Below are 144,179 nucleotides of genomic sequence, written 5' to 3' on the forward strand. Positions count from 1 at the left end.
AATAAACTAAGGACCCAACCCAAACTAACTCAAGAGGCAAAATACATTAAAAAAAAAAAAAAAAAAAACCTAATACAAAGCCTGGAACCATAAAAATTCCTCACCAACATTTGTTTTTAGGAGTCTGTGTGTCCATCCCAAACTCTTTATGAGTCCTCCTATATCTAATAACTGGATTCCAGCCTGTTTAGACTCATTTTTCCAGATTGGTCAAGAGGCATTAGAAGCAGAACAAGATTGTCCCTATGGGAGTGTTCTTTTGTCTTTGATCTTGGGAATAAACAATAATGGTAGCCAACAAGTTAAATACCTCTGTCTAACAAATCCTTGGATGCCATGCTCATAACTGTTGGGAGATATTGAGGGTGTCCAGAAGATGTGATACTCTACTCCTGGATCAAAAAACCATCTCCTCCAGTTTTCATTCTCCAATGTACATTCTCTTGTAAGACATGTCAGTGTCCAGCTTTGTGTAACTGCTGTAAGAGCATGAGTTGATCTGGCAGGGTCAGAACAAATGAAGGAATCTGGTCATAGGCAGGATTTGCATCAAGATCTATGACCAAGTGAAGGTGATTCTCCATCTTCTTTGAAAGAAAGAAGCACAGGCTTTCTCCAGTGCCAGCACAGTCCCTGGAATATAGGAAGTAGTCAAAAAATGTTTGTTTAACGAGTAAGGGAATGTATAAATAAATACAATAATCAGGAAAGAAGTTAAGGGGTAATTACAGTTTAAATCAGAGGAGAGGAGACCATTACTTACAGAAAGATCATATTGAAATAGCACTGTGAACCTACTACAAGGATCAAATTACAAATCTGAATGAGGTAAGAGGTGAGAAGAAAAGCGTTGTTATTTCATAATTCTAAAGCTTGGATTTAAATAATCACAAGAAGATAAATAATATTATTAACTATCTTTTATTGAGGGCTTACTTTGTGTCAAAAATTTTATAAGCATTTTACATCTATTATCTCATTTAATCTTCACAATGATCCATGTGGTGTAGATACTGTAATTATCCTCATTTTTACAGATGAGGAACTGGGCATCACAAGATTAAACAAAGAAAACCTCAAACTTGCTCATAGTCACGTAGATAGTAAGTAGCCATAGAAACGACAAAAACCTTGTGACCTAGCAGTCTATTCCATCCATAGCAGAGAAATGAATGGATGATGATGTTAAGAGCCAGTTTTTCTCCCAAAAGGAGAGAAGAGTTCAGCAAGCAGGTGGAAGAAGAGAAGCAGAGGGGCCTTGGTGAGATCAGAGACCCCCGTCCCGTGGGTGGTTGAAATGAGCCTAATCTTTGCGCCTCCCCTTGTGGCTGAGCACTCACGAGGGAGAGGATGATGGGGGCACCCCAGTGCAGTGAGTGTTCCTTGATTCCCAGGTTGTAACCAGAGAAGACCTCACCTAGAAAGTCACAGCAGGGAGGAGCCGTTGCAGATAAAACAGGGCAGCAGCTCAGATTCTCTTGTATCCTGGAGAAGAGTAGGAACTTTCCTTTGTCCCTGAATAGAGCTCTGAGGTAAGACTGCGGAGAGCTACAGATGAGAAGAGGCCTTGGGATGGGACAAGGGGACTTAGACCTCTCCAGTCTGACTCTTATACAAGGAAAGAATCTTAAGACAAGTTTTCAATATGGCTTTTTATGCCTACTCGTGGTCCCCATGGCAATTTGAATACTGTATATGAAGTTTTGCTATCTATGAAACTTTGACCATAATGCAATAAAAAAGTATTTTAAAAAATACTTTAAAATTTTTCCTCAAATTTAATTTTGCCCCTTATATATCTGATTACTTGCAGAAATAAAGCAACTGGATAAGCAAAGAAGAACCAGCATATTTCATTACCGAGAGGTAAGCTCATTAACTATATGGATTTGCCTGAGACCTCCCCAGTTTTAACACAGATAGTATTTTGTGCCAGGAGATCCTCAGTCCTTGGTAAACCAGGACCGTTGGTCAGCAGCAGCTGCATACAAACCACATCTCCCTAACATTAAAGGAATTCAGATGAGTCAGTCCCAGTATGACTGGTTGTAGCTCTGCACAATATTCCTTCTTAAGCTCTAAGTAGACTTTCCTCATTCGGACTCATTGAGGATTTCTTGAGTCGTCAGCAGCTCTCTGAATTGTGGATTTAAAATTTTTAAAAATATTTTCTAGGAAGATGTGAGATACCTAACTCTATGAAACACCAAGGACTAGGCTAGAAGAAGCATCTGTGATAGCTTTGCTGACCAGGCAGGTGTAATGTGGGAGCAGGTGCTTTTGACTTCTGTGTCACTGGAAGATAGGAGTCAGGACAGGACAAGAAATTCTCTGACAGTCTTCTTTGCCCTAGCAATAGCCAGGAGCCAGGATTCTGGACTTTGTTGTCAGCTCTTTTATTAATTCCCTCAGCAGTCCTTGGCATCATAGCCAAACATCATTTTAAGCTCTCAGTCCGTCAACTCTGGATAATTCTGAGCTATCTCACAGTGTTGTTGTGGGAACTGATTAATATTTATGAACACATTTAAATGGAAAAGTGCAGTAGAAATATTATTGAATGAATTGAAAAATTGTTTCCTATATAATATTATGCACAGAGGAAAATAAGCCATGGACTGTAGTGTCTTCTTGGAACAGTTTTAAAATAATGATCAGTTATCTGCCACTTCCCCTTTCATCTTTAATAAGCTTAGTGTTTTTTTGTTTGTTTGTTTGTTTTTTAGTGTTTTGTTATTTAATGTTCTTAACAGTGTTTCTGCTAAATTTATTTTTATTATTATTGTATTGATACATTTTGTTTCCTGTTAAATTCAGTACATCTCTTTATTTCCAGTTAAGATTTTCTAAATCACTGACTATGATTTTCCTCCACTGAAATTTGTCCAGTATACAAAGGACATTTGTCATTACTTAAGAATAACTATTGAAACCCACTGCTTAAAAGAATAGATATTTCTCTAGCCAAGATCATTGCATCACATTTCTGTTACATGAATTCTTGCCCCATCCTTACGTTCTTCTGAATAAAATTAAAAGTATATTTAACTGGAAGAAAATGGGATTTTCAGCATAAGAAAATTATACTTAAGGATTTGGTTAAGCTCATGAATTATGTAAAATAGAGAAATAATACCTTTCTCATAAAACACGTATTAGTAACAATTCTCAAAATATTTGTTTTGATAGTATTTTACAAATGGTAAAAAATAAATACATTAACTGTGAAAAGATAGTCCAGTTCAGAAAGATTATTTTAAAAAATTCTGCCTCATGTGTTGTGACAGCAGGGAAGTAGCAGTCATTTTAACAATTTAGCATTTAACAATTTAACTTCTGTATCGTGTTTAAGACCAAAGTTATTATTGTAAATGTTTCTCTCATTTCTCATAATTTCAACCTACGTAACTCTTTCCAGCCACAGCTGCTATTTAGTTAAGACACTGACAATGTTGTCTCCAATCACCAAATGTTGGAAATTGTTACCAAGCAGATGAGAACTTCACTCTAATATGTCTTAGAATGGGAGCCTTTCTCATTCTTACCAAAATTCTATAATTATAACCGGTAACTAAAAGCAGAGTACATACAGTAGAGACATATTGAAATGTTCTTTTTGTCTACTCTTTTCTTTCAATATTTCTTATTGGTAACATACACAGAAAATCCTTCATAATTACATAACGAATTTCCTCATGACAAACATATTACGTTTACTAGGATCTATTTCAAAGGGATACTTCCTTTTTCAGGGAGTACCCTAAGCCTTTTGCTGAGGTTTGAGAATCGCCCTAATCTTATCAGCAGTTTATTTAATATACTTCTAGATGTCTTCCCACTGCCCAACCCCCAATCCCTGGTACACTTTCTGCAGAAGTCTAACTTTTATCAGTCAGTTAGCGTTAGGTTAAGCTCTATGAGACACAATACTTAAAAACTCTAAAGCGTAAAACAACCAAGGTTATTTCTTCGTGAGTTTATATGTACCTGGCTGGTAGTGAGGCTCTGTGCCATGTTTTGCTCAGCCAGGGATGCAGGCTAATAGATCACCTTTCATCTGGAACATTGTTGTCATGGTAGGGAAAGGAAATGTGGTTAATTGCACACTTCCTCTTAAGTGTGCAATTAACCACATTCTTCCTACTTGGAAGTGATACATACTAGTTCTAATAACCGTTTTGTTGGTCAAAGCAAGTCATATGGTCATGCTTACCTTCAAGAGGTTAGGAAAGTACAATTTTACCATGTGCTTGGCGGAGGAGGACTAGAAATGTCCTTGAACAGTGATAATAAATACCACATCTAGTTATTTTGATTAATATTTCCATTTTTAAGGAGTGCTGTTTTCTGACCTGGTTCTCAAATTAAGGGCTCAGTCACTCAACAAATACTTAAGTGTCAACTTTTTCAGTTTACTTTGCCAAGCTCTGTGGAAGATACAAAGATGAAACAAGTATAGATCTAAAGACTGGTATATAATAGAGTACAACAGTCTTCTTAATAGCACTTGGTACTTCTGCTTCATAGTCCTTAGCAAGTGGTGATTAATTATTTCTATAACTATTTGTGTAATGCTGTCTCATCCACTAGATTATAAATTCTATATAGGATATGGGCTGTATCTCTTTTCCTGTCTATATTCTCAAGAGCAAGCACCACCATGCCTGATACCCAGTAGGTGATGTTTCAATGATTATGTACTGAATATATTATAAAAGAGGAAAATTCTTGTGGAAGTCAAAGAGGGAGACATTACTTCCTAACAAACTTATTCCTTGTTTAGATCTTTATCTCCCTTTGTACTGGCAGTATTGATCTGGTCACATTTTTGATTTGCAATAATGTCCTTACACAGGACAGACTATGCTTTTTTTTTAACTTAATGTTATAACCCCAAGCACTAGCCCAGTGCCTGACACATGATGGGAGCTCAGTAAATATTTGTTTACTCAGTGAAGCAAAGGAGATAAGCCCTGAGGATGACTGAAATAAATAATTGCCAATAGGCAAGCCACAGTTTTATAGCAGTCACTACTAGAGTATACTTCCTTCAACCAGTCCATTAGTAACATATGGTTTAATCTTCTAAAGTGTGAGTGTTACACACAATTGCTTCTGATAATTTAGCAGATGAGTGTTTTTGTAATTGAACAAAATTCTGATTGCATCGAACACTAACTGGGCAATGGAGCTTTAGCAGATGACCTCCAGTGGCTGGAGACAGACCCTCTGCTGGAGGCCAGAGTGAAGGCTGATAAGAGGGAGGTTTGTCACATTCTATACATTTGGGGCTAGGTTTGTAACATGGATTTGTAACTCAATTCATATGTACTCTTTTAAGTTTTGATATTCTGTAATTTCTCTTAACTGAGGAGATGTAAAAATGTGTACAGTCAACCATACTGTAATGAATACTCCTTTCTGAAGATGAGCATAGCACACAGATTATAGGCTTTTCATGCTAACATGAAACAAATGCATATATCACTCTGTACATGGGGCTCAAGATGTTACTTATGGTTTAAATTCAATTGAGGAAATGCAAACTACCTTCTAATAGGCTTTTATAATATGTTGAACATATTTACCTTGATGATTCTCCAAGGAACATTAATCCTCTAAGACCTGGTTACATTTCCAAGATGATCAACCATTTTTCAAGGTCCAGGACAGCAATTACACAAAGTACAAGTCTGTAAATTGTTGTGCCATAAAAACCTCTACATATTACCTGGTTTAACAAGAGATTTTCAATATAAATTGCTAAATCATCATTATTATGAGCTTAGTTACTAAAATTCCAAGAGCTGAAAAAAATCGAACCATCTAAAGTCTTTTATTATTTTTGAAAATTTATTAGAGGTATTTATCTGAAGTCAACCAAAATATTTTTTTAACCTTGACTTTAAATAGTAGGAATTTATGAAGATAATAGGATTGATTTTTCTTTTAAATCAAGGAACAAACGAAAAGAAATGCTTAAAAACATGAGACAATTAGACAATAACCATTTATATGAGCAGTGGAAACCTGAATGTGGTTACTTAGGAATAGTTCAATATCAAAATAAAGAACGCCAAATATACTACTTATTTATTGAGACACAAAAAAAGGCCTAGCTGAACAGGAAATTCTTGAAGCTCTGCCCAATTGCTTGGCATGGACATTGGAAAATTCTAAATCTGGGAAGTTTTGTATAATAATTTTTTAATATAAATAATAATTTGTTTTTATATAAAATAATTTGTTTTTATATAAAATCATGTATATATAAGTAAGAACCAGTACATTTGTTATTGTTGCTAATGACTAACAGAAATAAATCTATTACAATCTCTTTCAATTGGAGAATGCCTATTAGACGTATGGCAATATTCTTTTCACCCCTTGGGTTAGGATTTTGAAAATACTCTTGGAATCTTGCAAATACTAAAAAATACTAAGAATGCTAAAAAATGCTACTGGGATTTATTGTATCATAAATGCAGCATTATAAGAAAGAGAAGCCTGGGTTCAGGCTACATGATTCATGGACATCATAATTAGAAGGATACAAAATAAGCTGTCCAGACTGAAAATCAGGAGATTGGAGTCCTACCCCAAAGCTCACATAATCCTCTTCTGGGATCCTGGATAGGGTCGTATCAAAATGATCCTTGGTCCTTTCATCTTCTACTCCTTAAGTCCTTTTTCCCCCAACTATGACAACCACAGATTGTATGGAATCATCTTTTGACTGGACATCTTGAAGGGGACTGCCGCGTGGTGGAGAGGAAGGATCCTCCCGGGCAGGAGTGCTGGGTATTCCTTTATCATCAATATAGTAGCTCAGTGACCTGAAGCAAGTCACTTCCTCATTTCTGAGCTATTTCCTTCATTCTAAAATGAGGTAATTGGACTAAATGGTCTTTAAAATCTCTTTCAGGATAGAAAGAGACTAGACAATAGCATTACTTTCAAAGGTAAATGATTGTCAGCTGAGCATTTGCTGATGTCCCACTCAGAGAAGCAAGCTGTCACTAAATTCTGCTACACAAACTGTGGTCTAGAAATGAGGAGCATGGGCATCCTCTGGGACTTCGCTGGAAATGCAGACTCCCAGGCCTCACCCCAGATCTACGGAATCAGAATTTATGTTTTTGCATGATCCTCAGATGGTTCACAAGCACATTCAAGTTTGAGGAGCAGCTCGATCAGGTTTGTGAATGTTGATGCCTGCTCAGCTCTGCTTTGTGTCAAAGGTGAGAGAGAGAGAAGGTAGCCCAAAGCCCCAGCCAGTTTCCCTTAACCATCTGCAGGTCTCCCAGCCTGAATCCTTGCTTGTTTGATGTGACAAATGAAGCAGAGTTGAGTCTGCTCTGTACCTGGATAAGACCTTCTGGAAATGTCAGGTGAGGGTGGCCTTTAGTTCTCAAAAGACACCAGCTCTTGTCTTTCCTCTGGATCTTTACACTTGCTTTCCCTCTACCTGGGGCACTTTCGTTCACTCCCCTTTTCACTTGAGTAGCTCATATTGTTTCTTCAAGTCTCAGTTTAGATGTCATTTCTTATTTCTAACTGCCCTCTTTTCCCACATGCCCATCTGGGATAGATTTCTCTTCTGTATGTTCCAACCTATCTCATTAACAGAGAAATTGGGGTGCGTGCATGCATGCGTGCACACACACACACACACAATCTATTTACTAATGACGCTGTTAACTTACATGGCTCATACAGACCTACTCTCAGACTTTTCAGAGGTCCTTCCATGCTGAAAGCAAGAGCAAGAAAGAGACTCCTCCACCCCATCCATGGGGCTAGGACATAATAGATGGAACCAAAGCATCCTAGTGTTCTATAACATTATTTTATCATTTAAAATTTTATAATAAATGTTGGTATTTTGGAATCTTTTAATGCCAAATCTTAACATAAAATATAAGATTGAAACATACTTTAGTTGATCTACTGGGGGTGATGCAGGTGTAATTTTATTTTATTTTATTTCACTTATTACTATTATTATTTTTGGCTGTGTTGGGTCTTCACTGCTGCACGTGGGCTTTCTCTAGTTGTGGTCAGCAGGGGTCACTCTTCATTGCAGTGCGCAGGCCTCTCGTTGCAGTGGCTTCTCTTGTTGCAGAGCACAGGCTCTAGGCGTGCAGGCTTCAGTAGTTGCAGCACGCGGGCTCAGTAGTTGTGCCACGTGGGCCCTAGAGTGTGCAGGCTTCAGTAGTTGTGGTGTGTGGGCTCAGCCGTTTTGGCTCGCGGGCTCTAGAACTCAGGTTCAGTAGTTGCGGTGAACGGGCTTAGCTGCTCCGTGGCCTGTGGGATCTTCCCAGACCAGGGATCAAACCCATGTCCCCTGCATTGGCAGGTGGATTCTCAACCACTGTGCCACCAGGGGAGTCCTGTAATTTTAATTTTAGTTCATACAAACTTATAAGTTGATATTTTCCTGAAAGAAATATGCGAATGAACGGATGATGAGAGATGGGGAGAGGGATACAGCTGCGGAGGGTGAGAACTAAGAAATGATGGGTGGGATAGCAGTCATGTGGAGAGAATTTCTGTGGAAAACCAGAGATTTTAAAAGAGGTTTTAAAAGGATGTTTTCCCGTGCAGTGTAACTGTCTCCTTCACATCCTCACAGATCCACAGTTTTAGCTGTGTATGTAGCAGTGCTTTTGGAATTGGATATGTTGCCTGCATTTTGCTTTTTTTTTTTTTTTTGCATTACACGGGCCTCTCACTGTTGTGGCCTCTCCCATGGCAGAGCACAGGCTCCGGACGCGCAGGCTCAGCGGCCATGGCTCACGGGCCCAGCCGCTCCGCGGCATGTGGGATCTTCCCGGACCGGGGCACGAACCCGCGTCCCCTGCATCGGCAGGCGGACTCTCAACCACTGCGCCACCAGGGAAACCCTGCATTTTGCTTTTGTTTGAAGTGGGAGTGAGCTGGGAATGTGATAATTTCCTACAGCTGTTTTTAGTAGTACAAGGAGAGGGCACAGGTACCCCAGGGGTGGCCCAGTTACATATTTTCATAATAATGGCTAATATTTATTGGGCAGCTACCACGTCCTGGACCGTGGGCTAAATATTTTAACGCATTTTCTCATTTAATTCTTATAACTCTACGAGGTAAATGTTAGTGTCTAGGAATTGTCAGCATTTTACAGATGAAGAAACTGAGGCTAGGCGGTCAATAATTTATCCAAGACCACAGAGCCAAAGAGTGCCAAGGGAACAGGAATTCTCACCCCAAGCCATGCTGCCTCCTTGAGATAGTGCCCCAGAGACCTCCACTCAAATGGCATCGATTAAACAAGCTATGCTATTTGGGTTCATTTCTTCAGCCAGTTGTGATTCTATCTAACTTTCCTGTTATCTCATGTGCATTAGAAAAGTCTTTTCCATAGCAATATTGAGTAAGGGTTAACCTTTTGAGAGGAGTTAAACCCCAGCAGAGTCATGGCTCTACTAATCTTATTTTGCACATGGAGTTTGGAATTAGCCAAGAAACTTAAAAGATTAACCCTAGGAATCATACTTTAACACTATATATGCTCATGCTCTGTCTACCCAGCCACAAATTTTCTATCGCAGGTTTGTCAAAATATGAGAAGGGCTTAAGGAAAACAAACAAACAAACAAACAGACTTTAGGTGTTTCCATTTTCTATCATTTGGGGGAATTGTGATGGTCTTTAACAGACTAGAGAGAGTCCTCAAGATTACTAAAATAATTTTGCTGCTAGATAGATGAGAACCTTGATTAATGAAGTATTTGTTTAACAGGCAAGGACAAACCACCTGGGTGAAACATGTTTACTTATTTCCATTTTAGAAAAGGCTTATCAGCTGCTTCTAGGAGATTGTATACATGAGAATATTCAGTCCTTTTTGAAAGCAAGTGGGACTTCCCTGGTGGTCCAGTGGTTAAGACTGCGCTTCCACTGCAGTGGGCACAGGTTTGATCCCTGGTCGGGGAACTAAGACTCTGCATGACGTGCGGTGTGGCCCAAAATAAAAAATAAAAAACAATAAAAAGACAGCAAGTTCTTTATCCCTTTACAGATATCTCTAGAATATTTTTCTCAGTATCATGCTGAAATCTAGACATACTATGCCTATTTCATGTCTTTGATAGTGCCAAAGAAAGAAGCAAAGAGCTTTAACCATTTTTGAATTAAAATTTTTTTAAATTTTTTCTTCCAAGCTGAACTGATTTACTTGCAAGCAAGAGAACTCATATCAGTAAAGAAATTCACTGCATAGTTCACTGAGGGGAAATGTCATGGTTTCTGAAGTGTTAGAAATGGAGTTTCCTGGTTATACTCTTTAAGTGTTGAAAACATACCCTTTGGATAGGACAGAATGAGTCCCGTGTTGGCTGATATTTAAAGTAGTCCATTGTCATTGGTCGGGAGAAATACTTCAGTTACGAACAGTAAGGATCTAACGTGCAACGGCTCCTCAAAGTTCATATTCTTCAACAGTTTTAGCTTGTTTCAACTAATGCATTTGGCTTTGATATTCCCTAAGTGCTGCTGTAAGTGAAAATTTTCCCCTTTATAATAGCAATTCCTATGACAAAAGAAAATTGAGGTAATTTGGCATCTTTTTTTCTTTCTTCAGTTTTGAGTCCATGTTGGCTTCTAATAATTAAGATGTCTGCTGGATGTCCAGCCATCTCAACTGAGTTTCAGGCAAGAGGAAAAAGAAGAGAGGGAAGGGAAAGAGAGTAGATCCTCCAGCTGAGTCTCCCTTTTTTAAGGGACTTTCCTGAAACCCCACCCAATGACTTCTGCTTACTTTCTTCTTGGCCACTTCTGGTTGTAAGAAGTCTGCAGCCTTTCACTTCTATAAAAGTAGGGTTCTGTTAGTAGGAAGAACAAACTGGACATTGGATAGGCAAGTAGATGTTTTTGTCTCAGGGAGAAAGAAAGTGCAAGGATTTGCAGATATGGATATATTTTTTGATGTAAGAAAAGGACATTGAATCGGTTAATATTGAACAGATTTGGAATTTCTGTGACAAGTTCATCATTAGAGAAATAGGATATCTGCAGAGTCTAGGAAGAATGGTGGACGATTTGGAAGAGTGCTACTAGAAAATGAGGAGAACCGCATCTAAGTGGGCCGGCATGTAAAAGAACGTTGAGCAGAGCTAAGGGCTTAGCAGGAGTTGGAGATCATTAATTTGTCCTGGTATAAAACTGAGTAGCTGTGGGATTTTTTCTGTTGCAGTGCTCAGCAAATCAGTTACAGAAGCATGGCTAAATTCATTTAACGCTGTGTGTATGTTGGATGTGGGGTTGCAGGAGCTAGTAAAACTCAAGGAAAAGAAAAATTATTTTGGCAGAAATGGACAAGGAGGTTCTAAAGGAGGTATGGGATTTTTATTCAGGCCTCAAAATGCAGACAGAAGTCTGTTGGGAGGAGAAGGAATACCAATAAAAAGCATGGCAAAGGAGACGGGATCAGAGGTGGGAATGAACAAGACCTATTGGAGACACAGTAAACCTGTTTGGCTGAGTGGGAGGGTTAACATAAGGCAGTAATGGAAGGAGGATGTTGAAAGGGTACATCTGATAAAGATCGGATAAAGTGCAAATTTTTCGTCTTGAATTCCAAGCTGTATCTTCCAGGCAATGAGGATCTGTTGAAGGTTATTGTGCAGGAGAGTGATTTAAGATTAATGTGGTGCCAGTGTGCAGTAAGGATGGGAAGGAGAGTGGCTGTAGGCAGGAAAACCGGTTTAGGAGGCTGGCAAAGGAATCTAACATTTGGGAAACAATGCGTGGAAAAAAGGGGACTAAGAGACAACAGACAGAAGGTCACTATCCTTTGTGGTCCCAGCTCTTTTCACGCTCTTTGCTCTCATTCGTGAACACTTGTACACGTGTTTATCTTACCCCAGTGGCTCCTTCCCTTCCCTTCCCTTCCTTCCCCTTCCTTCCTTCTTTCCTTCCTTCCTTCCATCCTTCCCTCCTTCAACAAATACTCATTGAGTATTTACTGCTTACATACTGGACACTGTACAAGGCACTGAAGATTCCAAGAAGGAAATTTTATTCTCCTGGGGAAAACAAACAAGTAAGGGTATCAAGTGGAATTTAATAGGAGACCAAGTAGAAGTGTGTGTGCCAGGTTTTAGGGGCACACAGAGTAGAGGCCCCTAATCTATTATGGCAGAGAAGGTGCTATTTGAACCTGCCTGGAAAAATCACAAGGAAGTCACCAGGGGAGCAGGTAGAGAAAGGAACAAAGGTGCAACAGGAAAGAGGACCTTGGGCTTCAGGGGCGGCTGGTGGCTTGGTGAGCCTGCATCACAGTGTGTATATGTAGGAGTAAAGGGCCGAGAGGTTCGAGAAGTTACCAGAGCCTTGTGTGTCCTGATAAAGACAGCAGGTTCTATTCCAAACATGTTGGAGATCCCTGAAGGATTTTACACAGAAGAATATTAGCCTTTTTTTAGAGTCATTGAAACACAGGAGTTAAAACCTCAGACTCTGGAGTCAGATTGAGACCAGGGTGTTACTCATGGTTCAGCCACATGGGGGCTGTGTGACCTTGGGCAAGTTACTTAACCCCTCTGCTTCAGTTTCTTCTTCACTGAAATTAAAAAAAATACTACCTGCCTCACAGGTATTGTTGTTTTTTATTTTCTGAGAGTTAAATGATGTATCATTTGTAACATTCTTAGCACAGTGCCTGGCACATAGAAAGCCCTCAAAACTGATAGCTACTTTTACTAGTACTCATATCACCTCTGGCATTGTTACTATTATAAAAACTGCTCTGGGAGTGGTGTGCAAGATGAGTCAGAAATACGAGATAAACTGGAGGAAAGGGGATTAGTTACGAGCCCTCTGGAATAATCTAGGGAAGAATATTTGTTTTGTTCAACACCCAGCTGTCATTCAGAAGGAATAAAAAAAAAATGTAGAATAAATGGAAAGACAGACAAGTGGAATTTAGTGATTGATTAGCTCAAAGAAACCGGGGAAAGAGTAAAAGATGACTGCAAGGCTTCAAGCTTGGGTGACTGTAGAATTCTGGTGCTATCGACACAAGGAAACCCTTTCTCTCCCCACCCCTTGCCTCAGGTTTCTCAGGCCATTGCTTACCTGATGTCTTTGGATGGCTGGTTTCTTTTTTCAATTTCATTCACTAGCTCAGTGACGGTGCTGTACAGGTCTGCCACTCTGTCTTGTTCTGGAATGCCTTGTCATAACAATAATGGAGGCATATTTGAATTTAGAAACTTCAAATTTCTTAAGTCTTAAACTCCACTTACAAATTGGTTTTGAATACATCTCTCTAGTTGCTTCCAAATCTTATTTCATATTCTAGATCATGTAGATATCTCTGGAAGGACTTTAGCACCTATGCCTCTGTTTAGGGGCATTAATAGGATCCTACACTTTTTACAATTAATATTGTGTTTGGAACAAAATATTCTTATGGCTTCTCAATATTATATAATCATTACTTTCTCTTCTGTTTTATATTGGAATTATATTTTCGGTCCCATATCACAAACAAACCTGGCTTGGCTTTTGGCTTTTCTCTTCCTGCCAAATTAGTACTTTCTACTCTGACTCTGAAGACAGTTGGAGAAACCTAGAACATGAGATCTTGTTTTAACCAAATGATCTGTCTGCCATGAATGCCTGATTTTAGTACAAGGAAATAGCAGGAGGGGCTAAGGCCATGGTCCTCTGGTTGTCTTTCTTTTCTTCTTTTTTTCTTTTTCTTGAGTTCAGTTATTCTGATTACAAAAAATGCCTTGCTATTTGACAAAGAACAGGAATTTTGAGTTTGTACTGGGGTTAGGTTAGCCAGGTCCAAGGCTCCAGCAACATTTAGAGAAACTGTTTTTAAGAGAACAACTTGGGGGCTTCCCTGGTGGTGCAGTGGTTGAGAGTCTGCTTGCCGATGCAGGGGACACGGGTTCGTGCCCCGGTCCGGGAAGATCCCACATGCCGCGGAGCGGCTGGGCCCGTGAGCCATGACCGCAGAGCCTGCGCGTCAGGAGCCTGTGCTCCGCAACGGGAGAGGCCACAACAGTGAGAGGCCCGTGTACCACAAAAAAAAAAAAAAAAAGAGAACAACTTGGTAATAAAGGCCTTATACAAAAAGAAGTGACACATCATAAACAAGTCTGCAGTGTTCTCTACTAGTGAAAATGGCCTTGTGTTGACCCATCTAAACTTACTGCCTATGTGTTCTTTGGGATCCAGGGCACCCATTTGTGAGACAGCTGCCCTGAACTAGGGAAAGTAGAGCAAAACTCACTGCCTATCGTGATGGCTGCGCTGATGTCAGCTTCATTAGTTCCTGAGCTCCTGCCAGCGAAGTTAGCAAGAACTAGTGCAGCCCTGGAGTCAAAGTTGAATAGAAGGAGCTTCCACAGCAGCTCACATGCAGCCCTCCTACTCTTTCTCTCCGCTGGTCACCTAGTCTGCGCGTGTGTGCGTGTGTGTGTGTGTGTGTGTGTTTCTGAAAAAGTACATGAAGGATGGGAAATTACATGTCTTTGTGGGAAAATGCAGTGTTTTGGTTTCTCACCGTTTTAGTCAGCTGCTCTTGTATTTTTCCAGACTGTAAATGTATTTTGAGGCTATTAAAATCTATTCACAGTGATTTTAAAAAAAGGTAGGAACTCAATGGCTCTTTCCCAATTGCCCTTTTGTCCAGTAACAAATACCCAAACACTTTAATTTTCCATTTTATTCTCCTTAGTGGTGGCAAAACTATCCTACTTGTCCTTATGGAAGAAAAATATCTCTGCCTTTAATTTCTGTGCTGGTAGCATAGCAGGACAAAATGGTCCCTGTGCTGGCCTATTTGTCCAGGAGCATGATTTTTTTTTTTTTTTTTTTTTTTTTTTCAATACACGGGCCTCTCACTGTTGTGGCCATGCAATACGCAGACCTCTCACTGTTGTGGCCTCTCCCGTTGTGGAGCATAGGCTCCGGGCGCGCAGGCCCAGCGGCCATGGCCTAGGGGCCCAGCCGCTCCGCGGCATGCGGCATCTCCCCGGACCGGGGCACGAACCCGCATCCCCTGCATCGGCAGGCGGACTCTCAACCACTGCGCCACCAGGGAAACTCGGGAGCATGGAATTTGACAGCTGCTTTTAAGAGTTTGGCTCCCTGGTGAGGGCGCTAGTCTCTCGGGTGTGGGAGAAGGGAGAGGCAGAGAGGACGGGAATCCCATTTAGCTCACAGACACAAAAGAACCAGGAAGTAAGAAGAAATTATTACAGTCTGTTCCTAGCTCAGGATGTTAAAGGCAGAAGGCTGGGCCGGTTGGTTATTCATTGGCAAAAAAGAAAGAGCAGTGGGGGTCAGGACTGGTCAAACCACAGACAGACCTGACGCGGGAGAGAGCTGCTGGCAAAGGTAAGACGTGGAGATCTTACCTGGAGTTCACCTCTTTCGCTTGGTAACTTTTTCTTGGGACAAGAGGCAAGAGGACTCTTTTCTGTTCTCAGACGTTTGTCTAAATAAAGCCCTCTCAAATTTATTTTTGTGGTGGGATTCCTAAGCAGACAAGAAGAAAAGTCACTCTCCCACCGAGCAGCTGCCCAGCTCCCACCAGGTTTTGCTCTGGGGCAGCAGCTACGGGCACAGAAAGCAAGCCGGTGAGTCTCTCCAAGGAGGTCCGCCGGACTGCTGGGAACCAGGGCTTGGGTACACGCTCCCCAAACCTGGAGGACTGGTGCTGATTTCAAAGTTTCCAGGTGGAGGAAGAGAAAGTGGATCTGCAGAGAGTAAGGGGAGAGGGAGAAGCCCCTCTCCCCCACTGCCCACGGGGGCGCCATGGGTAACATCTGCCTGAGGCTCCGGACGTACCTGGAGCCCTGTCTCCCCTGCTTGTCTCAGGAGGCAGACAAGTCGGTGGTGATTCAGAACCCGTGGACTGTCTGCCCCCCCGATCCTCCCCGGCCACCGCCTCCGGAGCCCGAGAGAAGCCAGGGCCAGTACTTTGTGGCTCTGTTTGATTACCAGGCTCGGACCGCAGAGGACCTGAGCTTCCGCGCGGGCGACAAGCTCCAAGTCTTGGACACATCCCACGAGGGTTGGTGGCTCGCCAGGCACTTGGAGAAAAGGGCAGACGGCTCCGACCAGCAGCTGCAGGGCTATATTCCTTCTAACTATGTGGCTGAGGACAGGAGCCTCCAGGCAGAGCCGTGAGTAGTACACACATTTTATTTCTCAGCTCTCTGAGGGCGGGTAATGAGGTTTCCTTCTTACCTATCTGCAAACCCACTAATTTTCAAAGAGCTGCCTGGAAAGTATAAGGAAGTACTGGCAAGAATCTTCTAATTGAAACACACCTCCCCTGCTAGGTGAGAGTGAAACTGGAAGGTAACTGTTGAAATGACTTCTATTAACAGTTTGTATACCCACAAGCCCTGGGTGCATTTTCATCAACATAAACGAATGGTGCATTTAATGATCTATCTTTTCTTTGGCTGTAAAATAAGTCATGCCTCACTTTAACATAGAACTGCATCTCATTTGCAGGTATATCATAGATCTTCCTTAAACTACACTTGCAAATCTAAAGTCCAGCTCTCTCTGTTTTTAAACTTTTGGAAGCATCAACTCCAGTTCTGATAGGCACACACAGGGGTAACTAATGTAGAAGGTCACATTTAGAAGATGCTACATTTTCCCAGTGAAATCATGACTGGATATTTTTGAGTCCCAGATATGGAGTTATGCTACCCAAATTATGATATCTTTTGGGTTTTATTATGATTAGAAACTAGCCAGCTACAGATGTTTTGGAAGTTTTAACAAGAAAAATAATGACATTATTTCTCCAGAGAAGGAGGTTAAGACTTTACCCTGATATTTGAATAAATCCTATGAGTTATAGTGGAACCAAGGAAGAAAACTTTATGTACTTATGCACGTATCCATCTGTCCATCCATCCATCCATGCAAGTGTCAGGTGGAGTAGTGGCATGGGGGGAGAAGTGGCAATGTTATGCTAGTGGTAGTTGAATATAAAGTAGATAAAGCAAGGTCTTGACACCATTGTCATACTTGGGGTCTGGTGTGTTGAGAAGCAGGCTGACTGCTACTTACCCTAAACTTCTTGCTGCCTGGTTGCAGTGAAACCTAAGACTGGGAATGTCTCTCAGGACTCATTTTATAGAGTGGGTCCTTAGTAGAGGAACCTCTGGGGATTCACTCATTTTCTCATGTGTTTTTTCTTTTGATGTGAGCTGCAGCATCCCTTACTGGCCCAGGTAATAAAATTGTAGGAAGAGCCATGGTGCGTTGTTGCTGATTTCCAAACTCAAATTCAAATACAAAAGGGGGTTGGGGGGCTTTTGAGATTCTTTCCAACGCCAAGGGCCTGTAAATGTTAGGAAGTGTCTTATTTTACACCTAGATAGAAATGTCTTCCATTTCTATACACTAACAATGAAAAATCTGAAAGAGAAATTAAGGAAACACTCCCATTTACCATTGCAACAAAAAGAATAAAATACCTAGGAATAAACCTACCCAAGGAGACAAAAGACCTGTATGCAGAAAACTGTAAGACACTGATGAAAGAAATTAAAGATGATACCAACAGGTGGAGAGATATACCATGTTCTTGGATTGGAAGAATCAATATTGTGAAAATGACTCTACTACCCAAAGCAATCTACAGATTCAATGCAATCCCTATCAAACTACCAATGACATTTTTCACAGAACTAGAACAAAATATTTCACAATTTGTATGGAAACACAAAAGACCCCGAATAGCCAAAGCAATCTTGAGAAAGAAAAATGGAGCTGGAGGAATCAGGCTCCCTGACTTCAGACTATACTATAAAGCTACAGTAATCAAGACAGTATGGTACTGGCACAAAAACAGAAATATAGATTAATGGAACAGGATAGACAGCCCAGAGATAAACCCACGCACATATGGTCATCTTATCTTTGATAAAGGAGGCAAGGATATACAATAGAGAAAAGACAGACCTTCAATAAGTGGTGCTGGGAAAACTAGACAGCTACATGTAAAAGAATGAAATTAGAACACTCCCTACACCATACACAGAAATAAACTCAAAATAGATTAAAGACTTGAATGTAAGGCAAGACACTATAAAACTATTAGAGGAAAACATAGGCAGAAAACTCTATGACATAAATCACAGCAAGATCCTTTTTGACCCACCTCCTAGAGAAATGGAAATAAACACAAAATAAACCAAATGGGACCTAATGAAACTTAAAAGCTTTTGCACAGCAAAGGAAACCATAAACAAGACGAAAAGACAACCCTCAGAATGGGAGAAAATATTTGCAAATGAAGCAACTGACAAAGGATTAATCTCCAAAATTTACAAGCAGCTCATGCAACTCAATATCAAAATAACAAACAACCCAATCCAAAAATGGGCAGAAGACCTAAATAGACATTTCTCCAAAGAAGATATACAGATTTCCAACAAACACATGAAAGGATGCTCAGCATCACTAATCATTAGAGAAATGCAAATGAAAACTACAGTGAGGTATCACCTCACACCGGTCAGAATGGGCATCATCAAAAAATCTACAAACGATAAATGCTCGAGAGAGTGTGGAGAAAAGGGAACCCTCTTGCACTGTTGGTGGGAATGTAAATTGATACAGCCACTATGGAGAACAGTATGGAGTTTCCTTAAGAAACTAAAAATAGAACTAGCATAGTACCCAGCAATCCCACTACTGGGCATATACCCTGAGAAAACCATAATTCAAAAAGAGTCATGTACCACAATGTTCATTGCAGCTCTATTTACAATAGCCAGGACTTGGAAGCAACCTAAGTGTCCATCGACAGATGAATGGATAAAGAAGGTGTGGCACATATATGCAATGGAATATTACTCAGCCAATAAATGAAACAAAATTGAGTTATTTGTAGTGAGGTGGATGGACCTAGAGTCTGTCATACAGAGTGAAATAAGTCAGAAAGAGTAAAACAAATAACATATTCTAACACATATATATGGAATCTAAAAAAAAAAAAAAAGGTTCTGAAGAACCTAGGGGCAGGACAGGAATAAAGAGGCAGATGTAGAGAGTAGACTTGAGGACACGGGGAGGGGTAAGGGTAAGGTGGGACGAAGTGAGAGAGTGGCATGGACATATATACACTACCAACTGTAAAATAGATAGCTAGTGGGAAGCTGCCACATGGCACAGGGAGATCAGCTCTGTGCTTTGTGACCACCTAGAGGGGTGGGATTGGGAGGGAGACACAAGAGGGAGGGGATATGGGGATACATGTATACATATAGCTGATTCACTTTGTTATGCAGCAGAAACTAACATAACATTGTAAAGCAATTATACTCCAGTAAAGATGTTAAAAAAAAAAAAAAAAGAGAATCCGATCTTGTTTTTGTCCTGATCCGTCGTGGTCACAGAGTGGCCTTTTCTGATGTTGGTATTCTGTGACGTTGTTTGTGTTCAAGAGGAGAACACCCAGGCCTGGTCGTAAGTGCCAGGCAAACTCCTGGACTCTAGGGTCTGCTTTTCTCTTTTTCAGCCAGCATAATACAGATGCTGCTAAATGCTGTAGAGTCACACAACTGTCTGTGATGTAGCATGCACTTAAAAATAATATCTTGGGCTTCCCTGGTGGCGCCGTGGTTGAGAGTCCGCCTGCCGATGCAGGGGACACGGGTTCGTGCCCCGGTCCGGGAGGATCCCACATGCTGTGGAGCGGCTGGGCCCATGAGCCATGGCCGCTGAGCCTGCGCGTCCTGAGCCTGTGCTTCGCAACGGGAGAGGCCACGACAGTGAGAGGCCCGTGTACAGCAAAAAAAAAAAAAAAAAAAAATCTTAATGGATGAATGAGGAAACAAATACGTGGCTGAATGTATGCAGACGTAGAAGAGACAAGTCCTGCTTTGGGGAGAATCACACCTTTCTTTCTTTCAGGGTTCAGCTCTCATGACCCCCTTCCAGCCTGCCTCTGGAGCTTGTACTTTTATCGTATAATGGCTAGTTGTACAACTTCTCTCTTTCATATAAGACTGTGAAGTCTTTGAGGGCAGGATACTTGTGTTTCCTGTATCATGCCTGGAAATCTATTTAAGGCAGTGCTTGTGCTCCAGCGAATTTATAATCTCAGGAGGTGAGACTCTCTATTTCCTCTTGAAGTTGTAGATTCTGTGTAGTAGAAGCACTGTCCCATTCAGTTTTACTCAATGCTTATTGACGGGACAATTCAGTACAAATTGTTGAACATGGCAGAAGGGAAGTAAAAGTATATTCAGGGAATGGGAAGTTGTACAGTTTAGTTGAAGCATTTACGGAGAGAGCAATGAGAAATCTGGAAAAAGAGGTTGGGACTAGGTTTTGGAAAAGACCATGTGTGTCACGTTAAAGAGTTTGGGTTTTGTCTGATAGGAAATAGATGGAAATAAGAACTTTGAAAAGGCAGTGATGATGTGAGAATGGAATGGAGAAGAGAGAGGCTAGGCAGGAGTAGGGAAGTTGTACCAAATGTCTCCAGCATGAGGTTGTCAGGGTTTAATTTCTAATTGTGGTACTGTTAAAAAAAAAGAAGAGTAGGAATATGAATAATCTCATGAATGAAAAATCGAGAGGACTTAGGGGAAGGGAAATAATTAGCACTTTTAAGTACCTTTGATGTGCTGAGCACACAAAACCATATATATGAGCTAATTTAATCTTTATAATAGCCCTGCAAGGCAGGTTTTCTTATCACTGTTTTTAGGATGAGAAAATTGAAACTCAAATTTAAATAAATCCAAGAGCATTCTTATGTGGTAAATAGTTGAGGCAAAACTACAAATTAGATGTAGAAGAGAAAGAGAGAGAATTAAAAATGTTATTTGGGACCACGTGAAATAGTAAGAGAAATATACATTTCATAAAGTACTTCTTATTAGGGGGTGTGGTTGAAACAGAAAAGCTGACAACACATTCGCTTTTAGGCATGTTGAATGTGAAGTACTAATAAGTCATCTCAATGACAATGTCCAGGAGAAGTGTAGAAATACAAAAGTGTGGGCAAAAAGAAAAGTCTATTCTGTGAAGATAGATTTTTGAAGGCATTCACACCGAGGTGTTATAGATATTACAGGAATATAAGAACTGCAGGGCATTGTAGGCTTTGCAAGGATTATGAGAACCATAGTGTGAGACTTTAAGAAACAGAAGGGGCCAAAGGTTAACTCTTTAGAAATTCCCGTCATTTATGTGAGTAGATGCGGTGAGTAGACTGTAGTAACGGCCCGGTTTTTTATACCTCCTTACTACACACCCTCGGGTAGTCTCCCCCCACACAAAATCTTCGTTGACCACGGAACTTGCTTTGGCCAATGGGACGATAGTAAACGTGACAAAAATAGAGATTGAAAAGGGCTTGCATGTTGGGGCTTGCTTTCTTATTGCTCTTGGAGTTCTGTAACTACTATGAAAAAACTCAAGCAAACCTCCTGGAGGAGGGAAAACCATGTGAAGAGAAGCCCTATTTTGTCCTAGCTGACTTACCAGCTGAGTGGAGACTCATGAGCCCAGCTAAGGTCAGTGGAGCCCATCCCAAATTGCACACCTTTAGATTCCTGAGTTAACCAAACACAGTTAGTTCTTCATATCTATAGGTTTTGTATCTGTGTATTCAGCTAAATGTGATAAAAACTAGTTGGAAAAAAAAATCCAAAAAGTTCCAAAAAGTGAAACTTGAATTCACCACATGTTGGCAACGGTTTACATAGCATTTATGTTGTATTAGGTATTATAAGTAATCCAGAGATGATTTAAAGTATCTTTAAGGGATGTGCATAGGTTATATGCAAATAGTACACCATTTTATATAGGGGCCTTGAGCCTCCACAGATATCGGTATCCTGGAACCAATCCCCCTCAGATAAGGAGGGAAGACTGTAGTTGTTATGAAGCAAAACCTAACTCATACAGGGAAGAAGAGCCCCTGAAGGAAACAATGAGCATCTTACTCAAAATAAGAAGATAAAATGTCAAGAAGGATGTTTAAGTCAAATGCTAAACAAAGGTCAGAGTAATGAGGAAGAGGTAAAGACCATTAGATTTGCTGGAAGATTACTGGTGACACTAAAAAGCAGTTTTATAATGTAAATACAGATGATGTCATTCAGTAAAGAGAGTGAGCGAGTTATAACAAGGAACTTCATGCTGTGTCTGGGACTCTGAACTGGGAGGTTTAGGCTAGGTTGAGTCATAGAAAAAGTATTGTATGATAGGGCTCTACACGTGGGACTTGGGTCCATCCTGAGAACCTGAGCTGAGGAAAAGCAAAATTAAAAGAGGCAGTGGAACTTAGCTGCCTCCGTCTCTGAGCAGAGTATGCAGGGTCCTAAGGACTATATCTGTTTGGTTGGGATTTACCAAAAATTTCACCTTCTCTAGGGCATCAAAGTTGGTAGCTTTTAAACATCCTCTGATAAGTTTAGATATTTAGATTTAGAAGTTGGGGCAGAGTGAGGATAAGTCAAGGGTTTATCTTTAGTGAAGTTGGGGCTTCCCAAAATTGTTGGCAAAATTAAAGAATTTTTCTCTTGAGTGCTATCCTCCCCAGTTTTGGGGTCATGTGGAAAGACTGAGCTTAGTTCAAGGTCTTAAAGTACAGGCAGCAAATATATGTAACTTTTAAAGAAGATTGTCTGTGAAGGTAAGCCCTGTTGTCTTCTATGATATACTATAGTTATAAGATATTCCTCGCTTTAACTTCAGGCTATTATCATGCAGAGAATACAATGATGTTTCAGATAAAAACAATAGAAGAGTGACTCAGTATCTTGTATCTGTGTTAGGCAGTAGTTTATAGGAATCAGGCACATATTGGTGTTGATGCTGAATCACTCTGAACTCTGTACTACCTCTTATTAAAAGCCTCACTTTAAAAAGCAGTAGTTTAGGAAAATGGAAAGTCATGTTATTGATTTAGCAGGTCCTGGTAAAATGGTAGAAAACAAAATAGTTACATGATAATTAATGGAGATCAAAGGATCCCAATAGACAATTTTTCTCTTATGATAATTTTGGTGCTTACTGAAACCCCTGATATCTTTTAAGGCATAATTGTCCATTTTCTGAAAATTTTAATGTTAGAAAAGATTCTCGTTTACCGATGGTTTTTTAAAAACAACAACTTTATTTTTTAAAAAAACACGTTTGATTAAATACAAAACAATATGTGCAACTTTAAGGTAAGATTTAAAGCATGATGATTAATGAACATCCATTTAACCAGCTAGCCTATGACCTAGACTATAACTAACAATGAGCCTATGAGTTCTTCCCCTCCCCCATCTCTATAGTAAAACCTTTTCCTAGGCAATGTTGATAGCAATTCAATTTCTAATAGCGAAAGGCTGGAATCAACCCAAATGTCCATTAATAGGAGAGGGATAAATTGTGGTTTATTTATTCAATGAAATATTATACAATAGTGAAAACGATGAAGTGAGTGGCATGCAACAGCATGGGTATGTTTTTGAAATATGTTGAGTGGAAAGTAAATTTCAAGAGATGGCATATAATATGATTCTAGTTTATGAAGTCTGCAAATAAAACCAATTAATATATTGTTTAGGCATGTATATTAGTAAACTATAAAATAAAGTAGGGGAATGATAAACAGCTATTTGATTTATTTATCTGAGTATTGTAGATTCTATGCTTCTGTTGAACATTTAAAGAAATGATTAAAAGAATGATTTTCATGATTCAATCATGAAAAGTAAAGGTAACAAATATTCTGGCCAAAAGTTCAAATGTAGATATTGTGATTGATCAGATATTGTTTATGACTCTGCCCTCCTCACAATACTATTTTCACTGAATTATCCTTTAATATTATCCTCCTAATATAAGAAAGACATAAAAAATTATAGCTTTGGGGACTTCCCTGGTGGCACAGTGGTTAAGAATCTACCCGCCAATGCAGGAGACATGGGTTCGAGCCCTGGTCCGGGAAGATCCCATATGCCGCGGAGCAACTAAGCCCGTGAGCAACTACTGAGCCTGCGCTCTAGAGCCCGTGCTTTGCAACAAGAGAAGCCACTGCAATGAGAAGCCCGCACACCTCAAAGAAGAGCAGCCCCCGCTCGCAACAACTAGAAAAAGCCCGTGCACAGCAACGAAGACCCAACGCAGCCAAAAATAAATAAATAAATTTATTAAAAAAAAAAAACAGAAACATAGCTTTTGCAATTACTGTTGTCATTATCCACTCTGACTTTTAAGATACTCCTTCCCCAAATTCCAGTGACAAGAATTCTTAACCTTAGACCATGGACTCCTAAAGGTTACAGAGAGGGGCTTGAGACAGTCTATGAACCCTCTGAAATTGCATATAAAATTTGTGTGATGTATATTTGTGCATTTTTTAGGATAAGGGGTTATAGGTTTTATGATATTCTAAAAGGAATGGAGTTTAAAAAGTGTAAGAACCTGTTGTAAAATTAGCACAGGCAAAGTTTGTTTGTTTCTCTTGAAAAATTGATTTACTTCCTTATAGCAGATAATAAATCCTTAATTTATTATACATCACATTTTTATTCTTAGCTACGAGGAAGCTCAGAGTCCAGTTAAATGCTTGTTCACAATAACTGTATTTGACCTTAATTCTGGTTTATTTTCTTCCTTTTCTCTCTCTTTATTTTTTTGAATTCTTTTTTATTTCTATTTTCTAGAACATAATATTGAGTTTTGTAGGGGTCTGTTGTTATAACCTACTTTAATACGTAAATACTGATGATTAGGCTAGACATGTTTTATGTTTTAGGATCTTAAATTATAAATAAAAATAATTTTATATCTTTATATACTAATTAAAGCGTACTTAAAAAAATTGTCTTTCTGAGCTTTGTTGAGCGACTAGTTCTAAGCCAAAGTGACAGGTTGTTTGATTGAATACAATTAAAGACTGTTGGCCAAAAACCTACCTCGCTACTCCCTTACTTCGCTCCCACTTTGCTTTTCTGGCTCTAACACTGGTTGGTGCTGTTTCCCCTGCCTCTTACTTGTTTGTTTCATTTCTTTTCAATTTCAACCAAGGGCACACATCTTTGTGTGCTGGAGAATTTGATACAACCTCCCCGCCATTTCTCCTTGTTTCTGGGGTTGCAGTCAGCTTGTGTTTGTGCACATGCGTAGGATTCATTCTGGTTACCTCTTGATCTGCAGAGTGAGGCAGAAAAGTGCCCTCACTAGGGGCTTCAGCCCTGTGTAAGACCCACATGCATTAGAGGAGAAACACACAAGGAGCCAAGAAAAAAAAAAATAGAGACAAAGGGAAGGAAGGGACATAGTAGTTTAAAATGTCAGTAAAAAAGGCAGATGAATTTTTAATAAACATCAGAAAAGGAGATGTAAGGAACAAACCGAAGATCCCATAAGCTAAAATAAAATAAAGTAAAATAAAATAAAGTAAAGCTAATGTTTAAGTAATACAAAGTGAGAGTATGTGAGAAATTAGAGAGAATAGGAAAGAGGATTGAGGAGCAGACAGACAATATGGCTTGGTTTGTAGTTGAGGAAAGACTAGGTAAGGATACTTAGCATTTCCATGCTAAGAATGGAAGTATGTCAGACAAATGTGTTCGGTAGGGAAGTTCATGATTCTAGGCTTATAATATTTAACTGTATTAAAATAAATATCCCTGGAGCTTTTGCTTTTGTGTTACATAAGCATCTATACTAAGGAGACTATAGCCAACGTAACTTTTCAAAGGCAGACTTTCTTTTGGGTCCATCCATAGTGAAGAAAATAAAATGCTAATCATTGTCACTGAAAGTGAGTTAAACCCTTTTCTTCCCTCATTCTGTACCCTCTTTCTACCACCCAAAAGATATGTTATATTTTAGGGTTCATCATCTTTCACAATGTAAAAAGAAAAGAACCCACAAAAATTTGCGTATTCATCATACAGAGAATGAAACCAAGTGACTTCATGGACCTAACAATGAATTGGCCTCCTGCCTGGACTGTGGGCAATTTGGATGAAAGCAAATTGATAGTGATATAAGAAGTCTTTTACATTCACTAATGGAAAATTGGCTGTATAGGCAAAGTGGTAAAACAGAAGACTTCTGTAGGGAATTAGAGGAAGTTAACAGCCTTGCTTGCTCCCACTGGTTGAGAAGGTCTCACAAAGAAAGTACTCCATTAGGGCAAACAAGAAGGATTTATTATTTGCTGATTTAATTGTCAAAGAAATACTATGTTCATAATAGTAAAACCAACTGTTGTTCTGCTGACATGTTCACATGTAGACTATGAAATCTCTTTTTGAGAAAATAAAAGAATAGATAGCTGAACATTTATCAGGGAAGGTTTACATAAGCTTCTGCACAGTTCCAATGATGACTTTTCCTAGGACAGAGGTCACTTACTTTGCTTACCTTATCTATACATTTACATTTGCAGTTAAGAAGACTAATATTTTTCTTGTAAAGCTATTTCATTTATTTAATGCACAAAATACTATTTTTTTCCTTTTCAAAGGAACATTTTCAGTTTGACTTTGAAATTAACTTAATAGAAGCTAATCTTCTTCAAATGCAAAGAAAGAACATCTCCCAGGAATCTTTGCTTAACAGTTCTAGGAAGATAAAATATTTCAAAGAGCATTTCGTTTTAACATTCTAAGTGCATTGTTGCAGCTGACAGAGATCACCGAACATGCTTAGTGGTTTAGTTTTGTGTAGGGGTTGTTATGAGAAAAATGATGGAAAGTAACAAGTGTCAAACAATCACTGAGCATGTTCTTCTCTACTGTAAATAGAAACCACAGAAACAGACATTCACCCTGCTCACTATTTATTTGTGAGAATTTGTTGCAACACAAAAATTCATTACCTGTTAGCTTAGCCACTAATATTGAAAAAAGAAAATCAGTACAGTGGAGTATTAAGGAAAACCTTTAATAATAGCTTGATTAAGAGGTCAATGAGTTGGAAAGCTTGATTTCAACGAGTGGCTACACAATTTACATGACAATTTCTCTTGCTTCTACCTTTTTCGATTCAGTCATTTTGTTACATTTAGTTCAAATGTATTGACTATCATGCACAATACTTTGTTAATCAAATATGTTAGCAGATTATAACTTTGAAACAGAATTTTTCAATCAATGTTATTAGGTGAAAAGTTTCTGGTAGTATGTATTTGGTGGGTGCATAGGAGTGAATAACGGCTGAGGGGGCATATTGAAAAAGAATTAGCAAGTTTAGAATGTGCCTGAATCTTAAGCATTCTGTAGGTTCAACTGAAATTGAATCTATGGATATTCATTTCTTATAAAAATTCTTGACCTCTCTTAAGGTCACCACTATAATTTAAATTCCAGTTAGTAAAGAATTAAATTATTTTTCAGACTAATTTCCTCTTCGAAAGCTATGCAGCAGCAAGCAAATAAAATCAACATTCTTAACTCTTAAAAACAACCCTTAACTCCTCTCCCCCTCGGGCTATTGCACAAAATCTCTTCTCTACAGCAAACCTTTGAAAAAGTTGCCTTTACTTGGGGTCTTTTTCATTTTTTTTTTTCCCTCTATCTCTCTCTCAACCACACTGCTTCTTTAAATGTTTTTACTATATAAATTTTCCAACATTTACAGAACTGTAGAAAACAGTACTCCGTGTCTCATCACTCAACTTCCACAAATATCCTTATACTCCTTTTTCCCACCTCTACTCCCACCCCACCATGGGTTATTTTGAAGCAAATCCTAGACATCATATAATTCTATCTGTAAATTCATTTGTAAGTATCTCTAAAATACATGAAATACTCTTAAACAAACAAACAAACATAGAGTATAATGATCACTTCTAAAAATATAAAGTAACCCTAATATCATCAAATATCTGGTCAGTGTGAAACTTCCCATAGTTTTATAAACCTTTTCTTAATATTTGATTTGAATCTAAATTTTTGTGGATTTATTTTGTGATTTGTTTGTGGATCCAAGTAAAGCCCATACATTACAATTGGTTTATTTGTACCTTTTAATCTCTCTTAACTTGGATTCCTCTTCTATGTTCATCCTTGGTACATTCCTTGAAATGTATTTCCTTTGCTTCCCAAGCTGGATTTTGCGGACTGATTCTCTCTTGAATTGAATTGCAATTAGACTTTATCACTCCAGGAAGCTGCTCTTATTAAAGGTCACCAAGAAACTCCACATTGCAAAATCCGTTAGTCAGTTCTTAGTCTTCATCTTAGTTATCTTACCGATACTATAATATTTAACACACTTGATAACTCCACCATCCTTAATACAGTTCTTTTAATTGATCTCCAGGATACCCAGTCACCTGGTTTACTCCTGCATAACTGAGACATTTGAGCTGGTACCCTCTCTTCTCCTAGACCATTAAATATCAGAGTGCCCAGTCCTCTGACCTTGATCCTCTTCTCTATCTGGCCTCATTTTCTTGGTCATCTTGTTCGTATACTTGACATCACTATATCCTAATGGAAGTTTCCAAATTCCAGACATTTCCAACACTTCCAAAACTGAGCTCCTACATTCTTCCTATGAACCTGTCCCACTGTCTTCCCCAGCTCTGTCGATAGCAACTATGCCTCCATTTGCTCAGGCCAAATATCTTGGAATCACCAACTGCCATTTTCCTTTCAGACCTCACTTCTCATCATTCAGAACATCATTTTGCCTCTATCCTCAATAAATATCCACAAATCAGTACCTTACCAGCCCCTGCCATTGTCTGGTCCAACTCATCTTGATCTTTCAATCTGGCTTAGTGTGATAGCATCCTAACTGGCCTCTCTGATTTGACTGTTGCCTTAAAATATAATCTATACCCAACCCAGCAGGCAGAGTGACTCTGTTAAAATGCCAAAAAATTAAAATTACTTCTCTGCTTGAAACTCTCCAGCAGCTTCCTGTCTCACTCAGAGCTAACTCGCAAGTCTCCTTGCAGCGACCCCCCCCCCATTTCTACCATTACCTCTCTGACTTCACTCCTCATTTCTTTCCCTTCTACCTCTGCCACATGACTTTTTTTGGGGGGGAGGGGGAGTGTGGATCTAGCTGAAAATGATTTTGTAAAATTTTGTTTAGAGTCTGGAATTTGAATTATTATTGCTCGTTAAACTTGTAAGACATAGGGAGAAATAAAGAACTTTGTAGGTGTTCTCATAGATGGAATAACTTGCTCTACCCTGAACCGTTGATATACAAGGTGTGGCCAAATTACTCCTAAATCATTAATTTTGATATTAAGGGAGAAGAAGTCTTTCTTGGTCCATGAATATGTATATTCATCCTAAGAATATTGGAGAACATAACCAGTTTCAGGTCTATTGATCGGGTACGAAAGACTATTATTTTCACTTAGATTTTGGAATTGAAGAGTGGCCTTTTAATTAGCTTGTGCTGATGTTTCATCTGTGTTTGGCATTTCAAACTGATTCTCTTTAATAAGGGACAGCCTATATGCCACTGTATAGTTTTGAGAACACAGTCCTTCTTGCTCATTGATGCTGAGGGCAAAAGGGGAAAATCTGGGAGTTGAACAAATTGGTCTCTTGTACTAACATCAGCAAAAGGCTGTGTTATTACTAAACAGGTATTTAGATTTCAGTCCCAGGCATTTTAAGATCCTTGACATTGCATTTGCTTTTCTCTTATTTATGTCTTTATAGGAGAATTGTTCTTAATGAATTCAATGCAATGTATGCACGTCTAAAAATAGCTCTAAACACACAAAAATAATGAGTAATTCTGTTGTCATCATGTAAAATTACCTTCTGCATCTCAAATGTTTCTCCTTCCCGTAAGAAATTAAACACAAACATGAAAATATAAATAAATATGTTCTTGCTGTAGTGCTACTTGACATTTTAACTGTAATTAAAAGGACTTCGAATATTAACCAACATTAATTAACAATGTAAAGTGCCTTAAGCATGAAGTGTAATAACAATGCTGAGTAGATTAGGCACATTCATCAATACACTTCGTGCTTATTAAAGATTTGTTTTTGAATGCTGCATTATTAAACAGGTTTATTATGCCTACTATATGAATCTTGAGTTTCTGCTATATTTGTTCTGTAGATATTACTCCTTCCTGAGGCTGTTGTGGTGTTGAGGACAGGCTCCATGGTCTGAGTATGCAGGGTGAGAGGCTGATTGGAGGTGTGGTTCTGGGAGAAGCAAAGCTGCCTTCTGTTTTTGATTTTGGTTATGCTAGTATTTTATTTTTCTTAAGTCCCAAAGTGCACAGGGGAGTTGAGGGGGGAAGCAGAAAGGAGGGAGAAGAATACCTCAGGAATCCCACAAAATGCTATTTCTTTTGGTGTGGTATGCCTGGCACTCTATGATATTGCTAACTTACTTCCAGTGAATCCAAGAACTTAGCAAAAAAGCATTCCCCCAGGTGGTGCTATTTGTGGATTCTGTTCACTTATAATGTCTATGCTGGTAGTTTTCATTCAAGCAGCTTGTGGCTAGAATGGCTTTGTGCCTTAGCCACCCATCCTCTCATGACATTATGTTGCACAGTCCCTGCCTTGGACACTTTTTATGAATATTATAATGATTTTCAGTTTTCCTTTCTTGTAGATACTGGCAGGCTTCTCCCTCGACCCCTGATCCTACCTCTGAATAGTTCTTTTTGACCAGTGTCTCTAACTACCCTGACTCACTCCTGTACATTAGCATTAAATGAAAAAAAAAAAAACCCTCAAAAGTTCTTGTTTCACTTTGAAGCTTTCTTCTAATTTTTAAAAATCTTAATCTTTTTAATCATATTTTTTCTTCTTTAAGCCATTAACATTTTTTTGTTTACTGAATCTGTTGTAGACCTATAATACTGGATTAAAAATCTTCTGTTTTCTCTTTTAATTTCAAGTACTTCTTGCTTTATGTTATTTTGATTTATAATATTTTATACATATTAACATATTTTAATTTTTAATTATGATTATCAATTACAATGACCTTTTTATTCTGATGCTTTCAAAAACCTCCAAAGTCTACTTCTTCTAAATTAATATTGTTTTTTCAAGATTAAAAAAATTAAGTGGGGCTTCCCTGGTGGTGCAGTGGTTGAGAGTCCGCCTGCCGATGCAGGGCACATGGGTTAGTGCCCCGGTCCGGGAAGATCCCACATGCCATGGAGCGGCTGGGCCCATGAGCCTGCGCATCCGGAGCCTGTGCTCCCCAAGGGGAGAGGCCCGCGTACCGCAAAAAAAAAAAAAAAATTAAGTGGATAAGCGTCTATCTAACAATCTACTGTTATTATTTCTGTATCTTTTTACCTTTGGTGCCCCAAATAGTAAAACATGCAGTTATATTTGGTCTTTTAAACCAGTCTTAAATTCTATGACTTGATGGACCATTTAGGCTGCTTATAGCCATTATTCATTATATAATATTCATTTGCTTACATAATATTTATTGTTATAAGTATTGTCATTTATCATCCTATTTGACACTTTAAAAATTATAGCTCCTTGTCTCTTTTCTATCGAGGGTCTTTCTTTGGGACTGTTTTTATTTTGCTCTACTAATATGACGGATGGAAGTTATTTCATCTTAAAGAGTAGAAGTGTTTAAACAGTGCTAGATGATTTAAATATGTTTTCTCATTAGTTCTTTCATCATGTAATTAGTAATTATCTTTGACACATCAGTCAGTTTAGGATGGTCCATGGCCAACTCTTTAAGGCCTGATCCTAACCCTGTGGGAGCACATCACTCTACATAAAGCAAACACGATGGCCGTGTCCAATACTTTTTGAGATTTATTATGAACTCCTTATCATCTCTTCCCTACTCGATACCCTTATTTCTTGCCCCATATTGATACCTTTCTCTGTTTCTCCAGGTCCCAAGTCATGGCATCCTTTACTTACAGGCTGCATTTCCCTTCTTCTGGTAAATCATTTTTGAGGATTGTCTCTTTAATAGCTCACCTTTTGTCTTCTCAAGATCTTTCCTTTTCTGATTGTTCTTGTGGGAAGAGTAGCCAGTTTTCTCTAACTTGAATCCCTAAGAACTTGGCTCCTTGAAGGACCCATTATTCACATACCTGACCCTTTTTCATCAGTGAAAACAAATCTTTATCTATCTATCTATCATCTATTGTTTTCTTATGGTAACTGATGTTTGATCTACTCTGGCCCCTTTATTGTCCCTATTATGCTATGACCATGAATGTGGGAACTACTTAAATGACAACAGCGACGACATCAAATTTCTGGGCACTATTACTCTAGGTGCATCTCTTCTTCAGTCACTTAGAATTTCCTTACTAATCAGTATGTCTTGTTTGTCATCTCACTGACTTCAAACATTTTACTGGAAAACTGGGGCACAGGAACTGGTGCCCTGTGGGTTTTTCTCTGTCATCTTTCTAGAAGTGGATGTTTATCTCCTCCTTCTTCTTTTTCTTTATCTTTTTTTTTACTTTATCAATATATGTTATTTTTGCTTGCTGTTCAAATTTGGTTCCTTGAAAAGAGTAGCAGCTCAATTTCAACTAATAATTTGGATACCTTTAAATATATCACACAGTTGATATTTTGACATCTTGTGCCACAGTAATTTATGATTGTTACAACCATTAATGCCTGCAGCATAGATAAAATAAACCTCAGTTTCTTCTTTCTAGGTCTTTTATTTATTAAACAAGAAAGCATATTAAATTATAGGCAAGTGGGATAACTGATTCTACTCTGAGCTTTAAGAGACTGAGCAATTTATAAACATCAGTTTTATTTATTTATTTTATTTTATTTTATTTTTTAACATCTTTATTGGAGTATAATTGCTTTACAATGGTGTGTTAGTTACTGCTTTATAACAAAGTGAATCAGTTATACATATGCATATGTTCCCATATCTCTTCCCTCTTGCGTCTCCCTCCCTCCCACCCTCCCTATCCCACCCCTCTAGGTGGTCACAAACCACCGAGCTGATCTCCCTGTGCTATGCGGCTGCTTCCCACTAGCTATCTATTTTACGTTCGGTAGTGTATAATCAGTTTTATTTTAATTGAAGTAGAGTTGATTTACAATGCTGTGCCAATCTCTGCTGTACAGCAAAGTGACTCAGTTATACACCTAGAGACATTTTTTTAAAATATTCTTTTCCATTATGGTTTATCCCAGAAGATTGTATGTAGTTCCCTGTGCTGTATAGTAGGACCTTGTTGTTTATCCTTTCTAAAGGTAATAGTTGTAAACATCAGTTTTTTAAGTAAAACATTTTATTTTGAGATAATGGTAGGTTCACATGGAGTTGATAGAAATAATACAGAGAGATTCAGTATATCTTTCCCCCTCTTTTCCCTAATGGTAACATCCTTCAAAACTATACTGCAATATCAGAACCAAAATATTGATATCGATGTAGTCAAGATTCAGGCAGTTCCATCACCACAAGAATCCCTCTTCTTACTCTTTTGTAGTCAGCCACTGCCCTGCTTCTCACCACCCCACTCCTGTTCCCTCCAGCTCCTGGCCCCGTCCCCTGAAAACTACTAATCTCCATTTCTTTAGTTTTATTTCAAGAATGTTACATAAATGGAATTATACATTTTGAGATTTGATTTTTTTCCCACCCAGTGTAGTGCCCTGGCAATTCATGTAGGTTGTTGTGGGTATCAGTAGTTTGTTCCTTTTCATTGCTGAATAGTATTCCATGATGTGGATGCACACAGTTTGTTTAACCATTCACCCACTGAAGAGCATTTGAGTTATTTACATGTTTTGGGTATTATAAGTAAAGCTTCTATAAACATTCTTACTCAGGTTTTTGTGTGAACATAAGTCTTCATTCCTCTAGGATGAATGCACAAGAGTACAATTGCTAAGCATATGATAGTTGCATTTCAGTTTTATAAAAATTAGCCAAACCGTTATCCAGAGTGGCTGCAGCATTTTATATTCCCGCCAGCAATGTATGAGTGATCCAGCTGCTCTGCATCCTTACCAACATTTAGTATTGTCATTTTTTATTTTAGCCATTCTGATAAGGGGTAATGATATCTTTTTATTTTAATTTGCATTTCCCTAGTGGCTAATGATGTTGAAGATCTTTTTATGTGTTTATTTGCCCTTTGTATGTCCTCTTCCATGAAGTGTCTCTTTATGTCTTTTGCTCATTTTCTTAAAGGATTTTTTTTTCTACTGTTGAATTTTAAGAATTCTTTATATATTCTAGACACTAACCCTTTGTCATATATGTGGTTTGCATATAATATACATATTTTCTTTCAGTCTGTAGGTTGTCTTTTTATCTCCTTAATGGGATCTTTCACAGAGCAAAAGTTTTTAATTTTGCTGAGGTTCATTTTATCATGTTTCCCTATTATGTATAATACTTTTGGTGAAAAGTTTAAGATCTCTTTGCATAGCCCTAGATTCTGAAGATTTTTTTTTATGTTACATTAGTGCATTTTAATTGGAGACTTACTTGCTGCACTCTTCTGAAGTGAAATCAGTAGTCTTGATTCCAAAGTCAAAAACTATGTAAATGAATAAATGTATGAATTAGCCACAGTCTATATCGCTGGAGTCTTTAAAAAATATTTTTGATGGTTTTAGCATTGTGAAGAAGAAACACAAAGTGCCTCTACTGTAGGTACTGTCATGAAGGAAGAAGAGCATGGAATGATAGGACTCCTGCTCTCTGTGCCTTATAGAGTTATTGGTAGATTACCAGAATAAGAGGCATCCAATAGAAATGTTGAGAAGGAAGCTAAGGTCAGAGGTCATGCAGCATGTAAAGCATATTCATTTCCAGAGAGTAAATGGCAGACTTTGGACTCAAGCATAAACCGAGAACTTTTAGCTTGTTCTCCTAAGTGTGTTTACTGTCCTGTATTACAGAATCAATGTAACGTGACTCATAACAACAAAGGATTATAACCCATGAAAGGTTAGTAATAGGTGAGAACATTGCTGAAAAATAGACTATCAGAGAAAGATATAATCACATACCTTGGGTGTTTGGGCCTTCTAATAAGCCTGGTCTTTTAAAAAGGTCAAAATTATAAGGGTGTGGCTTCAAGCTTTATTATTTCTGAAAAGGGCTTGATTACTTTGAAAATATGTTCAAGGTTCAGGCAGAAGTTCACAATGCCTTCATCAGTAGTGGTAGTTTCCTTTTAGAACTGAAAATTAAAATAATTTTTTACAGTTAAATAAGCATAGAGTTCATATATAGATTTTAAGATGAAGTTTATAGTCATTTTCCAAATAGAAGTGAAAGCAAACAATGTATTTTTGTTTGCTTCTTGGTCTTAATATTTCCTTCCTAAAAAAACTAGCTAACCAGAAGCATAGCTTTGTATGACATATTGAAGATTAGATATTTACTTTCTTGACTTCAGGCTTTGAGCACCAGTTAGTCCCCTGAAAATGTGAGTATGTCTATACTGTCATAATCAAAGAAGCAGTGGCAGCCTATGTGGTATCATCTGACAGATGTTATGAGGCTGCACTAATCCCAGCTTCTCCTTTTCATGGAGCCTGGAATTTTTGCTGCCCTTTGAGTTAAAGCCTTCTATGCAGAAGATCTTTTTTAAAAAGGTAAATATCTTACCAGGGAAGTAGATATTAATATCCTCAAGAGACTCACATTTCCATACCCCATCCCTTACCTGAGAATAGAATCCTAAAGAAGCAGAAGCCAGGACAGTTATATTCATATGGGGCATCTAAAAAGGGAGGGTGGACATTTGTAGGTGCCCAAGGCAGCACAGATACATTTTATTAAAGGGAGATTTCTGAGGAGGTCAAACTTTCCAAGTGAATCTTTTTTGCAAATGCCAACCTACTTATTTTCAAGTATAACTAAGGAAATATTGGCATTATAAAAACTACATCGAATGGTTTTTTTAAAAAGTAAGTTTTATGAAGTACAGATTACACACAGCAAAATGCATGGATCCTAAACTTACATTTCGAAGAAGTTTGATAACTGTATACATACGCCCATATAAACGACACAACAATTAAGTTGTAGAACATTCCCATTACCTCAGAAAGTTCCCTCACTGTCCTTTTCCAGACACTCCCTCTTCCCTTGCCCCTGGACAAACACTGTTGTGATTTCTTAGTTTTGCCCATTCTGGCACTTCACATAAGTGCAGTCCTACATTTATTTTTTTGTGTCTTGCTTCTTTTGCTCAATATAATGGTTTTGGGACTCAACCATGTTGTTGTATTACCATTAGTTTGATTTTTAGTGTTAAGTCCTAGTTCATTGTATGCTGTACCACGATTTGCCTTTTCATTTTCGCTTTGATGGATATTTGGGCTGTTTCCCATTTTTGCCCATCATGAGTAAAACTGCTATCAGTATTTTTTTCTTTTTGCGGTACGCGGGCCTCTCACTGTTGTGGCCTCTCCCGTTGCGGAGCACAGGCTCCAGATGCGCAGGCTCAGCGGCCATGGCTCACGGACCTAGCCGCGCGGCATGTGGGATCTTCCCGGACCGGGGCACGAACCCGTGTTCCCTGCATTGGCAGGCGGACTCTCAACCACTGCGCCACCAGGGAAGCCCTGCTATCAGTATTTTTGTGCAAGTCTATCTGTGGACATGATTTCATTTTTCTTAAGTAAATACCCAAGAGTGGAATGGCTGTGTCATAGGGTCAATGTATGGGTAACTTTATAAGATATTGCCAAATAGTTCTTCAAAGTGTTGTACTATTTTACATTCTTACAACAACATATGAGGGATGCTTTGTATCTTGCCAGTGTTTGGTATTCTTGGTCTTTTTAATGTTAGCCCTTCTACTGGGTATAAATATCTCACTGTGGTTTAAATTTGCACTTCCTTAATGACTAATGAAGTTGAGCACCGTTTCCTGTGGGTGTTGGCCAGTCTTATACCTCCTTTTGTGAAGTGTCTGTCCAAGTCTTTTGCCCATTTTTAAACCCAATATCTGGGCCTACTTGGAGTTAATTTCTATTGACTGCATTTTTTTCTTGAGTGTGGATCACACTTTCCTGTTTCTTTGCAATCTAATGTTTGGTTGAATACAGGACATTCTTGCAGCTACTCTAGATTCTGTCACATTCTTCTGAGAATTAGTGGCATTCTATCTTAGTAGATAGTTAAACTTACTGGGCTTTAGCTGCACACTTTGCCTCTTACAAGGTATATAACTACTTGTATCTCTATCCTGTTCTTATTTCACCATTGACTGTGATGTTAGGTTAGGTTATGTAGTTTTTATTTTTAGTCCATTAATATGGTCAGTTGCATTGAATTTTAAATATAAATCAACTTTCTTTATCCCCAAGTGGGAATAAGCCCCACTTGATTTGTGAGAGATAGATATATATATATTTGGATCTAATTTACTAATATATTTTAAAGGTTTTGCATCTGGGCTAATGAGAGATATTTATCTGTAGTTTTCTTTTCTTGAAATATCTGATTTTGATATCACAGTAATTCTGGCTTTATAAAATAAATTGGAAAATATCCTTTCTTCTTGTATTTTCTGAAATGGTTTGTATGTAAGATTGATATTATTTCTTCCTTAAATTTTGGTAGAATTCACCTGTAAAGCCTTGGGGACATGAAGTTTCCTTTGTGGGAAGGTTTTAAATTATGAATACAATTTCTTTAATGAATGTAAGGTTATTAAAAGTTTATATTTCTCCTTGTGTTAGTTGGGTAAGATGTATTTATCAAGGGACATGTCTATTTCATCCAAGTTGTCAGATTTATTGACATATAATTGTTAACAATAGTCCTTTATTGTTGTTTTAATGTCTGTGGGAATCTGTGATGGTCCCTTTAACTGCAGATATTGATAATTTGTTTTTTCCTTGAACAATATTGCTAGAGGTTTATACCTTTTATTAATCTTTGAAAAAAATCAATTTTTGTCTTGTGGATTTTTTTCTATTTTTTGTTTTTTCCACTGTTGTTTTTATTATTTCTTTCCACTGTCTCTTAGGTTCAATTTGTTCTTCTTTTTTCTATTATTTTTAAAGGGGCTCTCTGGTACGGTTTTGAAAAAGCACTAGGAAGATATGTGTACGTTTGCTTACAGTTTTGCAATCTTATTTTTGTTATCAGGGATTTCTTTTCAAGTGACATGATTACTGCTGTAATTTAATTTCAGTTAATTACATACAATGGACATGAAGATTATAGGCGGCATAGAGAAATTATAAGGCAGAAAAATCCTTGTTTCTCATTTGTCAAATCAAACTCCTAAAAATAGCACTTTAATTTGAAAGTAGAAGTATAGTTATATATTTCAGGCAATATACAGCACTAGTCTTTTTTTTTTTTCATGGTCTCTGCCTTATCAGCCACTATATGTGAAATTTTTTCTGCACCATTGACATATTGATCATACATGTCAATTATGAAACACTTTACAATACATTGCTCTTAAAATGTATTTCTCCAATTATCTGACATCAAAATGATGTATGATATGGTTAGGTAGTGTAAATGTTTTGACTTTTTTTTCTTTTTATACTGATCTACATGTATGTTTTTCCAATTATAGTGTAAATTTGTAAAAGCAAGCATAGTCTCAGAGTAGGCCTCAGTAAATGTTTATTTATTTTAATGTTTTTCCTTTAGATATTTCTCAGCATTTAAAACATTTTAAAATTTATTTTTTTAGTTTCTAAAGAATATAAAGAATCTGATTTTAAAAGTTAGTAGATTATAAAATATCATTTTTAAAAACAACATAAAACCATTGAAATTTTTGTAGTTCTTTTTTTTTTACTCAAATTTTCCCACCAAATATTGGAAACCCTGTGTTGAGTAAGTCTATTGGTGCCGTTTTTCCAGTAGCATTTGCTCACTTCGTGTCTCTGTGTCACATTTTTGTAATTCATGCTGCATTTCAAACTTTATTGTTATTAATACATTTATTACAGTGATCTGTGATTGGTGATCTTTGATGTTACTATTGTAATTGTTGGGGGCTCCACGTACCACATATAAAACAGAGAACTTGATAAACGTTGTGTGTGTTCTGACTACTCCACCAACCGGCTGTTCCCTCATTTCTCTCCCTCTCCTCCAACAAGCATCCCTATTCCTTGAGACACAACTATATTGAAGTTAGGCCAGTTAATAACCCCATAATAACCTCTACGTGTTCAAGTGAAAGGAAGAGTTGCATGTCTCTTGCTTTAAATAAAAAGCTAGAAATGATTAAGCTCAGTGAGGAAGGCATGTTGAAAGCCAAGATAGTCTGAAAGCTGGGCCTCTTGTGCCAAACAGTTAGCCAAATTGTGAACAGAGAGGAAAAGTTCTTGAAGGGAATTAAATGTACTGCTTCAGTGAACATACAAATGATAAGAAAGCAAAGCCACCTTACTGTTCATATGGAGAAAGTTTTAGTGGTCTAGACAGAGATCAAACCAGCCACAACATTTCCTTAAACCAAAGCCTAATCCAGAGCAAAGTTCTAACTCTCTTCAGTTCTACGAAGACTGAGAGAGGTGAGGAAGCTGCAGAAGAAAACTTTGAAGCTAGTACAGGTTGATTCATGAGGCTTAAAGAAAGAAGCCATCTCCATAACCTAAAAATGCAAGGGGAAGCAGCAAGTGCTGATGTAGAAGCTGTAGCAAGTTGTCCAGAAGATGTAGCTAAGATAATTAATGAAGGTGGCTGCACTAAACAAGAAATTTTCAATGAAGATTAAGTAGTCTTAGGTGGGAAGAAGATGCCATCTAGGACTTTCATAGCTAGATAGGAGAAATGGTTTGAAAGGATGGGCTGACTCTCTTGTTAGGTAGGGGCTAATGTAGCTGGTGACTTTAAATTGAAGCCAGCGCTCATTTTCCATTCCAAATATCCTAGGGCCCTTAAGAAGTATGCTAAATCTACTCTGCCTGTGCTTTATAAGTGAAACAACAAAGCCTGGATAACAGCACATCTGTTTCCAACATGGTTTACAGAATATTTAAAGCTCACTTTAGAGACCTGCTGCTCAGAAAAAAAAGATTGTTTTCAAAATATTACTGCTCATTGACAATGCACCTGGTCACCCAAGAGCTCTGATGGAGATGTACAATGAGATTCATTTTGTTTTCATGTCTGCTAAGACAACATCAATTCTGCAGCCCATGGATCAAGGAGTAATTTCTACTTTCAAGTCTTATTATTTAAGAACTACATTTCATAGGGCAATAGCTGCCATAGACAGTGGTTCCTCTGATGGATCTGGGCACAGTAAACTGAAAACCTGGAAAGGATTCACCATTTTAGATGCCGTCAAGAACATTTGTGATTCATGGGAAGAGATCAAGATATCAACATTAAAGGAGTTGGAAAGAAGTTGATTCCAACCCTCACAGATGACTTTGAGGGGTTCAAGGCTTCAGTGGAGGAAGGAACTGAAGATGTGGTAGAAATAACAAGAGAACCAGAATTAGAAGTGGGGCCTGAAGATGTGATTTAATTGCTACAATCTCATGATAAAACATTAATGGATGAGGAGTTGCTTCCTAAGGATGAGCAAAGAAAGTGGAATCTACTTCTGGTGAAGATGCTATAAAGATTGTTGAAATGACAACAAAAGATTTGGAGTATTACATAAACCTAGTTGATAAAGCAGCAGCAGAGTTTGAGAGGGTTGACTCCAAATTTGAAAGCAATTCTGTGGGTAAAATGTATCAAACAGCATTGCATGCTACAGAGAAATCGTTCATGAAAGGAAGAGTCCATCAATGCGGCAAACTTCACTGTTGTCTTATTTTAAGAAATTGCTACGGGCTTCCCTGGTGGCGCAGTGGTGGAGCGTCCGCCTGCCGATGCAGGGGACACGGGTTCGTGCCACAACTGCCCCAGCCTTCAGTAACCACCACCCTGATCAGTCAGCAGCAATTAACATGGGAGCAAGACTCTCCCCCAGCAAAAAGATTACAACTCACTGAAGGCTCAGATGATGGTTAGAATTTTAAATCAATAAAGTATTTTTTAATTAAGGTATTACATTGTTTTTGTACACATAATGCTATTGCATACTTAATATGCTACAATGTGTAAACATAACTTTTATATGTACTGGGAAACCAAAAAATTCATGTGACTCGCTTTATTATTGTGATATTCACTTTATTTCAGTGGTCTGGAACCAAACCCTCAATATCTCCAAGGTATGCCTGTGCTACAAGAAATAAGATTTAAAAAATGTTGGTAATAATTAAAGTTGGCTATTGGGTAAAAGTGGGTCATTAAACTATTCTCTGCACTTTGGACTGTGTTTGAAAATTACTATAATGCAAAGTTTAAAAATGTTATGAGTATGTACATGGAAACTAAAGGAGGTGGGAAACTTGTGTCTTGTCATTGAGATTTTCTGTCTAAGAAAATATTTCTGAACATGGGTGGATCTAGGTTTCATGGGCCTATAGCTTATATAGTCTGGACGGGGAGGTTCTCTTTAAAAAAAGAATTCAAAATTATGTAGACAAAATTTGGTAAGAAGGGGAATATTTATCAAGAACAGAAGGTGAAATCACTACAAATTATTTAAAGTAGCTGACAAATAATAAACATTATAACTATAGTAAGATATTAATGAACTACATTCTCTATAAAGTTTTCCCCTGCTTTTTTTTAACTTCATTTTCTTTGATTGGCTCTTCATGTGAAAATGATTTTGTAATATCATTTTCTATAGAAAGAATAAGTGATAATTTGGTTTTATTTTTGAGATGTTTAATCAATTTTTTGGTTGATAGTGTAGTAGAAAAGCTGCTTTAAGCTTCATACTTCATTATTTGCAATCTCATCTATAATTTTAGGATTGTTTTACTTATTTAAATATGTATTTGAATCTTATTTTGCTTTCCATTTTCAAGTTTTGATCTTTATGCAACCGAGTCTACCTCTGAACAACAAACAGGAATTAGTGTTTAACTTTAAAAAAGTATACTCTGATATTCTGTGGGAACATTTTTTTAAAAGATTTTTTTGATGTGGACCATTTTTAAAGTCTTTCATTGAATTTGTTACAATATTTTTTCTGTTTTCTGTTTTGGTTTTTTGGCCGCACGCCATGTGGGATCTTAGTTCCCTGACCAGGGATCGAACCTGCACACCCTGCATTGGAAGGCAAAGTCTCAACCACTAGACCACCAGGGGAGTCCCTGTGGGAACATTTTTAATAAGTTGGCTCTTAGTAAGTCAAAACTATTGAAAGTGAACAATACTTTGTGTTGTATATAATATTTTTTTACGCAGAATTTCAAAGAAAATGAAGGGTAAATATCCTCATATGATTTTCTTTTTTTTTGGTGGGAAATCAGTGAAGTTGAAGGGAAATTTAAAAAATGAAAAAAGTACATGATTTGTTACAATAGTCCAAAGCAATGGTTCACTCTGTTTAGCATTCTCTCTGGGAGATAGCTAAAAGAGAACTTATCTATTCACAGTGAAAGGGATGTGTCCCCAAACATCCTGTTTTCTACTAAGACCTCCTTGTGGGGCAGTTTTCTAAGAATTTAGGTAAAATTTTTTAAATGTCTTTTTATAATAGTTTCAACCTGATGCTCCTCTTTATGCAATCGTTTCTTTATATTTCTGACCCACTCTGTCGAGTAAAATTTTGATTTGAGGACAAGTCCACATTTCCTACTCCACATTCTGCACAGTTTTAGAGAGGTCATACCTAACTGCTTTGGACATCTACCAACACACTGGCACTGGTTGCTCTCTGCATGACCTGATCAGGTTATGCAATTTCTCCCGGCTCTAGTTTCCTCCTCCACAAAATGGGGATATTGAAGCACCTGCTCTGACGACCCCAAGATTTGCCGTGAGAATGAGTGCCATGACGTAGGTGATGACACTGTGAATTGTGAAGTGAAATCCACATGTTATCCTTATGGAGATTGTTGTTATTGTCACCTTTTTTATAGGACTGTGATCATCTGATTGGCTATGAGGATATTCATGACTGATAAAATCTGACTTATTCTTTTGCTCTCTGTTCCAAACCTTCAGACAATTCTCACTATAATAATGATCTATTTTTTGAAGTTATTTGGTCAGCTTTAACTTTGTAAGACTCACTTTAACTTGGTAAGACTCATATCCCCAAATAATAATTTGTTCATTCATTCATGGTATTTATTGAGAGTATATGTATTTATTTATTTATTTATTTTGAGGTACGTGGGCCTCTCACTGCTGTGGCCTCTCCCGTTGCAGAGCACAGGCTCTGGATGCACAGGCTCAGTGGCCATGGCTCACGGGCCTAGCCGCTCCGCGGCATGTGGGATCTTCCCGGACCGGGGCATGAACCCGTGTCCCCTGCATCGGCAGGCGGACTTACTGAGAGTATATTTAATACCAGGTGTTGTGCTAGGCTCTGAGCATTGCAGTGATGACCAGAAAGATAGGGTTTTGCTCTCTTGGCACTTACAAGTATTGTAAGGAGACAAGGATTTCCTAGCCCAAGAGGCTTGAGCTGCAATCCAAAGGAGGAGTAGGAATTAAATAAGGAGGTGTCTCATATAATAAATCTACTATCACTCAGTGTCGCCAAAACCTGCCCCTCATTCTTATTGAGGGCCCCAATCCTGACGCTCTAGGGTATTCCTGTCCTGTGCTCTCATTCCAACAGCAAGTCTTTTCAAATGTGTAAGATTTAAAAATGTCTTTTCTGGGACACACCTGACAGGTCAGAGTGTAGTGTACTCTGTATTTCACTGAGTTCTTCAATTAATCCCAGGCCAAGAAGTTAGCATAGTGTTTTAGTAGCTGGAAAAGTCTTTGTATCATCCAAATTATGAAATGATACCTTATTGAATTGCAATTGGCTAATTAGTAAGGTGGCCATCCACGCAGGGCATATTTCAGCTTCTTAGAACACATACTTGTGTACAAATAGCTTATGTGCTATTTATAAGTAATATTTACATTGTGTATCATTGGAGTTTATCCCCTTATGAAGGTACTTTGAGACAGCAAATATTTTAACCTAATTCAAGAAATTCATTATTTTAATAAAGTTGCATTATTTAAAGCATAAATTGTAACTGCACGAAACTTTGCCCCTTCACCCTTATACTTGGGTGTGTCTTTGTCAGCAAGAGAACGCATAACTACATCGCCACCCTCTGATATGGGCTATGGTGTGAGAGATGCTCTGCCTAAGGATTTGATGTGCTGAAAAAAGTTCTATTTTCAAAACTCTGACTGTTGGTGCTGATGAGAATCAAGACCTGGAGTGGATGGGCCTTTATAGGACAGAATAATTTAATGTCTATTGGAGTATCCAGAAGGAGGCCCAGAACCAAATTGCTTTGCATACAAAAGCAGAGGGTATTTTGTTGTAAAAGCAGGTGGCCCTGGATCTGAGGGAAAAGAGGTGATAGGAAATTTTCTCCTCAGGGGAGAAGATATAAATTTCTAAGAACAGAGATTTCTGACACATGTTTGAACTTGTTTTCTATTCTAGATTGTACTTAAATCTTTGCTCTTCACAAATTTTGCATAAAGTTTGGACTGAATTTATAACTTGTTGGATGGGTTGAAAATGAGAGAGTGAAGTCCAGCGTGGGGCAGAGTAGACCCGAGAGAACAAAGGTTTGGGGTGGATGATACAGACATAAGAGAAAGGCTTTCCACTCAGAAAACAGGGTTGGGGCTTCCCTGGTGGCGCAGTGGTTGAGAGTCCGCCTGCCGATGTAGGGGACACGGGTTCGTGCCCCGGTCGGGGAAGATCCCACATGCCGCGGAGCGGCTGGGCCCGTGAGCCATGAGGTTCCAAGCCTCTGAATTGTGGGCTGGGCTTTGGAACCTGAAGCATCCTGAACTCCACCTCAGGCCTGGGAGCATTTGCCTTGTACACATTCTTCCTGGCATTCTTAGGCAAACTGGGGTTGGAAACAGGCCCTGCAGGAAGTTAAGTGGCCCTGGTGTGTGTGTGGCAGGTGAGGGACAGTTTTGCTTTTCTCAGCAACCTTTCCTCATAACAGTTCCCAGGAGTGAAGCTTTAATATACTTGTGCAACTGTCTTTTCCTCTAACTCTGAGCAAAAACAAGCAGAAAACCAATTTTCAGGTTCAGAAAAACCCTCCAGGGCTGGCAGAGCCTTCCTTTTGTTTCCTGACAAATAGCTTGTTGACACTGAAAACAAAAGGTGTATTTTCTGCCACTGCTTCTGGCTTTCCTTTTGACAAGAACCAGCTGATTTGTGGACGTGTTCAGCTTCTACCATTTCAAAGTCCAGTGGGTGGCATTTACATAGGTTATAAACTTCGGTTATTTATGCTAGCATTATTATTGGTAATTATTAATGATATCATCTTTAGTGGGTAGCTGGGTGCACAGGGTCAAATTATTAAAAAAGAAAAAAACTGTTTTTTCTGACCTTTAGTGAACTCTTTGTCTCACTCTGTCTGCTTGGGAACACCTGCTTCATTTAAACCCCTAAAAAGGCAGTGAAATTAGTGCACATCTGTGATGGTAGCTGCAGGCATACACACACACACACACACACACACACTTACACATCCACATCCACATATATGTGTGTGTCTCTGTGCCACATATGGATAAAGATTAGTAGAGATTTTGTTTTTCATTGTATGTTTGCCAAATGTGAAAGACAATTTCATTTAAACATTTTGATTTTTATATGGATTTAAGAGATATCTATGAACAAATCCTACATTATTTATTCTATTAGAATCAAACATATTATTTCTGTTCTGTGTATAGTTATTTTTCATAAAATGGTGCTCTTGCCTTTAAACAGATTGCTCACTTTTCTTTGGCTAACGAGCCATTGCTTCCAAGAAGACCCTTGGAGGATACTCATAGCTCCTGGTGTTTTGCATTTCCATAAACATCAGTGATAGAAATAAGTGGAATTGATGGACACTGTTTATTCCTTAATTAGAAAAAAAAAACTGCTGATAGATCTTGGCCAAACTGCAGTTGAAAAACCTGGATATTGGCTTCAATCCTAGAGTGGATTATAATCCTCACTCATTTACTTCTCTCAAAGATTCAGTTCAGTTTTTCTCCACAGCTCTATTTATTCTGATTACTTTGACTTTAGGAACACACAGGAAAACCCTCTGGAATTACTGCCACCTACTAAGAGTGATTTTAAAAATGCACTCTCCCTCTTCCTTCTTTTGCTTCTTTTTTCTTTCTCCTTTGCACTTTTCACCTTCGAACACACTATATAGTTGCTCATTTATTTTGTTTATTGCTGTCTTTCCCCATTAGTACGTGAGCTCCACAGAAGCAGCACTTTTTGTTTCTTTCATTGACTGCTGTAATTCTACCAATTAGAACTGTGCCTGGCGCAGTGTAGGTGCTTGAATGAATGGTTGCAATTGTTGAATGAAAAATGAATGAGTGAATGAATTTTATGGTGGTAGACTCTGGTTATAGCTTTGTCACCAGCTCTTGTGTGAACCTGGAAAAAACACTTAGCCTTACTGAGGAAGATGAGTATTTTCTGTCACAGGCATCACTGAGAATTTAATGAAATGATGGATTCTTTTCCCAGAAAAGTGCATGTACTCTTTCAAACACATTTACAGTGAGTTTCAAAGATTTACCCATGGGCCCAGATAAAAATTTCTTTCCAGCTCTAAACTTCTGATCAACTCTCCTGTGTTCCTCCCACAGAAGAATTCTTCCTTGTTCCCACCCTCCATACTGTCATCTCTTAAATTTATTGTTTAAATAATTTTTAAAGAACAAGTCAAAATTTTCTATCATTTTTGCTGGTGTGCCCCAAACTTAATATTCTCTACCATGCTAAATCTTAAATGCAATATCTTATCCTCATAATGAACTTTTTGAATTTTGCTGAAGATCTACTTCTTCCATGGAGTTAGTAGTTTCCACATGGAATTACCTATAAACATCAAAGAAATGGTTTTCTAGTTTCTTCCTTTAATGGACCCTTCTCCCCCGCTGTTGCCCACCAAACCAATCTGCTCACAGACACCTTGTTGGTTCTTTACTTGTGCACATGCCCTTGCCCTTCATTTCTTTGGATTTCTCATCTTTTCCAAATCCGTATTCACTTAAGAAAATACACTTAAAGTGTATTTTCTTTAAGAAGGCTTCCGTCGTTGACTCACTGTTAGTTGTTCATATCTCTGGCGGTATACCCTTGGTGATTAAATGTTCTTTTTGTTTTATCACTTTCTTTTTGAGTTATTACTCAGTTAAAAAGGTCTTTTATCCCTCCCTCGATACTCTAAGATTCTCAAAGGAAAGGAAATACACCCTTCTTTTCCTCTTTTGCTTTTTCACCTGTTCTCCATATAGGTATTATGAAGTAAATATTACTGATATATTTCAGCTTATAAAGCACATAGAAAATTATATCAATATTACCCTGTAGGGTAATAAGAAGCTTAAGATATTTTAAAGATGTTTACTATCTTTTATTTGGATAAAGGATTTAATGAAAGTAAGGGATGACACAGTGCATCCTTTAGTGTTAAAATGATAAGTACCACGGCTGAAATGTGGACGTGAACCTCTGGTTTTGCTGGTGTCTGTTCTAATAGTGGGCACCTGTGCTGTATCAGTCATAAAATACTTTGAATATCACCTCCGATATTGGCAAAAAAGAAGACAGATACTCCTCATTTTTTCTTTTTGTATGAGAAACCTGTATCCAGTAAATGCAGACTGGGCTGCAAGTCCAAAGCATAGCATTATTAACCCATCCAGACCAGGTGCACACAGGGACTACCAGCTGATTAGAGTCAAATGTTTGGTCTTGTTTATTCCATGAAAGTAGTTCCCAAAGAACAAGTTATTTTGTAGCTTTTTAAAGGATACTCAGTGGCTTAAATAAAGTGGGATGAGATAATATCATTCATGACACCAGAAATTAAAATTCTTTAAAGTTAAGTGAATTTAAAAGTTCCTTTTATTTTTGTCTTGGAATGAGAAAGGAAATGATTCATGGAAGTAGATAACTATTTTTTGGGTAGGAAACTAAGTGGGGCTGTCACTCTGAAATTAGTGACCCATATAACTATTAAAAAGAAACGCTACTACCCCAAAGCTTATTGATATAAGGAATCTGAATGAACATTTGTGGTGTTTTGTGAAGTAAAGCACTTCCCTAGGAATTATAAAATCAACTGCATATACTTTCTTTGGATGGGACAAAGGTAGAAACTATTTAATGGTTAATGCTTTCAACTCTAACCCATATTCCTCTAGTTTCTAGGACAAACATTATCACAAATGTTGTACAAAAGCAAAGCAGACAGATTAAAATTTACACTTTTATCTCAGGCTTGATGATTGGAAATACCATAATATATGTGCACATCTTGTTTTTTATTTTAAAAGAGACATCAATATTAGCTTTTACTTCCTTTTACACAGTTGGGAATTGTTGTGAAGCAAAAACACTGCCTTGAGATTAAATGCCCATCTGAACTTTGCTGTATTCTTTGTAAACCTTTTGTGAGGAATTGCATACTTTTGATGACTAGACTCAGGGAAGTGGATTCAGGTTACAATCAGATTCTTTCATAAACACACGGTACACACCTTCCTCAGTGGGGAAAGTACCAATTAGTTCACCTTACTTCCTCCCTAAGAAAATTCCTTCAAAAGTCCCCTTTTGTGATGACTGTAAAGGTGAATAATAGCAACAAAAAAGCTTTATCAAATGACCCACGCAAGGAATTTCCTGTTTCCTCTGTGACTGCAAGTCGTACTTCAGATACTGGATGTGACATTGTCAGTTTATCACACACGGTTTTCATGTGTGCAGACCTGACATGCTTGTGTTTTGGAGAACAGAAGAGTCAGCCTCATTTTTGGTCTCTACATTCATGTGGAAGTGTTTTTCCTCTTTGGGAGAAGAGAGCGGTCAGATTGGAATCTGTGGTCTGAGGCCAATTAACATTCGAATCTGTGCTGCAACTGGCCCAGAGCAGATAAGGCTTCTCTTTTAAGTGCTTTACCCTCCACGCACTGTGGCAAGCACAGATAAAAGGTTACGTGAAAACACACGTGTTAAGTCCAACGTTCAGTATAAACCAAAAGACTATATAAGATGCCCACATTGAGGTACAATGTGTTAACTGTTCATCAACAAGTATTTATTTAACTGCTCCAAAAGGCATATGTGGTGTTATCAGACTCAGTCTCTGTGCCAGGAAAGTCTGCAGCCTCAGGTGAACACAGGGAATAATCTAAAAATAAAAAGTAAAACTGTGCAGCACTAGCTTTTGTGTGCTCCATTCCAAACCAGAGGGGTAGAGGCTGAGAACTGTGGGAATCGTGGGTAGGCAGGTTTAAGTAATGCTACCACCGACAGCGGTGAGAGGATGTGTTTAGCTGGAGCACAGTTGATGTAGGGAAGATAAGATTGAAGAAATGGATGGCATCTAGATGGAGGTGGGCTTGGAATTCCAGGTTAATAAGGATTTTCGTCCATAAGCAAAGGGAACCCTTAAAACTTTTTTTTTTTTTTGCCGTACGCAGGCCTCTCACTGTTGTGGCCTCTCCCGTTGCGGAGCACAGGCTCCGGTCGCGCAGGCTCAGCGGCCATGGCTAACGGGCCCAGCCACTCTGCGGCATGGCATGTGAGATCTTCCCAGATCGGGGCACGAACCCGTGTCCCTTGCATCGGCAGGCAGACTCTCAACCACTGCGCCACCTTAAAGGGAAGCCCACCTTAAAACTTTTTTAATGTGTATGTACCAGTGAGATGTAGCAGGTCATATTTTCAGAAGATTAATCTAGTGGTGGTGGTGTAAGCAAGGGGGAGAGAGACTGAGGTGATGTACATACAACTTGTAGCAACAGTACCTGGCTCCTTGTGTGTGATCTGGAAGTGAAAGCTATTAAGATTAAAGATAAGAGGTAGCAAAATATTACCAGAGTCCAAATAGTGATGATGCATTGGACAAAGTTTGTGGTGGGGGAAATGGAAAGGAAGGAAAGAATAAGAAAATACACGGAGCAGTATTATTATTATTATTTTGTCCTTATCATGGTAGGGTAGTGGGGAAAAGTGACAGTGTTCATTTACTGCAAGCCAAGGGGGATGCTGAGCCTAAGGAGATTTTTATAGAGGGGAAGGGACATGATTACCTGGACCGTAAGGAACTTCGATAGAGGCTTTCCTGGCAATGTTGCTGAAACACAGATCAATGCAGGTGAGCCATATAGAACTTCCATAGCTCGAGGGGTCATGATTCCAAGCCTTACATTTAGGTACCATAAATGGCTAAATATGATTATGAGCATACCCTGCAAACTGTAGTTATTTTGCAAAAATGTTAATGTCACTGATCCTCCCAAACCACACTGGTGAGGACAATAGGTGGGTTTATCCCTGATAACGTGTGTAACTGTGATGACAACAATAAAAACACCCCTAGCCTGCATTCCACCAGGGGAGGCGCCCAGGGCACTTTCCCCATCGTGGCTATGGGTCAAGTTGATCTACCCACTTTCCCACATGGAAGATCCATGTGTTTTTCTGGGACTGGTTTTAGGAGTTTATTTTGTTAGGGTCTGTCTACTGTGGTTTAAGGCCAGCTGTCCTGGATTTTAGGGAGACATTGGGGAAAGAAATTGTTTGTTAAATTTTGTAAACCTTAGCCAGCAGTTACTAAGGATGGGTTTTCCCTTTTAAAAAATGTAGGAGGAAATTACCTCTATCTGATTGGAATTATGAGTGTCCTGCTGCATGCCAGTCAGTGAGGCAGCAGAGTGGATAGAATAAGACTCCAGTAAATGAAATGAGGAAACATTCATGGAGATACCACATCTATTAACAGGTTGATTTCCCTCAATTTTGATTGATATCTATATTATTTAAATGTTTTTTTCTTTAGGAAAAATGTAATACATACACACAATCAAAAAATAAACTGTACAGAACAGTGTTGGGTAACCTTCCACAAATGTTTTATAAATATTCAAGAGTGTGTATAAGCACATCCTGCTTTTCTTTTCTTTACTTAATTTATTTATTGTTTTATACAGCAGGTTCTTATTAGTCGTCCATTTTATACATGTCAGTGTATACATGTCAATCCCAATCTCCCAATTCATCACACCACCCCCCCCCACCCGCTGCTTTCCCTGCTTGGTGTCCATACGTCTGTTCTCTACATCTGTGTCTCAATTTCTGCCCTGCAAACCGGTTCATCTGTACCATTTTTCTAGGTTCCACATATATGTGTTAATATGCGATATTTGTTTTTCTCTTTCTTACTTCACTCTGTATGACACTCTGTAGATCCATCCACGTCTCTACAAATGACCCAATTTCGTTCCTTTTTATGGCTGAGTAAAAGTCCATTGTATATATGTACGACATCTTCTCTACCCATTCGTCTGTCGATGGGCATTTAGGTTGCTTCCATGACCTGGCTATTGTAAATAGTGCTGCAATGAACGTTGGGGTGCATGTGTCTTTTTGAATTATGGTGCTCTCTGGGTATATGCCAAGTAGTGGGATTGCTGGGTTACAGGGTAATTCTATTTTTAGTTTTTTAAGGAACCTCCATAATGTTCTCCATAGTGGCTGTATCAATTTACATTCCCACCAACAGTGCAAGAGGGTACCCTTTTCTCCACACCCTCTCCAGCATTTGTTGTTTGTAGATTTTCTGATGATGCCCATTCTAACTGCTGTGAGGTGATACCTCATTGCAGTTTTGATTTGCATTTCTCTAATAATTAGTGATGTTGAGCAGCTTTTCATGTACTTCTTGGCCATCTGTATGTCTTCTTTGGAGAAATGTCTATTTAGGTCTTCTGCCCATTTTTGGATTGGGTTGTTTGTTTCTTTAATATTGAGCTGCATGAGCTATTTATATATTTTGGAGATTAATCCATTGTCCGTTGATTCGTTTGCAAATATTTTGTCCCATTCTGAGGGTTATCTTTTTGTCTTGCTTATGGTTTCCTTTGCTGTGCAAAAGCTTTTAAGTTTCATTAGGTCCCATTTGTTTATTTTTGTTTTTATTTCCATTACTCTAGGAGGTGGATCAAAAAAGATCTTGCTGTGATTTATGTCAAAGAGTGTTCTTCCTAGGTTTTCCTCTAAGAGTTTTATAGTGTCCGGTCTTACATTTAGGTCTCTAATCCACTTTAGGATAAATCCCATTTGATCATGGTGTATGATCCTTTTAATGTGTTGTTGGATTCTGTTTGCTAGTACTCTTTTTTTTGTTTTTTGGCTGCCTTGGGTCTTCATTGCTGCGCACGGGCTTCTCTCTAGTTGCGGCAAGCGGGGGCTACTCTTCGTTGCGGTGCACGGGCTTCTCATTGCGGTGGCTTCTCTTGTTGCGGAGCACGGGCTCTAGGCACACAGGCTTCAGTAGTTGCAGCACGCAGGCTCAGTAGTTGTGGCCCATGGGCTTAGTTGCTCCGCGGCATGTGGGATCTTCCCGGACCAGGGCTCAAACCCGTGTCCCCTGCACTGGCAGGCGGATTCTTAACCACTGCGCCACCAGGGAAGCCCTGTGTGCTAGTATTTTGTTAAGGATTATTGGTCTATAATTTTCTTTTTTAGTAGTACCTTTTCTGGTTTTGGTATCAGGGTGATGGTGGCATCATAGAATGAGTTTGGGAGTGTTCCCTCCTCTGCATATTTTTGGAAGAGTCTGAGAAGGATGGGTGTTAGCGCTTCTCTAAATGTTTGATAGAATACACCTGTGAAGCCATCTGGTCCTGGACTTTGGTTTGTTGGAAGATTTTTAATCACAGTTTCAATTTCATTACTTGTGATTGGTCTGTTCATATTTTCTATTTCTTCCTGGTTCAGCCTTGGAAGGTTATACCTCTCTAAGAATTTGTCCATTTCTTCCAGGTTGTCCATTTTATTGGCATAGAGTGCTTAGGATGTTTTGTATTTCTGCAGTGTCTGTTGTAACTTCTCCTTTCTCATTTCTAATTTTATTGATTTGAGTCCTCTCCCTCTTTTTCTTGATGAGTCTGGCTAATGGTTTGGCAACTTTGTTTATCTTCTTAAAGAACCAGTATTTAGTTTTATTGATCTTTGCTATTGTTTTCTTTGTTTCAATTTCATTTGTTTCTGCTCTGATCTTTATGATTTCTTTCCTTCTGCTAACTTTGGGTTTTGTTTGTTCTTCTTTCTCTAGTTCCTTTAGGTGTAAGGTTAGATTGTTTAGTTCACATTTTTCTTGTTTCTTGAGATAGGCTTGTATAGCTATAAACTTCCTTCTTAGAACTGCTTTTGCTGCGTCCCATAGATTTTGGACCGTTGTGTTTTCATTGTTATTTGTCTCTAGATATTTCTTGATTTCCCCTCTGGTTTCTTCAGTGATCTCTTGGTTATTTAGTAACGTATTTTTTGGGCTCCATGTGTTTGTGTTTTTCACATTTTTTCCCCGTAGTTCATTTCTAATCTCATAGCGTTGTGGTCAGAAAAGATGCTTGGTAAGATTTCAGTTTTCTTAAATTTACTAAGGCTTGATTTAGAGAAGTTTTTTTAGCATTTGTTGTAGAGCTGGTTTGCTGGTGCTCAATTCTCTTATTAGCTTTTGCTTTTCTGTAAAGCTTTTGATTTCTCCTTCGAATCTGAATGAGATCCTTGCCAGGTAGAGTCATCTTGGTTGTAGGTTCTTCCCTTTCATCACTTTAAGTATCATGCTGCTCCCTTCTGGCTTGTAGAGTTTCTGCTGAGAAATCAGCTGTTAACCTTATGGGAGTTCCCTTGTATGTGATTTATCCTTTTTCCCTTGCTGCTTTCAATAATTTTTCTTTGTCTTTAACTTTTACCAATTTGATTACTATGTGTCTCGGCATGTTTCTCCTTGGGTTTATCCTGTATGGGACTTGCTGCGCTTCCTGGACTTGGGTGGCCATTTCCTTTCCCATGTTAGGGAAGTTTTTGACTATAATCTCTTCAAATATTTTCTCGGGTCCTTTCTCTCTCTCTTCTCCTTCTGGAACCCCTATAATACGAATGTTATTGTGTTTAATGTTGTCCCAGAGGTCTCTTAGGCTGTCTTTATTTCTTTGCATACTTTTTTCTTTATTCTGTTCTGCAGCAGTGAATTCCACCATTCTGTCTTCTAGGTCACTTACCCGTTCTTCTGCCTCAGTTATTCTGCTATTGATTCCTTCTAGTGTATTTTTCATTTCAGTTATTATATTGTTCATCTCTGTTTGTTCTTTAATTCTTCTAGATCTTTGTTAAACATTTCTTGCATCTTCTCGATCTTTGCCTCCTTTCTTTTTCCGAGGTCCTGGATCATCTTCACTATCATTATTCTGAATTATTTTTCTGGAAGGTTGCCTATGTCTACCGCATTTACTTGTTTTGGGGGGTTTTATCTTGTTCCTTCATCTGGTACAAAGCCCTCTGCCTTTTCATCTTGTGTCTTTCTGTGAATGTGGTTTTTGTTCCACAGGCTGCAGGATTGTAGTTCTTCTTGCTTCTGCTGTTTGCCCTCTGGTGGATCTATATTATTTAAATGTTTATATTCAGTAACACTGCATAAATTCTCATTTTTGTTTTTAAAAGACACATTGTGACTTTTTTGTAAAATAACATCCAGTTAATCACCTTATAGCTTTCGTTAGCCTTTTTGCTTTAGTAAAATGGTCTACTGCCACCTGGTGGCAGCATGACCTAGTCAAGACTGGGCAGGCAGAACAGCAAAGTTAGTACAAATACAGTTAGAGAAGTGAGATCATGTTCACATATTCACTCATGTTCTGTCTTTACCTCAAATCCGTCGTGTCTAAAACCAAATATATAATTTTTCCCTTAAATCAGTTCTCTTAAAATAGGTGCTATTTATTAAGTGTGAATGTGGCCAGGCATCAAGCACTTTACACACATTATTTTTCTTCATCTCAAAAGAAGCCTACAGGGTAATGATTATTAGTCCCACTTACAAGTGAGGAAATCCAGGGATAACTTTCCCAGTGAGATGCTGTAACTCTTACTTGTTGTTACACTCTGCCTTCTAATGTGCTGCTGGGTACATTGTCCTCCAGTCATGCAGATTTGAAACCCTGGTGTCATGTTTGATCTTCCATCTGTTTCACTGCTCATCTATAATCACCCATCCCATATTCCTTTGAGATTTTTCTTGTAACTATCAATTCTAACTGCCAAAATCTCTAGTCCAGATCTTTATGACATGTAGGTTTTTGTAGCATATACCTGATTGACTTCTTTCATTTTTTTGTGTATAAATAAATTGTGAAGTGATATAACTACGTCTTATCATAAACATCCAATTATAGAGAAGAATGCAGAGTAAAAAGTGAAAGTCTTTTGTCATCTATTTTGTCATCTCTCCCTAATCTCTGGAGAAGTAAGCACATATAATTTTTGGTTTGTTGGTTTTTAAAATATAAATAAAACTATAATATTCCTAGTACTCTGCAATTTACCCTTTTTCATTCAGCAGTATGTCTTGCAGATCTTTCTGTGTCCATGCTACAGAATTTACACACAATGGACACTCAAATGTTTGCAGAATGAATCTCAGATTTCAGTTACATACTCCTTTCATCTAAAACAGGCAGTGTACTTTTTGCTCCATTTTCACCTAACTAAAGCATTTTTCTCCAAGGTTATAGGTTATTATGGATCTCCTCTCCTTTTTGGTTATTCTTAGTCAAGATCTCTTTCATGGCAGGTATGGCATAGTAATAAAGATTATTTTCATTAAATATCAATAAAATGTGTATGTAAGAGTGTATGTAGTATCATTTTATTGGATAATTTTTACATGTAAGTGCCAAATCTAACTTATTTTCAGATGTCTTGTGTAAATTTCCAACTTCTTTACTATTTCTGTACCTCAGTGGTTCTCAATCTTTGGTGTGCATAAGATTTACTGGGGAACTAATTATTAAAACCCAGATTTCCGGGCCCCACCTTCAGAGTTTCTGATTCACTTGGTATGACGTGAAGCCTGCACATTTCCAACAAGTTTCCGTGTGATGCTGTTGCTGATCCACATTTCGAGGATCACGATCTATAAGACTCTCCCCGGATGCTTTCTGCCTCCTAGGATATCCTGATCTCTTCTCAGCACTCACTGTTTACTGCACATAAGAACTACAGCTTAAAGAGAGCGTTGAAAATGGCTGTGGCCTGTGGACAACGAGGCTTGGGGTGTACGTGCCCTTCCAGAGTGGGACCAGCAGGGGCTCTAAAGGCAGAACTGAGGAGAATGACAGTTCTGCCCATGGCTCAAACCACAAATTAAGGAACGGTTTTCACCTGTGCAGAGGGTGGACCGAACTATCGGTTGCCCACTAGTCTGCACAGCAGCACATGCTCTAGCGATCACAGTCTATAGCAGACGCGTCATCTTTGAGTATGAAAGATGGCGTTATAATGCCACTACATCCAGAAAACAACGATTTATTTTCTTCACTTCTTGATGGCAGCTCAGCCAAGTAAAATTCCAGGTATTAAGTGAGCTGATGCATCCATTCAAATAGTTACATGTATTTCATTCTTATTATCAATTCATTACTGGTGTGATTTGCCTTGTAAAGTGATTGTACAAGAATCCAGAATTCGGGGGGGTGGGGGTGGGGGTGTGATGCATTGGGCAATTGGGATTGACATGTATACACTGATGTGTATAAAATGGATGACTAATAAGAACCTGCTGTAAAAATAAATAAATTAAATTAAATTAAAAAAAAAAGAATCCAAAATTGGTGAGACAGAAGAGAATTTAAGGAAAAAAATTCATCACACAGTTCCTCTCTGCAAATGTAGTAAAATTATTATATCTTTAATCATTTGATTTACAAAACCTGCTTGCTTATACATATATTAGGCAGAGAAAAGACATCATTTTATAAATGTGATTATCCAAAATACAAATGTAATGTATATATGTAAAGCTTATCTAATGGAGTATTTATTCTTTAGAATTATGAGATATATGAGATATAATTGTACTTCTAAGAATTTAATCTGTTAGATAAATTGTAATTCTTGTAAAGGTTTACATATTTATATTTGGACCAAACATTTTAATGATGCTGCATAATTAATGCACTAGAAATCAGGAAAATGCGTGGGGTTGATAAGTATATTTGATCCATGTTGCTCCTTTGCTTGAAATATTTGTGTGAAGAAATTTTGCCATTGCTGGAAATGGAGTCTAAAAAAAAATTGCCTGAGTATTTTAACTATTAGCTTTCACTAAGCATGCTATCCATAAAAATATCTAATGTTTTTCATGTGTTTGTTTAAACTTTATATAAATAGTATTATAAAGGTATGTATCATTCTTCAACTTCCTTTTGTCCCTCAACAATTTATTTGGTTTAACTGCCAGATAGTATTCCATTTTATATCCATAATTAAGTTTACTTATTACCCTACAATGGGCCTTTAGGTTGTTTCCAACTTTCCATGCTAGAATTCTTCAGTGAATGTGCTTGTGGTATATTTCCTTGAGCACACAGAGTATACAATCTAGAAGTGAAATTAAGTAGCATACAAATATTCAGCTTTACTAGATATTGCCAAATGTTCTCTGAATTAGTTGTATCAAATTGCATTGCCACTAGTATTATATAAAGGTTCTTGTTTCATGTTTTTTCCAGTGCCTGAATGTGAGAGTTTTAAATTTTGTCCAGCCTGAAAAGTGTGAAAGTGCATTTCATTTTTTTATATTTAATATTCTTAATATTTCTAATTACTGGCAATAGACAGAGGCTGTACTTCTTTCCTTATTTTTATTAGTTATTGGGTTTTTCTTTTCTGTGATCTATCCAGTTATATACTGTGTCAGTTTTTCTACTGTGTTGTCTTTTTTTTTAGTGATTATAGGTCTCTATATAACCTGAATACTAATCTTATCCTTGTTTATATGCTCTGCAAATACCTCCTCCAGGTCTGTGGCTTATAGTTTAATTTTATTTCATGGTAATCTTGGTGTTGCAAGTTTTTAATTATGGTGTAATAAATATTATTAATCTTTTCCCTTAAGGCTCGTATGTCTTCTTTTTCTTTTTGTCTTGTGGAAGAAAACTTCCTTAGTCTCATAGTCTCAGAAAGTTTTAGAATGTGCCTTTTACATTAGGTTTTTTTGTTTTTTTGTTTTTTTTTCTGGTACGCGGGCCTCTCACTGTTGTGGTCTCTCCCGTTGCGGAGCACAGGCTCCAGACGCGCAGGCTCAGCGGCCATGGCTCACGGGCCAGCCGCTCCGCGGCATGTGGGATCTTCCCGGACCAGGGCACGAACCCGTGTCCCCTGCATTGGCAGGTGGACTCTCAACCACTGCGCCACCAGGGAAGCCCTTACATTAGGTTTTTAATCTATGTAAAATTGTTGTGTATGCTATAGGTAGCAGCAATTAATTTTTTTATATGGATTATGATTGGTACCAGCATCATTTATTGACTAATCCATCCTTTCATCACTAATTTGTATGTTTGGGTCTGTTTGAGTTTTTTATTATGTTCCATTATTCTATTGATATTTACTTATTTCTGCAATAGTGGAAAACATACGTTTCTATTTTTCTGTGAATTCATTCCATGGCCACCTTGGAATGTTTCCAAGTCTTTTAAAATTTCATTTGGACAAACAATAGCCTATGGACATTAATTTGGTTCCTGATATTGAATCAATATGGTAGTCATTAGTGTAGTCTACCAAATGTTTCCAGTTTTCTGCCTTCAGGGAAATAGTAGGATTGCATTTTCTACTCTCTTTGGATTTAGTATGAACATACAACGTATTTCTCAGTAGGCTCATTCTTGAGCAGAAGCTTTAAATAGAAACTCCAGGAACCAGCCTGTGATTTGCCACATTTTCCAATCCAGCCTGCCTACTCAATCGTGGAGGCATGGCGATGGAAATTCTTTGGTGGACATAGAGATGGACATGGCACAGATGACCTTCAGTGGACGTGCAGTTGAGTGAAAAACAAATCTTTGTTGTCTTAAACCACTGAGGTTTTTGGAGTTGTTCATTGTTCCAACATAATCTGGCATTTCCTGGATAATATAGTTAATATTGTGTAATTTGCAATTTGACGATTGGGAAAATGGTAAACAAACATCTTACTTTTGTTAGAAGGTAATTATATTTTAATGTCTCTTTTTTTAAAATTTCTTCCCCTCTTCCTTCCAATTGTGTCACCCTTAGTGCACTCATATTCCCCAATACCCATGACCTGTCAAACCAATTGGAACCAATTTTTGAGGGCCTCTCCCAGCCTGCAATTTCTCACCTGGCCTGTATTTCTTCCCTCAAGCCTACATTTCTTCTCTTTGAGTGTTTACATTTTTAAAAATGATGCCTAGAAAGATAAATGTTTTACCTGAAGTCTTTAATGATAAAGATCGACGTTATGACCCTAGAGTGAAAGGTCATTAACGCAAAGCTGGCTGTCTCAGTTTCCTCTTATTATCACATTAGTGTCTGCTGACTTGATATATGTTTTAAACTGGTTCTGATATTAAAATCCATAATTCTTTGTTGGGGTTGATCACATTCACATTTACTGACTCTTGTAGTTCTGGAATGTTAAGGATAAGAGTGTAAAGATGAGAAGTGGAGGGGACACTAAGAAGATACATCCCAGGCAGAAGTATCTTTTTCACATAATCTCTCCACCGATGAAAATTTCCTTTTAAACATGCAAAACCATCTTATATTATGGGGGTCAGGGGAGTTGGACAGTGATGGAGGGGAGAAAGATGGGAATTAAAACCCAGAGAACTACATTTTTACTGTTCACACTTTGATGTGAAATATATGAATCCCTGGATTGGAATGTTTGCCTCCTAACACCTAGAAGGTGTTAGGAGAGGCAGTGGACAGTCTGATGGTGATGTGAATAGTTTTAGAGCGCGCAACATGGCAAACTTACCGTGTGGTGGGCCTGCCCTAGAAGCTTTGGATTTGACAGGAGAACACAGGGTTTCTCAGACAGAATGCAGGTGTGAGAAGACATGTGGTAGCAGAGACATCAGCTAAATTCCTATTTTGTAATATATTAAAGACTCCTGGTGAGTGTTGCAGACATCCAGAAAAATCATGTCAAGTATCAAAAACTACCGTTTATACCTGTTATAGTTTCACTAAAGAGTATAAGCCCTTCTGATATTGGAACTTTCTTGCCAAACTTCTTGCTCCTTAAAAAAAATGAATGTTGACTGGTTAATTAAAGTTTATATCTCTCTCTTTTTAGGTGGTTCTTTGGAGCAATCAAGAGGGCAGATGCTGAAAAACAACTATTATATTCAGAAAATCAGACAGGTGCTTTTCTAATCAGAGAAAGTGAAAGTCAGAAAGGCAACTTCTCCCTTTCAGGTATGGGCATTGTTCTGTGTGATTTAAATGTGGATTTGAGAGTCTGTAGTCATGAACCTTCTGTGTGAACATGGACATGTTAATTTTAAATTTGCCTTATCTGTTATCTTCACAATAGTACCAAAATTAAATCTATTGAACTACTCAAGAGTAATGTAAAAATTAGCAAAACAATTTCTGTCTGTGGCTAGATGTGACTATAAATGTTTCAAATACACACACTCTAGGTATGAGATGAAAAATATATGGATCTGCCTGTGTTTTCTCACGTTTGCATTACCTAGGAGCCTATCCATTTAGGGAAATGATAAGCAAGAAGCAAAGTCTAAACTGTTGTCAAAATTGATCTTGCCATAATACCCATTTTTTTTTTCTTTTTGCATTTCATTTGTCTTTGCCTGGTAAATAGAAAATGAATTGAAATGCTGAATGCAAATGTGCTTAATTAACCAATGACATGTAACATTTGGTCAAATGTAGTTTTCCAGCTGAGAGTCAAGTGCATGTTTACAATACCCTAGGAAAGAAAAAGCACAGGAGACCTGAGAATTATCTTTAAGTGTTACAGGTGCTTCTATATTAGGTAGTCATTAGTTAGCCAAAAACTAGATTAAATGTTTTTGATTCTAGCATTAAAAATATAGAAGTAGAATATTTCCATGAGGAAAACAAAGAAAAAGTAGAATTAACTGAGTCATATCTTTGAATAATTCCCAGGCTACAGTGACTATGCTGAACACTTTCTTAGTAGAATATTACGGAGCAAAACAGCTTTACAGGCTTAGAACAAAATTACAAGGATATTGGCTGTTATGTGCCGAGAATACTGTAATGCTTGCTTATGGGTTTAGCAAGCTTTGTAGGCCCTACTTGGAGACTAGCATAACATTATAGATTCCTTTTCAGTGAAGTCAGACCATTTAGAGTCTTTCAAACAAATTATCTGATTGCTGTGTATTCACTAGGGGACAAAGTAAATGCAGACCATTATGTCCTACTGAAAGGATAATTTTCTTATTAGCCAGAAGGAGGACTATACAGGAGAAAAATGGAAAGAAAAGGGTCTTCGATATAATCTACATTAAAATGAACAAACAAGTGTACAACCCAATTGCTGACTGTTGATTACCACTAAGGATCTTCAGGTATACCAGTCATGGATTTATTTCTCAGGGCAGTTGTCTCCTAATCAGTCCGAATGAATGGTCTTCAATTTTGCTGACAGCTATGCTGCTAAAGGAAGGCAAATAATATCCCTTTTCTATCTCTGTCTTTCCCACGTGAGTTTTCCTTAGAAGTATTGTCTTTATTCCTCAGGCGACAGTGGCTTGCAGCTGTCAGAGAAGCGCTTCATGAGGGGGGCATGATTTATTGATGCTGCCAGAAACAGCAGCCCAAGGTTGGGGTGGGTGCTAATTGGCTTGTTGTGATCCTTGCCTGGCTGTCAGCTCTTGTGAGGTCTGAGTAGAGAGTTGGGGAGAGAGTTAGGGCTATGACACCTCTCATAACGGCAAGACACTAATTAGCTGTGAATTACAGCAGTGCTTTTGGATATTAGGTATTATACGTGGTAGCCAGAGAATCCATCTTCATTAGATGCGTGACAGGTAGTTTTAGGGGCTTTACTGTTATTTGTCATTGGTAGAGAATTGTTTTTCTGATGAAAAATATAAAATTCTGACTGCATGTCAACTAGTTTGGCTATTTCTTGACTTCAGTCAATTACTTTAAAGGAAATTATTATTGTTATTGCCATTAATATAAATTTGATGTTTGGCGTTCCATAAGCATTTATATTGTTGCTTAAAGTACACTTTCGGAAAAAGATACCTTGAGGGATAAAACTGAATTTCAGGGGAGTTTTTTCAGAAAGGATTTTGCATTGCACATTGTAATTTTACTTTAGGCAGCTCTGCATAGGAAAATCTCCAGAGTAGTAGAGGGAATTCCAGATTCATCCTCAGCGAAAGCTTTTTAAGAGCGAATGATAATAGATTGAAGATAGTTGAAAAATGACAGAGGACATGAGGCAAAAAAGTTCATCAGCAGTGTTCAGGGTGATGCATCTAGTAGCTGATATCATTTCTTTATATACTGTCTATTTCTTGAACAAATATTTGAGTGCCTAGTCTGTGCCAGGCTTCTGCTAGGTCTAGGGCAGCAAGGAGAGTGAGGCACAGTCCCTGGCCCCAGTCTCCAGGAGGGTGATAACACAGCTGTCTGGTGAGACAAGAGGGGGCAGGGGCCAAGTCTCAGAGAGGAGTTAGGAAGGTTTCACAGAGGAGGCAGCACTTGTGCTCAGTGTGTGTCACAAGGTAGCCGCGTGGGAAGGATTATTCCCGGCAAAGCAAATGCACAGAGTGGAGGGTAGGGAGTGGGGAGGACAGTGCAGGTGTGTGTGTGTGTGCACGTGTGTGTAGATGGGGAGCAGAGGTGGAAGAGAGGAGGAATGGCCAAAAATGAGTCTGGAAAGGAAAGTTGGAACTAGACTGTTCAGGGCCTTGTATACCATGCTGAGGAATTTGGAGCTTTTTCTACAGGTCCAAATATAGAGGGAAGTTTTAGGCAGAAAGTGACTCGGTCTGACCTTTGATGACAGAGTGGAGAACAGAACGGATGAAAGATTTATAGGTAATAGTCTGGGGAGAAGTGACGGGGCAAACACAGAGGCGTCACTTGCTGCTGTCTGAAATCACAGGTGTGAGACAGAAGTCAGTCAGCGTTCCGCGGAGTAGGGCCAGGGAACCTACACTCAGCTGGCTGCACTAATGCTCCTCAGTCCCCAGAAGCCTCACGGCCCCTCTGTGGCTCTCCTTTTTTTATGGGGCAAGTGTGGGAATGGCCTTAGGACTCTCGATAGCAGTCTTTGCTTTGGTGCTAAGAAGTGAGTTTGGACACCAACTATTTGCAGGGTGGTTTGAAAAGCCCAGCACCTCTGGACTTTGGCACCATGCGAAATTGCAGCTTCTCTTTTGTAGAAAAGGAAACCATAGGGCCTGTTGAAAGTTGAATTCAGATGCAGTCCTTCTTGCTGGCCATAGGGGGCGATGGTGGGACAGGCCCAGTGGACCCATTACCATGCCATCTAGAAAGAGCTCCTGGGGCTCTTTGCTAGAGAGTCTTGTTTATCTCCACAGGTGATGGCTTGATCCAGGGCAGTTTTGGCAAATAGAGGGTAGGGCATGGGGGTGAGAAATATTTAGAAGATAGAGCCAACAGGAATTGGTAGTTGATCAGAAATGGGGTAAAATAAGAGAGAATGCAGAATCTAGGATGACTTGCAGATCTCTGACTTGAGTGATTGGGGGATAGTGGTCAACTGAGCCAAGATGAGGTCCATGGGAGGAGATACTTACAGGAAGAGAGAAGAGGGGACCAAAGGAATTAAGTTCAGAGGTGTTTGAAGTAATTGCAGGAGGACATACAAGGGGCCATTGTCTCTTTTTTGACTTTTGTCTGCTGATTTTGAGCTGAGAACTCACTGTGATACATCTCCATTACAGTGAACATGTAGGTCCCATGGAACGTGCAGAACTTTTATAATAGTACTTTGTGATTGCTATGAAGTCTGTTCTTGAGAATATAGGTAGGTCTCTGTAGCAACATAATTTAATTTTAAAATAAATATACTAGAATTTTTAGAACCAAATAAATGTTTTATCCTTCAAAAGAATAGACTGCTGTTGTTCAAAGTATTGCACAAATGGTAGAACTTCCTTTACAGAAAGATATCACTTTATGTTAAAGGCCTTAGCTGGGCAATTATATGTTCATTAAGTGCAGCTTTGATACTTGGAATTGACCAGAATTATCTGAAGCCACTTTCTGAATAATATGGATGATTAACCCGAGCGAAACCATGGACTTGTAGCTTTGTAAATATTTCTGCATGCCTTATAAGTTAATTCTGAAGGCAATTCAAAAAGTAATGAGAATAACAGCAGCTTCATTAGGGAAGATGTGTATCTGTTCATGTTGACCTTGTGTGTATCCTTCATGTTGAACTTACATATTCAAAGAGTCTTTTATATTTATGAGTAACTCTTTCACTGTAGGTAAAAGTGTGCTTCTCAAACTAGGTTATACAGTCCTTGAGCCGAAGCAACATACTTTTATTGCTTCTGTTTCATGCTTCTTCTCTATCTCCATAGTTTCTAGTACAGTTTGTAAAGACAGTAGATGCTCAAACACTCACCTCTTTACCCTGTCATCTACCAAGAGCGAAGATAAGCAAGGCCACTGTCATATTCTTAAACCTCTGAAGTCTGGACCATGTAAGATCACAAATAATCCTCTTCATTGCTGTGTTTCAGACTTATTTTAGAAAGACAACTTCTCACCTTAACAGGTTAGTTGTTTCCAGGTGACAAGACTTTTGTAGAGGAGACAAGATTGGAAAAGGATGTCACTTGCATTGTGGCCCTGTCTCTCTCCGCCTGGCACAGGGTTCAGACCCAAACTCACTTTCCACCAGCCACTGAGATACCATTATTGCTCCCAAACTTTTTTAAGACCTGCTGATTCATTCTAATCTGATGCTGACCAATGGCAAAAGGCTGTGTGTTTCATTGTCAGTCCTCTGAGCCTCCATGTATTCTTCATTTAAAATTAATGTGGACATAGTGGCCATAAGAGTGTGTCAGGAATTCTGTTACTATTAACCATGGATGTAAATACAATTGTATATCCCAAGGAGGGGCAAGTATTAAGTGGTTGGAAAAAATTGCCCCTTGAATTTACTATGCAATGAAATGTCTATGGATTCTGGGAGCGTTTTGATATTGGTTAGAGATGATGTTTTGCTTTTTAAAAAATACACAAGCTGCAGAAAGAAATTTTTGTTAATAACTCCAGTACCTCATATAAAATGTATTGAATTTTAAACATGTCGGTGCCATCTTAGAAAATGCCTTTTAATTAAAGTCATAATTTAGTTGTGTTCAACTTAATTACAAATATAATTGCCTATAATAGCAAGTGGCTTTTTGGGTCAGTTATCGTATATTCTGCCTTTTCTTAATGTTACTACTGATAAATTATATTCAGATGTTTTAAATACTCTATAAAGTTAAATTAACATTTTATTATGTAGTACATATATCTGTGTTTGTGTGTGTACACAAACATACACACACAGATGCACAGGCAAAGAACTTTTTTCTCCAGGGCTCTGCTCATGGAGAAATCTTCTATTTTATTGAAAATCCATGGCTAGCATTTCTAGAAGTTGCAGTATTCTTTAGGGTGCTTGCATTGTTTTTTCTTTTGTTTCTCTGTGAACACCACATGTTGGCTCATCTAAGTTTTCTCTTCTCTTCTGCTTACCTTATTTTGTTTATTAAAAATATCTTTTCTGTATGAGTAGTTTGAGCTATTTGGAGGCAAGCACAACAAAGAACTGATGCATATTATTGCCCTTTGAATGTAACTTTATAGTAATCAATTCCAGATATTAAATAAATGAGAAGTTGATAAGTCATGTGGAGGTTGGTGAAATTGCTACCTTTTCATACTTCATGACATATTCCATTCTCTTAGTTTTTTTCATTTTATTGGCTGCCAAATTAAATTGATCCTTTATTTACATTTTGTCCAATGTTGTACTTCAAATGAAGATAGCAGCTAGCTAACAATCATTTAAGTTAGCATCCCCTTGAATAGAAATTCAAGAATATACATAAGAGATACAGAATCAGAGTGGCCCTGTAAACTGAGTCTATCAATCAGTGATTTGTTAGACTCTAGGTAAATATTCTCCCAACTTCAGTGTGAATACAGGTGAACTGACATATAGGAGTAGACTTTGACTTTTGCATCGGTCAGGGCTAGTCATAAAGAAGGTGCGAGGATGCTTTGACCCCTGCTCAGTGTGTGCCCCTATCTTAGAAAGGCAGGACATGCAGATACCAGGAAACCAGGCAACCACTGTTTTGGAACCGACTTAGTGATTTTGGTCTTCCCTGGGCATCTGTGCATAGCCTCCCCCCACCCTGCCTTTTCCTCATCCAAGTGGAACAGAAGCTTCCAGCACAGTAAATGTTATAAGGGCAGAAGATGACAGATGATGACTGTGTGTTGCAAATTAGGTGACGTTAACCTTAAAGAAAGAAGGAAATAAGAACTCTGTTCTCCTGTGATTGTGTTTTTCATACATTCTTCTGGTTAAACAAACAACTCAGCATTGCTGCCTTACTTTGGGCTGCTATAACAAAATACCACAGACTGGGTGGCTTAAACAACAAATATTTATTTCTCACAGTTCTGGAGTCTGCAAGTCCTAGATCAAGGTGCCAGCAGATTTGATATCGGTGAGGGCTCTCTTCCTGATCTGCCTTCTTGTTGTATCCTCACATGGCAGAGAGAGAGAGAGAGAAAGAGCGCTCTGGTCTCTTTCTCTTCTTATAAGGGCACTAATCCCATGATGAGGATTTCACCCCCATGACCTCATCTTAATTACCTCCCAAAGACCCACCTCTTAATGCCATCACATGGGAGATTAGGGCTTCGACATATGAATTTGAAGGGAAAACATTCAGTCCATAGCAATTACAAAGGACTGGATTCTATTTCTTATGGCAGGCATGCCAAGTGAGTAGGAGAATATCCACCATTCCTCCAGCAAAGCCACAGGAGCTGAACATTTGCTAGACATCGGAAGTATGTTTAGAGGCTTGGTGTGTTAGCAGCCCTGCTGTGCGTGTGCTAAGAGAAGGAAATGTACACTCATCTAAGTGGATGGAAAGGAGGACCAGTTGCATATGTTTTTCTCCTGAGCATCAAATTTCTTTGCATTCAAGGATGAGTATAATAAAAACAAAAGCCATGAGATTCTGGATGCTCAATAACAAAATTTTCCAACTTATGTTCTAGAACAGGAATTCTTTGGTAAGTCAAAAGCGTTCCATAGGACAGAGGGTTCAGGAGTTAAATACATTTGAAGAACACCTCATATTATATCTTCTCTGCCCTGACTCAACAAAAGCACATTAAAGTCTCAGAAGTCCTACAGCCAAGAAAGTTAGCTTTTCAACCCAGAGTTTTCCAAATTACTTGATCATAGAACCATTTCTTCTTCTCTCAAACATGATTTGGGAAAAAATAATTGTATAATAGTTGATAAACAATAACCTGAAGATGTAGAGAAAACTCATTTTTTGAGACATATTCACTAAAAGGAACAGAAGAAAAAAATTGAAAGCATTTGATTTGAAACTATAAAATACAAGAAAACACAAACTCTATAAAATTAGGCATCAAAAGGGGCATGAAAAGGCAATAGATGGGAGATAGGAAGCAGAAAAATTGTCACTTTAGGGATGTAAAGAGCAGACTTGAGATGCTGTCTAGAGAGAGAAGAGAAATCAATGAAAATATATAAGGGTAGATCATGCACAAACAGGAGACATTTCTTTGACATTTACTAGAATAATTAAATGGAAGCAACAGCTAAATATGTAGCAGAAGAAAACTTTCCTGAGTTAAAAAAAAATCTGTGCTTGTAGATTAAAAGTACTCCTAGTTGTTCTAAGTAGCATAAATGAGAAGATACATACCTAGGGTATCTTTTCAAAATACTTTAATATCAGGCATAAAGGAAAAATTCTCTGAGCATCCAGGAAAAAAAAAAATTACAAAACAATTCCACACCATTAAATACCAAAACTCAATATAAACATATAGAGTCTTTGTTTCTCCCTAACTTTATTGATAAAGTTGAAAAGATAACTATGTCCTTTCACCTAAATTCATCAATTGTTAACACATGGTGACGTTTACTTTCCATCATTCACATATCTATATATGTCTCATATATGTAACATATATGTAAGTTGCAGGTATTATGTCACTTCACCTTTAAAAGCTTTAGTATTAGTATGTATGTCCCAGGAATAAGGACCCTCTCTTGCATTATTACAACCCCATTATTAACCCCCCAAATTTTCACACTAATGCAATAATATTATCTACCATAGAGTACATACTCAAATGTCTCCAAATGTCCTTGCTAGCCTTTTGTTTATTTATTTGCTTTTTGATACAATAAAGGATTATGCATTGCATTTGGTTCTGTACACAAAAAGTCAATTTTCAAAAATATTGGCAAGAATATTTTGAATTATTTTTTAACCATTCATGTATTCATTGATTCATTCATTCACCCGTTCATCATAGAACTTTCATTTGTGTTTGCTATATGGCATGATTGTGTAAACAACTAAGCAGTTCACACTATAACGTGCACTTGATTATTATGCATATAAGGCACTAATATGCAAAGTACTTTAAGAATCCAGAAAAGAGAACAGTTGATTTCTGAAAGGGATTAAAAAAGGAGGGCATTACAGGGAAATGAGACAACAGTCAACACTATACCAAATAGTGAGTAAGAGTAAATGGAAAATAGCATGCATAAAACTTATTTTTCTCTTTAGATAATGTTCATTCTTAAGAATCTTTCTTCCTTTGAAAAATCAGGTGATGCTCCTTAGATTAAAAATAAATCATTTTCTGTGATGCACTTTTGAACCCTTTAAGAAATAAAATGGAGATCTGTAAATTGTTCATCCATTGCCACCAGTATGCTTTAATAACTAACAAGGTGCTAGATTGTATGTATTATAAGTGCAATCATGATAAATTCAACGTGGGTTATATTTTTGGATAGCAAGACATTGCCAGACCTGAGGTACCCGACCAGTTCTCTCTGGGTCTTGGGCTTTGATAATATATAAATTTAATGATCTCAAACTGGGAAAAGGGGGAAGGATTAAAAGCAGAGTTGAGCAGTGGAATACAAAAGGAGGCATAGATAAGGAAGAACATTTGAGGCATGGTGCTGAATTTTGGGTTGAACAGAAAACTAAGACATCTCCGCTCTGGAAATGAAAGTCAGAGACCAGCAGGCCTTCCAGTTCCTCCTCCTTACCACCAGGCTTGAGCAATTTAGTCCATTTTATACTTCAGGGAAATAATAACTAAATAAAGGTTTATATTTCAAGGTTACCTGATTCTTAAAGTATCTAAGCAATTTCTTTTTGTTACTCTAAGTGGCAAATACGTGTTATTGAAAAAAATTGTAAAATTAAGCTTAACCAGAATATTTCACATGGTGTTTATACAAACAGGGACATTGTCTGCAATGCTGAATGCTATATGTGTACCTTTATTTTAAAACCAAAACACCATACTGGCTTCTGCTTTCTGCTCCCCACTCTACAACTGCAGCTACTGAGGGCTTTCAGTCAAACATGTGCCCCCTCTTGTGGCGTGTCAAGAAATAGCATGCCATCATGGAAACAATGCAGTAGTTTAGATTGTCTGTTTTCATGACCCATTAATTTATAGGAAGGGGAAGAATATCTGATTTTAGTTGAAAAGAAGTTTATAATTTTAAAATACCTCTAGCAACTTGCACTATAAATATTAAAAACATCTGACTGGCAGTAATCTTACTTTATTAATGTCAAAAAATTGACCAGGGTTTACATTTTTCTTAATGATTCAGGTATCTAGTTTCTTTGTAGTGAAAGTTACATAAGATGTGTTCATAGTGTAAAAAGTGAATGAAATAAATACAGTCCAATTTAATAAAAGAGTAGCTCTAATTTTAAGCTGTGTATTTAAAATGATATATGTATATTAGCTACTTTCTATTTGTCAGCATTGCATGTATCATGAAGTCATTTCTAATGCATTTTAGAAATGTGCTTTGCATTAAGCTATTAGGCGCTTTGGCACAGGGATTACAATTTAAGAAAGTATTCTGTTGTCTTAAAAGCCTATGCATGGCAGAGACTAAATTTATTTCCTTATTTGTTTCAGCAGGGCAGGGACTTTCCTTAAATCCTCTCTCATAGCTATCTCCCTTTCACCTGCAGATGCTTTAAAAACGGTTTTGCTAGAAATAAAATATGCAGGAAGCAAAAACATAAAAGGAAAGAAGCAAAAATTATTTTCCTATTTTCATATAATTTTAGTAAGCATCATTTTCTGTATATCCCTTATGTGTATAATCCTGAACAAAATGATGATCCAGGCCTTAAAGAACTTGGGATTCATTCATTCATTCATCAAATACTTATTTAATGCATACTATGTGCAGTTGGTATTCAGAAGGCTGGGCTACAGTGGTAAATAAGACAGTCCCTGACCTCATGAAGTGTGTATTCTAGTTGGCAGTGGAGGGGAGATGCCAACTAAATAGAAAAGACACACTCGTATAGGAAAGATATCTACTTATTTGTTGTGTCTCTGGTTTTTACAAGACTAAGCAAATAGTGGAAATCAAGGAAAGCATTTTGATTTTCTTTCTTTTTTTTTTATTTATTTTTTGGCTGCATTGGGTCTTCTTTGCTACGCACGGGCTTTCTCTACTTGCGACGAGCGGGGGCTACTCTTCGTTGAGGTGCGCAGCCTTCTTTCTCATTGTGGTGTCTTCTCTTGTTGCGGAGCACGGGGTCTAGGTGCACGGGCTTCAGTAGTTGTGGCACTCGGGCTCAGTAGTTGTGGTTCATGGGCTCTAGAGCACAGGCTCAGTAGTTGTGGCGCACAGGCTTTGTTGCTCCGTGACATGTGGGATCTTCCTGGACCAGGGATCGAACCTGTGTCCCCTTCATTGGCAGGCAGATTCTTACCCAGTGCGCCACCAGAGAAGTCCCACACTTTAATTTTCTATACAGACTAATGATAGGTTGGAGTAGAAATGAGGATTGCTTTCTTACATTGGAAATTTGAGAGAAATCTGGAAGCAGAATATTATGCTAAGATTATCTCGGTTGGGAAGATGAGGTCATCATAGTGTCAGTTGGATTCTCCCATTAAACAGTAATAAACTCTGCAGCCTGGGTATATGGCACTCTCCTTGGAAGGGCGAGGGGGGAAGGGGAGGACGTACTGTTCAGACTCTTTAAAGCTTCTGCTAGGATGTGCCATATATTGTGTTTGCCCACACTCCAAAGCAGGTCACAAAGCTGCATCCTAAGTTCATGTGATGGGGAATGATGCTCCACCTATTGCAAGCCATTGCAAAGGCCAAGAGAGAATGATTCACTGACCTCATGTCTCATATAAGTAAATGCAATCAAAGGGCTCAAAATCCAGTAGGAGAGGTACAGTATAAATTACAGGAGCAATACTGTGAATGAATTCAATAGCAGAAGTCGATGTGCAGTGGGATATGAAGGGCCAGGTGAGCTGCTCTGCTTGCTTGAGTCTAGGGGCTTAATGGAGGAGGAGACGCCTGAAATGGGCCTTGAAAAATGAACTTGTCTGTAGCACATAAATAGAGTGACATCGTAGTTGGAGTAAATAGTCTGTGCAAAAGGACAGAAACAGAAAACACCATGGTGCATTCAGGAAACTACAGATAAGTGTTTAAACGTTGAGGGTAGGGTGCAGGAGAGAATTCCGTTAAGGCGTGTGAACTTTAGGCACTGGGGTGCCCTTGAAGAGCTTTAGAAAGGAGAATAACAAATTCAGATTGTGTTTTAGAAGATGACTCTGGTGACTGTGGAAGCTGGATAGTGATGCAGGACACAGGGAAAACAGTGAGCTTACTGCAGTGGTCCAGAAGAGGGACTTTAAGGGGCACGCCACAAGGTGATGGCAGTGGAGAGTACGGGCTGACAGGACATAATGCTCGGTCAGAGATGAGAAGTCAGGGAGAGAGAGGATTCGGCGTGACCCTCAAATCTCTAGCTTTACTGTCTGGGTTTCAGGATGGCAGTGCCATTCACTGAGACAGAATATTCAAGCTGGGGAGGAAACTTGGGGAATAAGATAATGTGAATTAAGATTTTGACTTGGTACATTTGAGGTGCTGGCAGGAGTTGAGTGAGCAGCTTAGCAGAGAGAGACTGGGGGGTCATTACACATTCAGTACAGTCATCAGAAGCCAAATGTCTGCAATATTACTAAGAATGGTTGTGAGAGCTGATATGCTGGCCCAGGTGAGAACCAATATAGAAGGAGAAGATGGAGGCAGAGAAGCCTGAGAACCAGTAAGAATAAGAAAAGTAGAATCACTGTGTTAGATGGAGGAATGTTCAACCTGTGTTTCCCTTTAAAGGTGTCAGTTGCAGAAATAGACCTTCTCTGCAGCATTATCCTCATCTCAAGATTAAATAGTACCAATAAGCCTCCTTGCTCCCGGAGCTGTGAGCAGTGTCTTGTGAGAGTTGCCTAAAAATACTTGCTGTTTGGCAATAGAAGGAGACAGTTGGTGGAGGGATTAAGAATGTGGTGTGGGATTCAGAGTCTCGTTCCCTGGTTTTGACTCACAGAATGAATATTTACCTGCTTTGTATCCAGGGGAAAAGTACTTAATCTCCCTCGACTTTAGTTTCTCCTCTGTAAAATGATGAAAATAATATCCATATCCCTTAGGGTTGGTATGAGAATTAAATAAAATACTTCACAAAAAAGCACTTAGCACAGGGCTTGCTTAAGGCAGGCACTCAATAAAAATCCAGTTGCCTTTATGTTTATGTGTCAAGAACACTACCTTTTGCACAGAAAGATGGAGGTGTTGGCCCACCTTGCATTGGAACGTGTACTTTGAACTGTTTTTCTGGGGTAGTGATGAATCATCCTGAGTACCCACGGTTGTTTACCTGGTTCACCCCTGAACTAGTGAGAGTCATTAGGAAGATGGTTGGCCAGTCTTCAAAGTGTAGCCTGTGACTAGGAGATGGTTTGTCTTTATATGAAGTGTTACGTGAACATGACCTGAACTGTGTAGGCCGGAAGTTATGACAAATGAAACCAAATCTAAACAGACTTATGTAAACTTTGCCTAATACTTGTCTGAAATAAATAACAGGAATATATCTTATATCAAGGGTCCTCATTTAATATGAAGAAATTTCCAGGAATGAGAGCTCTCTGCTTTTGGAAACGTGAAGGAATAATGAGCAAACTACCAAAAGCTGTCTTGCATATGTAAAAACAATGAAAAAATGGAAGGACACAGTATTCTGCTGTGAAAATCAATTAGCTAATACACGAGAAGGTCCTTTGTATTTTCACAAGAAGATAAAAATTGATTTCAAGGTATTTCAATTATCATCCATTACATATCTCCAGGACTTTCATGTTCACTCTGTTTAGCATGTCTCCTCATTACCGAAATGGGGTGCAGAGAAGAAGAGAGATTCAGGGACTGAGTTCTCCTTCATAATAGAAAAGGCTTCCCAAGAGTTTGGGGAGAGTTTGATAGGGACAGGAAAGATGGCATTCTAAAAGTCCTAAAACATTCTCCTGAGAAATTAGTAAATTATTACTTGAAAAAAAAGAAAACAACTAAACAAAACAGGAAACAAGAAATAAACAGTTAAAGGTTTCTACTGTCATTCACAGGACACCCTAGAAGACTAGACTTGGATTCCAACCCTGCGAACAAAAAGTAGTTTATTTTGAAACTCTAGACTCATCAGTAAAAGAAGAATTTAGACTAAATCATCTTCAAAATTTCTTGTCACTCATATATCATATTCTCCTTCCGTTGATAGAATAGTAGGACTTGCAAAAACTGTCAAGTCTCATATTGCTCTTTCTGAGATCTCTTATAATTTGAAACTTCTAAGGGGAGCATCAAACCTCCCATGAACAGAAGAGAGAACCAGCCTACTCTGGTGTTGGACAGTTCATTTCATTAGAAATTCTTTCTTATGTTTAGTAGATGTGCCATTTTATTGGATTATTTATCACTTCATTTGTGAATGTGTTTATTTACTTCTACGAAAGGATTTAAGTTGGCTTACGTTGCTGAAACACAGTGCAAAATACAGCTAAACATAAAAAAGGCAAATCAATGAAAAAGAACAGAGAAATAGATCTTGCTGAGCCTCAAATGGGAGAAAAGTATCACAGTTTAGAAATCAGTTTAGCTGGGAGTTCTCTGGCAGTTAAGGCAGAAAGGGAACCATACTGTGCTTCTCACTGGGTTATGTAAGAAGAGATGCACTATATTTTAAGCATTAAGTTCAAAGAGAAATGAGTTCATGGGGGTCTTTATATAAAGAATATCAAGTATCATTATAGTCAGTGTCTTGAGACATATATGTGGACATTGTCTTAGGTAGTTAATTCTTATGTTGCCTCTCTAACAAAGTGGGAAGCATTATGTATATATTTTTATTTTAAATTCACTATACCTTCATTACAGTTGGTTTGGAAAAACAGAGTAAAATACTCACAAATCTGCCAGTCTAACTCAGCTGTTACCATGTTGGCAAATTGAATCATCTTGGCCCTCATGCAATTATGGTTTTCACAAGGAACCTCAGCTGGGTTCCTTCAGCAGGAAAGGGCTCCAGGATGTGTGAGCAGCCAGATGTATCCTCATGTTTAAAATAATACTATTCTCTTAATTTTGTATCCCAATTATTTCACTTAACACATTTTATTTCACTTAACACATTATCTATTTTTTTCTTGTTACTACATAATTTTTATGATTATAGTTTTAACTCTTAATTTTCAGATTTGCTACAATTTTCCAGTCATTTAATGCTGTAAAAATGCTGCAGTGAACATTCTTATACGTATTGCTTTCCCTGTTTTGGCTGATGAACAGTAGTTAGTTTCCTATACAAATGTTTTCATTGAATTTCATGTTGGAAATGGACCCACGTTAGTGGACATTATAAGAACCAGCCCTTTGCAATGTGTTAGTGTATTCACTATTAAGAATCTTGATGATGATATTGCTTATTACATTTTCTGTGTGTGTGTGTGTGTGTGTGTGTGTGTGTGTGTGTGTGTGTGTTTTATGAAGACCTATGTGAGAAGTTTCTCTCTCATTTCAGTACCAGCAATAGTGTTTTGGGTTTTTTTTTTTTGAATAACAGTTTATTAATATTTTATTCAGGGAATCAGGTAACTGAATGAGTTTCTCTCATGGTTTTGAGCTGTCAAAAATGCGGAGAGCCAAATCTTTGGTCCACATCTAGCAAACATGGACGGAAATCTAAAGAATACCTTACATAAAGCATACCAGCCTTGTTCCTGGAGTCATCGTCCTTTCCTTTCCTTTTTGTCCACTTATCTTAAATTTCATTTTATTTTGATAATTTATGCAAGCCTTTGGATCTTTCTGGAACAAAGCAGATATATAACTAAATGAATGCGTGTAAATACTTGGATTATTTCCTTAGGGTAAATTTTGAAAAGTAGAAGCACTGGCTTTCATGTCACATTAAATCTTAATCCAGTGAAAGACTTTCTGTAGGAAACTGAGATAATATAATCCACGGATGTAAATTCCTGATGATTTATTGCAGAAATAATACTGAATGAGAAGTTAAGAGTCCCAAGAGGAATAAAGAGTCAAGTTGTTTCCCAGAGACTTTCTGTGCAATATCAGATGCTGTAAATGCTATTTTCATGTAAAACTGTGGTAGATGCTTTTTAATTAAATTATATGACAATATATTGAATGTTATAATTATGTATTAATTAAAGTGATGCTCATCTTCATAAGATATCATATGTATAAACAGCAAAACTGACATTTTGTTCTGAAAATTTAAGAGCCAGCTTTGATTGGGGATTGGCCTGTTTTAATAAGGAGTTAGACCATAGGGGTCTTGAGGATAAGAGCAACAGTTTTCTCAAACATATCCTAAGTATTTGCACAAAATATGTGGTTCAGGCTCATGGATTTCCATGCTATATAATATGGAAGAGATAGTTGATTTTTGCACGTAAAGGTAGTTGATTATGTTGTCTTTGACTATAAAAGTACCAGTAACAATGCTGAAGACCTCAGGACATGAGAGCTATCAGATGTATCTTCAAATACATTTTTAAAGATTTTTGAGTCACCTAATGTAGACATTCTCTTAATGAGCCTTCACTTAACCTAGCAGTTTAGTAGTCAAACTTACTGACTGATGTCCACAGCACACTGAATATGCCTGGCTGGGAGACAGGTGCCCTTGGGGACCCAGTAGTTGAATTTTATGCATGAAGAGAGTCAAATCTGTTTGTTCCTTTTGGTTTAGTGGATTTTTTTTCATCAGAAAAGAAGAAGTCTTCTACATGATACCACTTTAATATTTTGAGACAGGTGTAATTTCTTCTTTCAAAACTACTCATACAGGAATTCTATTCTGTTTGCTGTAGAACAAAACACAGTGTAAAATGGGTGTGTGTGTTAGATTCTGTTTTAATGGGGGATACAGTGTAATAACTCAATTTAATGTTATTTACTTACTGGTGTAGAACTATCTTAACATGATTTCTAAAGCAATGCTATAGGAGGTGTTATCATGATTATAATAGTTCTGAAAAGTACAAGCCACCCTTCCAAAGAGAAATCAAATAAACAGGAGTTTGCATATGCAGGAGTTCTCTCACAGAATTAATGGCAGTTTCTTCACTTAATATGTTTGGTAGCCACTATGTTATGTAGCCTTTATTGTGCAAAGAGTGGACACTTTTACTTTGGAAGTGGCTCTCTTGTTGACAATGCTATTTGATAATACTGATATTCTAGTATAGTACTCACACATTGCACATTTAGAAATGGCTATCATCCTTTGTGAATAATGACACTCAAACCATCCCTGTGAGAGTATATAGATAAGATCATTATTTTCATTTTCTAGATAAGGAAACTGAAATGAAATTCCTTGCCAAAGGTCAAAGAACAAATCACTGGGAGAATTAGATTAGGGCAGTGAGTTCTTGATTTTCAATCCTTTGCTTAATCATCTAAGTCATATTGTTTTACCCAGAACGGGAACAGATTATTTTTCAGTCAGTAAGAATAAGGCTGTGCCCAGATGATGCCAGAAGACTAGCTGAAAAATGAAAATCTGCTCAATCATTTATCTGTAAAATGCCAAACTACTTGTTATACTGATATCTTTCACTAAGCCTAATAGGTTGTCTCATGTTTGGCAGACATAGCCTCTAACTTAATGTTTATATTGTACTAAAATTAACTTTAGTTAATTTCTGGAGGTTCTGTCTTTTAAAAACTTAGTTTTGGAATATTATAATTATTTAATATGTTCTGAATAATATGTTAGTCGTGTGGTAAATTGAGGAAAAACACTCTTTGAAAGTGTTTTTTTTTTTTGCGGTACGCGGGCCTCTCACTGTTGTGGCCTCTCCCACTGCGGAGCACAGGCTCCGGACGCGCAGGCTCAGCGGCCATGGCTCACGGGCCCAGCCGCTCCGCGGCATGTGGGATCTTCCCGGACCCGGGCACGAACCCGTGTCCCCTGCATCGGCAGGCGGACTCTCAACCACTGCGCCACCAGGGAAGCCCTGAAAGTGTTTTTTGATGAAATCTCACACCTTTGTGCGGTGGTAGACAAACTCTTTTCTATCATCAGAGACTATACGATAAGATCTCACCATTAGGAGAAAGCTGGGCTTCTACGTCTGCCACCAACTCCTTCTAAATTCATTTGGGCCTGGCATTTAGGACTGAAATCATAAGACTCCATCTATAGTACATGCGCTCCTGCAGAATCAGTTACCCTGGATGTGAAGGTGGCCAAATAATCAGGTGACCAGTGCCATGGTCCTTATAGAAGGTCATGGGCAGAAATAGCTGAATTCTTTCAATGTTCAACAAACCTTTATTGTACTCCTCATACATACGTACCTGCATCTCTGCAATATATCCTAATTCTTGGACATGTTCTGGTAGATTAAGCAGTTGACAGGTGAAACATTCTCCCCTAGGTCAAACAGCATCAGTGAGAGTCAAGATGTAAACTCAGGATGCCTGGCTTTCAGTAGCTCAGTTCATTCAACTGTGATGCTGCTGAGTTTGTTGAGGGATGATTCCATTATATTTTATATAACGTTTACATGTTTTGCAGTTAAACTACTAAAATGCTTAACTAATCTGAACTCACAGTAATTCACAATAAGAATAGCACAAGCATTATCATTCACTTATAGCCTGTAGAATTTGGAATAGGTTTGGTTCAATAATAAAGATCAAAGCAAACCAGAAAAGGAATAGAAAATTCATTTCTCCTTAGTTCTGAGACCTTCTGAATTCAATCTTTATTAAGAATGACAGTTGGCAAATGTGTGGACTCACTACTATCAAATTTAAATCACTTTTAAAAACCCACTTATTTTGGATTTGATTACTCAGGAATACAATATTAAAAGTGCCTTCATCCTGACTATGGTGTATTGAATTTCCCTGATGTAGCTTCTGTGATCTAATTTTAAAATTATATATATATATATATATATATATTTCAGTCTTGGCTAGACTGAAAACTTAAATGAACTGCATATAAGTAATCTATGATGCTGGTCAGAGATGGAGTACTTATTCCTGTGTTATGTTGCAAAGCTCAAGAAATTAGATATAAACATGAATGACTGTCCTCTAATAGTATTTATATGCTGGGGCTAAGTTTGTCTTCCTCTATTGAAAAATAAAATTCCAGGGAAGACTTGACTTAAAAGTATTTGTATAATTACCTGTTTAATTTTGCAGCAGACACTTCAGAAGCTTACATTTCTCTTCAAATCCAAGAGTTAGTGACATCATTCATTCATCTAGCAGATGTTTATGTTAGTTGTTACTCTGTGTCAGGCTCTGAGTAGGTATTAGTTCAAGACACAGAGTCCCTTGCCCTTCACAGAGCCGCCTCCACTGAGATAAATCCACCATCACAATTAAACTGGGTAATGTGATAGAAAGGAGCTGGGAGGAGTACATGCAACAGGGTGATGGGGAAGGCTGGTTCTGAGGATTTAAATTGAGACCTGAAGAGGGGCTGGCTACTAGAAAATTCATAGAAAAAGCATTCAAGTGGTGTTCAAGGCTCCAAGGTGAGAATTACTTTTTTTTTGGTAATGTGTAGTTTTCACAATTTGTAGTTTTCTGAAAGCACTACAGAAAGAAATGAGAATTCAGAGAGAGAAAGCAACAGCCAATAGAAATGTTGGAACATTAGAGTGGAAACATTTGGAAATTTGGAGATTTCTTAAAGCCTGCTCTTTTAATGATGAAGAAATGGAGGCCCAGTGACATTGCCATGTTTTGGTCACATACTAGTTAAATTATAACCTGGGTCTCCCATCTTCCTGTCTATAGCTTTTTTCTATTAAACAAAATTACCTTTATTGTGCTTGACAACTCCAGATGTATTGAAAGTATTGGTTTTTACTGTTGAGAGTTTAAACCTTTATCTACAAATAGATGGCAAACATTTATTTAGGCTTTCTTTATGATCAATGGCAATTGCCAAAGCCATATCAATCATTGGGATTTGCATCCCTTATTAAGAAAATCACAAAGAGTATTTTAACCTTTCAGCCGTCTATTGACTTTAGTTTCTAGCTTAGAAATCATTAAGTCTTTTGTGATGCATTAAAAGGGAATTCCTAAGTTTAATTTCCATGTAGTCCACTTCAGTTTGGAACCAGATATGGTCCATCTTGATTAAAAAAGGAGAATTTTTTTATTGCTTCCCATCATTTCCAATTATAGATCTGTTGGCTTGCTAGACATCTCAGTCATACTTTATGCACTTTTCTTTTTGATAAATGGCAAACGAATTTTCAGGCCAACAATTTATATAAATTGCAGGTATAATTTATACTTAGCTACCTTTCTACTTCTAATATTTTTATTACTTTGTGGAGAAATGAATTGGGGCTAATATTGTTTACATCTCTCTTTGATTTTTTTTGTTAGCCTTTTAATCCATAAACGGAATCTGTAATGAGCTTAGCTCTGTATCCTAATAAAGCCCCTCTTTCTGGTGATGATTATATAAGGCAATTAACATTGCCCCAAGAGTTATAGTCAGTGGGAATGGTAATTTGACAGATCAGAGTACAACGATGTGTCCCAGACACTTAAAAAATTGTAATTTAAGAACCTTATATTACTTTTGGAGGAGCTAAATGTTTGCCTGTTCTCTTGATTTTATTATAAAGAACCGAAAAAAAATATTCTCCTGTATGCAGATGAAATGCTTTTTTTCAGTTTTATTGAGGTATAATTGACAAATAAAATAAAAAGGTATTTAAAATGTACAACATGATGATTTGAAATATATATACATTGTGAAAGGATTCCCCCTTCCCACATAGAGTTAATTAACATATCTATCACCTCACATATTTCTCTCCGTTTTTGGTGAGACCATGTAAGTTTTACTCTCTTAGCAAATTTCAACTATATCATACAGTGTTATCAACTTTAGTCACCATGTTATATACTAGATGCTTAGAACTTACTCATCTTATAGCTGAAGTTTTATGCCCTTTTACCAACTTCTCCCTTATCCTGCTCTCCCCAACCCCATTCCCAGGCAACAATTTTTCTACTGTTTCTATGAGTTTAATTTTTTCTAAAAAAAAGATTCCACATATAAGTGATACTACACAGTATTTGTCTTCCTCTGTCTTATCTCACTTAGCACAATAGCCTCAAGGTTCATCCATGTTGTTGCAAATGACAGGATTTCCTTCCTTTTTTAAGGCTCAATAATATTTCTGTCTCCCTTCCTCCCTTTCTCCCTCTCTCCATCTCTACCTGTATTTATATCTATATCTACACATAGATTTTGCTTTCTGAGAACACTTTATTTTATTTTAGTGTCCATGTTATAGAATTTCATGGGAGGAAATTCTCCTTTGTCTCTGTGCCAGAAAGAACTGTTTCTAAACATCTTTTGTGATTTTATCTTATGAACACTGTGGTTTCTGAAACTGTTTCCTTCTTTACATTGCTAGAATGACAGAGTCCATTTTATAGCTTGTTTTAAACAAGTATACCAGGCCTCAAATCAAAGTTTATTTTTGGTGCTAACTGTACTCTTTTATTTTTATATTTCCTTTAAAATATGATTCCACATTCTTTTTTCCTTTTTAGTCTGCTGTATGTCCTTTATAAGCTTCCTGAAGTCTTTTCTGAAACAAAGTTGAGAAATAAATAGAATTTGTTAAAATTTTATTCCATGCATTGAAACTATCGTCACAAAATAAGCAAATCTCCTTTGCTTTGGCAAGAAGTTTATTAAAAGGACTTATTTGGGGTTCCAGTTTTAGACAAAGGGGTTGTGAAACACTACAGAATCAGAAGACTGGATGAAGGGGGCTTTTTCCTTACCCGGAGAAGAACCTTTTCGACACTGAATGAATTTGTGACTCACTACACCAAGACAAGCGATGGCCTGTGTGTCCAGCTGGGAAAACCATGCTTAAAGGTGAAATGCTTTCAAGCTGTGTTCCTTTATTTTTGAAGTTAATTTTATTTCCCTCAGGTGTTGGAGTTATTTGTCATGTGATATGTCAGCTCAGAAAAAAAGGTCATTGAATACCCAAGTCATGGATAGGCAAACTGTGGCCCCTGAGCCAATATGGCCCCACACTTATTGTTATACATAAGCTTTATTGGAGCATAGACATGCTCATTCATTTACAGATTGTCGTTGCTTTTTTGCTATAATAGCAGAGTTTAATAGTTGAAACAGAGACTATATGGCTCACAAAGCCTAAAATATTTACCGTCTCATTCTTTTCAGAAGAAGTTTGCCAAGTCCCAACCTCAAGCAACCACTGAACACAGAAAATATTCATTCTTTGCACTAAGAAACTAATCTGGTGTCTTGTTATTGCAGCATTTAGTGATATGGCTGGAGGGAAAGAAAATTCTGGAATACAATTCTTACTTAGATGATCTGTATTCAAGATTATTAACATGAAATGACCAGGTTCATTATCTGGTTGTCTGCATATAGATATCATTTAACTGTTCTAACAGTTTGATTGTTTGGCCTGGCTGTTTAGTGGGAGGAGGTGACATTTATAGAATTAATCTATATCTATCATTAAATTCTGTTGTTTGCATGTTTTACCTAAATGTGTTTAAAGTTAAGTGGTGGTCATACACCTCAGTGGGGCAAGCCTTCAGCTCCACATCAGAGTTCAGGTCTCATGTACTGTCAGTGGTATAGCCAACCCTGTGGTTTATACCCGGATGACCAGTGAAAGCTTCCTTGTGATGCCTGATTAGAATTCTACAGACAAGTAGAAGCTGAAGAATTCTGTCCCGTATGCAGAGAATTTATGAGTTAAATCCTGAGACATGAATAGGCAATTTTGGTAGAAGTATGTACATCTTAGATGGTACAGGAATGACCTCACAAGAGTATCTAAGCTTATGCTAAGAAATAGTTCAACTGATAGAAAGATATGACTTAAAAATTCTTAGTTTAACCAATATTGTTGAATTCTGGTAGGGAAAAGGGTTTACAAAGCATAGGTGACCTTCTGGGCACTCGAGATGCTGATGACTTAGTGGAGGAGATAAGAAAAATTTCTAAAGGCAGATGACAAACTAGACTATGCACTCTAGGAGAGCAGAAACCTTTTGCCTATTTTGTTTACAGAATGGAACCTAGTTGGTGCTTGAGAAATATTTACTTATTAACTAAATGAGTGAACAAATAAGTAAATGAATTTGAAAAAAGATGAAATTAATTATGAGAAATTTTGTGATACATGTGGTAAATGCTATAGGCCAAAGAGTTAGGGAGATAATTGTGGATGAGATGGAACTTCAGTTTAGCCTTCAAACTTGATTTATGTAGGCAAGGAGGCAAGGAGAACTCCCACCACGTAGGTGAGAGGGAGGTATTTGTGTGTCATGTGGGACAGATGGACAGCAAGGTGCCCGACTTAGCAGGATTTGGGAGATCAGCTGGAAGAGGCAAAGATACAGATTCTACCACAATTGCTTTCCATTTAAAAGTAATTAGAATAAAATTGACAATATTTTGTTTTTAAAAATGACGTCTCTTTTTAAAAGTACCTAGACTGTTATTTTCAACCAAAAAATTGTTGAATATAACTTTTTTCTTACCAGCATTCTAATTATTCTGTGACACAGATACAAGTCCCAGCTCCCTTTGATTTGTCATATAAAACCGTGGACCAATGGGAGATCGGCCGCAGCTCCATACAACTTGTGAAGAGATTAGGATCTGGTCAGTTCGGCGAAGTGTGGGAGGGCCTATGGAACAATACCACTCCGGTAGCAGTGAAAACATTAAAACCAGGTACGAGAACAAGAATGGCAAGGGTTAAATGGCATATGTTGATACTTATAAGCTCAACTTGCCACTGTAAATGTCCAAGAGGTCATGGGACAGCCAGTGTGGGCACCAAGCAAGTGTTATAATCACTTCCTGTAGTGACCACAGTGATCTAGCCCAGCACCTGAGATTTTCAGAATTACTGCAGGTATGATTATGATTTTGAATCCTAATCTTATCAACAACTGAGACTAAACTTTATTGTCCAATCTGATCATTTTTTTCCAAAAAAGAAGCAGCTAGCTATCCATCCTAACACTGCTCTCTAAGGAAGGCCTTTTGGAGGTCAAAAGAGAACAAAAAATCAGATTTCTTATATTAAAAAATAGCACCATGATAGTTTTCTTTCCAAGAGGAATAATTATTATTGATTTACAGTGTAATAGCAGCAAACAGCTTTGGTGATTGCTTAAATGTCTTCACTTCACTGGGGCCATTAATCAATCTTCTCAGCTATTTATTGCTTAGCAGACTACCACGCAATAAAGACGAGCCTGAAATCAACTCCCACAGTAGCTCTGACAGGCAAAAATTAATATTTAATGCTGCATTACTAGCTGAGTTGAGATTGGGTCTCTTTTGCTGTGCAGCTGGTCAGCTGTAACCAGCGTAGCCAAGGAGTGCTCTGAGCAGGCTTCCCCTGCAGAGGCCCCTGACGTACCATGGTTTCAGCTCTGGCGGATGGTGTGATCTGGCAATGATTTAAGTGTCCTGGATTCCATGAATCTGACGGCCACCCAAAGCATCAACATAGAAACATATTGTAGATAAATCGTCTGAATGGAGATCATAATTGCTGCTATCACTGGAAACTTCATCAGTCAGATTGTTTGGGGGTGGGGGAATGATCCTACCATATCGGTAACTAACCATAGGCCAAACTAATTATAATAACCAAAAGCGGTCCTTTATTATGGTTTGGATGCCTCTTTTATTCTTAGCTCCATTTTGCCACAGTGATTCAAGACTTTAATCCTATTTGATTATGTGGCGCAGATGGAAGTGAGGGAGCTCAGCAAAAATGGATGGAGAACAGAATAGGCCATTTCCCCCCATTCTCCCTCTGTAAGTCCTTGCCTCTTCCCCTCAGCCTGTGAAGAAATGCTTACAGTTGATCTGTCTGGTTTTCCTAAGAATATGCCTATTTTTAATAATAATACAAATATAGTCAACACTCGTTGAACACTTATGTACCAGACAATGCTATTATCCTGACAATGATTTTATGTCAGTAGGATTATTAGCCATGTTTTAGAGGTGAAGAAACTGAAGTTCAGAGACATTTGGTAACTTGTTCAAGATCACACAGTGAGCTAGGATTTGATCGAGCCTGGGTAGTGAACTTCTAGACTCTCAAAAGGCGTACCAAAGGATAGATTGCCTAAATGCTTTATGTGAAATGATCTGCAGGTCACATGTAACTCTTTCTAACTGCATATTAATAAACAGTCAGAGTGTTAGCTTGGAATGCCAAAGCTTATCCATACCTGGGGTTCAAATATTAGCTGTGAAGTCTTCTATATGAGAGAATGAGGAACGAAACAGACTCTTTAAGCATCAGTGAAAATGATATTTGCACTATCCATAGTGAATACTGAGGTGTGAAACGACAGTATTCCTTCAGTTACAACAATGGCTCTGAAACATCATATCCTAAAAGAACTAAAAGATCTTTAAATGACTAATGAAAGGTAACTCCAGGTGTTCTTCTTTCTCTTAGGTTTTATTTGATGTTAACTGTTGATTCTTGGCACTTTGCATGGTGAGTCAGAGTTGAGCCATTTAAGTGCAATTTGATTGTAGATGAGTCTTCAGAATAGGCTCCAATATCTCCCTTAACATTTGGTCAAGCTATTAAAACCAACTGTGGAGATATTAATACAGGAGAAAATGTTGAATATCAGCTTCAAGAGGAGGAAAAAAACACTAAGTTTTGGGAGTGGCCCTTGAATGTTTTCTACTGGGCCTACACTATGGATATATGTCCTTGCAGAATTAAAGACATAAATATGGCAGAATATCATTGCTTTTTAGAAAAGTTATCCAGCTCTTCCCACAGTGGGTACCAAGGACAGGGCAACTATTAGTCTTCTCTGCATCCTGGACAGAAAAACTCGCTGCAGTAATTAACCATTCAGTGTCTTCCAGTGTTCATGTTAATAGAATGTCTTCTCTTTGTGTTCCTAAGATGCCTGCCTTGTTTTATCAATTAGACTGTCAGTGCTTCCCTTTTCCTTCATTTTTCACATAGACCTGAATCAACCTCTCTTCACCTACAGGTCATAATACATAAGCTGCACAGCCCTGATGCACCAACACATCAGTTATTAGGTTGCCCTGGTTGAACTGATTCTCTTCCTTGATAAATCTGAAGATTTGTGACACTCATGCTCTTACTTTACTGAGAGGCAGGAAGCAATCTTGGTGATTCCCACCAGGCTTCTGTGAGGATAGGAATGCCTCAGTAACATAAAGTGATTTCCCCTCTTCTTGTTTCAGGTTCAATGGATCCAAATGACTTCCTGAGGGAGGCACAGATAATGAAGAACCTAAGACATCCAAAGCTTATCCAGCTTTATGCTGTTTGCACTTTAGAAGATCCTATTTATATTATTACAGAGTTGATGAGACATGGATGTCTGCAAGAATATCTCCAAAGTAAGCTAAAGACTTAATAAAAGGAAAAAAGAGGAATTTAGTTTAGCTAGTCCTATAAATGTCAATTTAGCAAGGCTTCTATAACCCAAAGGATATCTACTATGGTGTATCTGTGACAATGAATGTCTTACCATTGAATTGCTCAACTACTCTTTAATAGGATATATACTGTGTACTCAAAGGGAGGAAAAATATTTATGTAGTGGAAGAACAAATTGTTCACCGAAGACATTTCAGAGTACTTAAATGTCATGTGGAAAATTGAAGAATTGATGTTTTTCACGATGCTTTGTTTCCTACAATAACTAATTGAACATTATCAGTCATGGACCAGTATTTTCTATGGCCCAGAATTAAGGGACATGGAATGCTTTCGGGGGAAGAGAGGGAAAGGTACCCTCATTTTTCTCTTTGCCAGTTTTGGACAACATTGTGCTTGTTGGAATTTAAAATACTTCCAACCGCTAGGCAACATTAGAATATTCAGACTAAAAAGCAGAAATATACTATTACTTTATTTTTACATCTGCTTCCTGTAGTCTGAGAAGACTTAAGGGCACTGTAGAATTTTGATGTTTATTACAAGTTAATAATTTAATAAGCAACAATATTATAAGCATTAAAATGAGATGTTCAAAGAAGTGGAGATCAAGTACTGAGAGAATAATTCATGCTTTAAAAAGAGGCATTTTCTATACTTTCTTGGAATGTCAGAGTGGGACTGATAGAATGTATAGAGGTAAAGGGAGGTGAGAATAATGGAACAAAGATATCGGAAAGATAGGAGTATTCTCTCATCTCAGGGTGACTTGTGAAGCTGGTGATATTAAATTGCAAGACTAGATAGGAACAAAGAACATAAGACTTGCTAAGTGCTGTTAAAAACAAAAATATACCTAGCTCCCTTGCATAAAGATATCAAATTTAACAGTATCAGATTGTGTTACCCACCATAGAGAGACTAACCTCAGCCATTGACTCCTTTTGCTTTATTCCCAGGGACAAAAGTACAGGAGCCCTTTCGGGTCATCTCTAACGAAAATGCTTTGTCAAATTAGAAACATTCGCGCTGTTATATCTCACAGTCAATGCTCAATCCTCAGAGCTATCAGCAGTATTCAATTCAATGGACACTGTCTCCTTCTGGTAACACTACCTTCTGGAAACACTACCTTCATTTGGCTTCTGGGACACTTCACCCAATGTCCTTTTCTCTTCCTTTCTTGCCAGTTCTTCTCAATCTATGTGATTTCTCTCATCTCCCACACTTCTCAATATCTTGGAATTTTCCAAGACTCTTTTGCAACATCACCAGATTCCTTGTTAATCTCAACCAGTCTTATTGTTTAATAACATTTATGTATTAACCAATTGCCTAAATTATATCCCTCCATTACTTCAGAATCCTATATACAACTGCCTTCTTAGCTTCTCCACGTGAACACTGTATCAGTCTGGATAATATGGGTATGATGCGGTAACAAACCCCTCCAAATCTCAGAGTCTTAACACAGGTGTTTATTCTTGCTCTTGCTACATGTGAGATATAGATTGGCTGGTGGCCCAGGTCTTTTGATCACCTTGGCAGCAGCAGGGGATATGACTATTCTCATTCTGGCTCTTAAAGCTTCTGACCAGGAGTGACAGAGGTAATTTCTATGCCCTTTTCATTTGGTTAAATCAAGTCAAAGGGAGTAGAGGAGTACAGCCCTCTAAAGTGCTTAAAAGCAGGAAAAAACAAAAGTTTGCAAACAGCCCTCATTTCTACTGCATATGTCTATTAGACATCTCAAAATAATTTGTCCAAAAACCGATCTCTGATACTATCCTCAGTAATCTGCACCTCTTGTGGTCTTTCCTTCTCTGGCAATGTCAACACACAGGCCTAACATCTTGGAGTCACCTCTACTTCTCACATCCTATATCTGACCAACCAGCAAATCCCACTGGCTTGCTTTCCAAATATATCCAGGATTTTACCACTTCTCAACACTCCTACTCCAGTCTGAGTCATCATCAACTCTCTCCTGGATCCTGCAGTAGCTCCCTCTTTGTCTCCCTCTTTTGGTTCTTGACCCCTTCAGTCTCTTCTCAACACAGTAGCTGGAGAGATCCTGTTAAAATGTAAATCAGGTCACGTCCCTCCTCAGCCCCAAACCTTCAGTGACTCCTTGGTTCTCTCTGTGTAACCCATAAAGTCCTGCCTGACCCGACTCTCCATTACCTCTCCGACCCCATCTCCCGCAGGTTTGCCCTGGTTCACTCTGTCAACTACACTGCCCTTCTTTGCTACTCTTTGTATCTTCCAGATGTGCTCCGCTGCAGGCCCTGCGCACTTGCCGTTTCCTCTACCTGAAAATTTTTCCTGTTACTTATCCGCACGGCTCATTTTCTCACGTCCTGAAGTCTTTACTCAGGTATTCCCGTTACAGCGAGTCCTTCCTGTGTCACCTTCTAAATTCTAAGATTTAATCTCCCTTTGCTGACTCTTCGTATTCCTCTTTCCTGCTTTTTGTTTTCTCTTCCTAGCTGTTAGTCGTCATATAATGCATGACATATTTATGTAGCTTATTTTTAGTGTCTTCTAAAATACAACTTGGAGAGGACAGAGATTTTTCTTTGTTTTAGTGCTAGAACGGTGTCAGGCACACAGAAGGTGTGCACTAATTGTGTGTTGATTAAGTGAATGAATAAATTAATGGATAGATTAAGCCAGGGCTATCCTGAACCTAATACAGTTGGGACTTGTTTTGTTGTGCTTGGTATCAGCTTGCAAAGGTACGCTTAGTATATTGTAAACTACTTTGACATTGAGGATTTCTGTGGTTTGTTGATGTCTTTTACTCAGGGTTGAGCACGAACTCTGTCATCTTCTGGGTTGAACTATCATGGTCAAGTTTACAGAGGCCTTCATTTGCCCGGATACTTAGCAGCCAGGGGGAGTAATGAAGGCATGCTCATTACAGACAATCCCTTCCCAATCAAGAGGATTTGATTTCAACAAAGTGATCTTAAAATGTATCTGCCAGTCTTAAACATCCCATAATGATAAATATTATTAAGCTGAAATGCTCTTGAATAGTGGAACATAACTGAAAATATTGCCTTGCTGCAGATGTAAATTGTCACAGGTCTATGAACGTTTATACCAGTTTTGACATCTGGCTGCTGTATTAGAAGTGTGCTCTGAGGTTGTATGCAGTTCCTAGGCCACTGTAATTTTCAGGGCAGGAAATATGTTACTACTCAGTTTCCTTCACTATTGTGCCTGTCAGTGAAAACCTTTTTATATCCACTGTAATAGGATTAGATGTTGTATTTGATAGCTGAAATAACACACATTTTTCTATAGAACCATCTTTGTAGTCCCTAAGCTTGGCTGAATTTTTTTTTGTAATACATTTCGCCAGAATGGAAAAGGCTTGTCAAAAAACTTTAGCACTAAGGGTAACTGATGCCTGGTATTTCTTACTGAAGTTTAAAGAGGATAAATATCTGCATTTTTTACTTTAGCTGGGCTTGTTTTCTTTCCAATAAATACTTATAGAGCATCTAGTATATGTCAGTATATTTTCTTTGTTTTACAAATCAAGTCCTAGCATGTTGTTCATCATTCTCACAGACAGTTCAGTTAAGTGGATTGAAGCAGACAGGAATGTTTTCACTGAGATACCCTTTAACTGAACACAACTCCATAACTATTTGCTGTCTGCATGAATGGAAGTCTCTTCATAGCCCCTGACTTTGGGTGCTCAGGAGTGTAAGGTGGATTTTAGGGAGGCAGTACAGAATAAATTTATGACGCATGAGATTTCAGCCTCCAACATATCCTGGATTGGAATCTCTACTCTATAAATTATTACCTGTTCCTCTGAGTGGTAGGAACACCTATCAAACAGGGCAAAATACTTCCTATAGTTGTTCTGAGTATTAAATGAGGTGATTTACTGGAAAATCAACCATATGGGATAGTGGTAGGAGAGGAGCATATATATTTTAATTTTTTTTTCCTCTAAAAAACACTATATAGCACTTACTGTGTGCCAGGAATTTTTCTAAGTCCTATGCAAGTATTATTTTAGTTCATTCTTCTAACAACCTCATGAACTAAGTATTATTATTACCATCCCCATTTTACAGTTGAAGAAGCTGAGGTATGGAGAGATTAAGTAACTTATTCAAGGTGGTTGAACGAGAATTCAAACCCAGGAAATCTGGCTCCATAGTCCATGCTTTTAACCATATACATAGCACTGATATTATTCTCTTAATATCCACCTATTATTTATTGCTGCACGACAAATTACCCCAAAACTTAGTGGCTTACGGCAGCAGACACTTATTTTCTCACAGTTTCTGTGGTCAGGAATCCACGTGCTGCTGAGCCGGGTCTTCTGGGTCAGGGTTTCTCACAAGGCTGCAGTCACAGTGTCAGCCGGGGTTCCAATCATCTTTATCCATTCATTTGTTGACGGACACTTAGGTTGCTTCCATATCGTGGTTATTGTAAATAATGCTGCTATGAACTTTGAGGTGCATATATCTTTCGAATTAGTGTTTTTATTTTCTTCAGGTAAATACTCAGGAGTAGAATTGGTGGATCATGTGGCAGTTTTATTTTTAATTTTTTGAGGAATCTTTATACTGTCTTCCATAGTGGCTGCACTAATTTAAATTCCCACCAACAAAGCACTAGGGTTCCCTTTTATCCACATCCTTGCTAACACTGGTTATTTCTTGTCTTTTTTGTTTTTGTTTTTGGCTGCGTTGGGTCTTTGTTGCTGTGCGCGGGCTTTCTCTAGTTGCGGTGAGTGGGGGCTATTCTTTGTTGTGATGCGTGGGCTTCTCATTGTGGTGGCTTCTCTTGTTGAGGAGCACGGGCTCCAGGCACCAGGCTTCAGGAGTTATGGCTCGCGGTCTCAGTGGCTGTGGCTCACGGGCTCTGGAGCTCAGGCTCAGTAGTTGTGGCACATGGGCTTAGTTGCTCCGCAGCATGTGGGATCTTCCTGGACCAGGGCTCGAACACGTGTCCCCTGCATTGGCAGGCGGATTCCCAAGCACTGCGCCACCAGGGAAGCCCCTATTTCTTGTCTTTTTGACGATAGCCATTCTTACAGGTGTGAGGTAATATCTCATGGTTTTGATTTGCATTTCTCTGATGATTAATGATTTGAGCATCTTTTCATGTGCCTGTTGGCCATCTGTTATGTCCTCTTTGGAAAAATGCCTATTCATGTCCTCTGCCCATTTTTTGATCAGATTGTTTATCTGTTTTTGATATTGAGTTGTATGAGTTCTTTATGTATTTTGGATATTAACCCCTGATTGGATATATCATTTGCAAATATCTTCTCCCTTTCAGTATACGGTCTTTCCATTTTATTGATTGTTTCCTTCATTGTTTGAAAGCCTTTTAGTTTGATTTGTCTCCATTTGTTTATTTTTGCTTTTGTTGCCCTTGCCTGAGGAGACAGATCCAAAAAAATATTGCTAAGACCAGTGTCAAAGAGATAACTGCCTATGTTTTCTTCTAGGAGTTTTGTGGTTTCAGGTCTTACATTTAAGTCTCTAACCCATTTTGAATTTATTTTTGTATATGAGAAAATGGTCTAGTTTCATTCTTTTACATGTAGTTGTCCAGTTTTCCAAATGCTACTTATTGAAGAGACTTTCTTTTCCCTGTTATATATTCTTTGTTGTAGATAATTGACCATGTGAGTGTGCGTTTATTTATGGGCTCTTTATTCTGTTCCATTGAGCTATGTGTCTGTTTTTATGCCAGTATCATACTGCTTTGATCACTATAGCTTTGTCTGAAGTCAGGGAATGTGATACCTCCAGTTTTATTTTTCTTTCTCAAGATTGCTTTGGCTATTCAGGGTCCTTTGTGGTTCCATACACATTTTAGGATTATTTATTCTAGCTCTGTCGGTATTTTGTGAGTATTTTGATAGGGATTTCATTGAATGTGTAGATTGCTTTGGGTAGTTAAAATGGACATTTTAACAATATTAGTTCTTCCAATCCATGAACACATAACATCTTTCCATTCATTTGTATCATCTTCAGTTTTTTTCATCAATGTCTTATAGTTTTCAGAGTACAGGTCTTTTACCTCCTCGGTTAAATTTATTTCTAGGTGTTTTATTCTTTTTATTTGCTTGTATATGGGATTGTTTTATTGTTTTCTCTTTCTGATAGTTCATTATTAGTGTATAGAAATACAACAGATTTCTGTATATTAATTGTGTATCCTAAAATTTTACTGAATTCATTTATTAGTTCTAATAATAAATGAATCTTATTTATTATTGGGATTTTCTGTATGTGGTATCATGTCATCTGCCAACAGTAAAAGTTTGACTTCTTCTCTTCCAATCTGAATGCCTTTTATTTCTTTCTCTTGTTGGTTGCTGTGGCTAGGACTTCCAATACTATGTTAAATAGAAGTGGTGAGAGTGGGCATCCTTGCCTTATTCTGGATCTTAGAGGAAAAGCTTTCAGCTTTTCACTATTGAGTATGATGTTACCTGCAAGTTTGTCATAAATGGCCTTTATTACTCAGAGCCTATTTAAATATGCTGCTTGCATTAAAAAAACACACACACTCACACACAAACTGTGCTTAGGTCTTTCCCATTTGAAAACTTCCCTTGACTCCATTTATTTCACTTTTTTAATTGCAAAAGATGACATACATGTAGAAAGGACATGCATGACTTACGTCCTTTCTACATATATATTTATAATGTAATTACAAAGCTAGCAAGTAAACAACTGTGTAGCCACTATGCAAATCAAGAATGAGAACATAGCCAGCAGCCCAGAAACTCCTCTACTACCTTATCAATGACAATCCCTCACTATCAGGAACTTCATGATAATTGCTTTCCCTTCCTTGGCTTACATTTTTCTCTGCTAGCTTCTTCTTGTCTTCCCTTCTTGACTAGGTTTTTGGAAATTGACATCTCCTCTTGCCATCTCCACATCCTCAGCTCCCCTTCAGCCCTTAACCCTTTATACTCCGTCTCCAGCGAGACTCTTTTCCTGCAACCAATGTTTCCAGTGACTTCTTAATTATTATATTTTAGAAATGCTTTTTAGTTCTTATCTTGCTGGACTTATTTGACAATGGTAGTGATTTTCTCTTCTCAAACCTTTGACTGTTATGATGTTCTCTTCTGGTTCTTCTCTCATTCTTTAGGCTGATTCCTCTCAGTTTTCTTGCAGGTTTATTTTTATATGCCCACTCTAAGTGTTGGCATTTCTCATGATTCTATCACTTTCTAGCAATCTCACCCACTTTTAATGTTTAACTCTTGCTCCTAGACAATGACTGTTAAATCCATATTTTTAGCTGCATGCTTTCCTCTGAGCTTCAGAACCATATGCTTGTCTTCTTTTAGACATTTCCTCTTGGGTAATCCATATGCATCTCTAGCTTAACAAATCTTAAACTGTTTAATTCTGATCAGGAAGCAGCAGTGATAGATAATAAGAACAGGTAGGCTTTACTAAGTTCTTCCTAGGTGCCAGGTACTGTTTTAAGTGCTTTACATGTATTATCTCATTTTAACAAATAATACCACAAGGTTATGATAATTATTGCTGTATATATGGAGAAACTGAGACACAGGAGTGTTAAGCAGCTTGCCCAAAGTCAGGAAGAAATGTAAGGCAGAGCCCTGATTCAAATTCTGGCACTCTAGCTTCAAACCAATCTTCCTCACTCCTGTACTGTAGTTGCTCAAGTCAGGAATTGTGTCTAGGACTCTTGACCATAAATTCAATACATTTTTGGTAATATTTGGCTTATTCAGATAGGGATAATGATAATTTGGATTTATATGAGACCTTTTCAGTTCTCCAGAAATTTGAAGACCTCTACTAACAGCATGGCATCTAAACACTTATCCAGGGATGGCTGACCCCATTTCACAAAGTCACCACAAAATAACACTAATCACTCTAGTGATGATCAAACTGACTCAACTACATAAATTTCCTATACTTAGTTATATAGAATCAGCAGGAGGAGAAACTATGTCTACAAAAGGTATATCATGCCTATACCTTCTCTTCATAGAGAGATGAGCAACCTATTCTAAGAATAACAGGCTAAGAAAGGAAAATGTAATGCGTGCATCAAGCTTAATGGAGTACAAATGTAATATACTCAGCTTATAACTATGTAACATATATAGAGCCTTCATTATTTTGTGAGCTAGTTTTTAAGAACAATGTGATGGAAGAATGAGAACTTTTCATTGGTTCAGCCATGCAAATTAGTATTATTTTTAGGTTTAAAGACTAAAACAACTAAGAAATGTTTCAAAGAAATCCAGAGGCAACCAAGTAACAGTTTCCATGAAGAGATGAGTCAGTGATGTGTGGTATTAAAAATGGCAATACCTGGACTCTTCCGGATATTTATAGCTGTGTTTGGATCATGTGGTACTGTTGCTCCTTTCTCCCAATAATGCTCATTTAGGGAAGGGAGGGCCTCAGCTTTGAAATGTGTTTGAGCTCTGAAACTTGTTGCCTCATTAACCCTTCACAGGAAACGGAACGGTTTGTACCTGTTATATTTATTTTCTCTCAGTGCTATGGCACTTAATCCCACTGATAGCTCATTCATCAAAATTCTTAGAATTTGCTTCAATAGTTCAAATGTTCTCCAAAGTGAATCTCTTATTTTCTCTTTTTACCTAGATGATGCTGGATCAAATATCCATCTGATGCAGCAGGTAGACATGGCAGCCCAGGTTGCTTCTGGAATGGCCTACCTGGAGTCCCAGAACTACATCCATAGAGATCTGGCTGCCAGAAATGTCCTTGTTGGTGAACATAGTATCTACAAAGTGGCAGATTTTGGACTTGCAAGAGTTTTTAAGGTAGATTTGGCTTTGTTTTAATTAGTTGGTAATGGGTCAAAAGGCTAGACCAGTATACTAATAGATTTACTGTTACTTTTCGATATATTTCTCCAAGTTCTATTGGTCCATAGACCATTTCAGGATCCCAGGGCTCTACAGACGAACTACTTCCTATTTCTATTTCTTCACCAAAGAGAAAGAAACAGAAAAAACAATGATCAACCAGATGGGAAAGTATGTAATTAAGTTTGCAGTTGAATAAATGATCAGTTATTCAGTACCAGCAGCCTCTGTTTGTCTACCTCTATTTCTCTTAAAAAAGGCAGCACACTTTGTACAGAGTTACCCTATCCATTGTTGCTTACTTTATGCCAGACCAATATGCATGCTGCCAGGCACGCTGCCAAAATTCTTCAGCAAACCTTGGCTTTTAAAATCCTGCCACCCTCGCTCCCATTTTATGACATTAGGCCAAAAGACACTAATATAGGAGATATAATATTAGGTGTTTTTTTCTGAATTTCATTTTTTATTTCTACATTGTATCGTAAAAATATGAGTGTGGGGCATGACACATAAGTAAATGATTCTCTTTTGATCTTTATGAATTTATCATCTTTTCTCTTTGTAAATTACTTAGATTCCCCAGTGAGTTGATACATTAATTTAAATCATTTGGACCCTACTTTTCAGTATTAGAAAATGGTTACATGGTAATTATCAATGTCAGTGACTCTTCAATACCAGCAGTAAATCAGAAAACAGGCTTTGCTTTCACTTTCTATATTTGCTAAAGACCAGGTGTAAAGCCAGTGTTATCACAGATGAATTTCCCATATGTATTGCAGTGCTCCTTCCAGTGCTCCTTTTAGCACATAGTAGGCTCTCAAATAATATTTCATTAATGAAGTCCCGCAGATTAATCAGTCGTGTGTGTCAGATTTGGAGTTTGCTACTGTAATTATCATTTGAACTACACTCATTTTGAATCTTGTCCCTCTCAATTTTAATGCAAAGCAAGTTACAGACGAATGAGGGTGACCAAAAAAAAACCCCCCACTTTAACCTAGCTTGATTCCTTAATGCATTATCAGGTAGATAATGAAGACATCTATGAATCTAAACACGAAATAAAGCTGCCGGTGAAGTGGACTGCGCCTGAAGCCATTCGTACTAATAAATTCAGCATTAAGTCTGATGTGTGGTCATTTGGAATCCTTCTTTATGAAATCATTACTTATGGCAAAATGCCTTATAGTGGTGAGTAATTAATTCTGAAGTGGGCCTTTCTGCTGCAGGTCACTTACTTAGGTGTGACTTTAACTGCTTTGCCCAGACTTAGAGGGCAGAGTTATGAGGCTGACCACACCATGTGCCTGTGGGAGCATAACAGATAAAATTTGATGATGATGATTTGCCTTAATGAGTTGGTTTATTGCCTCCTTCTCCTTTGCTCTTGAATTGCAGTCTTACAGACATTACTTGCTGTAGGATTTAGTTTAGTCTCTGCAGCCTGGGAAGGGGATGGTAGACTTCATACTTTCTCCGGGGAAGTCAGTTTGCTTTGTCCTCTAGAGTGTCAGTATCTATGAATTTAAGACTCTGATTTCCAACTTGTTTTTTGTTGGTTCCATTTTATATTTTTTAGGTATGACGGGTGCTCAGGTAATTCAGATGTTGGGTCAAAACTATAGACTCCCTCAACCATCTAACTGTCCATTGCAATTCTACAACATCATGTTGGAGTGCTGGAACGCAGAGCCTAAGGACCGGCCAACATTTGAGACACTGCATTGGAAATTTGAGGATTATTTTGAAACAGGCTCTTCATATTCAGATACAAATAACTTTGCATGATGAACACTAAAGAACATCAAATAATGAAGTAGCAACAGAGTTCAATGATCAGTTCAGAAATACAATCATATTAACCAACTGTAAAAATGAATTTATCTTGACATATTCAAGTGATAAGGTACATTTGGCCATATAATACAAAAAAGATTATATGTGTATTTTATCAACTGGGCAATACTGCAGGGCAGTCTAAGATGAAATATCATCTCCCCACTGCCTGGCAAAATCAAATGCACTAAACAAGATTATTTTTCTTCTTAAAAGAGACACATTTCTATTTATTGTTTGAAATGCTGTTCAAGAGGATCAACAGATGATAGCGAATTTTTACTCAGTGACTGTTGTAGCATTTTCCTGTTTACTGATTAAGGTGGCTATTCATTATTCCTCGGATTGCTGAGTCCCATCAGGCTGTTATTATGAAGGAATTTGATTGCTTTGCTGCACAGCAGGACCTGTGCTTTGAGGGTTTTTTTCTCTTTTAAAATATCCTGTAACTACAATGATGGCAAAGACATGTTAAATGACTTGATTGTACTTGGAGTAATTGCACATATTTTTTTCCTGTGCATAAAAAAATGAAGCAGCTGTTGAGAAAAAGAATTAAAATCTCTCTCATTTTGTAGAAGGAAATGATGGATTTTTTCTCTACCTCGGTATGTGTCATCTGAGATTCATCTACATTAGTTTTAATCTCTTAATGCTAAGAATCAGCTTGCAAAGTTGATGAGTTATTATCTTGGAAATATGCAAGAAACATCTAATAGCCTGCCAGATCTGAGAAATAAGTATCAAAATAGTTTAGGAAAATGAGAGGAGAGCAGTAGGATTGCTAAGGCCTGGGATTTCTGAATAATTTAAAAAATGTACCTTTGCTATATAGGCTACAAAACAGGCCAAACTCTGTTTCAGATCTAGAGAGTAGGAATAAGGAATAATGTTTCATAACGTTGGTTATGAAACTGTATTTTTTGTCTGATAGGACAAGAGGGTTTTTACTCATCTTAAGTTTTCATTAACCTTTGTAAGAATGTTATTTCTTCTTAAGCAATGGGTGTATCAAGTTCTGTGCCTCATTAGATGATTAGGGAGAGCTCTCAAAGGGGGTTTCAAAATTAAATATATATTCAAAGATCTTCTAATGTAAAGCAATATGAATGAAAAAATTCATAAGAAAATTTTGAGTATATTGAGAATATTTTGAGTCTCTTCTTTCATCTTTCTTTAAAGGAGAAGAAGAGCAGTTTTAAGTGGTTACGGAAACCCCAACACAAAGTAGATTAAGCACTAAGTAAATCTGTATACTCTGTAACTGGAAGACAGAAGTTGTTAAAAAGGAGACAACAGGCCCCAAATGGAGTCACTTGTGCTAAGCCCCATATCAGCAAACCAAGACTTAATACTTAAACTAATTGCAGTTTCAGCGTTTCCCAGAAATGTAATCTTTATCCAGTCAACCTGGAATTACCTGGCCAGCATGATAGACCCCTTCCATCCCACTTAGGAGGGCAGGAGGGCGACCTTGTCAGAAACAATGCATTCTTTGCTAATGACGTTCTTTTCCCACCCCCCTTTCTCCTTTTAAAAACCCTTGCTTTTCTACAGCATGGCCGAGCTCCTTTCTATTTGTTAAATGGGATGCTGCCCAATTCACGAATCACTGAATAAAGCCAATTTGATCTTTAAATTTACTCAGTTGAATTTTTGTTATTTAACAAGATAGAGAGGACTCCATGCACAATACCATTAACAATTCAATGACGCTAACAAAGACCCAAGTCCTTTCCCAACCTTCCCTCTGCCATCAGCATTGTCCTCATTCCTATGGTCATAAATGGCTCTCAAAACCAACTGGGGTTCCCTCTTCTCCTCACCCAGCAGGAGAAAATGGGAAGCCTCTCTCTTTGCATTTTCAGCTTACATAAAAATCATTCTTCTTCAGGCTTCCCTGGTGGCGCAGTGGTTGAGAGTCTGTCTGCCAATGCAGGGGACATGGGTTCCTGCCCCAGTCTGGGAAGATCCCACATGCTGCGGAGCAGCTAGGCCCGTGAGCCATGGCCGCTGAGCCTGCGCGCCCGGAGCCTGTGCTCCGCAACGGGAGAGGCCACAACAGTGAGAGGCCCGCGTACCGCAAAAAAAAAAAAAAAAAATCATTCTTTTTCTGTTCAGGCAAACTGGGGTCATGTGCCTAACCCTAGACCAATAATAGACTCTTATGTGCTGGCTGAGAATAAATTCTGCCACACTGAAGCTGGGAATATGGTTACCTTTTCTGGAGAGAGGTTGGGAGTTTGGCTTATCTGAATAAAATTAGAGAAGATTGGATCCTGGGTAGGTGTCCATTAAGGAGAAAGTCCCCTGAGATGAAGTATCTATACTGTACATATAAAATAGGTGTATGTATGTGTATATACACTTAAACTTTTTTGAAACTAAAATGGGTCATATGGAGCTAACAATTATAGAGCCCCTTGATTCCTTTATGAACAGCAAATATTTATAAGGGAAGGTCAACACTAATCTTTCTAATTAGTTGACTATGTATAGGACAAATTCAATTATTTATTTAAAGTCATAGAATCTAATGCAAAGAGCAAATTATAAATAACCAGTTATTAAAAATTGAAAGAAAATAGCTCATTTTCTTTGAGTTTATTTCTTGGAGTTCAATCCTGCTTGAACATATACAGAAATGAATTAAAATATTCCCATTTCATTGTGAAAATTCAACTACTATATAATTTACTTTTTTTGGTAGCAGCTAATAACAACAAATTTTTTAGTAAGATCTGATTTTGAAATGTAAAAAGAAGGTTATCCTTTCTTGTTTTTATACTACCTGAAACCTGTTTGACTTACCACATTTGATTCTTGGAGACATTTATGTTCAAGTTGCTGTCAAAGCAATCTATTATTCTTGTTTTCACCTGATGGATCACAGAGAAAAATAATGGATTCAGTTAGGAGAAGCAGGAATAGGTGTTTTTTTTTAACTGACATAAATTTCTTTCCCTGTATAGAATAAAAGGATCAAGAAAAGGTAAGTTGAATTTTCCTACAACGAGCCAGCTCTTTTTAAATTTACGTCCCCTAAATTGTAGCAAAGCACTTTCTATGTAATGTTTTATTTATGTAATTCAGTTATTTGGAGGTGGTGGTGAGGGATGTGAGTACATCATTTCCTGTGGTATTTCAAATCTCTTTTGACAAAAACCTAAGAATTTTTACAATAGAAAAGAATTCAAAATTCCATTAAGGCTCTTTTAAGAAGGTTATGAAGGAAATAGCTTTACATTGTCTAAGGTCAAAAGAGACACAGAGTACAACTTCTAATAGTTTTGAAAACTGAATATTGTGTCATTAAAAACAAAGATAAAGTCTAAGTGACCAGCAACCTGCAAAATGGGCTGTGGCAATGGGTCGTCTTAAAGGACACCGAAGAACAAGACATTGGGAAATATCAGGCTGGGCGCATTCACTCACACATTTTGCTCACAATGTGTGTCTGCATGGTGACTGCATGGATGACTGAACTATAGGTGGCCCAAACTCTTTCCATTCTCTGATGGCCCAATGGGAACCATTGCCCCTGGAAGGATGCCAACTGTCACCCAGCTGGTGTTTCCTGGAGGAAGCAGGGCTCAGCTGGTGACCCAAGGCTTTGCCAAGCATCTGCCCTACCTGAAATACTGTTTTTCATGGTGTACTTGAGCATATGGTTTCTGGTCCAAATGGCCTGGTTGGTAGTGTGTTTTGTGCTGACTTTTCAGGACTCTTTGCAAAGATATATTATGTGAATTACAATGGTGATACTTTGGATACTTATTCAGATTGTGTGAAAGGCCACTTTAAAAGAAGTAAATGAGGCTTTTATACATGGGTATTGGAATTGCCAGTGGGTCATCTGGAAATGTTCAGTTCTTGTAATTTCTGGCATCATTACAGAGAAGTTTTGATCTATAATCTTCAACATGATTCCCAAATTCCATGCAGTAGGCTAAAAAAAAATAAAAGAAAAAGCTGGAAAGTTTGATGGAGAATACTTACAAATCTTTTAAATCCATGACCCTTGAAATATTTTAATTTTCACAGTGTCATCTTTTCACTGCTTACATTGCCCCATTAAACTCCTTCAGATTTTCCTTTTTTATATTAAGGAACTGATAGTAAAACTCTTAAATTATTTATTATATTTAGAAATGAACTGGAGAATAAAAATAGTGTACAACCCTGAGTCTCAGAGACTTTAACAAGTTTAGCTTCGATCTGCACTCAGGTGACACTATCTACATAGGAGTTATAAGATTAAGTTATAAGGAAAGAGACACCCAATTATTTCCATTTACACTTCTTGCTTGGGTAGTTAATCTATCAGTCATCTAAAGCAGCTGACTGGAATGTAGCATCTTTTTTGTCCTCATAGAAAATAATCAGCTCTTCCAGAAAAGGGTAGCAAATCTCGAACATGCCTTAAGTATCTAGTTAAATGTATTGCTGTACAGGAGATTCAAATCGTATAATATAATAACCATGGACTCATATGTTAGGGGAAAATGGTTAAAAGCAACTAAAATTGCTTGGTTTGGAAGAAGCTAAATATTGTCTTGTAATAATTTCTTGAAATTTTAGAATAGAGGCTTTAATTGTACTATTTGTGAAGGGTAAAATTGCTTGATATTAGCCAAATTATGTTTAATTTTTATGGCCTACACAATTTCAGGATAAAAGATATGATAGCTTTTAATCATTTTTTGAAATCTACATTTAATTATAGATTCAGAAAGTGGGAAACAAAGCAGATTAGCCAGATTAATATATTTTAAAGATACCTCTGAGATTTTTGTCTCTAAAAAATGTGTATTTCTATATTGTACTCTTTAATAATATTTATTAGGTACAATTACATGTGAATGTATTACACATGCTTAATTTGTATGTGTAACAAAAAGGATAAAAAAGACCTCTTTTAATTGTACCACTTGTTATACTGCTATTACTTACTTTGGTTCAAATGCAAGTATTTAATTAAAAAAAATTTTATTTCTGTGTTCTTTAAAATACTAAGGTAAAGGCTTTTCTTGAAAATATATTTTACCCTAAGTGTTCTCTTTTCATTCACACTGGGTTTGTTTATTATGCTAGTTATTTCAAACTGATTATTTTTAACTTGACTTTTAAAAGGTGACTTTATTGTTTCAGAGGTCAAGTTAGTTGTGAATCCACTACATGAATTTAATGTATTTCATAGCAAGTAAAATGTTTCCTCAGTTGACTATATTAAAAGAATTTACATTTGTATGATGGGGAAAGTCTGTGAATCTTAGGAAGACGGTCTTGTTTATGTCACATATTCACTAAAGGTTAGCTGCTTTATATCACCTTTCTCAGAAACCCAAGCAAATGGAGAAACTACCAGCTCTTAAGTTGTTGGTTGCTCTGGCAGTGGGAATGAGAGTGCTGGTGGGTCTCATGTTGGCAGTTAAATCCTTGGGCTTACAACTCATTGGCCACAATCACAGGGCTTCACCCAGACTCAAGGAGTGCTGGGTGTGCAATCCTACCATGTACCCAGATACAGGGCACAAGAGATTCTTGGTAAATAGCACTAACACTATCATACTGCATTAAAATGTCAAGTAAGTTTTAAGAGATATTGTGTGGTGGAAGGTCATGTATACTCATTTATCCATTTCTTTTCCTTAATTATTTTATTCATTTGTTCAGCAAACATATATTGATTACCTGTTAAGTAGCAGACATTGGGCTAGATGCTTAGATAAAATTGTGAACACGAGAGAAATAGACCCTGCTTTCCTAAGTTTACAATCTATCAAGAGAGGCAGATCGGGGTGTGTGAATCTCAACTCACAAACATATAAGCACAATTTTACTTTCTCATTTTCTTCCTAAGAATTAACTTATTGTCTGCAAGCTGCTACCCAGTATCCATTCTCTCCTTGCTCCTTAATAGCAGAACCTGTTTTCTTGGATCCCAGCTAAAAGATCACATTTCTTAGCTTCTTTTGCAGCTAGGGGTGCCTAGGAGATGTAAGAGAAAGTTGTTTGGCAAGACTTCTAGCAGTGTGTGAAGTGAGGGGGAAAGGCACAAATTAGGGCTAGCCAGGCAGGTCCTGCCCCAATCATGGGGGGCTGTGTAGTCCTAGTTAGTAATCTTAATCTTCCTGGACAGACATTGATAGCCTTTAAATTGGTAGCATAATCGAATTTGAACTTTTTTTTTTTTTTTTTTTTTTTTTTTGCGGTACGCGGGCCTCTCACTGTTGTGGCCTCTCCCACTGCGGAGCACAGGCTCTGGACGCGCAGGCTCAGTGGCCATGGCTCACGGGCCCAGCCGCTCCGCGGCATGTGGGATCTTCCCGGACCGGGGCACGAACGCGTGTCCCCTGCATCGGCAGGCGGACTCTCAACCACTGCGCCACCAGGGAAGCCCGAATTTGAACTTTTAAAATATTATTTTCATAATGTATGGAGAATGGATGTGGGGAGACAATCTAGGAAGACTGATTGGGGGAGCGATGATAGTGGGTCAGGTGAGTGGATGGCAGGAGACAGAGAAAACAATGAACACACGTGAGACACTGGAGGTAGAACCAGCAGCACTTGATAACTGTTTGGTTATGTGGATGAGGAATGGTTAGGTATCAAGGATGACCTCACATGTCCTCTAGGGGAAACTAGATATGACATAACAGAGAAGAAGCAGGCAAGGGAGACGATGATCATTGGAGCTAATTAGCTGATCAGTTGTCATGACATCCAACTTGAGATGTTAAGGAGTTGAGTATTTGTACCTGGAGCCTAGAAGTGAAGTACAAAGCCAACTGTAAATTTGGGAGGAGTTGGCATAAGAAAATCACGTAAGGGAAGGGGACCACTGCAGGAGAGAATGGAGAATGAGGAACAAGAAGGGTTCAGCATTAGTCCCTGAGGAGATGGGACATTTAAATTTAGGTGGAGAAGAAGAAGCCAGAGAAGTGGGTGAAAAATCAGGAGTGTTTTCACAGAAGCTAAGAATTAAGGAACAGACAATTTTATTGCATGTTAATGAGAGGTCAAAGACCTTGGAAAGTGAAGGTTTTCCATTAGCTTTTAGCAACTTGGCGGTCCTGAGGAAGTGCATTTTCGCTGGAGAAATGGGATCAAAAGTGAGACTGTAGTAGACTGAGGCAGAAGCGAGAGATGAGTGGGGACAACGCCTATGGCCCTGGCAGTCTTTCCCCATGTGTGGTCGCGAATGTAAGAGAGAGGCAGCAGCTCACCGTAAATATGGGATTTGGGAGGTGGGAGTGTGTGTTTCTAAGAATCAGGAAGACAACACCTTGTTTGCATGCCGTTAGGATGGTTGTTGGAATTTATCTTAGCAGGAGTAGAGTACATAGTGTAGAAACATTTTCCAATTCAAAGAAATCTGAAAGAACAACTGCTGTCTTGCTCACTGAATTTGTATGAATTTTATAATATGAATATTTCGTTGTTAAACGAAATATCTTTGACATAGGGGAACTAAGGCCTGGAACCTACAAAAAAATGTTTTGAACGAATACATCTCTGTTCCAGGACCATTTATTTTAATGAAAATTTCATGGTGAAGTTTTCTTACCTGTTTCTTCAAGATTGATCTAGTTTCCTAATATTCTGTGAGTAGATAGGTGGCTTTTCTTTGGAAATGTAAGTTTTATCTGGATTAGAGAAACAGGGCAAAGTTAAAAAAAAAAAGAATTCAAGTAATTCCAACTAAAGTATCTATTCATTTTCCTTCAATATGGATGTCAGGTCTAATTGTTCAAAATGAAACAATATGGCTTATTGCAAATGAATTATGAAATCCATTTAAGAGCATGTAAAATAGTGTCAAAGAGGTGATAAGAAAGCTGGAGTTTTAATATTTCAGGGAGAAGACATATGAACCATCCCAAAGAATATAATTATAAGAAAGAATAAGAGGGAAAAAGAAAGGAAAATAAAGCAGAGAAAGGCAAAGCTATTTTAAGAAAACATATCGTCAAAGTCTTAGGAGAAATTGTTCTTCCTTTATTTGGTTAATTGGCTTATGAATAATGCAGAAACATTCTTATTTGACTTTAAAATATCCTTAGTTCAAACTCTAAGTTTTAGGACCTAAGTCAGACAGAAGTGATTTTGTAGTAAAATCTTTCCTGGGCATTATCAGCATCAATCTATTTTCATAGAACTGCAGAATGTTAGAGCTGGTAGAAACCTTGGAGATCATTTGTCAGTCTCTCAGGAGTTCTTCTCCATCTTTTGGAATAAAAACTCAGAAGCAAAAATAATAAAAAGAGGTATTTAGTCATTTGAGAGAGATTTTCCTTCAAGTAAAACTGCTTCATAGACTCCTTAAATCCTTGCAGAATTATTTGCAAATCTTCAGGAAAAGACTTGGCATAAATAAAATTGTTTCAAGTTAATTGTCTCTTCCCTGTATTTTGGAGAAACTTACGGCACTTAATTTAGAGAACAGCAAAGATAAACTTCAAGAGTTGATTTTGTGGCTGCACATTAAAAATATTTTAAGGCATGCAAGTTGTGCTATGTTGTGCAAATGGGAATGGGTGCCAATCTTAAGTAACAGCCAAAAGTCAAAGCAGCAGGATAAATTAATTCCATAAGTTCTCAAGCTGACCAGCAGGTGGGGGCCCAGATTGCTGCCAAAGAGCTTTTGATTGGAAGAAAAAAAGAAAAGGGACCTTAAAATAATCTAAAATTCTCATACAATATTCAGTCCATGTGAAAAAAATTACTGGAAGTAAACTCACTTGATCGTAGGTAACTATGCTCAGACCTGCAATGAAGACATTGATTACAGATTACAACACAGTGCTCCCAGTTTTGGAGAAATGCAAAATTACATAGTTCACTTCTCACCAAACTGTAATTATCAAAGTAACTGAGTGGTCCTCACCAAAGTAGAGTTACTGGTACGTAGCCCTCATGAATGTTTCTTTTTCTATATACAGGTTCTAATATTTCAGCTCTTATTTTTATGATGCACTCAATATCTTCCCACATGCCCAATTATATTTCAAAAGCACTGAAATCTTTTTTATATATCTTTGCTTGCTTTCTTTGCTTATTCACTCTTTTAACAAAGAAGTATGAATAGACTTCTGTAAAATTAATTTTTAAAAATTACTGGCATTTGGATTTTGTTATTAATACAAAAAGTAAAACATTTTCAGTACCAACTTGCAAAACTGACAACTAATCACAGTTCATTTTTTCAACCATAGGAGAGTTAAATTATTATTATACCAGTGAAAAATTGTGCAATTTTTCCTACTGTGGTTTAGAACTTTTAGTTCACAAAACAGTGAAAATGATATATTGTTTGTGGCATTAACTCTACTTAATTTGGAACCTTAGAATAATTTTATTTTCTTCCATTAAATCTTTAATGCATTTTCAGCATAAAATTTAAATGTATTAATATGTCAAATATTGATTCTGTGTTAACCTTTTAAGGCTATCTAAATTACACAGATACTTTTTGGTGGATCCGAAAACCAGTTGATCCGTACTTTATTATCTACTCAATAGTATGATTTTAAGTTAATTTGTTGACTAAAGAAGAATTACATCCTTCAGCTTCATTCTATTATGATAATAACATTTTTAATACTGTGTAAAAGACTTAGGAAGATTCACGTACTTTTTCTGAATAAGTGATACAATTGTATTTTCTTTCTTATTTTTGACATTACATGGTTAAATTCTGGCAGTCTCTTCCATGATGAGAAGGTTTTAAGAAAGGGAGGCGCTACTTGATTAATGCTGGAAAAATGCCAATGGAAGGTTGACTTTACATCTTGTTGGTCTTATTGTTTCTCGGGTAAGACAGATGAGAAAACATAGAATGTCAGAACCCCAGTCTGGTTCTGACAGAATGCTGTGCTAAGAGAAAATTTGCCTTTGGGCCCATTTAAGAGAACATTTGATTTACCTATGGAACAAGCTTTCAGGAATACCTTTATAACTACTAAGTGGTTTCAGGAAAAGACAAAGCTTCCTGAAAGGGCAAGGGTGGATGCTTTCTGAGGAATTCAGGGATGTTTTTCTTTATGGATCCCACAGGAGTTGTCCTATTTTCCCTACAACATACTTCCTGTGTTTGGCCCAGAGTAGGAATGAGGTAAGAGAGAAAAGGAGAAAAAGGGAACTAGGAAGAGGAAAAAATGTAGTTAGCAGCAAGATGGTGAGCTGGTGGGAGAAAACTAGTTCTTTCCTCTTGAGACTTAGTAGTTAGATTTATAGTATCTATTTCAGTCTCAGCCAGAGATTTACTGACAGATCTTTGCCAAATCAAATCACTTAATTCTATAAGCCTTTTTTTTTTGCTCTTGGTAAAATATTATTGTTAGTATTTATGAATTGCAATGAGGATTTCATAAATATAAAGCATGAATATTTTATGACGATCTTGAGACATTTGGATCTAAGTATGTGTTATCAAATACAGCCAACTCTCAAATATCACTTAGTGGGTAATGCGTGGAGAACTTAGTTCGGGACTGATATCCCCTTGCCACATAATATATTTCTGAGCTGTCGCCCTTCACAAGTTAGTCAGTGTGTAGTTAAGGAAAGCAATCTAATTTAATTTTAGTCTGGGCCGTAAATCTCCTGCAATGAAGGTTGAGATATAAGGAGGTTGGGGAGTGGTGGAGGAGGAACTGATCTGGGCTTTCATTCAATCATCAGTCCAACATGTAATGAGCATCTGCTCCACGTGAGGGACTCGGTTAGTGTTTGGGAGTAAAAGTATGAACAATAGAGGAAGCCTGGTGTGGTTATGAGCTAAGGCTTTGGAGCTAGATTTATAGAATTCTGGATTTGGGTTACTAGTCCTTAGCCTTGAGCATGGTACTGAATCTCTTCTACCTGTTATCTGTAAAATGAGGATAGTACCTAGGTCAGAGAGTTGTTTTGAAAATTAAGTGAGAAAAGCACTTGTAGTGAGTGGTGTCTGGCACATGCCTATGCACTCAATACATACTCAATACATGTTAGCTGTCAAGATCAGGTCTCTGTCCTCCAAGATAGTCATCTATGGGGAATTTGGGTAACTGATGACTATATAACATAGTGTGGTAAGTGGTGTCACCCAGACATGCATGGGCTATTAGGAAGGCTCAGGAGACACACTGAAATCGGACTAGAGGGTTAATACAGGTTGGAAGAGGATGTCAACATCAGGTTTTGAAGGGAATTGCATGCTAAGCTAAGGACCTATATTCTAGTCTGAAAAAATATGGTATAGAATTTACAAGCTTCTAGTGTGAATTTCAAGCTCCGGTGATATTTGAAAACTGACTGGGTTTTCAACCTGTGACCTCTCTCTTAAGACATGAGAGAACTTAGTTTTATATCTTTGGCTTTTGACCCTTTTAGTCCATCAAATATTTCATTTAATTTTTAGGGATCCCTTTATCTGATCAAAATTTTAAAAATTAGTTTTATGTTTGACCTATTTTTATCTACCTTTATTAGCCATATTTTTCAATTTATTCTTTATATTTTATTCCTATTTAAAAAATGTAATCCCTTTCTTTAGAGGATTTTGGAATTTCTTGGCCCTCATAAAGTATGTTTATTTGCCTCACATTTTCCTTCCGGTCTGGAATATATTGTGGAAGAGGAAACACTGATTTAGGACAGGTGGCTCCAGGGTAGCAATGCAGCATGTAATGAGGTTTGGTAGAGAGAACTCAGTATGTGGAGGAGAAGGCCTGTTCCCTAACTCTGTGACCTTGAGCTGACTAATTAATGCCTCTCAGTCCCACTTTTAAAACTCTTAAAAAATATGTGTATCACATGGAATAATGAATATGAAAATGGCCAGCCCACCAAAGATACTGAACAATCTGAGTTGCATCTAGTTCGTGTTCAGGAATAGAACCCCACCTTGCAGTTTACAATTATTTTCTTGTCCTAGAGGAAGCTGGCCTCACACTACAAATGACCAAATCTTAGCATAGCACTGGCACACAGTAGGCAACCGATATATAATATTTGCTTGAATAAATTCAAAAGTGAGACAGCCAAAATCTCCACAATTAAAGCACAGCTTCTGTCTTCTCAGCAGGTTGCAGGTATACCCCAAGAGCATATTGGAGATGGTGTGGTTTGCTTACACCTGGATCAGCTGGTGCCTGGTGGTCAAGTGGTGAAACTTTCTGCTTCCAGTTAAGATATCATGCAGTTGGTACCATAGAGTAAATGTGAATAATGGAGCCTAAAAGCTCCATGTCAAAAGACATTTTCCAGTATTCACCTACTCACAATTCTGTTTCTACAAAAAATCAGGTGATAATAAATCTTTTTATTATTATTATTATTTTTTGCTGTACGCGGGCCTCTCACTGTTGTGGCCTCTCCCGTTGCGGAGCACAGGCTCCGGATGCGCAGGCTCCGGGACCATGGCTCACGGGCCTAGCCACTCCGCGGCATGTGGGATCCTCCTGGACCGGGTCCCCTGCATTGGAAGGCGGATTATCAACCACTGTACCACCAGGGAAGCTCGGTAGTAAGTCTTTTCTTCAAAGGTTTCTACAGAGAGTCACAGGGTAGGGTTCCTGATACATTTATTAGAATACCTGCTTGCAGGATAATAGAAACAATGGATTAAATTCATTTTCGTACCAGGCTAAATTTTACAAGGATTCTTTATCTCCATTCCCTTCTCTCAAACAGGTTACCTGTTGTTGGGATCAGTAGAATCCAAATTTAGTATAAAGATGGATCATCTCATTTACATAAACTAGCTAAAAGAAGTACTTTTGTTGTTTCTATTTTCATCCATGCTAAGAATGAAAACTAAGTACACATGGAACCTGCTGTGGGTGATATCTGTTTGTCAGGTTTGTGACCTAATAATCTGAAATGACTTGAAAGTCAGGATAGGAAATGATCTATCAAATCTTAGACTGAGAAGTTTCCACACTATGGGCTGGTTCTTACAAAGAGCCTCCTAAATCATAAAGGAAAATTTCAGGTGAAACAAATTTATCATTATAATCTAATTCAGATACACTCAGGCTAAGTCTTTACTCAAGTTCCCGGGATGATTCACTATTAGTGCTTTTCTCCATTCTGAAGATACATGTTTTAGATCAGGTTAAAGTGATCATTCTTTCATTCATTTTCATCCAGCAACTATTTATTGAATGCTTATTATGTGTCAGGTATTTTCTAGGGATAATGGGTCAAATAAAACAGAGCAAGTCTCTGCCCCATATTCTAAGGAGGATTTCATGCTTAACCTTACTATGACCCAGTATTCCTGCCTGAATCCTGCAGTTTACATGATCAGTAGGGTAGTATTATGGGTATATAAGGGTGAAATGGAGCTAAAATGCTTCTGATTATGTAGCTAATCATCAAAGTTCTAAAAGACTAATTACTCACACTGCCATATATGTTTGAGTTTTCCCCCAAACCAAATTCCAGGGCCTTGGTGATTGAAATTGGTCTCAACTGCCCTATGCTTGGAAAACAGAGAATTGACAATCCCATCTCCTAGTTAAATAAAGATTATCAGATTTTTTTATCCTATAAAATTTCTAGACACATTTCCGGTAGAACTCATATGAAATGATTTAAGTGCTTACATTAATTTTTTTTTTTTTTGCAAAAATTGTAACATTTCAAGCTTAGATTATCATAGTTTACATTAGGGGAGCTACAGCAGGGCACTGCTGGCAATTATAGGTCTTTTAAAAGAGAAACTGAAAATACAAATACTACTGTTACAAATACAAGCATTTCACTCAGTTCTTCTATGAGGGTCCATCTGAGTTTTGTCAGTTGCAGTGTTTCTGTAGCCGTAACAAAAACAACAATATCTCTGTGTTCTTTTAATCATCTGATCAGTAGACGAAAGCTTAAAAGGGCCTTATATCTTTTTTCATGAATCTTTGCTCCCCTGCTTTTCAGACTTCTCTGATAAAGCAGGACACTTTGATATCTACTTACTTCACCTTTTCCAAGTTTGCTTTTAAAGTTAGTGAGAGTAATTTGCTTAGTGATATGGTGATTGCAATCAATTGATTTTCTCCCTCTTTTTACTATTTATCATTTTTCCTCACCAGTGGACTCAAAGGCAGAACTCTACATTCTAATAAAGTCAAATAAACACCATAAGCTTCATGATGGATGAGAAATTTGTCTCAGTTGAAATGTGGGATGGGACAGTTTGTTATTGAAAATATTCATGGGTAAAATTATAGAATCAGCATATGAAAAAATGGGTGACCAGCAGCAAATATCATGCATGTTCCTTCCTTTAAACACCCTTTCTTGGTCCCTAAATATGGGCATTTCTTAAGATTTGCTCCTGGATTTTCTTTTCATTTCTAAATGTACTTCTGCTAGAATTCTGGTCTACACTTTCGGCTTTAACTGTCATCTCTACGTAGATTGAGCAACTACTAGGTCTCACTGGACACTGTGCTGGTTATTCTCTGCTTGCCCTTGAGTTCTTCTCTGCTCTGCTTTGTTCCATGAGAGGCTGATTGCCATAGACTGCATTACCCTAGTTCCTTGCCCTGCACTCTGGTTGTATGTAGACAATGGAAGGATGGGAGGAAAGTGAGTTAGGGTTATTATTTATCTTCCCTCCTCACTGCTGAACCTCGATTCTGGCTTCAGCTCTTGTTGGCCGGCCCCTTCTGTACCACCAGCTCTCAGTGGGCTCAGTGTAACATCATTTCGTCCGCTTTCTCCTTTGTACCTGGAGTTAAGGGCAGCTTCCTTCCGTTGCTAGTTTATGTGACTATCTCTTTTGAGTCCCTTAATCCTGCCACACTTTGTATCCTGACAGAGGCAGCCTCTCACTGGGTACCTGGAATCATGGTAAGTGGTTAACAAAACAGGTACTGTTTTTGTCTTTGTGGAATTTAATGTCCTAGTCTGTGGGCATAGTCGATAAACTAGCAAACTAAAAGTAAAAACGACAACTACCGTTTATAGTAAAATTTATGGAAGGGGCTTCCCTGGTGGCTCAGTGGTTGGGAGTCCGCCTGCCGATGTGGGGGACACAGGCCCTGGTCCGGGAAGATCCCACATGCTGCGGAGCGGCTAGGCCCGTGAGCCATGGCCGCTGAGCCTGTGCATCCGGAGCCTGTGCTCCGCAACGGGAGAGGCCACAACAGTGAGAGGCCCGCGTACTGCAAGAAAAAAAAAAAAAATTATGGTAAGAACAAAGTGGTGTAAAAAACAGACAGATGTGGGGATTTGGAGGGTGAGCTAATTTAGACATGGAAATATGTTCCCGTGGGGCTAACACATGAGGTAAGACATCAGTGATTAGAGGTAAGCTAGCCATTTGAAGGGCAGGAGAAACAAATCAGCAAATACAAAGAACCTGAGGCAGAAAAGAGGTTAGTGGTACTTTAATCAATATCTAAGTAGAGGACCTCATATTTAAAATCTCTTCTTACATCTTAAGCTGTTTATAAATGTATATTTATATACTAAACAAAGACTTAGATTGTACTTGCCAAGTGCCAGACACTGTTCTAAGTGCTTTATATTACCTCATTTAATCTTCATTAATATCTTAAAAACAGGTGCTATTTCCTCCACATTATAGAGGTGGAAACTGTAACAGAGAAAATATGTCCTATTGTCATCTCAGATTTGGCAGATCCAGGGCCAATTTTATTATTTCTCATTTTTTCAGACTTATTTATATCAATGGAATTCTCATTATCTCAATCCCACGGGGTACAGACTTTGATATTGGACTTCTCTTTTTTTTTCCATTCCTCTCATTCCCTTTATCAGGCATGAGCCCTTGTCAATTATTCCTTCAACACATCTCTTATATGTGTCACTGTCTTTCCATTATCACCAGCAATGCCCTAATGCTAGCCCACTTCCCCCCTGGATCACTGGATTACAGTAGCATCCTCTGATTGTCCCCCCGCCTCAGAAGGGGAGGATCTGAAGAAGCTACCAGATTATTTCTTCCTAGAAAAATCAATTCATCATGTTAGTCCCCTTTAAAAAAAAAAACTGCTGAAGTCCTCCCAATTCCAAGCAAAAGGACCCATCATTAGAGCGTGTGGCAATCTAACTTGGTTCTCTTTATCCTTAATCCCCTGTTCTTTCATCGTGGGTCTTCTGTACCTGCTTTTCTGATTTCTCTACTCTTTTCTGAACATGAAGGAAACAGAAATTCCATGTGTACCTCTGTCTTCAAGCACAAATCAGGTGAACATGTTAGTTGTAGGGGAAAACGTGTTAATCTGGGTTTCTATTAATATTTGGAAGATTCAGTTAATATATATTACAAAAAGATTACACACATGTGACTGAGAACACATTTATAAATATGAGAAATGACTCCCTCTTCCTGCATCCGCCATGCTGATTAAATAACAAGGTACTGTGTTTTAATTGTTTTTGTGTGTGCATGTAATTATCACAATTTCATTTTCTTTAGTCAGCAGTGCTTTTGCTAACTTGAATGTTGTATTTAGCTATGAGGAATGTATTTAAGGAAGTTAAATCAATTCATTTAATATAGTATATTTACTGAGCCATTATTATGTGAAAATTCTGTTTTAGGAGCCATAGGGAATAGGAGAATAGGATATGCTTTTCCCCCCTAAAGGACCTTAGAGACCACCGGAGTTCAAAATGAAGCTTATACAAGTTCACCTGGAGGGTTACTAGCGAACAGTGGAAGGAGCTGTTAAAGGAACCCAGGCACCAGGTAGGTAGAAGTCACTCATTAATTGACACGGTACTTGGATTCACCACTTTGTAATGGAGTTGGAATTTCTTTCCCTTTAGCCCAAAGCTGCTCTCTGGTTCAGTGCTTAATCTTCACTTATACCTTTTAGCATTAAGAAACTGCCAATATTTGTCTGAAATTAAGAACTGAGAAATCAATGTTTTTAAAAAGTCCATAATAACCAATCTCCTAGGGTATTTACTCACTTTCAGAATCACTTCTATTTCAATCAATGCAAAAGCTCTGGATTTATTATCCTGCCTCAAGAGCTCGTCCCTTTTCCCCAACATGATATGGTCTTGTGTCTGCATAACTCGGTCTAGAATAACGCCCCAGGAGTTCCAGTCTGTGGTGGCTTTTGTCGTTCTCTGTACCTCAGGGTAGTTAGGGGACAGGAGAAGGAATCTCAGTATTTCAAATCCTTTAGAACTCTTTGGGGTGGCCATGTGCACCCCGATTTCGGTTCTCCTTTGAAATCTCCCCATTAATATAAGTGGTATATATGCCTCTTAGTTTTTCTCATTGTCTAAAACAATAACTATAGGAACATACACACTTGTCACTCCCAAAGACAAACATTAGCTCTCACAGACAATACAGGTTAAACTAGGGAGGTCTAAATTCAACTGTGTGCTGAGGCCAGCTAGGAAAACCAGGTGAGAGTGGGGAAACAGTGTCACAGGGAGAGATGGGGACTGTGACAACCTCTGCTTGCGTCCATCTTTTTGTTGCTACACGGGAATGAGAGTCTTCAGTGTTGCCATACAATCTGAATTATGTCAAGAGGAGCTAGAAATCCATATTTTTAAAATAAAAGGACATAAATTTTTAAGTATCGTGATGATGAATTTTATGTGTCCACTTGACTGAGTGCCCAGGGATTTAGTCAAACATTATTCTGGATGTGTCTGTGAGGGTGTTTTTGGATGAGATGGACATTTAAATAAGTAGTCTGGGTAAAGCAGATTGCCCTCCCTATTATGGGTAGGCCTCATCCCATCAATTAAAGACCTGAAGAGAACAAAAATACTGAGTAAGAAGGAATTCTTCCTGCCTGACGGGTTGAGCTGGAACACATGTTTTCTAGCCTTTGGATTCAAACTGAAAAATTGGCTCTTCTTTGGGTCTCAAGCCTGCTGGATTTAAAATTGGAGCTTGCACAATCACCATCAGCATTCCTGGTTGTCAGGCCTTTAAAGTTAGACTGGAACTACACCACTGGCTCTTCTGGGTCTTCAGCTTGTCTCCGTAATTGTGTAAGCAACCAATTCCAACCTTTCCCCCCGCCGCCATCTCTCTCTCTCTCTCTCTCTCTCCATATATATACATATGTGCACACTCCATACATACATATAGTGCCTATTGGTTTTGTTTCAAATAAAATAAAACAATGGCATGAAGTCCTTCATGACATGCCTGAAAGCCAGTGCCATCATTTCAGACTTTATATTAAGTCTGTAAGAGAACAGGTAAACATTTCTTAGCTGCTCCACACTTTTCAAAGTTCATTGCATCTCACAATGAAGATATGATTTCAAGTTAGTATGTAGAACAGTGCTAGTGATTTTATTAATCTTCCTTATCCCTTTTAATGATCTTTTTTTGATCTTTCTAAGGCCTTCTAGGAATAAGAACCACCCTGTTTATGGGCCACACACTCGTCAGTGACTGTTCTCTTAGTGACACAAAACCCATGCCAAAGCTTACTGGGACTAGTAAATTCTTAGATCAGAGGCCTCATCCTCCTTAGTCCCCATTAGAGGAGGTATTAGAGAAGCAGGGGATGGAGTTTCATTATTCCAGTTAGGTAAGTAAAGAGACTTCACTTTTAAGCAAACCAAACCATATACATCAAAAGGGTTGTTGATCTTTAAGGTAGTCTCCTTAAAAACTATACTTTTAAAATAAAGATTCTGCCATTTATTCAAATAATATTTTTATTCCTCTTTCAGAATTGCGTTTTAAAACAATTTCACAAGGAAATTTTCTACAATTAAATTAGTTACTCTTTGTGTCTGACTAAAAACATGAACAGCCAAATTAAAAAATTCACCTTTTCAAATAACTTTCGGTTAAAAGGTGAATTTAAATATACCCTCAAAAAAAAAAAAAAAAGATTTGCTACCGCTAAGACTACATAAAAGAATGCACCATAGACAGGTGGCTAAAATATTTCAAGCAATGGACCTATCACTGGAATAAATGCATATTATGCAAAGATGGCTGCTCTGAAGGGGTCCCGTGGAAGGGCTTTGGTGCATTTTATTAGAACTCAGTCTTGTTACTCAAAGCAAGTATTGCAAACTCATTGAGTGACTTGGGTTGGGAATAAGACAGCAGGAAATGTGGTGAGTTTAGGAACGAGGCTCTGGCAAGAGCAGGCAGCTGCTCTTCAGCAACACCAGGTGTTGTCAGGGAGGCTTTGAGCCATGTGTTCTCAAACTGCTGGTATTTCAACATCTGTGGAGAATGCAGAGGAGTCTGGTGACGTGGGGCTGACTGGTACCATTGGTGGGCATGTTTCAGTCATGTGGTGGCCAGAACAAGAGTGGGGGGAAGTAGAAACCCTGAGTGCAGACTGTGCATTTGCATTTACCTGTGAAAGGAAGAAAATAAATTAGGATAGTAGCAAGGTCCAGTGGATTTTCCTTAAGGTGTATGTAAGTGGGAAGGAAGGATTCTGAGCGTAGGATATGAGTAATGTGAGTGGAAAGGGAAGGGTGAAAATGTTGTGGAGAGCAGGACTTAGGAACATGGAACCAGGAATAGCTAATGTGATTAATAATAGAGTTAAGGTTCAAGAAGTCATGTTGGAATGTGGGAATGATGAATTGAAACAAAATTAAGTTTAGTGATGATAAATGCAAAATTTCCCCTTTATACTGAAATAAATCATTTAAAGTAAAGAAAGGAGAATAAATGACTTTATACCATTTCACATGGAAAAGATTAGCATTTTACTTGATAAAAACCTTACGTATTAGTAATACCAGAAGGGTAACATAATTGTTTCAGAGCTAATGCAAACCTAAGTTTAATGAATTGGGAGTGTACAGGGTCCACCTCAGGAGAGTCTATAATTATGATATGTGAAAGGTCTAAAATTGGGGCAGAAGGAGCAGTCTATAACTGGGGCACTAATTAAACAAACTATGATATATCCTTATAATGGAATACTCTGTAGTTATGAAAAAGAATAAGGAGGCTCTCTGTGTACCAATTAGGAAAGATTTTCAGAATATATTGTTAAGCAAAAGATGACGGTGCATGACAATATATATAGTTGCTACTTCTTGTCTATGAAATGGAGAAAATAAGAATATGTAATCATATTTTTAAAGTTTACATAACAGAATTCCAAAATAATAGAAAGAGGAATTAAAAAATGTGGTTACACATAGCAGGCTGAGTGGGAATACAGTAGACGATGACAGGGTAGGAACAGTCACTGTCCAAATTGGAGAGGGACCCTATCCAAAATTATATTCTTCCTAATGATGGGGTTTGCACTACATTTATCTGTTCTTCTTCTGTAGTGTCTTTAATAATATTTGTCAGGTAGAAGGCTATCAACTAAATATTTGCCAATCAAATGAATGAGTACGTGAATGATATGACATGAGATGACAACTCTCCTCAAACGTACAAATGACTTGTGTCAAATAAGAATTAGCCCTGTTTTTAGTTCTATGTGATCAAACTAGAACGAATGAATGAGAGTTATGGGACGAGGAAAAAAAAACCAGTTTGTTCTTTCAATAACCATTTTTGAGAGACTATTTTGTAGTGGGTACTAGAACTATCAAGCAGAATAAGACATGGTTTAAGCTTTCAAGAGGGTCGCAGTTTAGAATCAGGGTGTCAGGCTCAGAGATAAGTACATTATAACGAAACAGACACAATGCTAGAAGCAGGCACAGAAAGTGTGGAGAGTGCTGAATAAACCTGGGATGAAGGGGTATGTGTGAGTTTGGGGTGGTCATAATTAGTTTCCTGGAGAAGGGCATGGCTGAGCTCGATCTTAAGATACAGAAGGGGAGGGAGAGGAAAGGGGAAAGAAGGGATAATCCAGGGAGAGGGAAGGCACGCGCAGAGGCTCAGGGCAGAGGAAAGTGGAGTGTGTTGTGAGGAACATCAACCAGTTCATCTTGGTGGGAGCATAGAGCTCAGAGCAGGGAGGGCAGGAGATGTGACAAGAAAGAGACGCAAACAACCTTGAACTCAGTATATTAAAGAGATTTCTAGCAGGCTGCGTCATCTAAAAGCGGGAAATGGTCCTCAGTGGAGGTTTTCATATTCAAGCCCAGGCAGGCTACATGACCTCTTGCTAGTGCTGTAGAAAATAAAAGAGCAGGGGCTCAGAATTTAAAGTAGACTTTTGTCTTTTAAAAGAACTGCACTGCAGGAAGAAAGGAGGGTGGGGATGATGACATTTAAGTTCCCTGACACATCAGAATTGCAGGTTTTCTTTTACACAAGTGCTACTTGCGATCACATCTACCATTGCCTGCTGGTTACCGGGAGAGGAGGGTGTCATGACACTCAGGGAAAGGAGAGGAGACCTCATGGTACTAAGCAGTGGGGAGAAGGTGGATCTTGAAGTGAGTAAACTTGAAAAAGGTTGTTTGCAAAGGGTGTTGATAACATGCATTTGAAAAAACCTTGTAACCAGTAAAGCATTAAGCAGCTATCATTTTGTTGAGGCTTAACTTTCTCTAAGGACTCATATAGAGCGGTCTTATTATGGAGAAGCTGATTTTTTTTCTTCAGAAAAGACAGTAAAGAGAAGAAATCTAAGCGTAGTGTAAGGGGTTGGACTGGATCGTCATTTATGATACTTTACAGTCCTGAGTTCAGAATGTGAAAGATCGCTGTTAAAACCTGCCTTAGGACTATCTGGCCTCATATCATTCTGAGAAAAAATCTTTTTGAGAGGAAGGAAGGTTTTTTGTTTGCCTTTGCTTCCCACGACTTACTACAGAAGCTTGCTACCTAGTTAGGGACATGTGCTAAGTAGCTTCTATAAATCTTCTAATATACAAACACACACGCACACCTTTTACAGATGCAAAAGCTGAGGAGCAGCAATGTTAGGTAACCTGCCTGAGATCACACAACCAGTCAATGATGGAACACACAAGGTTTTCTAACTCCCAAGCTCATGGTCAGAGACTACTGTACTGGCAGATTTATTTGGCTTCTTCTATTATTCATTCTTTTTCTATGTATTTTAGATTTTAAAAATTTATTTATTTATTTATTTTATACAGCAGGTTCTTATTAGTTATCTATTTTATACTTATTAGTGATTACATGTCAATCCCAATCTCCCAGTTCATCTCACCACTACCCCCTCCCCCGCTTCCCCCCTTGGTGTCCATACTTTTGTTCCCTACATTTGTGTCTCTATTTCTGCCTTGCAAACCAGTTCATCTGTACCATTTTCTAGATTCCACATATATGCGTTAATATATGATATTTGTTTTCCTCTTTCTGACTTACTTTACTCTGTATGACAGTCTCTAGGTCCATCCATGTCTCTACAAATGACCCAATTTCATTCCTCTTTATGGCTGAGTAATATTCCATTGTATATATGTACCACATCTATCCATTTGTCTGTCGATGGGCATTTAGGTTGCTTCCATGTCCTGGCTATTGTAAATAGTGCTGCAATGAATATTGGGGTGCGTGTGTCTTTTTGAATTATGGTTTTCTCTGGGTATATGCCCAGTAGTGGGATTGCTGGATCATATGGTAATTCTATTCTTAGTTTTTTAAGGAACCTCCATACTGTTCTCCATAGTGGCTGTATCAATTTACATTCCCATCAACAGTGCAAGGGGGTTCCCTTTTCTCCAGCATCTGTTGTTTGTAGATTTTCTAATGATGTCCATTCTAACTGGTGTGAGGTGATACCTCATTGTAGTTTGATTTGCATTTCTTTAATAATTAGTGATGTTGAGCAGCTTTTCATGTGCTTCTTGGCCATCTGTATGTCTTCTTTGGAGAAATGTCTATTTAGGTCTTCTGCCTGTTTTTGGATTCGGTTGTTTGTTTTTTTAATATTGAGCTGCATGGGCTGTTTATAAACTTTGGAGATTAATCCTTTGTCTGTTGATTCGTTTGCAAATGTTTTGTCCCATTCCGAGGGTTGTCTTTTCATCTTGTTTATAGTTTCCTTAGATTTTAAATAATTTTCAAAAGCTACACAAAGGAAACAGGGTGGGATTCTTTCCCCTTAAATTAAACCACAAGGTCCTCGTGCTTGTTAAGAAGGAATCCCAGGGTAGCAGCCTGCATCCCACAGGGAGCCCGTGTCTGCTTTAGAGATTTGTCTTGTAATTTGGAGAACGGTTGAAGCTGACAGTGTAGTGAAAAGGGTACAGTCAGCTTCCTGACATGGGAAGAAAGCCTGCTAAGAGGTAGTCTCCCTGGAGCCCCTGGGTGCCAAGTGTGGGACAGAGCTAACAACTTCCAGAGGGATTTGGGGCCAGCCCTTCCTCTCCAGATGGCTCATTGCAGGATGGACGGTCCCACAGTGGGGGGCTGTGGAAGGGGCTGTCCTGGAGGCAGGAGCAAGCGATAACAATGAGGAACCCTTCCGATACCAACTGGGGCACGCTATCCCTGAAAAAGAAGGGTCTGAACTACTGTCGCCTCACAGCAGGAAGCTGCCTCTCACACTGCTCAGCTGGACTCACCCGGGCACTCCTTTTGATGTGAATAATTATAAAAGCACTAGATACAATCTTGCATATGTTTCATTCTTTGGCAAAAGTGTTTATAGTAATTACTAGCATTTTTAGGGTGTGTCGTTGTAGCCAAACACTTGAGGTGAATGCGTTTTTTTTAACCTCATAAGAGAAGCTACGACACCCTACACGTGTGGTCCTGTATTAATGAGTTACCGAGAATATAATTTAACTAATTTTGGCTGTTTTCCTCTTCTGTATGTTATTTCCTTCCTACTTCCCTGAGCGATTGGGCTTGCAAAGTCTGCAGCAAATGGAACCCTGTAGCCATCATTTCTCTAACAAACAAGAAGAAAAATCAAATATAAAACCCACAAAGTTGGTTTCCCTTCACATAGCTATGATTTTCTGTTTTCTACCTACCTCCTACAAATAAAATCTAAGAGAAACATAATACTTTCCAAGAGCTTTTTTAGTTTTTCTAAGATTGTAATTATGATAACATTCAGTTTTACCTTCTGTTGTACGTCTAACCTCAAAGACCTACACTTGCTAAGACATTAAATTTAACACATCTGGAAACCATTGTTTGACTCCTTGTTTCACTGTTGCTCGTTCGGCAAACTGCTGCAACACTTTACACTTTTTTTGCTACTGGGCGGGGCCCGCCCGCCCCCCCGCCTACCGCTCCCCCACCCTTCCGGTGGCGGACCTGGCGTCCCAGGCTTGAAGGCCCCGGCGAGCAGGCCGCCTGGAGACGCGGGGCGAGCGCGGTCGTGTGGCCCGCCCTCCTGCCGCAGACACGGTGACTCTTGTCCAGCTTCCCGACGCTAAGCCCTAACGCCACCACACTGCCGGCGCCCGCCGGGCCTGCGCCCACCTTGCTCCTTACGCCTCAAGACCTGCGGAGGAAGAAACTACCCTCCATTTTTGCAGGTGGAAACCCAGGGACCGGACAGGTCACATGACTAGCCAAGGTCACACTGAACGGGGACAAGGGCAGCGGGGACGAGCCGGGCTGGCCGCCCCCGAAGCCAGGCGGTTCGTCGAGGCCCAAGCAGCAGCCCGCCTCCCCGCAGAGGCCGCAGGGGACGCATTGGGGCCGCGCTGGGCCGCACGCGGGCGAGAGCTCCCAGCTGCAGACCTCGGAGTTGCAGGGTGACGACTCAACGCCAAGGCCAACCGAGTGCAGGCGGCGGAGGCGTCAGGTAGGCGAATCCGAACGAGGGGCTCGGAAGCGACACCTCTCACCTCCACAGCAATGTCCTTCCAGACTGAGGGAGAAACGGACCGATAGTGTATACTTTTAAAGAGCTTTTAAGACATACGTTATGTGCTCATTAAAATAATTAGTCCTATTTTGTAGGAAGTTGAGTGATTTGCAGGTTGGCAGATGGTAGGTGGAAGCTGGTCTCTGATTTGTAATTTAGGGCTTCGATCATTGCGTTTTCTTGTTTTTCTGAGAGAGAAAATTTATCTCAGCTACTAGGAACCCTTAGGCCATTTTCCTCTCAATTTATGGCTGCTTCATGTACAGCTATTTAATACAGGGGGAAGAAGCGGAGGGTGGAATTAGACGAGTATCTCTGGAAGGGTTGGTCCTTGACTGATTTCTTCTACCTCCCAGGAATATTGCTCTGGTCACTTGTTCAGTTGGAAGTACCATTTCTCTCAGAGTTGGTTTTTTTGGGTTACTCCACAGGAAATAAAAAGGATCAGGAGAAACTGAAAGGTCAAACAACCCCCTCCTAAAAGAAGTGGGGAGTGTGACAAGAAGACATTACTCAATCCTCCCGAATTTCCTGGGTCTCTTCTGCCATCTTCTCTTCTACATCTTCTCTCATCCCTTTCCTAATTCTCTTTCCCCTTTCCTTCGGCGTTGATATCCATTTCTCACCTTCACCGGCTCTGTGAATCTCTTGCCCTTTCCCCTTCCCTTTCAGTCTTTCTGTGGTATCTAGAGAGGGTATGACATTGGCTCTAGGTAGAACAAAGGATCTCAGTCTGTTTAACAAATAGTTAAGGAGTCAAGAGCTTAGTGGCCACAGTGTCACGTCATGCTTGTCTGTGTCAAACTTTAATGAACAGAAGTACCTCTTCCTTTTACCAACAGCTCGTTGACCTAGAGTGGGCAGTGTAGTCAAGATATAGCTCTCTATCTCCATCTCCAACTCTATTTGCATCTGCATCTCCACCTCTCCTCTATTTCTGTATCCTCATCTATGTATCTATGTATCCATGGCTCTCTCTCTTTCACTCACTCACTTGCTTTCTCTCTCCTTCCTCCAAAATGAAAAGGAGAAAACTATCAGTTATATTTTGATTTTACACATCTAAGTAAAAATTTATTTTCTTATTTGTCCCAAGGATTTGTAAAATAAGAGTAATGTAATGATACCTATAACCAGTATGTTGATATAAAAAAGTAACATTTAATAAGAAAATTAGAAAGTGTTACAGTTTGGCTGGGGATGCTGAGAGATGTCTGATTCCTGCTAGACGAAATTCATCTGAGGAGATTCTTAATTATAAAGGTCCAGATATCTGGGAGTCACTGAACTTGAGACTTTGTCCCCTTTTAACAAATTTTATGCTGAAATTTATGGAAAATTTCCATACTACACAGTGATATTTGTTGTTAAAAGTCAGTTATCAATTTAGAAGGCAGTAATATGACAGCTTTTCCTATTTTTTTTAATTAAAGGAAAATATCAAACATTTGTGGTAGTCAAGCAATTAGGAAAGACTGGGAGCAAAATGCTGAGAGTGGAGAAAACTTCAACAAGAAGTAAACTGTCTATATGAGTGGGAAATAGGACTATTCACGTTCTTTGTGTGAAAGTTTAAGGCAATAACTGGAGGGAAAAACCCTAAGTACTTAATACTAAAATTTATACTATTAGTTTAAGACTCTCAGAGAGACAGGAGGTCTAAGATTAATTACAACTTTATATTAAAACTATTGTGGCAGAATTGTTAGTTGCCTACCCAATATCCACTTGTCCTTTTCTTTATGCACTAAAAGAAATTTTATATCAATGGGTGGCTATCTACCCAGCTGAAAACCATTTCTCAGCCTCCCTTTAGATATAGGTGTTAATGAGCTATAAGCAGGAATCTTTAGGAAAGGTACTTACTCAGTGACAAGTGCCTTTTTTGTGCCTCTTTATCTTTACTTTTACCTGTGTGTAGACATGATAGATGGAGAACAGTGGCTATCTTGTGACCACAAGGTGACCTTCAGAATTGGGGCCATGGGACTGGCAGGCTGATAGAAGAGCCTAGGGTATCAGTTATACCTTGGAGCTTCCATACTAGCTTTAGTCTGCAGTACATCAGAAAAATTATCCCATTTATACCTATGTGTGTATGTATAGTTTGTGTATTTCATGTGTGTATATATACACACATATATCATAATCAAACTGGTTGATTCCCTCAGTGTTTCTTCTCCAACTTTCAGCAGTCTCAGTCATATTACACTGTTCTACCTTTTGTTTTTTTTTTTTTTTTTTTTGGTGGGGGGGCCCCATTTGGTCTTCATTGCTGCACACGGGCTTTGTTTAGTTGCATATTACCCTTTTCTTTCTTTTTTTTTTTTTTTTTTTTTTTGTGGTAGGCGGGCCTCTTACTGTTGTGGCCTCTCCCGTTACGGAGCACAGGCTCCGGACGCTCGGGCTCAGCAGCCATGGCTCACGGGCCCAGCCGCTCCGCGGCATGTGGGATCTTCCCGGACCCGGGCACGAACCTGCGTCCCCTGCATCGGCAGGCGGACTCTGAACCACTGCGCCACCAGGGAAGCCCTACCTTTTGTTTTTTTCTGTGCGCTTATCACTTTTTCACTGCTCTACAGTTTCTTTTGTATTATGTGTATTGTCTGTCTCTCTTAGATAAAATATCAGCTCTACTAAGGCAGGGATCACTGTCTGTTTTGCTCGCTGAAGTACCCAGAGTGCTTAGAACAAGGTCTGGCACATGGTAGGTGCTTAGGAAATATTTACTGGATGAATGGATGTGCTGCTAAATACAAATAATGTCAATGAAATACTTGGCGACATGGAAGAATAAATTGTAAATAACAGAGAACATAATCTTCCATGCATATATGGGTTATTTGTCCCTGGATTTTGTGTGTAATGTTGGTTATTAAAACTTGAGAAAGCATAAGGGGATTGGTGAAGGACTACAAAAGGACAGCTAGAGAGGGCTGGATATGAAGGTGGACTTTAAAAGATTAAGATTGCTTAGTTTGGTCAGCCAAGCTGAAAGGAAAGTTAACCAAAGTTCAAAAATTCTGTATGGAAGTGAAGTGCCTTGTTCATCCCTACCCTGCCCTCTCCCTCCACCTCCACCAGGCAGAGTTAGAGGCCCCTCCCCTGTCCTTCCCTTCTCTACTTTCATGAGATCTGCCTTATAGAACTTCTGAATGCTTCACTTTCTAAAGTGCTCCCTGTGAAGCTGGTGTATGAATAGGTGTTATGCAAAGAAAAATCATGTAAATAACTTTACATAAAGTCTAAGTAAATAATTTTGGATTCTTAGTAAGTAATTTAAAAGAGCTAAGGCTACTTGGAGTATACAGATGACTTTTTGGAAGTTAATATCTATGGAATAATCCCACCTCCCATGAACCTATTTTGGGGTCATTCTCAGAAAAGTGTACTAAAATGGAGAAGCCATGAATCTAATTGAGTTTATCAATTTATGTTTTTAATTAATGAGTTAAACTACAAAAGAGAAAATAAAACATTTCCCTATAGAACGTTGGTTTTTAGTATCATAACCATCACTAACCCACTTATTTGTAATCTTTCTCCTTTGTCTTACTTTTCATATTTGCATAAGGAGAGAATTTGAAAAATCACATTGCCCATTTTTTTAATGCCAGTATGCCAAAACATTTATCTGTAAAATTATTTCACCACATGTCTTGAAGTTTGTTCCTATAAATGCCCTGATTTTGCATTTTTATAGGCAGTATTCTAAAGGAAGATATTGTGGCATTAATTAACTTTTTTTGAGAAAGTATAACATGGTTGGGTTTGTATATATGTGCAAAGATTATTTATATAGAAATGGGCTTAGGGAATAATGAATTCATATCGGAGCATTGTGGTATGTTTATCAAAACAAATATGCTATTATTAAAGTTGGGGACTTTTTGGATCCTCATTGGCTACAACCAAGGAATGATTCTGGTTTCTAGGGGTGATTCTGGTTTCGACAGGTGGTTCTTTGCCAGTATTCTTCATGATGGCCTTCACGCAAGGAAGTTGGGCCCTACCTATAAGGCAGTACTCTGAAAAGTCATTATTAGAAAAAGGAATGGCCCTTTTGCCAGCTAAGGAAACTAATACTTTTTATCCTTTATTCCCCTCTAGTCACGATGGATAAACACACTAATTCACTGTGTACAAAGGGCATGCAGCTCAATTATTTACTAGAGGCATAAATTAAATGCTGAGCATAGTTCAGGAGGCAGAGCATCCTTCTTTCTTGAAAAAGTAAAAGGAGAGAGAAAAGCTTTAGATGCTTCTAATCTTGCCTGTTCCTATTATAGTGAACAAATCAGGTTTAATCCATTTCACTGTTGGGCTTTAAATTTTCATGTTTTCTCTCTGTTTTTCAGTAGAAGCTGGCGTGCAGACCAGCCATAGTGCTTGTTTGTTTTTATCAGAACAAATGTCTCCATTCCCACCAAAGGGCTTGTGTATTCTTTACCCTTTCTCTTCCAAATGACCTGTCAAAACTCAGAAATGTCATGTTAATGTTTTATGGACAGACTGTCCCAGCTGCTTCAGGAAATGGCAGCATCCCTTCAATAATTTACATGGCATTTCTGCTCTACTTCTTCTTGTGTCTGTGAAGTTTCAGCAGTGAAAAAGCAGACAGCAGTAGGGCTTCTAGGTAGCGTATCTATCTCTAGAGCTTTGTCCACTTCTAGTCCTACTTTTTCCTTCTTAAATAAAAAAGTCAAACAATTTCCATTTTCCAGGCCAGTAGGAACCATCAGTCCATTCTCACACAGGGGCTGTGTTTCAAGTTCATTTTGTGGTTCAAGTTTCACACTTGTTTTTACCTGTTGGATTTATTAACTGTACTTTGTAATTAGCAACTTATTTTACATTAACTTGTTCATAAAGGGTTCCATCCATAAATATCTTGGTTCCTTATCTTGAAGAAAATGTCCTGGCTAAGAAGGGAGTGCATATTTCTTCTGTGCCAATTTGAGTTATTCATCTAAACTCTGGCACATTAGACTCAAGTATTTTTCAAGTGTAAAAAATATTATCATGAACAAAGTTTGCCTTTGGTTTAAATATGGTGTGGTGGAAAGAACAAAGGCTTTGCAGCCAGGAGGCCTCAAATCAAGTTCTAGTTTTGCCCCTAACCTAACCTTTTTGGAATCATAGTCAAGGATCTCTGTTTCTTCATCTGTGAGGTGGGACTTCTAATACTTGTCTGACATCTCACAGGACCTGTGTGAGGACAAAATGAGATGCTGTATTTATAATGTTTCATAAATAGAAGATCTTTAATCAGATCCTTTCACTCTGTGAGTCTGGAGCTCTCACACATACTGACCTTTGTATCAACCTTTCCACGCCTTGGTGCTCTGAGTCAACACAAGTCCAAGTGGGCAGGGCTTATTAGAAGTAACATAACCTCGTGGCTTCTGGAAGTGTGAAAACGCCTCCCAAACAAGAAAGCTGTAGCAGGGCGAGTGCAGTTTGGTGCAATCTTGTGTCAGAGAGTGTGAAATGTGTTAGATAAGAGAAAACCATTTCTGCTAATTTCCTTCCAATTAAAGGATGCCCTACACCAAGGCCTGGTCATCTTTTTCTAAACTCTCATTCTGAGGCATTAAAAGGCCTATGCTTTTCTGAAGAACCTTAAACTTACAGGTCTTTGGTAGATATTTTTTAAATAAAAGGGCATGCGCTTTTGTTTAGGGATTAATTTCCAAGGCAGGTTACCTTCTATGCATAATCTAAAGTCTTGGTTTATAAAACAAAAATCTAGCATCCACCAAGAGGTACATATTTTCCATCTTGAAAATGTATATTTGGAATTTTACTTTACATGTAGATTCTTTTTATACATAGCACTAAGTATCTATTATGGCAACTGTATATAAATTTGAATGCATTATCTTATGTTCTGGTATGTTTAATTGCCCTGCATCTAAATGGTTTGTACATAGTTTCAGAGATTTCCCAACTTTATTTCTTATATTATAATATCTCCCTTACCAAAATGGGTTATTGCCTTGAGGTGGGGCTAGTAAGTAGAGAGGCTTAACTTACATACACAGCATTTATAGTCTGCCTTATAGTTACTTTTGAGCTTATCGTTCTTGTTTTTTGGCCGTGTGTGCACCATGTGGGATTTTAGTTCCCCGAACAGGGATCAAACCCGCACTCCCTGCATTGTAAGTGCGGAGTCTTAGCCACTGGACCACCAGGGAAGTCCCTTCTGAGCTTATCTTATCTTTCCTTTGGTGCAGGGGATTCAATCATGTTTTCATAAGTCACATAATTACTTGAAAATATTAGTTGCTGAATAGATACTTGTAGAAGGAATAAATTACTGTACTTTGTACTGTCTTGACAGAATGATTTCCTAAATGATTTTCATAATCTTTTCCTTTCAGCACTTTACTATGGCAGACTTAAACCATCTAAACTCTTGGGCCTGTTCAGTGTGAATTCATGAGGCAAGTGATTTCATGTCTCCAGGTATCAGTTTCCTCACCTGTAGAGTGAAGATGCTGACATGGGCAATTCCCAAGTTACCAGAAGATGATTCCATTGTTTTTCTTATCACTCAACTCAATGCCAGCTCCCTGATTTAGATGCAGTTACTCCTACCTGGAGTTTCTCATGTGCATTAGGGCACACATGTAACCATATGGAATTAATGGCTTTATCATTCTATCTGTGTCAGATTTCCCTAGAACTTCCTTGCACTTTTGAAGTAGAAATTAGGTGGAAGCAGGAGTGTGAGTGTATGTGTACGGAAATTGGAAAATGTTTGCAAAAATAGGTATTTGTTGTCTGTAGGTGGACTGATTTTTCTTAACTAACTGAAGAAAAGGAAATCAGTTTGTTGAACCAGCAAAGGATGATTTGCAGCTCTTGAGAATTCTCCAACTGTCTGCAGATTAGGACACAGACATGGGAGATCCCCAACGTCTTGGAGAAGATAGTTGCAGAGAGTAGGGAACCTATGTACAATTTGGCGGGGGTGGTGGTGGTGGTGTGGATATCCTTCTTAAAAATATGTGATGCAGGGACTTCCCTGGTGGTCCAGTGGCTAAGACTCTGTGCTCGCAATGCAAGAGGCCCGGGTTTGATCCCTGGTCAGGCAACTAGATCCCACATGCTGCAACTAAAGATTCTGCATGCCACAACTAAATGATCCCACGTGCTGCAACTAAGACCCTGCACAGCCAACAAATAAATATTATAAGAGAAAAGAAGAGGTCACAGGGGAGCATGTTGCTGTAGAGCTCTAGTACCTATAAGTCCCTCCAGAGCACTCCTAAACCTCTTCCTAAAAAAAAAAAAAAAAATGTGATGCAAATAACATTGTTTATTCCAAGGAAATTACATTTACCAGTTAACCTAAATATATTGCTAAGTGATGCAAGCGCCATAACTTAAGTTTAACGTTTTTATAATGGAATATATGCTTATAAATACAGTTTATTATTTCTCACTCATAGTTATTTTTCACTCAAGTAGTCCATGGTGGTGTCTTACTGCAGCACCCTCCTGCTCACCATTACGATGGAGAGGAAAGCATCCCTGGGGGTCATCATAAGGATGTTTATACTGCATCGTGTGGGTGCGAAGGCTCTTGTGTTGCAGAGTTCCACTGTTAACTCTCAATTTTGATCTTGGCTTAAAGAAGGACCACCCCCCATCTGCTACTTGCAGAAAAAAATAAACCAGTTTCCATTGCTGCATGTCACCAGTCAGCAGATGTTACCACTGTCTTTAACTGGGCATGATCCATAAAAATTATTTAATGTACCAACTAATATTGTAAAATAACCTATTATTTGATTTTTTTGTATTATGATTTATTAAAGAAACAAGCAGACAAGAGACTTTGCCTTTCCAGAGGGAAATAAAGTGGATACAGCTACCAATTTAGGTATCTGTTGAAATAATAAAATAATAATGAAAAAAGTTAAACCTAGGTGAAGAATATTACCGGTCACAGTTACAGAAAGTGAGGCATAAATATTAGGTATTAAGGACTTCTTGAATGCTAAAACACGTAGTTGTGACATCTCCCCCTTGAAGGAAGCTGGGCACTAAGAAATGTGCTACGCTTTTGGCAGAAAGTTGCTGGCTCAGTTACTGAGTGGTTTGGTCCCAGCTGTGGGTTGATTGATGGCACTGCATCGGAGAGCACTCTTAGGGGAGCTGTTTACCTCCATCTTCCATCTGGAGCTGCTGGGATATAGTTCACTGTGATGATGGCTACTGAATGAGCTGCACTGGCAGGACCTCGGCAACAAGGAAGGATGGTGGCTGGGGAGCGGGCCCAGAATCAAAGGATGTCAGGGTAATGAATGGAGCTAAGCACAGAACCGCCAGCGCTTCTCAAACATGATGGGGTGGCAATTCAAAAAGAAGGATGGTGCACAGCTTTTAAAACTACAAATCGGGGAAATATCACGTTCCTTTGTTCTGTTACTTAGAGACGTTACTTTCTAGAGATTTATTTCAAATCAAGGAAACATTGTACTTATGACTGAAATACGGTGACTTTGTTGACAACTACCTATTTAAAATTCATTTGACCACATTAGATTATAAACTTCTTTTAAGGAAGGTATTTAATATTTATCTGGGCACATTGACAACCAGTAGAAGAGGTGCGTTCTTGATCCACAGGTTCTCTAGGAATCTGTAATTATTATGTATTAGGAAAATGACAAGAAGTAAATGTCATATATATATATATATTTATTTAATGGGAGACAGTACAGAGAAGTCCATAAAAATATTACAGAAATGATAGTACAGAAAAGCATTTGCAAGAGGTGGATGCATGCAAACACTCCACCAACCACAGGTGTAGGTGGAGTGAGTGCTAAGTAGTACAGGGATTTGAGAGGCTATTGTAGAGGTGAGGGCATGTCTGGGAATGAAGCCAGCAGGAGAGTGTCTAGAAAACCTCTGTGGAAGGGAGTTGTAAGGAGAGATTGCAAGGAAGGAGAGATGTGAGTGTCTGGGTTTTTTTTTGCGGGGGGGTAGTTTACTCTTCTGCTTGTGGCTATGTATTATCACTCTGGCACTCTAGTTTTGCACAGTGTTACTAATATCCTTTCCTTTTCATAATAAAATCCATTTCCTAAACTATGCTGAGAGTTACTGAGCATGGCATGTAAAATATCCCAGAGATGAAAAATGTAAGACTTTTAAGAAGAGTGAATACTTAGGCTAGATCCTGAGTCGGGTTTGAATTGGGGCAGTTTGGTTGGTGGAATAAAATTTGTGAGCATTACTTGTAATTTGATAAGAGATTATTGCAGTGGTGAGATCAAAATGGTAGTTGAGGGAGGTAGAGAGCTGCGTTGAGTTCCCTAGGATTATTTTCTGGAAGGAAGTTTGAAGGAAGGAAAGATGGAGTAATGAGAACATAGCTGAAGTATCTACACATCTTGGTTCTCACGCAAACAAGGAAGGTCCAGTCAGAGAGTTATATCTGTTTGTCAGCACTTTCTTTTTTTTTTTTTTTTTTTTTTTTTTTTTTTCAACAATCTACTTTTTTTTTTGCGTTACGCGGGCCTCTCACTGTTGTGGCCTCTCCCGTTGTGGAGCACAGGCTCCGGACGCGCAGGCTCAGCGGCCATGGCTCACGGAGGCAGCCGCTCCATGGCATGTGGGATCTTCCCAGACCGGGGCACGAACCCGTGTCCCCTGCATCGGCAGGCGGACTCTCAACCACTGCGCCACCAGGGAAGCCCCAGCACTTTCTTTTATGAAAGTTTTGTTCATTTTGCTATCTGGAGTTCATGGATTGATTCTGTGATTCTCACTATCCTGGCTATGCCATGTATTCTCACTTTGTTCCCCATTTTTGCACAAAGTTAATATAATCTTTTTTTTTGCGATAAAATCCATTTCTTAAACTATGCTTATTAGGTAAAAGAATGTGCTTTTTGGAAGCAAAATTGCATTGTGTATTCTTTTGCTTTGTAGGCAATATTTTTTTAAGACCTGCACTCATAGACACTAAGATTCTCATTAACTGAGGCAAGTACAAACAGGCGCAAAATAATTAACACTTGAAAATCAGTAAAATTACCAACTAGACACCTAATTTGTGTCCACTACTTTGTATTTGACTGCTTTTTAATCTCTCCACAACAGTACCATGATGTAGGCATTAAAATGGATTGAGTAATTTGCCTGGGGTTATGTGGTTAATGAAAGGATGAGCAGAGATTTGCACTCAGCTCTCTGAGTGGGCACCCACCTTTTACCCATTACTCAATTTTGCTTGGATTTTTCCTTCTTTTTTTTTTTTTTTTTTTAATTTATTTATCTATGGCTGTGTTGGGTCTTCGTTTCTGTGCGAGGGCTTTCTCCTGTTGCGGCAAGCGGGGGCCACTCTTCATCGCTGTGCGCGGGCCTCTCACTATCGCGGCCTCTCCTGTTGCGGAGCACAGGCTCCAGACGCGCAGGCTCAGCAGTTGTGGCTCACAGGCCCAGCTGCTCCGCGGTATGTGGGATCTTCCCAGACCAGGGCCCGAACCCGTGTCCCCTGCATTGGCAGGCAGACCCTCAACCACTGCGCCACCAGGGAAGCCCCTTGCTTGGATTTTTCTATGCTTGATTATCTAGATGTTGAGTTTCTCAAATTTTTGACATCCTACATGCTGCTTTGTAGCTAGCTGCCCCAGGGAAAATGAAAAAAGGTAGAATATAAAATTCATCAATCTTGTTACTTAGTATAGCTCATAAAAAGTTTTGCTGAAGAAGAAATGGAAACAAATGATTCAAATTAGAAGTGTATAATTGTGTAACTATAATTTAAAATTTTAAATTCTGTCTCTGATGTAGAAAATTGTGACTCAAAAACAGGAGTTACAATGTAAAACCTTTGCATCTAAAGTCAACATTTTAAGGGAATGAAAGTTTCCCATTCTTCCTTATGTTTCCATAAAGTGTGATTGACACTTTTATTAGCTATAAGTATTGCTAGATATACTAAACATTATTCTAAAGCATTTAGCTCAAGTTACAATGCTTTTTTAAAAAAGAGATTTTCTTTTTTAAATGTGCTTGCTGTTTCTGTTTACTGTTAACTTCTGAAAAAGTTATGGAAAATTATTTTCTGAAAAGAATTATGAAAAAGTTTAAATTTGGATCTGTTTAGTGTATTTGAGTCAGACATTTGTTGTGGGCTGGATTGTATCATCCTAAAATGTATGTTCAGTTCCTAACCTTTGAATGTGACTTTATTTGGAAATAGGGTTATTGCGGATGAAATCAAATTAAGATGAGGTCATACTGGATTACAATGGACCTTAATACAGTGACTGTGTGTTTATAAAGAAAAGAAAATTTGGACACAGACACAGAAAGACACATAGGGGAGAGTGCCATGTGAAGATAGAGGCAGAGATTAGAGTGATATGTCTGTAAGGTAAGAGACACCAAGGATTGCCAGCAACTACTACAGTCTAGGAGAGAAACATGGAACAGATTCTCCCTTAGAGCCTCCAGCAGAAATCAACATTGCTGACACCTTGATTTTGGAATTCCAGCCTCAGAACTATAAAAGAATAAATTTCTGTTGTTTTATGCCACCCAGTTTGTGGTACTTTGTTCCAGAAGCCCTTGGAAACAGATACAAAAGAATCAACAACAAAGTGCATTTTTCTCCTCTAGCAGGTATTTTCTTTTTCCAGTTTTACACTTTTTCTGTAATGATATCAATAAACTCCTAATAGGGAACAACCAAGAAGTATACATATATTCCTTAAAAAATTTTTATTGAAGGCAAAACATTTCCTAGTATAAAGGCATTTCTAACTTCATAGCACTGAGTGCATCTGGACTACATTTTGTTTTTAATATAGCTACAGTGCTTTTTGGGAGGAAGACTTTTAAGACTCTCAGCAAATTTCAAATATGCAATACAGTATTATTAACTGTTTTCACCATGCTGTGCGTTATGGTTTTATTTAGGAATGGCAAAGGAAGACTTCCTGGTTCAAGATAAAAGGATTCAAACCATTTATGTGAATTCTTAGGCATCAAATAACATCTATACAATAAGATGTAGCAGATGTGCTACTGTTAGGAATCAATGTGTGATCCTATCTCTGAGAAAAGAGGAATGTGTTGGGCAAAAGGATGGTGGGCACACGCCAGCAAGGAGACACTCAGTTTGAAAAGTTTGAGTCCCTGCACTTGACCAACCTCGCTTATATTTTGTCATTTATAACTGGGAAAAATATCCTTCACTTTAACATCTGTTTGTTAAATAAAAAATGACTAAAAGTAAAACTCAAGATAACTATAACTATTATAAAGGATAAAGTCATAAAAATGATTTAGAAAACCCAATACTAATTGGGCACTGTATACTTTGTGCTTTTGCATATGTGGTCTTGTTAATCCTTTGGTAAACCCCATGATATACAAATATCATGGACAATTTCCCCTGTTTTTTCAGTCAAGGAAACAGCATCAGGGATGTTTAATGACTCAGCTGTGGCTGCAAAGGTTGTTATTTGCAGGGTCAGGGTCCTAACTTGTAATCCAAATCTTCTGACTCACATAGTCACCAGTTGCCTCTTTTATGCTAAACTGCATTGAGATGACCTTCTGTCTACTAATCTAGAATATAGAATGTTTATGAAACATCCTGGCTGAAAGAAGGCTCAGTGAAAGAGATGCAGAAATGATTTCTTACCTGGGGACCAGAGGCTTGATCTGAAGGATCAGATCAGGTCTATGTAATTCAAACATTTATATGAACTTGAGCATTTTACAAAAGGATCTTTTTTTGAGTGCCTTCATTTGCACTAACTAAGGAGAAGTAGACATAAAATGAACAACATGCAGTGGGTTCCGATATCATTTTTCAGTTTTTACTCATGAAGGGGTTGCTGAAAATGCGTCACCCGCGGCTGAGATTTGTCTGCAGCTGGTCCTGTGGGATCCTCCACAGTGTACGTCAGGGAATTCCACTCCTGGCAGGGCAGTTTGCAAGGCTTCAGGCATTTTACTAAGCCTCAGTATTGACATTTGCAGTGGACCCAACTGCAGAGAATTGAGTACTGGGTCTTGACCAGTTGACACCCACAATGGTGGCATAATGGCAAAATGCACTTCTTATCCATCATGTCCTAAATAGTGTAGGTGCATGTTCACAAATGCCCTTTTAACCCTCTACCCAAGATAGAATGATTTACAGACCCTTTTCTGTCCTCAGCTTGTCTGTATATTCTCTTATTTCCTAACCAAAGAAAGCTCACCTGAGATTTTTGCCCCAGCAAAGATGTATTGACATACAAAAATACCTTCCTTTTTTCTCTTCTTTCTCTTTCTCACATAGCCTCTTTTTGGCTTTGTTGTGCTTATAATAGACTTTTCCTTACTTTTGCTTTGGATATGTCTCTGCAGGAAGGATGTTTCTGGTCATTGCAGTCAGGCTGAATTAACAGAACCATCTTCTGGGGGTTCTTAGTAGGTCATTACAACTGAGTAAGAGGTTCCTTTTGCTATTCTGAAGTCAGTCTGCTTTTTTATATATTTTATATGATTCTAAGTCCATCTTAGACACGATATTTCTGTTTTTTAAATTCAATATTCCATAAGAACATGTTCACCATTAAAGAACTTCTTTTCTTACAAAACGTGCAAATTTTCAAAATGCCATACATTAAAATAGAAGATGAAGCAGAAACTAGGACATAACTTTTTTCCCTCTACTCAAAATTGTAGCATGGAGAGTCCCCACTAGAGGGTGTCATTGAGCTGTTACGGTGTATATGACCTGCTCCCACACAGGGTTTATTGCCTGGCAGTCTTGCCTCTTGAATGGATAATGTGGATAGTCTGATATGCAAGGGAGGAAGTAGTGATGCTTCATGGTCCTAAGATTCTACGTGTCCAAATGGAAAAAAAGAGAGGTTTTGTATATATTTTTAAATTTGATGAGCAAACTCACGAGATAACCATTCTTCACAAACAACGCACATTTGTACACACATTCACACATAAAACAAAACTTCACAAAAGCCTAAAAAGATACTTGGCTTCAGTAGAAATATTGTTTTCTCTAGAGTTCAATGAATCTAAGACCTGAGGTCATGCAGATTGATGCATTTTTTTTACCAGGAAGATTAACAGAAACGTTTCCTGAAGGTTTACTGTGTGTTACTTCCCGTTACCACTAATTACTAGGTTTGACTGTAAAAATTCCTGTCTATATGCTTCTTTTTCATTTCCTATCTCAGATGCCTTCATCTTCCATGCCACTCACATCAGAAACCTAGGGGTCAGTCCCAATTTTTACTTACCTCTAACCTCTTTGGACTAATTAGTCACTAAGTCCTATCTCTCAAATATACTTCCTGTCCAACCTTAGCAAGATTGAGTTAGTTCAAGCCTTCAAGAACTCAGACAAGCCTATAACTAGTACCCTCTTTTCCTCAAGTCTCTCTTGCCTATTCACCCTCTATTTGCCTTCTAGAGTTAACTTTTAAAAAAACAAATCTAGATAGTGCAAAGTGACCTTGGTTTTCTGTGTTAGAGTGTTTTCATTATAAAGCATTGTAAATAATTTTTAAATAAAAATACTGCATTTGGCTGTAAAGAAAGATGGACCACATAGCCTGGCATATAGCAAGCTCTTGATAAATGTTTATTTATTTATTTTTTTATCAGTTTTCCCCCCCAAAACCTTTGCCATTTTATTGTAAGTGTTAGGTGATATGTTAACTTATTCTTCATTTTATTCCCAGGGCATAGCATAATGTCTGAAACATGGCTGATGCTTAATAATTATTGATTGAATGAAGAAAAGTGTAATTTCAGTTATCTACAAATATAGACTTTCTCAGTTTTATTGCCTTTCACATTTTCAGTGTCTTAATTTTTGAAGATGCTATTATCAGATAAAAATATACTATAATAGTTTAACAAATGTTACCTAACTATATGAAAGAATTAACCCGTGAACATATTGCCCTCAAGTTGGCAAAATCCCTAGCACATTTTACAAACACATTTCTTTTGAAGTCCTAAAGGAGGTAAAGTCTTAACCTGCCTGTAGCTGGGCATGGTGAGGGGTGCGCAGAGCCCCTGAAACTCCTGAAATTCCTCCTGATACTTAGTGCATGTGGCCTATACATTGTTTTTGGTGGTAGGAGTAAGGAGGAGAGGTCCATTGCTTTTGTCAGATTCTCAAAAGAGATTTGTGACCCAGACACGTAATAACCACTGTCATAGAAGGTGGCAGGCAACAAAGTACCAGGGGTTGCGAGGTTCCATGACAGACTAGTGGGATGTATTCTTCAGCAGCGAACAATTTTGGAACTTGTCAAATCACACAATGAAGGCAATTGTCACATACTTAGGACTGAACTTTGAAAATAAATTAAATGAAGTCCATGGCCTTGAACTCAAAGTCCCCGAACCCTAAGCACGAGCCAACAAATAAGACCATTAACTCACAAGTCTTAATTTTGTTCATGCTTATTCAGAGTGCCTCTTGGGTTTATTGCCAGCACTGCTGGGGTTCACACAGAGCCTGTCATGTTCATAACCTTGGGTTTTGTTTCTTTGGTGTGAGTCTCCAGACTTTTTCTTTCATTTACGTGTTTTCAGCGTGATGCCTATCATTTTTTTATTTTTAGAATAGAAATCAGAATAGATCTACAAAGAGAACAGTGTAGCTTCCCTGTTTTAAAAAGCCTGAGCAGAGAGAAAAATGAGCTGCTATTTGACCTTATAATAGCTTTTGAAAAAACATATTTGTTACATGTTTTATCATGCTCCTTTTGAACTTTGAACTTACTATGTAGATAATGTAACTAAAACTCAGTAAAATGTTGGAAGATTCAACTTGGATGAAACATAGATTCTAAGTGTAAGATCATAAGCAATGGGACAGGAATGGGTAAGGAACCTAGAAACAGTGAAGAGAATGCCAAAACTACCCAGAGCAGAGGTTTTAACTAGCACCTTTGATCTGAAATTCCATACGCATAGTTTGTAAGTACCAGGCTAGATTAGAATCTAGGATCCAGTCCCCGCTCCATAGGGCATATGTTTCCATTAGCCCAAGGCAAGCCTAGTTTATACCCATTGCCCTAGAATCTTATTGATTCCTTTTTCACTCTCAAAAGTATCTCAGTTTGGACAGCAAATTCTATGGACTTGCTCTCTGCCACAGTGTTAAAAGTCTACTGATGCCTCTATAATTACGTATGTATGCAGTCCTGATTAAAACCGAAAGGGAAAGTGAGATACTGGGATGGCCAGGCATTATGCTCCTTTTGTAGAGGCATTAGCTCATAGCCTAGGGAAAAGGCCGTAGATTGTGTTGCCTTAAAGGTTCAGCATTATGATGGAGACGTGAAGCATGACTGCGTAGAATAACCTGACCTCATCATTCAGTGTGTTCTTGGTGGACAGCCCGTGGCTCAGTGGTCTGTGCAAAGGGATTATGATCAAGATCTTGTCCACAGAAAATGGAGAAATGCCTCAGTGGCTACCACGGTCAGCCTTTTTTCTTGTGATGTATTTCATTTCTGCATGTGTGCACGTTTGCTGAATTAACTTAGAAGAATCGAATCTGTGATGAGGTTGTGGGACCATAGGTGACCTCTGGTGCTCCAGGTGGTCTGATTGATACGGAATGTGTTTTAATCCAAATTCCTGATTATCCATTTTTTCCCCATTTGTGGCTTTTGTAAATAAAAAGTAGAACCCTTTGTTAAAATGTATCAAAATGAACGTGTTGCTAAACACTTTAAAAATAACGCCCTCCTTGAAATAGGTTAATGAGCACAGCAGCTTTTGGATAGTTGGTGCCTTTCTTTCTGACTCTTTACTGTTCAGATTCCTGGTCCTGTCCTTTTTCATTACTGACTTCAGAAAGAGACATTTCGGGCTTTTGTATTTGTCGATTGCTCACTTATTAGACTCTGCCGGAGTATCTGTGGCCCAGGTTTGTGAACGTCCTTGGTTCCGCTTCTGGCTGTGATCATGCTTGTCCCTCAGCCACTCCTGCAGACAGACGAGGCAGACACATGGGTGAGTAGGATGTGATTCCTCCTTTGTTGGAAACTCTTTCTTAGACCCAGTTTATTTGTTTGTTCTTTCCTTTGAAACTAGAAACAAATTGTACACTTCATATCATTGGAATCCTACTTACCTCAGAGTTTTCACTGCAAGTTTTCTTCCTTCCTTCTTTTCTTCTGTTTTGAAGAGAGAAATAGCTCCGGACGCTTAATGTTGTTTTTACTGTCACTGGAGTTCATGTAAACTAAAATTTAAATTCCTTGCAATAAATCTTAAGTCACAGTCTCTTTTCAGAAACAAACTGCATGTTGACACAGAGCTTCTAGTTGTAGGGACTGGATTTTAAAAATAAATAGCTTTTAAACTTGCTTGATTTAAATATGGGTTTTGAACAGGTTAGTGTTGTTTTGTTTAGTGCTCTTTTGGTTTCTTGAGGTCTTTCATCCATACTTCACATTCTACCAACAGCCAGGAATATATTCCTTTATTTTCTTTTGCTTTTGCCCCACTTGTTCATCCTAGTCAATATGTAATAGCTGTAAAACCTGTGAGTTAGCAATGGCCACATGTGCAAGAGTGTTTCAGGAACAGAAGAATATACAGGAAAAGAACAATTAAATGTTGGAAATATTGAGTGATACTAATCTTATCAAGTGATAAGGGGTGTGCTCTTTTAATGAAAGGCTGGCTGATGTTCCTTGAGAAACTCTGAGAGGTGGCGGATACTGCACAGTATTCCCTAGTATGTTTGCCCCTGGGAATCTTGTTTATGGATACTTCTTTGGTTTTGAATATTTCACGGGAGCAGTGGCCCATGGTAGAGATTTGGGGAAACGCTCTGCTTGTCCTACAGAGTGAAAACAGATGTGGTAGCGGCATACGTGTGGATACCTCTGCGTGTATCCGTGTCTGGCTGTGTGTGTCCACGCGTGCACCCATCTATCTATAATGACTTCCTGTCAGTGGGAGGCAGTATTCTGTTGGCCCCTATCTGGATTGACGCCTGCATGGGGGATGTGTCACTCCATGAGTGAATGTACAGGTGATACATTATGTACAGGTATAGATGGATATACTTTATGCCAGTAGTTCCTGTGTAAGACAAGGGGAGAATCAATTTTCAGAATGACTGTTTCAGGCCAGTATAAGATGGTGACTGGCGTTAAGCCAAGATTACTATTTCCATACCTAATTACATATACAGATCTGCTAGCATGTAGGATTTATATTTTAAACATTGCGAGAAAGTTAACTGTGAGCTTAGAGTAGAAGTTGAAGCTGTGTTGAAGGGAACATATGTAATTGAGGTGCCGGGGGCTCCAGTACCATGGGTAATTGTAGCTTTGTTGCATAATGTATGTGAAATTTGTATGGACTAGGGCAGGATTCTTCCTATTTCTGGATTCTCTTTTGTTTGTATGGGCAATGACACATCAATTATCACTGTTCACATCACTTAGTGCTCCAATTACCATTCACTCCAAAGTGTGTGCTTTTGACTTCAGTGCCTAGGTCAGAGGGTAACTTGGAAAATTATGTTTGGCTAATGGCTAAGCGCTCCCTCCCACTCCCATCTTTTGATAACAGTGCTGCCCTTATTGTATGCTTCTGTACATGAATAAAAATACAGAATTGCTTCCAAGGCGAAGCAAGTAAGGTATCTGACACAAGGGCTTCCAGTGCCTCATCTCTAGTGAAATCTCAGTGTCGGCTTGTACTTAGAACTCCTTTGGGTCTGTGACAGATTATATAATCACAACTGAATCCCGAGAGGAATGCTTCCCAGATTATCACCATTTTAAAAGCAGATCCGTGTCACAAAGGAGGCAGAGTTAAAGTGACCTGAGTGGAAGCTGACAGGTCGTGAAGGTGAATTAGCCACTGGGAGGTCAGTGGGTGCAAATCGCTGTAGGGGTCGGTGACCACGGAGGGAAAGATCTCTTCTGGGTTAGCTGCTGGGCCAATTAGGTGCTAATGGCGGCAGAGAACTATTCTTTTGGTGGCATAAGAGGCCCGCGGAGATCAGTGTCAGTAGGATTGCAAAGATGAGCATTTTGTCATGATATGGAAACAATAGATAGTTTTAACCTTCTTTTACAGCATGCTACAAAAGCACACAAGAGCTAGCCTGTCAATGAAAATTTTACTTTTCCTAAGGACCTTTGCCTCCATTAAAAGCAATATTTCACCTCTTCACTATTTTATCTTTGTGTGTTTTCCTTCTCTTACCATTATCCTATTCAGCCACATGCAATTCAGTTTGCCCGTGCTTTATAGCAAGAGTCTGGCTTTGAATTATATTTTCTGACTGATCCAGCCACCCTTGGAATATTGGATATGAATTCCTCTAGAAAATAGTTTGTGCTCTCATCATAAAGAAATAACATACATGTGATTAAAATTTGGCAAATCTATTTTAAAATCACACATTTTAAAAGGCAGGTGGATTATTTTATTAAATTAAAGTCTTATGGCATTATTTGAATAAAATAATAATTATGATGCTATAAACAAATACCACGACAAAACACAATACTTAAAATTTGTGGTATTTACTATCTGGTAAGATTCAGTAACATCAGTTTGAAGTCCTAAGAGGTTTGATTTTAGGTTCAGTCCTGGCCAAGAGAGTAAACTTTTTAATCTCCTTTCTCTATTGAGTGTCTTTCGCTTTTATACCATCTTGGCACTAAGTGTCACAAAAAAGAATCTGGCAAGGACATTAATCTGACAAGGAGTAATTGTAAGTATGAAACAGATTATTTCGAATGTCAAAAAGGACCCCCAAAATGACAGTGCTTAGGCAAGAGGAATGAATCACCACAGACATACACACACGCACACACATGCATGTATACACACATTATACATTGAAACAGACCTTTTTGGTGGAGGGAGAGTGGCCCTTTTCACTACCTTTTTAATCAATTCCATTAGTACACAGTCTACTCCATGTCCTCATTCTGTACAAATTTTTGTAGTATTTTAAAAATAATCCTTCTTTTATCTTGGAAACTTGTAAAATACTGGATAAATGTATTAAATCTTTTTAGTAAACTGGGGAGAGATTTTTTTTACTTCTAATTTTTTGAAACTATTAATATATAGAAATAGTCTCTTCTACTACAACTCAATTGTAGTGTTTTCAGGAAAACACAAGTTATTAAAAATTGCATTATAAAAATAATAATTTCAACGAGAAGAGGGAAAAGTTTAAGTGCTTTAGACCTACAATAATGAAGTTATTGTTTTCTTTCAAAAATTTCAATAGTGAGGGAATTTTAAATAGCTCTAAAGACCTCTGAGACCTAAGTATCAGGGAGCGAATCCAGCATTTGATCACATCCATTTCTGCTCAAAACTAATGGAGAACTTCCATTCACTTTTAATACCTGTATCACTCATAGTTGTGAAGAACAATACACAACTCACCTCAGTTTCAACAGCCCCGCTGCAACAGAACTTTCTACCTAGCCCTGACCCTAGTAAAATTGATTTCTCATCTGCTGTGGTTAGTGTAATGCAGAACATCTGTAATTAATCTCTTCTATTATATCCAGTACTTGTTACGAAAATAATAATCTGACAGGGAGAAAACTTTTTTTTTGGAATGGAAGCAAGCGTTCATGATAGACAACATGTGGTATGTTGGGTCATTCCAGGAGGTATACACGATCAAGGCTCTGCAAAGACCATTGAAAGTATTCCCAAACTGGACTCAAGAAACCACTAGTTTATGTGTCTTGGAAGAGGGGTGATGCCTTGTGTAACTTACAGTTCCTTTTCCCTTTGTTGTGTTTCACAAGCTTTGTTGTGTTTCTTCTTCACCCTTTGTCTCGTGAACTGTTCATCGTATTCACTTCTGCTTTTTTTTTTTTAACTTCAACAATAAAACATTTTTTAAAACTGAACTTTGTATCTCCTTGATTTAAAAAATTTTTATTTTACATTAGAGGATAGTTGATTAACAATGTTGTGTTAGTTTCAGGTGCACAGCAAAGTGATTCAGTTATACTTATATATGTATCAATTCTTTTTCAAATTCTTTTCCCACTTGGGTTATTACAGAATATTGAGCAGAGCCTTTACCTTTGGGAGGTGAGTGTGTGGACTTGTTTGAATCTTGGTAAGGAGCATCTAGAGACCACAAAGAGGAAAACGAGCAAATATGGGGGAATGGAAACATTGGGAAGAGAAATAGGAATGAACAGAGGTCTGAGAAGAGGGAGAAATCCCCAAGCCAACTCATCATTTTCTTTATATATTGTGGTGAAGAATTTGAGGGACCTCCTGTGCTCAGTTCATCACTTGCTATCTTTTTTTTTTAAACATCTTTATTGGAGTATAACTGCTTTACCATGGTGTGTTAGTTTCTGCTTTATAACGAAGTGAATCAGCTATACATATACATATGTCCCCATATCTCTTCCCTCTTGCATCTCCTTCCCTCCCACCCTCCCTATCCCACCCCTCTAGGTGGTCACAAAGCACCGAGCTGATCTCCCTGTGCTATGCGGCTGCTTCCCACTCACTTGCTATCTTCGGATGCCCATTTCTGTGCTTTTGACACACATTTCATCTGGATTTTTCTGTCTTCTTTGTTGCTGGAGGCTGCCTGGGCCCCTCTGTGCCGGTCAGCACATAGTCTGTTGCTTTGGCACTTGCTTGTCACCTTTACGTGCAGTGCCATAGGCATTCACATCTTGTCAGCCGTGTCACTACGCTGTCACCTGCCAGCATTACAGTTGTCACCTTCTAGATAGATGCCTTTGGAAACTGGTTAACATTTCACTTTTGCTTTAAACCATGTAAGAATGTCATCTTATGGACCAGATAGAGAAAAATAAATTAAGAGATTAGAAAACAGAGAAAATGAAGATCACTAGAAATAAAATTTTCCTGTTAAAATGCTGAGCTTGAGGATTATTGAAGCCAAAATGGATTGATGAAAAGTAACCCTAACATACTGGATCCAACTTAACTCTGTTAAATATCTTTCCATAAAATTACCATCTTGTGTATCTGTATTCCACTTCACACAATTAAGTCATATCTTTCAATCAAAAGTTTTTGTACTGTCCATTTATCTAGAAGAAAAAAAGTTAAGTATTAATAGTGATTGCCTCCGGACGGTAAAATTATGGGTAATTTTGTTGTTGCTTTTAGAAATATTTCTTTAATGTTTCTTTAACGTCCAAATTTTCCACTCTGGGCATTAAAAGAATGCTACTCTATGAGTATAAAAGAAATGCTTTTATAGTCATAAAAAATTTAAGATGCGAAGTCGATAAAGAGGCATATACACAGTCTATTGTTTTTGTCACATGCTTGTCATCTTCGTGTCTTGTCGACTGTATCACTACTCAGCGCTTTTGAGTGGGGGATAAGAGCAGCAATAAACTGTTGTGAATCCCCTGAATCCATCTTTTTGCCAAAGATGGTGTAATCATTCATCTCCATAATATTTATGGAAGACTATCAATTTTCTCACTAACGCAATTTGCTATTAATTGGACTGCTGTTTCCCTCAGGCCAATAATTATTTTATTTATCTTTACTTTCAAGACCCTCAGTTAGTGTCTAAGATACATAGAAAAAATAGTTGTTATATAATTTGAATTACTTTTGGG

General features: G+C 38.2%; 1 protein-coding gene across 1 annotated transcript; it reads left to right on the plus strand.

Annotated features, from left to right (window-relative positions):
- Positions 1–15,410: 15,410 nt before the first annotated feature.
- FRK (fyn related Src family tyrosine kinase) lies at positions 15,411–98,439 on the plus strand. Its single transcript, XM_024756665.1, has 8 exons — positions 15,411–16,187; positions 60,185–60,306; positions 81,346–81,509; positions 83,195–83,363; positions 85,899–86,057; positions 94,770–94,951; positions 96,028–96,193; positions 96,582–98,439. The coding sequence occupies exons 1-8, from the start codon at positions 15,817–15,819 to the stop codon at positions 96,788–96,790; spliced, it is 1,542 nt and encodes a 513-aa protein (XP_024612433.1). The 5' UTR covers positions 15,411–15,816; the 3' UTR covers positions 96,791–98,439.
- Positions 98,440–144,179: the final 45,740 nt, after the last annotated feature.

Source organism: Neophocaena asiaeorientalis, unplaced genomic scaffold (assembly GCF_003031525.2).
Source record: "Neophocaena asiaeorientalis asiaeorientalis breed wild unplaced genomic scaffold, Neophocaena_asiaeorientalis_V1.1 scaffold125, whole genome shotgun sequence".
NCBI classification, from domain to species: Eukaryota; Metazoa; Chordata; class Mammalia; order Artiodactyla; family Phocoenidae; genus Neophocaena; species Neophocaena asiaeorientalis.

Coding starts and splice junctions, on each gene's coding strand:
- FRK (XM_024756665.1), top strand. CDS start 15,817: ATGGGTAACATCTGCCTGAGGCTCCGGACGTACCTGGAGCCCTGTCTC. Junction 81,510..83,194: donor TGGGAAAACCATGCTTAAAG/GTGAAATGCTTT, acceptor TCTGTGACACAG/ATACAAGTCCCAGCTCCCTT. Junction 94,952..96,027: donor GACTTGCAAGAGTTTTTAAG/GTAGATTTGGCT, acceptor ATGCATTATCAG/GTAGATAATGAAGACATCTA.